The sequence below is a fragment of the Talpa occidentalis genome, unplaced genomic scaffold (genome assembly GCF_014898055.3).
Source record: "Talpa occidentalis isolate TD23 unplaced genomic scaffold, MPIMG_talOcc4v2.1 talOcc4.13, whole genome shotgun sequence".
Taxonomy (NCBI): Eukaryota; Metazoa; Chordata; class Mammalia; order Eulipotyphla; family Talpidae; genus Talpa; species Talpa occidentalis.
Window position 1 is genome coordinate 87,331,614 of NW_023601322.1, and position 144,179 is coordinate 87,475,792.

Genomic DNA, 144,179 nt, shown 5'->3' on the forward strand with positions numbered 1-144,179 from the left:
TACACAAACACACACACACACACACACACGTTCTATTCTATGTAGAACCGACTAACATAGTAGTTTCTCCTTATCTGTGAGATATGTTTCAAGATCCCTTAAACAGCAGACAGTACTGAACCCTATATATACTTCATTTTTCCTAAACATACATACTAAATGTACAAGTTTAATAAACAAATTAAGCACAGAAGACATTAAACAACATAAAACTAATAATAAAGCAGAATAATTATAACAAAAGTGAATGTCATTTCAGTTATTTGTGAAATAATTGACTTTTGAATAATTTAGTGAGTTTCTGGATATTAAATTAAATAAATCAACATTAACAACTACTTAACAGTGATAAAATATACTTTTATTTACTTCATTGAGTCAGAGGGTCATAAAAAAAAATTATTGCTAAAGTAGATATCAGGCGAACAGAAAGGTACTTTAGAAGTCCAGTTACCTTGGAGTTTATTTAAACTAAAAGAAAAATGTCATAATGTTTTCATGCAATACATACTTGGTTCTTTAAATAACAACTGTGACAAGTACCAGAAAGAATGAAGGAATATGCTGCACTTGTGATCCATACAAAACACCAACATTTTGGTTGTACATAATTTAAAGAAATGTCTTAAACACATCTGAAATACTGTAGTAGCCAATACATTAGAGGCATGCCTTGGTTGGGCATAGGAATGCAATTTAGAAAAAAAAAAAAAAAAAAAAAAAGATCATACCAGAACTACTCAATTTCTTTAAAATCACTGAGCAAGGAAAGCCAACATTGATCTTCCAAACTGATTTTACACAATTTCTGTACAGTACCTTGACTTAAATCCATGAGCAAAAGTTAATTCTCTCCTCCTCTATTTTTGGTAAACAACTGCATGGTAAACTTAGATGACTTTTCCCCCTGGATTTTACCTGGGAGTGGCCTTTTAAATTTTTTATTTAAAAGAGGGCAGGTTTGGCACTTTTATACTGATGTCACCAATGTTAATATTTCTTGGGATCTCAGGAAGATTCATATTCTTTACAGCTGATACAGCACGGGCTGGAGCTCCCGCTAAGCCAGCCTGTATACAGAAGCAGATAAAAGAAAAAGAAAATGTACAACTCAGGTATAACTCATCAAAAAACACCTAAAATGGAGATCAATGATAAAAGATTTTCATATAACAAGCTTAGAGACCAGATGGTAGTTTGAATTGGTATGGGATGATTGATTACTTTGAAATACTAATCTATAAAGAGAAAACAGTTGACACATTGGAAACGCAGTGAATACATGCAATGAGAACAATGTAGAGATTGAAATACAAATTAACCTATACCACTTAAAGATAACATACAATATTCAAATGACAACAGCTAGCTTTCACCTATATTTTCCTTCAACTGACTTATGATAGAACCATAAAACATATTTTACATTAGTTTATCAACACTCATGATAGATTTGGGGAACTTTTGCTTTTAAAATGGCATTTATTATCAATATGTACTATGAAATAAAAACCGAAAGTAACAGATCATGTTTGTTTGCTTTCTTTACGTAAACATTTCAAAACAAAAAAAAATTTAATTACTTTTAAAGTGTGAAGGTTCTTCTAAGTTTCTCTAAGAAAGTTTGAGAACATTAAAAAATCAGGCTTTTAAAGTGAAGCCTCAATCCATAGAGAATATTTCTGCTAAAAATTAAACAAGAGGATAACTACAATCCTTTGATGATTAGTAAAAATAAAATGATTAAAAATATTTTGTCATATAAAGTAGGCTCAACAATGTATGTTTAAGTTTACAGTATACACATTTACAAAGATAGCAGAAATGCAACAGATAGTGTAGGTAAGTAAGTGAATTTTTTAATTCCAGTAAATATGACTAATGTACAATATTTGGCTTTCATCTTAGTAAGAAAATTTATAATGTGTGAAATAACTTTGTAAGAATATATGCTTAAAATAAAAGAAAAACACATAAATATTTTTTCAAACAGATACATCTACAATCTTCATATTTTTAAGGTTTAATTTATATACAACTAGATTTCATCAATTTTTATGCAGGTTATAAAATAATAATAAAGCCAGAAAACACTGAGTTTAGTGGCATACATAATTTTGTACAAAAGCAAACAATTAAATAACAAAAATAAATCTCCCACTTTGCTTCCACTACATATGAGACAATGTCTATGTAATCAGAAATACAGCTGTAAAGTCCCTTTTTATAATCTTATATTTTTTTCTCTTATGTAATCCTACCTCTTCTGTTAATTAAATAATAATAATAATAAAGCTGTTACCTGAGAAAAATCTTGACTGATACAAAATAGGCCAGTGTAAACTATTAGCTGAATAAAGGATACAAACATTGTTAAGCAATGAAATAAAAGCCATGGGTAATCAATTCAGAATTGGAAATAATAGAAAAATCAGTCAAATATTATTAATAATCGATATGGTCCACACAGGCAATGATACGGGTGATATGGATGAAGAACTCCATACCCAATTAAAGACTGAAAAGGGCAGGAGAATTCAATTTTATAATTTAATGGAGGTTAGTTGTCTTTGATGAATAACTGAAAATCTGATGGACCTCTACATTTGTACCTACCTGAAGGAATGCAGGTTTTATTTTACCCCACTTCCCTCCCACTGCCTCAAAAGATACTGGAGATAAAAGCAAGTATTATTGGGGTAGATTGAATCACATTCAAAATGATTTTTAACTTGATCATTTCAGATTCAAGGTTTAGCTACCAAAATTTAGAACGGTTTGTGATCAAAGAAGATTTCAGTTCACAGAACTTTACCATCTCGTAAGTGCTCTTCCTTTTACCAGGAAGTATGTTGTCTGCTAAGGGAATAAAAATTATTTTACATAATTACAGACATCCTGGAACTACTATCCATTTTTCTAGGTAGGTGACTGTACTTTTTCTACTTCAAAAGTTAATTTTCCACTGTCTTTACTTTGGAATTTCTAAACAGGTTACAAATGATGAGTAGGCTATAGAAAAGTATTTATAAGATATTTGAATATAAATATTTAAAAAGTCATGAGTTATTGAAGGACTTTATTATTGAGAACAGGAGAGTAGGTAGGGCATATATGTGTGAAAATGAATATATTTACTGGATGCTATGGTTTACCTTCATACATAGTAAAAAAAAAAATTTCAGCATTAAAATTTTATTGTCAAAACACATCTTTTCCATTATATTCTGTACAATGAGCTGTTAAATTGAACTTAAACAAAGAAAATGACAATTAAAATGCATCCTGTTAAAAGTTGTTTCTTTGTGATCAAAGATGGTGTTGACTGCTGGCTGCTAATGAGAATAAATAAAGTCAATACAGCAGTTGATTTAAAGAGCGTATATGTGCCAAGTTCTTATTACATAAAATCAAAAGAAGTTTCTAAGTACAATGAAATACAATTCTTCTAAACAGAAGCAGCAAGCCATAGACATGCAAAGGATGGTAACTATTGAGAACACGCAAATGAATTAAGAGAATCAAATTATTTCTCAAGCATGTTCAATACTTTTATATGTCATAACATGAATTTAAATGATAGAGAGTAGAAAAACTATAAACTGTACATCAATTAAGTTTTAATTAAACTAAAATTTGAAGAAATCAGATTCCAGAATATAAAATGTAAAGAAAATATGAGCAGTTTTAATCAGTAAAAGTTGATGCTTAAATCAGCTATCAATGTTTATTTAAAAACTTTGGGCTTAAACAAAAAGACTTCCTGTTACTCAGGTAACTAACACTAGAACACCTATAGGACAAATTTCACTTTCAGATTGCCATGAAAGTGTAGCCTGTAACATTTTTATTAAGGAAAAAGCGTAAAAGAGGTAATTTGCCATTAGGAAATCAGTTAGCCAACGCCAAGGTATAAAGTAATTTTCGTCTCAGCTAGGATTTTTTTTCAGTAGTATATACTCATAGCAACAAGATTAAGTTTTATTAACACAATTTTTTAAACACAAAAATTTACAGAATTAAGGTTCACCTGAGTTCTTAGCAGTATGGACAATTTAAAGGGTAAAAATAAGGTATTTCTGACAGCACGAGATAGTTCTTTAAGAGTTAAGATTACACAGTTGACACAAAACAAATAAAAAGAATGAAACCCTACTGGAGAAATAACTTGTTTCCATCTATGTTATACTCAAGCACCACCAGAGCTGGTAAACTGCAGCAACTCCACTAACAAAAACAAATATATGAATCCAAAGCAGTTAAGAGTATGAACTGGATGAAAGAATGAAGTACAGTAGATAAAAGAATGGTCATGTTTTCTCTCCCATGAGATTAAATTAAGAGAATTAAGAGAAAGAAAACAAAATGAAGTCTGCAAGTATACCAAAATGAGGCCAAACAGATAGAAGACTTATACAGACATACTCTTGGAAATTTCAAGCACTTGAATCACAAAGATAGTAATGGATGGATATGATTTGTTTTTGATTTTGTTTTTAAATTGCCAGACCCAAAAATAAACAAAATGTGTGCAAGCAGAACTGAAAAAGCAGCATTACTAAAATATATTTCAAAGAATCTAAAGGATCCCTTTTCATCATGCAATAGGCAATTAACTTTCCTGAAAGGAACAGAAAAGAATATAGATATTTATTTCATCTAAGACATAAAATACCATCCTACCATCTTAATTTTTTTTCAAGGTTGATATATGGCATAATTAGATGGTAGTTGGAAATTGCATATACTAAAAAGCCTTTACCCACCCTTCCTGCTGGAAGTTGCTATATGTACATTCATAATTTTCACCTAACAGCAAAGTGAAAGAACATCAACATTAATAAACACAGTAGTAAATGGTTTCAGACTCAAAATCATTAACAAAATAATGGCAGATTTTGAAAGCATGTTTTGAGCCAAATAGAAAATTGGCTCAAATATCAATATCAATAAAAATATCCATATTTTAATTTTTTAATTTGAAGGTCAGTGACTTTTAATCTGGAAACTAGTAATAGACTTGCTCTTTGCTATAAAGGCAGTGCTTTAATACCACAATTAATAAACAAACATGTGAGAAATGCTGATGACAATCCTCTGGAGAGCAAGAACTGTGCCATTTTATTAAAATTTTTAATCAAAATTAGAGTGTTTAAAATTTTTAAAGTTTCCAATAACTAGTCATTTTAAATAATTTAAGCTACAGTTATAATTTCTGACATAGGATTTGCCTATGTGAAAAAATCTGGCTAAGGCTATTAATGGATTTAATACAATGAGTTCTTATGATTACAAGTGGCTTCTCAGGTCCTTGCCATAATTTTGTAGAACAGAGTAATTGTGCATGTCAAAGTAAAGGGGCAAAGCCAATCACAATCTAACTTTCCAACATCTGCATCTTGGGACCACTTTTTCTCTACTTGTTGAAAATAGACACTTGATTTAAAAAAAAAGTAACTACTACTTCTTATAATAGAAATTATGAGACCCACATTGTTGATGGTCCTTTGCTAGAACATAGCAGTTTAACATAAAGATAGCAACAAAGAAACTAGCAAGTGTTTTGGATCAGTGGAGGTGAATAACTCCACAGTGTATTTTCTATGCAGGGGATAAAATATAAAGATTCAGTGATCAACAGTGGTAACCCAGCTTCATAATCTAGTCCAAGATCTTGGGCTATTAAATTAAAATACCACTTGTATGGTGCTACTTCTCAAACACATCCAGAAACTAAAAAGTAGTAACAAGGCAACTCCAAGTTCTCAGTGGCATTTTTTCTAATTAGAAAAGAGGGTAATCTAACTTGTTAGGTTTATAGATATTTTTCCTTTGTGGGACTCAATAAATAATGCACTTTCATTTTGAAGTTTTTTAATGTAAGCTTATAATATAAACATGATAAACTTTGCTGAAATAATTTTGTACAAAAAAATTGTTCATCACCATCTACATTTTAAAAAAGTAGTTCACACGATTTACGGTGTGAAAAATGGAAAGGAAATACCAGAAAATTTGGTTTTGTAAAGCTAGGAATCTATTAAAAAAAATTTTCAATATTTGTCAACGTGCTTTGCAGGATTTACAATATTTTGTTGAGTCTTGTGAGGTTTGGATGTCAGAAAGTTGGTACAGCAGAAATACATCTTATTTATTCCTTTGTTATGGCATTTAATTCAAATTTTAGATGATTTCTGATCTTACTTTTTGTTGGCTAGTTTTAATATTAACTAGATAGTCAAAACTGAAAAAGCAATTCTGTTAAGACTTTGGAACTGAAAACCATTGTGAAGGGAAAAAAAAGTACGGTTTAACAGTCACTATTCTAAGCCTTTACAGGTTCTCACTTTGTACGCAAAACTCTAAAGGTTCTGCTTTTGTTTTTAAATTCAGTTTCCAAAAACCAGCAGGCAATTTGATGTTAGAATCCTAACTTAGAAAGATGGGGGGGAAAAATACGTGAGAGTTAAATTAAGATTGGTTCTGCCATAAGATGCTCAAAATAAACTCCAAATTTCTATATACAAAGTTAATTGTCATTTCTACAAATGTAATTTGTCAGTTAAATGACAATGTTTAAAAAAAAATTAAACTTTCCTTCTACAATGCAGGCAGACAAAACAGAACAAACATGACATCAATGATATACTAGTAAAATACACTAAGTCCAATAAAAGATGAAGGAACTACAAGAAGAAACTAGAATGGAAAATAGGCTACAGGGACTATATGAGTTCATTAACACAAAGAATTTTTGAGTCTGGCCTAAATAATTAATTGCCTTTGACATCATTTTGCTTTCCCTTTGTAAAAGTACATTTTTCTCAAAGTCATCAATACCTTGTCTACCTGTCCTGTCTGGGAGATTGAAAGATAAAGGTCTGTAAGAGAGAAGAATGGAAAGAGCTAGAAAGATCAGGATGTTCAGAAAAAAAAGAGGACTGGCTTTTAAAACGTAGTGACTAAATTCAGACCCATTTATCCATCTTAAAAAAAAAAAACAAACATGAAATGCATAAAGGCTAAAAGTCTCCCCAACCCCACCCCTCTACCTCCACCCCCAGGGAGTCCTTTAATTCCTAGGCAAGTTCCAGGGCACCTCTTACACTTTCCCCAAATCCCACCCAACCTCCCAACTTAAACCCTCCTTCCCCAAGATCCCAATGTCACAGTAAACCATTTGCTATAAGCAGCATAGACAAAAATATATTCAGCATATCTTTGCCTCTCCTGTCTTTAAAGATCTGAGAGATCTTTCCCTGCAAAGGTGCTGGGAATTAAACTGGCTCACTTTAAGTCTGTGACTGGAAATGTACTACCTATAAGCTAATATAATAAAGTCTTTATTTCTGAAAAAGTAAAGGCACTCAGAGAGACCCATGTTAGATTGTAAACACTATATCTTAACTATATCCATGCTAATTTTCAAAAGATAAATGTTATTTTAAATACTACTTATGTTTTAAAATATGATAACCAGGTCTTTTAATCAACCATGATATTCTCATTTTTAATTAAGTCTTTCTTGGTAAATTTTAGCTTACATAATAATTTTAAACTGAAATTTAGTAACATTAATAGCAGCTTGCGTTTTGCTTTCAAATAATTTTGTGATTATTCTGCAGTCATGTATTTGGTAGACCTAACCAGTTTAAGTAACGCAGAAATGGAACCCATATGAAAATGTGTACATTTCAATGTGTTTGGAATAAAACTGGTAGCCTCCCAAACATACTCAAAATATACGAAAATTAATGAAAAATTAGAATTTGAAAAACAACATAATTTTCAATGCAATTTCTTACAATGGCCTTATTTTAACTTCAAAACCTATTTTAAAAGTAAAATATTAGCAGACATCACATGTAGAAAAACACTTTTATGTTGTGATTTATCTCTAATCGTATTTAAAACATACTTTCTTGTAGAGGAGAAAAAGAAAAACTAATTTGGTTGCAGATAACAACTAAGTATACATGTTAAAATATAATCAATGGATGAAAAGTATACAGCAATATTCAAAACTATTTTAAACAGCAATGTTTCTGAATAAGGTTTTTTTTGTTACAGTATTATAGCAATTTCTATCACTAATGTAAATTATGAACTTTACCACTTTTGATAGAAAAAATGCCTGATTAACAAAGTTTTACTGGATAATCGAAAAGAAACTATCCATTATACAATTACTATAGCTCTTTTATTACTTTCTGCCATATATATATATATATATATATATCTCCTAATCCTCAGATTTCAAATTTATCCACCATCCTGTGTTTCATTCAATTCTACTGAGCATATAGCATTATGTTAAAATGATCCTTGACAGTGCCAATAAGATAAAAATTCTTCAGAACTCACCTGCTATAAATTAATGCTACTGTATTTTTAATATCATGCTGCATTTATAGAATTTTTATTTAAATCAACAAAACACCTGAATGTGTACTAATAAGATTTGTTTTCCCTGAGTTATAACTATAAACACCAGAGGTAAAAGTACCTCAAACAAGTAGTTCTGAATACACTATCAAGACTTCTTAAACCTCTGCTATAGTAATTATGAGAAACACCCAAAATAATGAGAAATTAAGCAGTCCAACTACAGCACCTGTTACTTTACTCAGCTCAGTACTTGAGGGAAGAGTCACTAAAAATCTGAAGCAGGATTTGATATAATGCTAATGTTCTTCATTCATCCAATCTATCAGCACAAAGTTGGCTGTATGTAATGAACCAAATCTCTCACAGAAACCAATAAAAGCCACAAACACATGTATCACTATAAAAATATGTGAGTTAATTAGCTGCCAGTGACCTTTGGGGAGGATCCAGAATTAAAAGATTAAGTATTAAAGTCTTTTTTCAATATGCATTCAGGCTTGCTAAGCACCTAAACTAGAACTTAAAATATTACTCCCTCAAGAGAAGCCCACTTCCTCTCTCTTTCCTTTTTCAGAAATAGTTTTTAACACTAAATTGATATGTCTTTAAAATCAGTTTTAAGATTTCTTGATAATTAACAACCAAGATTTTATAAAGCAAATATTACTCCATTTTTTCAAAATAAATAATTTGTTTTAAGAAATAAAAACATGGAATTATATTTATTAACAGAACTGTGGCGGAAAGAATACATAAAACTATTCGGTGGATATTAGTCACATAACATTCAACATAGTAAAATGTATATATGCCATTTCTTAAAAACAAAGTATTCCAGTTGTACCTAAAGGGTGATACTGAAGGACAAACAGTGAAAGCTACAAATCATGCATAATTTACAATCATGCTTACTACCTTCATTAACTAGAGCACCTTTTACTCTTACCTCAGATTTCTCCAGTTTATTTTGTGCATCAATTTGCGTAACTATCTCATTCATGTTGGTCTCCAACACCATTCCCCCCATCACCATTTCTGCAAGAATATTGTGGACCTAAGGAAAAAAAAAATAATAAGTCATAAGGAAACTCACGACATGATGTTCCATGATTCTAGTAGTTCTGTTTCAAGTACTACTGTGTCTTTTTTATAGGTAAAATACAGCTGTAAAATAAAAATAATTAGTAACAAGGTCTCATAAACTATTCTTGAAACTATCAAGAAGCCTTAGGCAGTATGTAGCTCCTTTAAGTCTTCGTTTAATGGGCTAAAAAATATATAAAATAAAATAAATAGTAATAAAAATAAAAATATATATAAACACACACATGTGCATACATATATCATTTACATATACGCATATATTGGTCATATATTCTTTACTAATGTTTCTATTTATTTGTTGGAATTTGTCTGCTTTCAACCTATTCAAATTATTTCCTGTGTAGGAATTGTACAAATAAATTTTTTAGCTCAGTGGAAAAAAAAAGAGAGATGATAGTAATAGCACTCTTTTCGTTTAGTGAAAACTATTATATAATAGCACTTCTATTTGCTCTGATTGTGGAAGGATGAAATGAGTACACCATATGCATTTATTAAATATTTATACACAGTGCTTACAGGGAGCACCATTCTGGTTTAAGCAAATTATACACAATCACTGTAGAGCAGAATGAAGATTAAATGAAACTCTTTTCCCTTTTTTAGCAGTTATGAGCCTACTACTCTATTAAACTAAGCATCTAAAAAGGATAAAGAAAGGAAAGAAGAAAGTCATATTATGTAGATTTCTTTCTATGGACTGTCCATGGTTTCAGAGCATCAAAGTAACTTGGCTATATTTATGTTAGAAATGAGGTGCTCTGCTGCTACCAAGAATTGTCTCCCCACAAACTATTCCTATCTTTAGTACTATGAGAGATATTCTAAAGTATGACAAATTTCAAAGTAATTTTGGAAGGAAAATATTTGCTAGCTTATCAAAATTTTGGTGTTTTCAAGACAAGTATAAGACGGGAAAGTATATAACATGCTATTAATAATATACTTGTCCATTGCTCTTAAATGGAAAGCAAAAGGGATACAATAATTCAAAGTAACAGGTAAGAGTAACTATTTTAGAAGAAAATGCATTTTATAGTGAATATGAATGCCTCAAAATCTAGAAATTCAAAATATTCAAGCCTGACTGAAAAACTAGAAAGCTAGTCTACTTTCTTTTTTTTTTTAATTTTTAATTTTTAATTATTTATTTATTTATTTTTTATAGAGGCATGTTTTATTTGTTTGTTTTGTTTATACATGCACGCACTGGGTACAGTCAGAAGCACGGGAGGGTGAGAGAATTCAGCAGAGCCAGAGCGGGGAGCAGAGCAGGCAGAAAGACTAAAGTACACTGCTGAGGTGAGCAGCGGGCGGCAGGAGAGGTCTGCGTGCCATGTGGGACCCTCCTCTGGTAGCAGGGGAGCAGCCAGGCATCGAACCGGCACCGCAGAGGCTGCGGGCAGCTTCACAACCCAGCGCTCAACTGCTGCGCCACTGGGGAGGCCCTAGTCTACTTTCTATTTTGTATTCTGGGGTGATTATACGGAAATCCTTTTTAAAAGCTACTTATAAATCATAACTCCTCACTAAAATAATTTAGAATATTCCAACTCTATTTCTTCCCTTCCTGGTGTATGTGTTAGTGTTGACCTGTTTTATTGCTACAATTTCTTTGTTTTAATACCACAAATGCTTTAACAGTCAATGTTCTTTTTATACTTTTATCCACAGATTAATCACCTTCTCTTCTCCTTCTTACTTCTTCAACTCATTTCCATCTTATGTCTTAGACCTCCTTCAATGTAATGTGACCTCTTTATAATTTCCTTTACTGAAGGCTTTCTAAAGTGATGACAAATTCTTTCATTACTTGCTTCTCTAACAAGTGTTATTTCCCCCAAATTATTGAGAAATATGTTTGCTAATTTAAGAACTACAGGCTGGCAGTTATTTTCTTTTGACACTGTTTTCTAATTTCTTTGGTTGTTACTGAGAAATTAGTTCTAATCCAACCATTGTGCTCCCTTGGAGGTAATCTTTTATTTCAGGAAGATTTTAAGTGTTCTTTCTTTGTTATTCAATTTTACAATCATTAGTCAAGAGGTATATTACTTGCTTTTCTATTCTGCTTATAACACTTTTACCCGTGAATTGGTATGTACTTCTGGAAACCTGTCAGTCATTTATACTGAGACATTGAATCAGCCTCATTTTTTCTTTTGTCGTCTTCTGCAAATAAGAGTAAATGTTCATAATATCAAAATCAACAAACAACTATGAACCAGAGACACTCTATGAGGGGTGGGGGGCTGGGAAAGGAGGGCTTGGGGTCAAAATAAAAAAAAAAAGAGTAAATGTTCATGACACCTTTCCTGCTCTGTCCTCTGACATCTGTAAACTATCGCTCATATTTTCTATCCTTCTTGTTGCACTGTGGACAATGTGCTGCCTTCTCCATTTACTCAGGTATGTCTACAATATCTAAGCGCAACCACTGAAAATTTTAATTTTGACTTTTTTCCCCTCTTCTAGAAATTCCACTAAGCTCTTTTTCAAATCATCCAGGTGTCCAGGTCATTTTAAAAAATATTTTATTCATTCTATTTTTTTTTATCAGTACTGACTTTTATCTATTTAAACATAATAGCAGCTTCTTGCTCTTTCTCTTTTATTGGGACTGAACTTTCCAACCCCTTGCTCAGTGGGTGGGGGAAGGAGTGGTCTGTCTGGGGCCAAGCTTTTGAATAGTGCTGCAGAGAAGAGTGGACACTAACGTGTCTGAAGTTTTGCTTTCAAATGGTCCAGCAAGGAGTTTGAATATAGAAAGGACTGACCAAATAAGTAAGTACATCAAGAATAATGAGAATAATGGGAACCAGAATAACCAAAATAATTTCTCCAGGTCAGAGAAGTGACAAATATAGAAAAAAGAGAGAGAAGTATTAAAAAGAATGCAATGAATTTTAATAAAGATAGAGAAGTAGGAGTGTGTGTGTGTGTATATATAGTTATTTCTCACCTCGGTTCCCTGAGAATCAGTAGTAATATCACCCCATGGCAATGCACATATATAGAGTCTGACCATCATTTTCCATCTAAAAGGAACCAGGGATCCTTCAAGAAATGGCTGAGTTAAGGACTCCTCTAGAATTTATCCTGTTTCTCTTATGTAACCTCATTCTTGTAATGGATTATTTCCTTCAGTTCACATTTAGTGGAATGAATAATATATATTTTAAATTATTACTTCCTTCTTCCAATAATTGTTGATTTGATCAAATTTTATTTACACTATTCCTTCTCTTATCTTTTCTCTCAAAATTTCAGTCCTGTGCTTTGAGATTATTTTTGTTGTTGATTGTCTACCTAAATTCTAGTCTAAAGTGTGACCATCCTCTTGTTTAAAACTCTAATTTCAAAAACATATTTTAAAGCCCCAAAAAGACTTTTCCATATTGCAACTCAAGTACATCTTATTTTTCAATTTCAAGTGTTCAATCTATCGCCACAGTAATTCCTCACTAAAGCATACATTCTGAGCTGTTCCTCATCTCGCCTGTGAGTTGCATTCTTTTCTTCGTTGGCTCACTGGTCCTTAGTTCTAGTTGCCATGATCTTCTTAATAGCTAGACTCTTGTTGGTGAGGAAAGGGAATTTCTCTCTAGTGGCTGGTGGTTTAAGTACAGGCTGTCAAATTCCTCAAGAGGAAGTGGGCTGGAAAAAAACCACTCAGCTCCCATTTCTCCCAGCCTGAAGGATAACATCCTTCTAGCAAACCATCAATGAACAGGTAGTGTAACTAAGAAATAAATCAAGTTATTTTTATTTCAGGGGCTATTACTGCATTATAACTTAGCTTTAATAAAAAGTCTAACTCCAATTTTCATGTTTGACAACTGACAGCTTTCAAGTGCTCGAGCTCCTGCTTCTGTCCCACATCTGGGACAGCTGATAAAAAGAAGTTGAGGTGCTCCTTCTTCTGCATGTATAAAGTTCAAACCACACAGACCTGACCTGCATCTGAAAACCCTCACCCAGCTTCACCTTCCAGCCAACATAAAACTCCAAGTCAGCCACTGTTCCTTGCTCTTCCCGAAAAACCTCACTACATGAGTAACAAACCTTTCAGATCCTCTTGGTGCATGTGTCAACATTCATAAGTTATTTACATACATATTTGTATAAAAAATCTAAAAAATGTATAGATTCTTAAATGAAAACTAGGAAATCTCTGGAGTTGAGAAGGCTTCTACTTACTCTTATTTTTATTTTATTTTCTGATTTTTCTAACATGGAGTACACTAATGCAAAATAGAAGTTTTAAAAATGGTGTGATATATGGAAGTTATACATGAATAAAGCTTAATTTCCCTACTAAGGAAAACTTTTATTCTCTAGGACAAAAGTGAGAACTTTACTCTTACTGCAACATTTCATAATGAACTGAAGTTTTGTAAAAAAAAAAAAAATTGCTAGCTGTAGTGTATTATATAAGCTGGTACTCTTGAAGGAGTATTTTTAAAAATAGAGCTTTATTAAACATTTTAATCATGTACCAAAACATTATTTTAAATATTGTAAAACCTGATGCTTAAAAATAACAGATTATTTTTGTAAGTGTGAAAAAGCATAAAATATGTGAAATACAAAAAAATAGAAGAAAACTAAAAATAAGCTCTTAAAAATATTAAGTTCCCTATCAAAAATGAGTCAATATATTATATCAAATCACTTAGCAAACAAGAAATATGAGCTAGACGACTGACTAAAGATAAAGGTATTCTTTTCATATTTATAGATAATAAGATGCATTAACTTGTTAGTGGTTACATAACTAAATCTATTTGCCAAACCCTCACTAACTGGATACTTTAAACTGATAAATGTTAATATTTGTAATTACACCTCAAGCGATTTTTAAAAATCATCTTTTCTACTAAAATTTTAGCAGATTCTTTTCAGACTATTTTATCCAATGACTTCACCTTTCAAAGCATCTACAAGATTATAGAAACTTACAAAGAAAAAAATCTGTATAGTGAAAATGAAATCTCTTCCTCCTAAATTCCTTATCTCTAATACCCTACAATACTGAGAAAAGCCAGTCATCCTTCCTTTCTCTCACTTCCAGTTTTCAAGAGGCTATCAATTCTACTTTTTTTAATCCCTACTATTCTCCCTAATTCATTTCTTTTGGGAATTCTGCAATAGATTCCCTGTCTTTGATCTTCTCCTAACAATCCAGCCTCTATAAAAAAATCTTAACCACAAAACTAATACAAATAAAACAATAGCATCAATCAAAAACTTGTTGAAAAATACCAAATTCCGGGCCTCCCTGATGGTGCCAGGAATTAAGTCTCAGTACAATGAAGCTATCTCCTGCTGACCCACAAGGCGAGGCAGACCTTTCCTGTCTCACCTGCTGCTCCCCTCAGCAGTGCATTTCAGTCAGTCTACCTGTTCTGCTCCCCAATCTGTCTCTGGTGAATCCTCTCAACTTAATTCCATTCCCCCATCCTCTGGCCTATATCCAGTTCCTGGATGCATAAATAAAATAAACCTTTAAAAAAATACATATCAAATTCCTTGGATGAAGTCCCAAGCCCATGGCACTAAAGACACTTTAAATTTAGGTATCTCGAGCAGTATCAATCCTGCTTAAAGGCCCATGCTCTCTTACTGTCTATGAAATATCTACCAATCACTTTAAATATAGTTTTAGTGCCATTTTCTCCATTTACACCCTCCAAGACAGAAATAAGTGTTCAGTCCTGTTCCCGCTAACACTCTGAACATAGTGTTACTTGTTAATGCCACTGTTTGCTCCTCTAGATTGAATTACTTGGGACAGGGTCTAAATCTTCTTCACCAGGCATGGTGCTTGGCTCTCAGTAAAAATGATTTGTGAACTGAATAATAAAGGAATAAAAACAGTATTATTCACCAGATCCATTTTTACTTTGACAAACACAAATTAAAGCCCCACTTGGATAAAAAGTTTAGAAGATATGACAATATAGAAATAGTACCTTATCTACATGGAAAATTAAATCCAGTTCACAGACATTTTCAAAACACTTGTCTAATGTTTCCACAAATACCTATAGAAAAAAAAAGAAAAAAATAGGTTAAAAGCTTTTGAGAACTGTACAAGGTTATTAAAATCTATTAATATAAGAAAGACAATTTCTTAATTGTGCACTGAAACTTTTTTATCTCTATTATCACAGTTCTCCTTAGTTAAAAGTTATACTAAGTACAAAGGAGTAAATATGAACTTCATATAAACTACTTTTCACTACATTAATAAATTGAAATTTTAATGAAAATAACTAAGAACTTGCAATTCTTAGCCCCATTACTTATAAAAGCATGTAAAAATACTCAAATCAAACTTGCGGTCTTCATGTCAGGGGAGGAGAAAGCCTATTAGAAATATAGATGGGTCTAGTACAAGTCTCTACTATATACTATGTAGCCAATAATTTTAAATTAACATGTCAGTATAAAAAAATCACTGAAAAATTACTACTTATGGAAAGAATATAGACATGCAGAATCAGATTAAGCCGGGTTCAAAGTTCTGGCTCAAATATCTTCTATGAGCTTGTGTGAGAAAGGGTTAATTAAGCAGACCTGGGTTGCTCAAACCCTGCACATCACCCAAAAGGGCCTGTTTTCAGTCCTTGGCTAGTTCCTGGGAAGTAAGCTCCATGTTCTCATTGTGTTTTGTCTGCTATCAGTGTTTTTATATGTGTGGGGTGTCTTGGGCCACACTGTTCCAATGTGAAAAAACAGTTTATGCTAACAGTGTGATTTATGAACATAGCTTTTTCTCTGAGAGTGCATTTACTTATGCGTACAAGAACTGGGGTGTAGGCCAGAGGTGTGCAGGGTGAGAGGATTCACCAGAGACAGAGTGGGGAACAGAACAAGTAGACTGAAGTACACTGCTGAAAGGAACAGCGGGCGAGTCAGGAGAGGTCTGCTGCGCCACGCGGCCTGGGGCCTGGGGATCGAACTCATGCTGCAGTGGCTGTGTGTAGCTTCATAAGTTGTGTCTTAACCCCTTGCACCACCAGGGAGTCCCAAAAGTACTTATTATTAAGTATTCACCCAAAGGACCAACTTCATCTATTTTGCCTCAAGGTCTTGGTGACATGATCTCTGAAATGATTTTATTCATTTTATTAATAACTAATTCAGATTCATTTTCTTTATGAGGATTGAATGAGATAGTACTGCCTGAATACAAACTAAACACTTAGCAAACATTAACTTCTTGGAGGGAAAATGAGGATGAAAAAGAAAAAAATTTTCTCACTTAAAAAAGGATAATTACTTTTGAACAGTGTCTTTAACTTGGAAATATCCTGAACATTAATTTATAAAAATCATAAAGAAGTTGTAGGAAATAAAGCCATTAAGTTCTGCACCCCTATTTAGCAAAATTTACTGAAATATAAGATACATGCAGAAAAAAATGCAAATCATAAGATATGCCATGATAACTTTTCACAAAGTAAACATTTCTGTGTAACCAACACCCAAATCAAGTTTTGGAATACTGCCAGAAGACTAAGAATTCCCCCTCATACTCTATCAGTCACTGTCACTATTAAAGACAACCACTATCCTGCTTTCTCTACAGATACAACTATTTCTGAAAGACATTTAAATGGAATATTTAAACGGTCTTTTACGAGTAACTTCTTTTATTTATTGCTATTTTTATTAGATCCATCTATGTTATTACATAATAGAATAGCTCATTCTTTTTTTTAAGTTTTTTTTTTTTTAAAGAGGCATGTATTTTTATTTATTTAAGATTTATTTATTTGTTTGTTTGTTTGTTTTGTTTATACATGCACTGGGTACAGTCAGAAGCGCAGGAGGGTGAGAGAATTCACCAGAGCCAGAGTGGGGAGCAGAGCAGGCAGAAGGACCGAAGTACACTGCTGAGGGGAGCAGCGGGCGGCAGGAGAGGTCTGCATGCCATGGGGGACCCTCCTCTGGTGGCAGGGGAGCAGCTGGGGATCGAACCGGAGCAGCTGGGGATTGAACCGGAGCCGCAGAGGTCGCGGGCAGCTTCGCAACCCAGCGCTCAACCGCTGCGCCACCAGGGAGGTCCAGCTCATTCATTCTTATTGTCCTTTTAGAACTAAAAGATAATTCAAACTAAGGAAATAATAAATTGCTGTTGTATTATATTCCACAAGGAGAAAGATTAAAAAAAGCCAAGAATTAGAAATGACATGGTAAACAGCACCCTCTTGTGTTTCATAATATAAAGTTTAAAGTCAATTTCAAAGTGATACCTACTAAGTAGCTACTAATTAATCTCAGGTCACAAAGAATTCAAGGGTCAATGAGAGAAAAATTACTTTTAATTAACTGAGAGATTTGTATTTTAAGTTTTCCTTAATTTTAATTGTCTATTTCCCAAAAATAAATATAAAAGGCAGATATTCAGAAAAAGTCACATATACATACATACAGTCTCCCTTTCCTCCCTTTTCTATCAATATAAAGTCCTGTGTTTCCTATTTTTATAAATCTATATCAGGGTTGTAAAGGACAACAGGAACATATTTTGAGGCAGCTAATATTTAGTACTTAAGAGAATAAACTTTATAATATCTCTATTAAAATTCCAGCTTAATCTCTAACTATGAAATCTAGGGCAAGCTAACCCTAAGCCTTAGTTTCTTTATTTTGGTATAATGATCCATATCTATGCAGAAGAATTCTTTCAGTGATAAAATGAATAAATCACAGGACTTAGAACAATGTCTCACAAAAAAATACTCAATAAATATTAGTTATTACTATAGTACAATAAACATGGAGAAATAAAAATGTATACAGTGAGTAAATAAGAAATACATTCTTTATTGGTGGTCATCTTTTCATGCTATCATAATGGTACACACAGATGTCCTAGGTATACTATCAAGGCCACTAGCAATGTTCACAGGAAAGGCAACTGTGGGGTTCTTACTAGACTGTGAGGGCTTCTGTTAAATGTCGAGAGCAATAGATCCTACCATTTCTAATCTATAATAGAAAATAAAATACATGTTAAACTGACATAACATAAGGAAATTATTAAGCCCAAGAATAGGTGGCAGAGATTTAAGAATACTAATATATCTAAAGAGCTAATATTTTTTAGCCAACAGCAAGATGTTCTAGACAGATAAGGATTCTCTCAAGCCAGAATCCAAAAATACCACCAAGAACATAACAATAGAGCTAGAGAATGAAGGTTGAACTTTAAATCAGATCAATTACCTTTGAAGAACAATTATGACTATAGCCTGATCTGTACTTAGCATGCCATATTCAGAATCTTGAGGTGCATAAACAGCAACTGACTCAGTGTGTAACTGAAATCAGACTAAATTTCCACTAAATCTGGCTTGATAATAACATGCCAATGATGACAATCTTAGTAAGAGTAGAGACACTTATTTTGTACATCTCATTCGCTAGGCCTACTCCCTCCAACAATAATAAGAAATAGTATTCATTTTTAATATAGCAAGAAGTGATTATTTAGAAAAGTTGGAAAATACAGAAAAGAATAAAGCACAAAAATTTAAAGTTTCTATAATTTTACCACCCACATTAAAATGGTATTATGCAAAGCATAAACAGCTTGTCCTTTTGGAAATTTAATTAGATGGTAGCCTTTTCCACTAAAGTGATTTGGTAAGATTTGTAGGTTGTGCTAAAGATGGAGCTTCCATATGATCCAGCAATTCCACTCCTAGGTATTTACCCAAAGGACACAGAAACATTAATTCAAAAGGGCACCTGCACCCCTATGTTTATAGCAGCACTATTTACAATAGCTAAGCTTTAGAAATAACCCAAATGCCCAAAAATAGATGACTGGATCAAGAAGATGTGGTACATATACACCATGGAATATTACTCAGCAATCAAAAAAGATAAACTCACGCAATTTGCAGGAACATGGATGGAGCTGGAAGGGATCATGCTCAGAAAGAAAGCCAGAAAGAAAAAGAAAAATACCGGATGGTCTCATTCATAGCAGGAATTTAGAAAACCAAATAAAGGACTAGGAAAAAACCTAATTATAATAAAGTAAAAATCAAAATCAACAGGCAACTATAAACCAGAGACACACTATGGCGGGGGGGGGGAGTAGGATCAAAACAAGGGGGGGTGGGAATTGTATGGGGACTATAACCAAGACAAAAATGCATACATTGTGCAAAAATGAAAAATAATGTAAAAAATGTATAAAATAAAAAAAATTATAAAGAAGATTTGTAGGTTGGATTTACAAGTCTAAAGAACTAGATTTTTTAATTTTGTTAAGATTAATAAACCAAATATTAACTTAAAAAAGGAAAGTAGCTGTCAACAAAAGCAACTCATATTTTTTTAACTGTATATTGACACAAATTCTTATAGCTATCTTTAAACTTCCAAGCAAAGCTGATTTTTTATAATAGTACCTGCCCCTGAAAAATACTCTTCTACCTATAACTAAATATGGTACAACTAATATTTTGAGCACTGATTTAAAGCAAAATAAAAAGAATAAAAGCCTTAGAAAGTTTTTCCTTACAGAATATCAATTAACAAATATAGAGGGTATGATGGGAAAAAAATCACCATTTGGCAAACACCACAATTATAATTTTTCGAGCAATAATCATCAATGGAGGCTAAAATTAATGCCCAAAGACAATTAGTAAAAGGTTATTTATAGAGTGTCAGTATATGCCCCACAAGATACTTTTAGGCACAAATGGAAAAAGAAAGTGGCAAACCTGGCAGGATGCAAACCTGGCAGGCACCACATTAACCAAAGAACCAAATTAAATATCACAAGTGATGGGACAAAAATGACATCATGTACCTTATGATATGATGCATTTACAAGGACATATTATCCTTTCTGTGGTATTCTTGCCAAAACCACACATGAATTTAATCATTAAGAAACCTCAAATAAATACAAACTGAAAAATTTCCTACAAATAGCTGGCTCACAGTCTTCAAAGGATCAGTGTATAAAAGATGAAATAGATGAAAAAAAAGATGAACTATTACAAAGTAAAGGAGAATTAGAAGACATGCATGCTATATAGGACCTGATTTGAACTTTGAATGAGAAAAATGGCATTAATGGGACTAGCAAATTCTGAATAGGTCTGCAGATTAGAGAATAGTAGTGTATCATTGTCAATCGCCTGATTTTAATCACTGTACTGTGATTTTGTGAAGATGTTAAATTTAGGGAGTCTGGGTAAAGATAAGGTATGGGAGAATTACTTGTGTTAAGTTTGCTACTCTTGTAAATCTGAATTAACCTAAATATATGAAAGAAATTTTCAAGGGCGGGGTCAAAGGGCACTCTCCCCCTTATATCCCAAGTCCTTCCTAATAACCAACTATTCTACACTGAGAAGTAAAGTATTTACCTTAAATCAAAGGAAAACACCAACATAAGCTGAGATTTTCACTCTCTCTCAAACCTATTCAAAAGGGAAAAATAAATGATAAAGTTGCTTCCATTCTGAAATTCTGACTAAACACTTGAGGTGCAAAATATCTCCTTCACCACATAAAGTAAATAATAATAAGGTGTCTACCGTATTCTAGTCCCCATACTTACTATTTTATATACATTAGCTCTGAGTCTTGCCATACTCCTTGCAAGACAGGTATGAACATCCACATTTCACATGAGAAAAGTAGGGATGGGGAGGCTAATTAATATGTTCGAAGTTATATAACTGTTCTGACAGAGCCAATATTCAAACCCCTATCATCTGACTCCAAACTCCAACTTAACACTCCGACACCTCCCCAGAGGAATGCTGAGATGTCAACAGAACACGTACATTAAAAAAGAGGGTATCATCAGATCTGGCATCAGGATTTATCAGGAAGAAGCGGAAATGCAAGTAACTGAAAATTGACTACTTTATTTCCAAATACTGGAAATCAGACCTCTCAATATGAAAACAAGAGAAAAAGAATTTAGGAATGTTAAAAAAAAAAAAGAATTTAGGAATGCTGATTCAAATTGTTTACAGAAATATTTTTTTGTTTCTCTGGGTATTCACTCTGAATTGCCTGGAAAATAAGCCCCTGGACCAAGGCTCCAGCAGGAAGCACTGCATCAGAACGCGTATCTCCCATGGGACAGGGTTTATCCCTCTTCCCACCATCCCTTTATAGAGGAGCTGCAATTTCCTCTAGTCCCCATGTGCTCATCAGTTGAGTTTCCCAAGTGAGTCTTAAAACTGGTGCCACCTAAACCTAGAGAGCTCAAAGCTTAAGTAGTATATCTGTCACACCACTAACAAAGGAGCTTTTGGGTGCACCCTATAAAAGAGAGCAGCTATCGGGGGCAGGACACCATTCAAAGATCAGTAGGTCCTACCTCAGGACAATTTGTTATATAGGAAGGGAAACATTAGGTGATCTTTCTTCACATAAGTATTCTTGGCTTACAAGTTTCCCCAATGAAGCCTCTTACCACATAACTGTAGCACCATGTAGAATGCATACTAAACAATCACACAATAAAATAGGATACAAAGTTCACAAATTCTTCTATAAAGGAAGAGGACGTTTTTTATCCAATTCAGTTTGTGTGTTAATAACACTTGATAAATACCTTCTTTATAAACTTGAATGATGTCAGTAAAATGTCAACTAGCCGTGGGATTTATGTATAATATCTTTTTTAATCCTCTCACCTACCCTATGAGTGATATTATTATTACTACCCCCATTTTGTTGATGAGGAAAATTAGGGTCAAAGAGGAAAAACAGCTTGACCAAAGTTATATAGTCAGCACAAAGCGGAGCCTGAATGGTTTTGCCCACCACTAGCTTTTTTTTTTTAATTCATTGATCTTTCCAACACCCCCAGGATGTCTGTAGGCAGCATGTTGAAACAACACTTTGAAGGCAAAAAACTTCAAGTTCTATAAAGATTAAATGACTTGCTCAATATCATACTCAACTGGCATGAGCAGTATAGTAATTTCACAAGTCCGTCTAACATTCAGTACCGCAGGATTGACAAAAGTATTACACAGAGCTCTAGCTTATATATATATGTATATATATATAGACATCATTGTCAAAATAAAAAGAAAAGTTTAGCTGTCCTCAATTTTGTCCTAACTACAAGTAAGACTGATGCTGATATAACTGCTACATGTGGACAGCAAACATCAGAATTTGGAATTATCTAGAGAACTTTTATGCCTCCATTATCAGCCTGGCATAATAAATTAATTGAGGACAATATGACCACTTATAAATAACTCAAACAACCCATATTAATATTTAATGAACTTCTATTCTCACTCTGTAAATATTTTAACACTTCCAATGAAGATAGGCTGCAACAAAAAGAACTCTAAAAAAAGCCAGCTAACAACGCTGACGTTTGCTTATACAGCAGTCACTATCACACTAAAACAGCCATAGTAGAAACTGGTATAAAGTCCATCTGGAATACACTAACCATGTCTTCTTTCAGATTTTTTACAAAATATAGTTAAATCTGGGACAACATATGCATACCTTAGAAACAAAATCTTTGCTTAAAAATGCATGCTTCCACAATTCCATTAAGATCTGGAACAAGACAAGGATGTCCACTCTCACCATTGCTTTTCAATATAATACTGGAAGTCCTAGCCAGGGCAATAAGACAAGAGAAAGACATCCAAGGAATCCAAATAGGAAAAGAAGAAGTCAAACTATCACTATTTGCAGACGATATGATATTATACATAGAGAACCCCAAAAACTCCACAGAAAAGCTAATTCAACTCATCAATCAGTTCAGTAAAGTGGCAGGATACAAAATCAACACGCAAAAGTCAGTAGCCTTCCTATACACAAACAATAAATCTGAAGAAGAAGAAATCGAAAAGACCATCCCTTTTGTTATTGAAACAAAAAAAATCAAATATTTGGGAATAAATCTAACAAAAGAGGTAAAGGACCTATACAAAGAAAACTATAAAACACTGTTAAAAGAAATAGAAGAAGACACAAAGAAATGGAGAGACATCCCCTGCTCATGGATTGGAAGAATAAACATTATTAAAATGGCCATCCTTCCAAAAGCAATATACAGATTCAATGCTATTCCAATCAAAATTTCAATGTCATTCTTCAAAGAAATAGAAAAATTATTGATGAAATTCATATGGAATCACAAAAAACCCCGAATAGCCAAAGCTCTCCTGAAAAAAAAAGAAGGGAATGGAGGCATCACACTCCCAGACTTCAAACTATACTACAAAGCCATAATCATCAAAACTGCATGGTATTGGAACAAGAACAGACATACAGACCAATGGAATCGAATAGAAAATCCAGAAATAAACCCACAGATTTATGGTCAACTAATCTTTGACAAAGGAGCAAAGACTATGCATTGGAGCAAAGAAAGTTTGGTCAATAAATGGTGCTGGGAAAACTGGGTCGCTACATGCAAAAGAATGAAGCTTGACCACCACCTCACACCATACACAAAAATCAACTCAAAATGGATTAAAGAACTAGACATAAGACCTGAAACCATAAAATATATAGAAGGAAATATAGGCGAAACACTACGTGATTTGCACATCAAAGACATCTTTACAGACACATCACCCAAAGCAGTGATAGTGAAGGCAAAGATAAACAGCTGGGACTATATCAAATTAAAGAGCTTTTGCACAGCAAAAGAGACAATAACAAAAACAAAGAGAAACCCCACCAACTGGGAGAACATTTTTGCACCCAACACTAATGATAAAGGACTGATCACAAAAATCTGCAAAGAGCTGATGAGACTCAACAACAACAAAGAAAATAATCCAGTCAAAAAATGGGCAGAAGAGCTTAAAAGAAACTTCTCTGAAGAGGAAATGCAAATGGCCAACAGGCATATGAAAAAATGTTCAACATCACTTGTCATCAGGGAAATGCAAATCAAAACTACCATGAGATACCATCTTACACCAGTGAGAATGGCACATATTAAAAAAACTAGCAACAACAAATGTTGGCGAGGGTGTGGAGAAAAAGGAACTCTTCTGCACTGTTGGTGGGAGTGCAAACTGGTCCAACCACTGTGGAAAGCTGTGTGGAGATTTCTGGACCTACTAAACATAGAGCTTCCATATGACCCAGCAATTCCACTCCTAGGTATTTACCCAAAGGACACAGAAACATCAATTCCAAAGAACACCTGCACCCCTATGTTTATAGCAGCACTGTTTACAATAGCTAAGCTTTGGAAACAACCCAAATGCCCAAAAATAGATGACTGGATCAAGAAGATGTGGTACATATATACCATGGAATATTACTCAGCATTCAAAAAAGATAAACACATGCAATTTGCTGCAACATGGATGGCGCTGGAAGGGATCATGCTCAGCGAAATAAGCCAAAAAGAAAAAGAAAAATACCGGATGGTCTCACTCATAGCAGGAATCTAGAAAACTTAAATAAGGGACCAGGAAAATGAAAAACTATAAGAAAGTGAAAATCAAAATCAACAAAAAACTATGAACCAGAGACACTTTTAGGGGGGCGGGGGCGGGAGGGGAGGGATTGGGGTCAGAATGGGGGGCGGCAATTGTATGGGGAATATAACAATAAAATTTATAAAAAAAAAAAAAAAATGCATGCTTCCAAATTTGGTATCATTTTTTAATATTAAAAAAATCAAAATTAAACATGATTAGTAATTACATGTTGACAATTATTAAGTTTTCTTGATACAGTCTCTAAAGAATATGCAATAACAAAAAATGTGATCTAATCACTCTTGTCTTAAAATCTTCCAGTTTTGTTTTATTCATCACACTTGCTTTCTCAAAACTAGTCGATGGACACAGCAAGAAAATCAGTTCTAAATAAGCTCTAAATAGTTGTTTGATTTACCAAAAGCAGAAACAATAATTTACTGCCTCCCATCTTTGTTGAAACAATGTTTTGAAAGCACATGCTCAGCACACCCTAAGTATTTAATGACATGTGCTAATTGCTAGGGAATGACAGCAATTGCAGAACTCCATGTGTTTGTGGTAGTGACAGAATCAGTTCCAGATAAGGTAAATAAGAAAGCTTTTCTTTTTGTGTGGTCTATCACATGATAGATCGATATGTGATAATACAACAGATCCTGTAAAAATCATTCTAGCTATATTAGTGATGGAAAGATGACATTTCTCCTGAAATCCACTTTTCTGTATCTTATCTAATATAAAGACACATTGTCAACATTTCAATACTAGTAGCTAAAACACAAGACAGTTTTTACTTCCCACAAACTCTGATAGAATTTTCTTCAGGTGTGATGCAGGATGTACGCTGACAACTTCCCATATAATTCCCTTCTGAGATATAACTATGCTATCGTAACTATTAATAGCAGCCACAATATCAAAACAATAACCAATAATCATGACTTAAATCACAATACAGTAGAAAATACTTGTTATCTGACCCTAGGAAAATTATTATTTGTTGGGGTCTTTCTTAATTGCAATACTTCAATAAAACAGCCTGAATTTGAAATGGATTACTTTTCTCCTACTTTTCCTCTTGTAACATTAGTTGCAAATAAACAATGCCTTGGAATGTAGTGTCTACATGTCTAAAACTCTTTTTAGACATGGCTAATTGAAAAACAGAAAGCACATAATAAAAATCATTTCCTGAAAAATAGGAAACTTCTTTGAAATAATAGTACAACAAATTACTCCCTATTGGGATACACCAAGAAATGTAACAATGAACAAAGTTAAAAGGCAAGGCAATATTGAATTCTGGTCAACCCTATACTGCTACCAATCAACATATAAGTAAAATTTGGCTTCTTTTACTTTACTAGAAAAACCTTTAGGAAAACAAAGCAAAAGTTAGCAATGTTTTTCAAGTAATCCAGGAGAAAAGTAGAAATAGATCCAAGGAATCTTAGAGCAGATCTGTCTCAAGCTCAAAATTCTTTCAAGTATCCTCTTAGGTGCTTTAACTACTGTTTAAAAAAAAAAAAAACTACATTCTATTTCATACTCTATCTCAATACATACATATTTATATTAAAAGTACCACTTCCTCACCACCAACTGACAAAAAAAAATCACAGACACCAAAATATCTGCCATGATTAAAGCAGCTCTCAAGCTCTTCCTTTAAGTCCAGTTTAAGAAGGATGAATGTAAGAATAACTTGGCTCAATGATGTAAGAAAAAAAAACTACATTTAAAAATTAAAATAACTAAAAGAAAAGCATGGCATATTAACAACTCATTGTTGCTGTTTTCTTGTCTTTTCTCTATTAACAATATTTGATAGGAGGAACCTTAATCTAATCATAAATATTTAAGCTTTGACACTCAGAATTATTACCAAAGTTTTCTGCTTTGGTTAATTTCTCATTCTCTCTAACACTGGCAAAAAAAATCTTTCTTTTTACTTGCAGCTTTTGTAATCTACAATGTATCTATATAATGTTCTTATGTTTTTGCAGTGTCCAGGTTAAAGAGAGAAAGAAAACCTAAGCATATTCCCTCATGATAATCTTACCCCAATACATTTGTAGCAACTACAATTTTTGTTCTTGCGGTAAGAGTTAATTTTAAAGATAGGAAGAACAGGGCCTCCCTGGTGGCACAAGGGGTTAAGCACTGCACTATGAAGCAATCCTCGGCCTCTGCAGCAGGAGTTCCATCCCCAGCTGGCCAGGAAGATACCCACATGGTGCAGCAGACCTCTCCTGACTTGCCCGCTGCTCCCCTCAGCAGTGTATTTCATTCAGTCTGCCTGTTCTGCTCCCCACTCTGTCTCTCGTGAATCCTCTCACCCCCCCCAACCCCCATACCTCTGGCCTACACCCCAGTTCTTGTATGCATAAATAAATATTTAAAAAAAAAAGAAAGATTTAAATTAGTGGGAATGATCTAAAAGAGTGGGAAAAAAATATAGAAGAGGGAGAATTGCTAAAGCAGTAAGAAAGTGGAAATTAGTATATAAGTGGGTGGGCTGGCCTCGGCTAGAATTACAGTGAGTTCATCTCACACAGAAGAGCACATGAACACAGATATAGAGTCTGTAGTGAGGTGAGATAGATGATAAAATTCACTGGAGAAAAAGAATTCTAGGTTTGGAGATACTGGCATACTAGGAGAATTATCCACATGAATACTAAAACTTACCAAGAATTATAAACAAGTTTTGCAGTGAATGCCAGTTAACTAAAATATCTTAGGAGATGACTCCAGGGTCACCCATTTCTGCATATAATGTGAACAGAAGTAGTGACCATCTTTTCTGTAGTTACCTTTTCTTTTTTTTTTCTTTTTTAAGATTTATTTATTCATCCATACAAGCACTAGTCACAGTCAGAAGTGCGGGAAGGTGAAAGAATTCACCAGAGCCAGAGGGGAGAGCAGAACAGGTAGACCAACGAAGTACACTGCTGAGGGGAGCAGCGGGCAGCAGGAGAGGTCTGTCGCCCCATGTGGGACCCTCATCCGGTGGCCGGGGATCGAACTGGTGCTGCAGAGGCTGCGGGCAGCCTCACAACCCAGCACTCAACCACTGCGCCACCGGGGAGGCAGTTACCTTTTCAAGCAAGCTTGCATGGTAAACTACTTGGAAAACAGATAAAGTTCCTCTCGAAAGCAAAGGGTAGATTTATCTACAGCCCTGGAAGATACTATTCTCTCCTCCAGGACAAGGGGAGACACACCTAGTGTCCATTTTAAATGATTTCAGTTCCTTAAGCTTGCAGTTTCACTGATAAATCTACTGGGCATGCACGTATCGCCAGGCCCTCTTCAACTGATCCTTTGGGAAATGGGAATGGGGGAATCAGCATTCATAAATGCTTACTCTGGCTACTGCTTTTGCTGTTGGTAATAAAATCCTGTTTCTAGCTCAAAAGTCTTCAGTTCTCCGCCAGTATCCAGGAAACTGAGGTAGGTAACTCGTTGTTAGCTTGCAAATAAGATAAAAATCTCAGACCTTTGAAAGTTTTTAACAAAGTCTCCAATAAATGGGAGGTGGGGATGAAATACTACTGCAAGAGGATGGGTAGAAGGTGTTAAAATTTATTACCATGAGATAAAGTTTGAGTTCACTTTAGAAGGTAGAAGGTTGAAAGATCTGGGAAAAGCCAAGAAAAGCAAAAAGAACATCTCCTCCAGGCTTAATTATATGAAGAAAGCAGGAGAAAAAAACTGTTACTTGAGAGGGTTGCAGGTGGTATCATGGGAAGTCAGAGTCAACTTGGAGGATAAAGGTGAAAGCAATATTAACAGAACAGGCTGATGATAAAGAGGAATTTATTGATGTCTGACCTTGAGCTCCAGATAACATTATGAAAGAAATTTCAGGAGATAGGAGGAGTGAGTTTTGGGATCAGACCTGGAGACATAAAGTTAGAGACCCTGAGTCTTGGGTTTCTTCTAGTGACTTAGGTGAACAAGAAAAGAGGACATGATGAAATTAGCTGTGATTAGAGTTACTAAGATTATATTAACTTTCTCATCTTTCTGTTACCCACCCAATAACTATCATGAAATACTGTCTTACAAAACAAAATATCATTTTAAAAATTTAGAATATACAAGTTTTCTAAAATGTAAATGCCAAAATTATAACTTAAGACAGTAAGGGGCAAGTGTCAACTTACTTGAATTAGATCTAAAATGCCAAGTTCACTTTCTGAAGAATCCACACAGAAGACAAAATATAATGTTGCATAATGTCTATATATCAGTTTGTTGTCAGATCCTCCAATTAATCTAAAGACAAAACAAAACAATTGGAATGTTATAAGAAACAAAATAAAAAACATTTTCATTAGCTCAAGCTAATGCGCTTTGAAAACCTTTTACAAAATGAAGGTAACACTTAATGGAATGACATTTAAGTGAATTTATATCAGAGACAAAGTAAATTAGAATGACTATTTTCTTTAGAGGTGTCAAGTGAAATAAGCTGGTGTTTTAGTTTATTCATTCATTAAACTACCTACTGAGTAACTACAATGTGCCTGGGGCTGATAGTGGGTTAGGAGGAACAAACAAACAAAGTTATCAGAATGGAAGGTGCTAGATAAAGAATTAAAATAGGATGATACCAAAGTGATGGATTTGCTACTTCAGAGTGTAGTTAAGAAAAAGGTGACAACTTATGCTGAGATCTAATGATAAAGAGTAGGCCATGAAAACATATACAGAAGAGTCATTTCAAGCAAAGATAACAACTTTTAAAAGTCCATTTTATCTAGAAGAGAACAGTTATGTTCAAAGAAGAGAAAGAAGGTTTATGGACAAGAAAAGATTAGTAAACAAGGTCAAAGATACAGGCAGGTCACAGAGCATCTGTAAGTGCTTACTAGATTTAGCTCCATAGGTCACTGTAATTTACACAGCTTAAGACTGATTATCAACTAGAAAAAAAAAAAAAAAAAAGAATGACATTTCTTAAGTTTTGGACAGATTTACCATAGAGATCTCTTCCAAAATATACTTTGTTTCGGAATATAAATGCAAGAAAACTGATCTAAGAGATATTCAACTATTTCATCAAATATTTTCCCTCATACTGATATTTATTGGAATTGCATCATTTAAAAAAATAACTTAGGAGTCATTCTAAGCACAGTTTTCTAAATATAGATTAGCTATTTCACAGTTAATTATTAGTTTACTTCCTCAAAAAGATCCTTTAACACTAAAGTGTTAAAAATATCAAAGCTAAATGTAATCAAAGATAACTGAACATTTAAACAGAGCATGGGAAAATGGCATCTATTTCTCACTTTGTAAAAGTAACATTAAACTTACAAGTTCTGTAAAAACAATTTTTCTTACCATACACTACCTTTATTTCCTCTAACAGCAAAAATACAAATGATCTTTAACAAGAATTAAAGATTCTGAGACTGTATTCTTGGACTATGATTGCAACTGGTCCTTGAAAGAGACAAAAACAGCACAAATAGCAGCTGACTTCATCCCAAATCAGCAATTCAGTGGTTATCAGAAACTTCTGTTTTGCTCTGCTTTAAACGAAGACCAAACTTTTGGAAACTATCTTTCAAAATGGCTACTAATGTTTTAAAGGAGAGTAAAGATTATTAAATAGAGAAACACATTTTTTGCCCTTAAAAAATATAATTTCATCTTTCCAACTATAGTACGGACAAATACTGATACAAACTCTTAGAAAGAATGGAATATAAAAACCACAGAATTCTTGAAATTCTCTAAGCCCAAATACTTGATTTTACAAAGGTGAAAACTGTGATACAAGAAAGTAAGTCACATGACCAAGAAAACAAGCTTGTTAGTGACAAAACTAGAATTAAACTGGATGTGCTGCCTCCTCTCTGACACAATATTTTATTTCTACTTTTCCACAAGGTTGGAAAACTACAATTCAAGGAATAATTTTGAGTTCAAATAGTGCCCTGGTAGATCAATCAGGTTCTTTTATTACGTCTACCACATGCAGTACATGTGCTGGTTGATAAGTGTCCTAAGAGGAAAGCGATTAAGAGGTTGACAAGAAGGGAAGTGAAAGTAGTGGCAAAGATAACTCCTACAGACATTAAAGAGAAATAGGTACAATTAAAAATGTAAAAACAGAGAGCAGGTGCTTCTTTCTCAACAAGTAAAGTGAAGGCCTCCAGCTAATAACAAAATTCACACGTTGAAAGTGTGTATTTGTAAATTTAAGTGCAGCACGCCATGCTCTTTTGAGAAACACAAGTAATCTTTCCACATGATAAAAAGTAATTTATGGTCAGAGAGTAACAAATACTCTATTATCTGAACTATTGTTTCATAATATGCACCATACTTACTAAAATACAGAGAAGTGTAGGTTTCTTCAAGTATTACGTGATTGTTCATATGGGGTTCAGCTAGGTTTTAGTTTTTGAATTGTCAATAAGAATATACCTTATTAAACTCTTTCCTATCTTTGCAGGATGGCAAGTGAAAAGCTGAGAAGCCACCTACTACAGAGAAGAACGCTGCAGCCAAGAAGGCTGATGATGGTGGCAAGGTTAAGAAGTAGAACCCCAATGCCACAACACCTAAGGAGGGAAGGCCTCACTACAGCTGAAACCTTGTCCTAGTCAGAGGAACTGGTAGATATTCACAAGTTACCTAGTCCAGAAAGGTCATGTATAAGAGAAAGCATTCAGAATCTAAACCCAGGATTTAAAAAAAAAAAAGAGAAGGTTCTTGCTACTGTCACAAAACTCACAGATGGTGACAAGAACAGCAGTACTATAGTGGTTATAAATATTGCAAGATATCTAGATGCTATCCTACTGAAGATATGCCTTGAAAGCTGTTGAGCAATGGCAAAAAACCCTTCTGGTCAGCCGACATGAAAACTGCCAGCTAGCCTCACTTTTGGGGCCATTCTGATCATCCTCAATGGGCAGTACTGGGGGAATAGGGTGACTTTCCTCAAGCACCTGAGCAATGCTGACTTGCGACTGAAACTCTATCCCTCAATCAAGATCCTCTGTGTAGAACACACCAGATTTGTCACTGTTTCCTCCAATAAAAATTTTATCATTGGTGTGAAAATCCCAAAATATTTCACAAATGCTTCTTCTTTCAAGAAGAAGCTGAGTAAGTCCCAATACCAGGAAAGTGAGCTCTTCAACAAAGAGAAGGAAAATATAAGATTATGAAGCACACGTGGTTAATCAGAAAGCTGAGGGCCACAAATTTTACCAAAATCAAAGATACTCCTCCACTTCCAGGGCTAACACCACTGTGTTTGCTCCTCACAAATGGAATTTACCCTTACAAATTGGTGTTCTAAATTTCTTAAAAAGAATCTAATTAAGTAAGTGATCCATTAAAAAAACTTATTAGAATTTAATCATATAAACATAGGAAGAGACAATTATGAAACTATTTGAGAGCAAACTGTTTTCATATGACACATTTGTTTCAAAATTATTTATTCAAAAATAAAAGTAAATTACACTATAAGACCAAAACTAGCAATGGAAGGAGGAATGGTAAGGCAAGTAAAAGGGGTCAACTCTATGAAGGACAGAATTAGACTTTAGTAGTGAGCTTAACGGAATACATATAGATGTTGACTTATAAAGATGTACACTTGAAACCCATTCTTTTTTATTAACCAGTGAGCCTTCAACTGAAAAAATAAAACTTACATCCATTAAGTGTACAACAAAAAATGTAATAGCTGACAAATCATAATTTTTATTTAGTAATTTAAAAATATAAAAACCTATTAGCTGAACAGGGGACTGTGCTGACGGTGCACGGGTACAGAGGTGAAGGAAATTCTACGGGGACTACATCTGAGGGTGGGGAGGAGGGAAGCAAACATTGTTTAAAAATGAGCAATGATGTAAAATACATACATATATATAAAAAATAAAATAACAAGTCATTTCGTATGAGGGAAAAGAAACCCCTATTAGCTGATTTCTAATCTCTATGCTATGACTATCTTTATGTATATACATATATGCACTTACATATATATGTATATATATGCACACACACAGCGATATAAATTTGAAAAGCAGACTTCAGTCTTGTTTATATCAATAAAGGAGGAGATCTAAATTTTTATGAAGAGGTTCATTCACCCTAAGGAATACCCTACAGTCAATAAAAAGAATGAGTTTGCTCTAGATGTGTTTATATGTAAAACTTTTCAAAATATTAAGTGAAAACAAGCAATACACCTACAAACCAGCAAACACAGTACAATACCAAAGGTAAAAAAATTTAAGGTTTTACATTTATATATTAATCAGTGTAAAATTAATTTTTGAGGACTCATAAAAATCTGGAAAGGAGAAAGTTGGGAAGGGGAGAAACATTTTATGCTTCTCTATATGTTTGAATTTTTGCCATACAAATGTATCACCTTTATATAAAATGCCTTTATAAAATCTTTAAAAAGGAAAAAAATTACATACCTTAAAAAAATCCTTTAAGCTAGACTTATAAATAACATAGATGGAAATTTATGCACCTGACCCAATTAATCAAAATTAGGAACCTTTAAGCATAAACCCATTAAACAGTAATATATTTTAATCATGAAGTAAAAAAAAGTCTATAAAATACTTACAATCCTCCTTCTAGGAAATTACAAACATTTTCATCTCTCTTAGATACCAAATGGAATGTCTCCCTGATGATCTGCTGTTGTGTATCTTCACTCTGAGAACGAATAATTCATATACATTAGGATCAAATGTATGGGTTTACGTTAAGAATTTAAAAAAACAGAACACATCTTTACTTTCAGAAGGTTATTTGCAAAAACAGGAGTAGAATACTTAAAAATAGTCACATTTTAAGTGCTGGAATTTTACAATAGACATGAAATGAGAGACGATTTACTTTATCTTTGATTTTGGCTTATCATGTTCTTTAATACAATAAAGGTGATCAAACTACATTATTTACTATATTTTTTGTACCAAACCAAGAAAAGCAAAGCATATGGATTAAAATAGCTAATGGCAATTCATTCTAGTGGTTAAGATTCTATGATGTTATTTTTTATTGTTTTATTTGCTATAGGGTTATTTTATTAAATAATACATGTTATTTTATAATTAAATATGTTTAGGAAGAACTGTAGGCATAGCTGTTGATGTAATTCACAATGCAATAAAAATTGAATTGAAAATAAATGAATGAATAAATAAATAAATAACAAAACAGCAGTATCTATCTGGGACATTCATCTAATAGAGAGATCCTTAGGAAACTAGCATATTACATCTAACAGAAACAAAACCCAACATTTTTGATGAAAAAAAAAGTAAGACTTTATAGTTTACCACTACAATAAAAATAACTTATTTCTAAGTTTCAAAATCAATAAGAAAAATATTAGAATTATAAACATTACTAAAAGAGACACTAGGTATTAGTCAAAGTCCACTGTTTTACAAATGAGTAAGTGGAAAAAAAGGAAAAACTATTAATAATTCACCTAGCTAATCTATATTTTATTGGGAGAAAGGTACAGAACTTTGAATCTTCCATGAAAACTGAGGTAAGAGTCCATCCATCTTCCTCATCTTTGTGTTAGTATGTTCAAAAACCAAGAATTGGCTCAATAAATATTTGCTACATTCACAAACTAATTCATATCCCAGTAAAAAAGAGTCAGCTCCTCAACATTACAATAGAAAACTGGGCAAAATCATGAATAGGAATTTCACTGGAAAAGAAATAAGATGGGCCATAAACAAATAAGAAGATGCTAAACTTCATTAGTAATTAAGTGAAATGCAAATTAAACAATGAGAAAGTTCCACCGCCCCATATAAGCAAAAGTGTAAAAGTATGACAATATCAAATAGTGACAGATATTAATACATTGTCAATAAATTCTCATCCTACCAATGGAAGAGCAAATGGTAAAATCTATTTAGAAAATGGTTTTAGAACCCATCACTTCATCTCTAGATAGTATGCTGAACCTTAACAGACCACTATTTTTAGAGATCTGAAACAAGCGAATATTAGTAACTTTATATACATAATAAGCCCTTAACCAGGACACAAAGAGACACGTAGAAGAAAGTCCATTAACAACAACACTGTAACAACAACAACAACAAAGAACTGAGAATAACACAAATTGCATCAATCACAGAATGGATAAGTTATAGTGTGTTCATACAATGTCTTCAAGACAGCACCTTCTTCACATGGAAGAGAGAGACCAAGAACAAGCTCTCTCTCTGGTGCCTCTTCCTCCAAGGGTTCCAATGCTATCATGAGGAGTCCACCATCAAGATCACATCTAAATCTAATTCTCTCCCCAAGTCCCAACTTAAAAACCACTACATTAGGGGTTAGGAATTCAACAAGTGAATTTGAGGGGGATACAGTGCAGTCTATAACAGAGGGAGAAAAGTAAATACCAGAATGACATGCAATCAAAAATATAAAATTCAAAAAAACACATAAAACTAAATAATATGCTATTCAGTGATACAGTGATTAAAATAAAGAAAAATGAGGAATGATAAACAAATTTCAAAGCATTCATTCCACAACTTATATACTCTAATCACACTGTAATTAGGTAATAAATCAATAATAAAAAGCATATTTTAAAAAATCTCAGACATTCAAAACTGGAAAGAAGCTATCTTCACACACTCTGAAAGATAAATCTTACATCCAAACATCCTAAAGAATTTGTTTTTTCTAAAAAAGTTAAAGCCAATAAACAAAATCAGTAAAGTTCAAGATACAAAACCAATAAGCAAAAATCAGTTGTATTTCTAAACTATGAACATTACAAAGAGAAAATGAAGAAAATAATCATTTACAATATCATAAAGAAAAAAAACAACACCTAGGAGTAAATTTAATCTAACCTGCGCAAAACATGTACACTGAAAACTACAAAGCTAAAAATACCAATAATAAAAAGACATAATACAATACGCTCATATATAGGAAGGCTGATTATTATTTAGAAGATGATCCAAAACAATTTACAGAGTCCATGAAACGCTTATAAAATCCCAATAGCTATTTTGCAGAAATGCAAAACCCCATTTTAAAATTCATTAGGACTGTCAAGGGTCTCTGAACAGTCAAAAAAATCTTGAAAAAGAACAAAGTTGGATGATTTACTTTCTGATTTCAAAATTTACTGCTATTAGTAAACCTGAAATAATCAAAAAAAGAGATTGGTATTGGTGTAATAAAGAGATGGGATTGAGAGCCCAGAAACAAACCCACAGATCTCTGATCAACTGACTTTGACAAGGGTGCCAAGACATTTCAGTGAGGGAATGAGTAGCTTCTTCAAAAAATGGTGCTAAGAAAACTAAATAAAGATAAATCTATAAAATTCTTAGAGGCAAACATGGGAGGGGGGCAAAAAACTTGGCAAAGATTTCTTATTGACACCAAAACACAGGCAACAGTAAAAAAAAAATAGATAAATCAGACTTCATTAAACTTAAAATTAAAAATTGGAGCATCAAAGGATATTATCAAGAGACTGAATAGTAGCACACAGAGTGAGAGAAAATATTTGCAAATCATATATCTGGCTAAAGGTTTGATACTTAAAATATTAAACTCCTACAACCCAACAACAGCAAAAATTACCCAATTTTAAAAATGTGTAAATGAATAAACATTTACCCAAATATATCAATGACCAGTAAGAGAGGAAAAGATGTCTGGCATCACTAGTCAGTAGGGAAAAGCAAATCAAAACCAGAGTAAAATACATTTCTTAGCTACACTAGGATGTCTATAATCAAAAATTGTAAACTAACAAGTATTGGCTGGGATGTGGAGAAATTACAGCCCTCATATCAGTGGAAATGTAAAATGGCACAGCTGCTATACAGAACAGATCGCAGTTCCTCAAAAAATTAAACAAGAATGGACATAGAATTACTACATCACTCAGAAATTCTACTCCTCCATCCTCCTACATCCTCAAATTCTACTCCTACATACACGAGGCCTCCCCTGGTGGCGCAGTGGTTGAGCGCTGGGCTGCGAAGCTGCCTGCAGCCTCTGCAGCGCCAGTTCCATCCCCGGCCACCAGTAAGGGTCCCACATGGCATGCAGACCTCTCCTGCCACGCCCGCTGCTCCCCTCAGCAGTGTATTTCGTCAGTCTGCCTGTTCTGCTCCCTGCTCTGGCTCTGGTGAATTCTCTCACCCTCCCGCACTTCTGACTATACCCAGTGCTTGAATGAATAAATAAATCAATCTTTAAAAAAATTTTTTTAAAGGAACTAAATCAAAAAATAGGAACCTGTACACCACTGTTCATAGTGGCATCACATGTTCATAGTGGCATAGTGCATAAAGACAGAAAAATCAGATTAAAGGTTACCAGGGTTTGGGGTGGAGTGAGGTGAATAGGATGCCATATAAATGGGTAGTTTCTGTTTAGAATGATGAAAACATTTATTTCTAGATGCTACAGAAATTTAATATGGTAGACATGTAATAAGCCCCCAAATTTAAAAATCTAAGATGAAATAGCAAAATGCCAAACAAGGAAAAAAGAAATTAAGATAATTTCCCCACGAAGAAGTAAAAAAAAACTTTACCAATCCTATGATCATAAAGAGAGTTAATATTAGTTTAAAATATCCCTATGAAAAATAAATCAAGTTCTGATGGTTTGAACACAAGTTTTACCAATGACTCAGGAAACAGATCATTTCAATCTTACACAATTTTCAGAGCAAAGCTAAAGAATTTACTCCCACGATTCATTTTATGGGGTTAACACTGACACAAAATCATACAATGACGATATCAGAAATGAAAAACAGTGGACCAATCTCATTAAAAAAGATAGATCCAAAATTTTTTGATTAACATATTACGACTAAACTGCGCTTATTCCTGTTATACCATGTTGATTTAACATTAGAAAACAGAAATATAATTTTCTGTATTAACAGTTTAAGGGTCAAAATAGATTTCAATAGACACAGGAAATAAACCATTTCATTAAAGCATGAATTCTTGAATAAAAGAAAAGAATACTTATCTAACTTAAAAAAGAATTGTCTGTGGTGAAGGCTATCCTATAAAACATCTTTGGCAAACATATTCACAAACAAAATGTTTATAAACAGTTTCTTTTAAGATCACGAACGAGAAAGGGATAACTGGTACTGGTTTTTCCATTCAGTGCCATATCAGTTGTCACCAGTGCAAGGAAAACAAGAAAAAGGAAAAAAAGATAGCAGAATGTGGAAGGAAGAAACAAAATTGTCATTTACAGATGTCGAGATTTTTTTCCACATAGACAATCTAACATAATTTACCCAAGTGTTACAATTAATAGAATTAAGAACACAAAACCAGTATACAAAATTGCATTGCAATTCTAAGCTTCTGCTTAGAATCAATCAATTGAAAACACAATTTTAAAAAGATACCATTTACAGCACTACTGCAGTGGACAGGAAGACCAGAAACAAACATATGCAAGGCTTTTAAGGAGAAACATAAAACTTCCCGGGAAAATTTATAGACCTAATTAAAAAGAAAAATGTATGATGCTGACAGACTGATTCCACATTATAAAGATATTCAATCTCCCCCAAATGCCCTAGAAAATCAAGGTAATTCTAATTAAAATCCAGAGTGGGGGTGAGGGAAAAAACTGGAAACCTGATGTGGCAAATGCGATCCCACATCTATTAGATCATACTATCACAATCACAGGATACCTTCCAGAGGAATGTAGAAAACAAGTATGGAATCTGCAAGTAGACTAGGAATTTCTTCTTCGATATACTTTTTATTAACTGTGTGACCTCTGTGCCTGGCTATTCCTAATTTGTAGCAGGGGGGACAATAGTATCTACCTCATAGAGCTACATGAGGATTCAGTTAATACACATAAAGCTCTTAAAAACAATACCTGGTACATAAGAAGCATTCATTTACACTGACTTTAAAGTATCTCTGAGTCTTGTAACCATCTATAAAGTAAGCTCTAGAATTCTAGGAATAGTGTAAAGATCTTACAGGGAGTTATCTTTTCAAAAAATTATCTTTTTGTATAATATTACTGCCTATGAACAAGTAAGTCAAATATCCTAAACCTTAGTTATTTTCACTAATGAAAAGAATTTCTCAAATGAACTTCAAGGTAGTCACTTGGAATTGTCTTTCTTAAGATGCCAGCAAAACTCAAATCAAAATCAATACTGGAAAGAATGTCTTAAAATTTTAATTAAACAGTAAAGTCCAAGCTAAGATTAAACAAATGAAGTCTCTGCTGACATAAAACAATTCCCTCTCTTTAATAGTCAATTTAATTTAAGAGCTTTCTTAAAGAAGACTGAGCTCGCTTCAGGCTGATCAAATTTCCTAATACTATAGTTTCATAACAGAAGTCAAAGTGATATATTTCAGTTGGTCACAACTCCTAGATTACATCAGCCTAAAGACAACCAGAGTCGCACATAGGCAAAAATATTATTTTAAATGCTTATTAATACATTAATGCATACCGGGTTTTAAAAATTCAGTAACCCAATAGTTAAACTTACCCTAAATTTCTGTCCTGTCTTTATAAATGTCATGAAATACAACTTCACGACCAAGACTTTGCTTTTATCAAACAGTAAATATGTATCACTATGATCCTCACCCCTCCCTTCACACACACACTTAAAGGAGAATTTTTTTCTCAAAATGCATTCAATCACTCTGCTACTAGTGTTAGAATATCAAGAATGAACAAGAAGAAAAAGAATATAAATATAACTGTTCTACATTTTTATTAAGTGTTCTATATGTTGCCATTTTTAAAGTCCAAAAAAGAAACCTATGTCTCTACAATAAAAGAGGGCAGTAGCTCACATAAGAACAGTACTAATAAGATATTATAAGGCATCAAGGGAAATAATGATCTTCAACAGCAAAACAAACATCTGCAAAAAAAGTGACGGATATTTAGGAAGGGCCATGACAAATAAACGCAGAAGTAAAGACAACAGGTAGTGGGAAGTTGCATGACATTTGAGGCAGAATTAAAAAATGGGACAAAAGTATGGCATTAATAAAAAGTATATAAAAGGAAAAAAAATCAGTTGATTTTGCATTAAAAGAAGAGAAGTCTGAGAACTGAGTCCCACAGTACTCCAACATTTAATAATCATGACAAACAGAAGGTTCCAGCAAAGAAAATTCAGTGAGTGTGTTTTATAGCCAAGACTCTCCCAAGTAAATCTGGATGGAGACGTGGTATATGTTATATGTAGATAGGCCTCGCACAGGCCTGAGCATTAAGAATAAGCAACCAGAACTCGGTTACTCTTAAGTCAAAAACAAGGAGGGGACAGGGCAGAAAGTCTATTAGCATTCACCCAAATTTTTCATTAAATTACTCTAGAAAACAACCCTCGCCATTTTCTCTCACAATGTGTAAAAAGGTATTCAAAATGCTGAGCATTACAAAGCTGCCGTCAGAAAATGGCAGCTATTATCAACACTCTAAAACCACTAAGTGACAGACTAAGATTGTTCCCAGTTTCAGTTATTTTATTTAAATAACATTTAGTGGAAAAGGTGAAGGACTGAGTTTAATATATTTAAACTGAGATACTGAACCATGTAAGGAACTAAAAGGTATGAGAAGGTAACAACAAGGTTAATGGGGGGGGGGGGAGGTGAGTTGGAGTTAGGCGCTGGGACAACTCAGTAGGGAGGAAAACAGTGTTTACAACATTCGGTGCTGGGGAAGTTGGATATCCAATCCATTAGACCAATACCGCACAAGCCATAAAACTAACTCAAAATAGATCACAGACCTAAAACTACAAAACTCTTGGAAGGAAATATAACTATTATTTTTTATGATGTCAGATGAAACCAAAACACTAAAATCACAGCAAAGAAAATGGCTAAATTGGACATCAAAAATAAAATTTTATGAAAATTAAGATCAAAATCATGAGACGCTGCTTGGTATCAACCAGAAAGACTAGAAGCAGAGACAGACCAGCAAGAGTGAAGGGGAATATGGGAAAAATTGGAAGCCTCATACTACACTGGTGGGAATGTAAAATGGTACAATCACTTTGGAAATACGGCAGTTTGTCAAACAAACATACATCTATCATATGGCCTACTTCTAGATATATATACTCAAGAGAAATGAAAACATTATGTCCACACAAAATGTTGCACACAGTGTTCATAGTCGCATTATTAATAATAGGTAAAAAGTGGAACTGTCTCAAACATCTCAAATGTAGTAAATAGTGGGGAATATTATTTATCCATAAAAAAGGATGAAATACTGGTACATGCTACAATGTGGGTGAGTCTGGAAAGTATCATGTTACATGAAAGAAGCAGTCACAAAGCCTGCATACTTATAATTCTTGTTAAAAGATAAAATTTAACTGAGTAAATCTGAAGGTCTAAGTCACTTTACTAAACAATTCATGAATTGGGCAGCATCACATCCAGCTAACAGAGCAACTCAAGAGGTCATACAAGATGGAAGAGATATATAGAAATCAGGGCAGGATATCGAAGACATAAGCAAGAGGAAAATGAATATTCATTGGCAGAAAGCAAGAGTTTAGATGATGGCTTCTCATTAACCAAACTGTGATGTTTTCATTGGCTAAATTTGTTGCTAGCAACTTGAACTACTTGTTTGGGAGTGCAAGGAAAAGTCTTCCAGCTTTTGTCATTGCTTGAGGGAATGGCTGGCTTCCTTTTTGGGATAACTGACAAGAAGTGGTAGAACAAGAGAATTCCCTCTACATGTCTTCCCAACTCCCATTTTAATTGAATTTCCTTTAGCACATATCTCCAAAGTACTGCACCTTCTGTTCCAAACTACCTCAATAAAGAGATTATCACAAGAAAACAAAATCATTTTTTATGTCCCAGTGTATATAAGTTAGGTTTAGAAGTGCCCAATGACAGATGAGTAGATTAAAATATGGTATATAGAGACAATGGAATACTACTCAACTATAATAAAAAAAATTAAATCTTGCCATTTGCAATATGGACAGGACTAAAGGGGATAATACTAAGCAAAATAAGTCAGAAGGAGAAGGACAAATACCACATGATTTCACTCACATGTAGGAAAACAAGGCAAGAACAGACAAATAGGAACAAAAAACCCTTGAAATCTGAGCGCAGAACTGAGACTACCAGAAGGAGAAGAGAGAAGTTAGAAGAGGGTCCAATGCATTATTAGTGCTTTGATGGTAAAGATGAGATTATAACACACACATGCAGAGGTATGAACCTATACCCCTAAAACATATATAGTGATATAAATCAAATTATCTCAATAGACACACTCAAAAAAAACCTGAGAAAGGGGCCTCCATGATGGCGCAAGGGGTTAAGTCTCAACACTATCAAGCTATCAGCAACCACCAGATCATGAGTTTGATCCCCGGCCAGGGAATTAACGCACATGGCACAGCAGACTGCTCCCTTTAGCAGTGTATTTCAGTCAATCTGCCTGTTCTGCTCCCCACTCTGTCTCTGGTGAATCCTCTCACATACACACCCCCACACGTCGGGCTTACACCCCAGTTCTTGTATGCATAAATAAATAAAAATAAATATTTTTTAAAAATGGGAAAAAGTTAAGTTTATACTACATTGTTAGTATGCAATAGCATTATGTCTAAATAAAAATGCATATAACTCAATTAAAAAATACTTTATTACTAAGAAAAAAATGGTAGCCATCAACTGAGTCTTCAGCAAGCTGTAATCTTTTTGCTGGTGAAGGGTCTTGTAAAAAATACAGTATCTGTGAAATAAAATAAAGCAAGCTATGCTTATATTAATTACCACATTCCATGTATATGAAATATCCACAAGAGGCAAATCCATAGACACAGAAAACAGATTAATGATTGTCTGGGACAAACAGGAATGGGTACTAGTAATGGGTACTAGATTTCATTTGGTTTAATGAAATGTTCTAAACTTAGATTATAGTGATACAATCATAAAGGCAATAAAAAACATTGAATTATATGCTTTCAGTGGTGAATGTTATGGTATGTGATTGACATCAAAGATTTTTTATTGAGATTATGTAACTCTTTTTTAAAAAGCTAGGGCAAGTTTTTTTTTTATAAGATTTATTTTTATTTATTTATGCATACAAGAACTGGGATGTAGGCCAGAGGTGAGAGGATTCACGAGACACAAAGTGGGGAGCAGAACAGGTGGATCTACTGAAATACACTGCTGAGGGGAGCAACGGTCAAGACAGGAGAGATCTGCCGCACGTGGCTGGGGATTGAACTCATGCCACAGTGGCTGGTGATAGCTTGATAACGCTAAGACTCTAACCCCTGCGCCACCAGGGAAGCCCCATGGGGCCAGTTTTATAGCTACATTTTACTCTTAAAAAGTCTACTCTTCTCTAGAAGGATCTTGGAGAAGACTGTACTTTACAATAAGAAGGAAGTTCATTACAAAATGAAGTTCATAAAATTTAAACACTGGGGATCTTTGAGAAGGAAACAAAAGAGACAATTCATTTGAGGAAAATCAAAGAGTATCTGAGAACAATCTCTGTAATATTCTACTGTTCTTTATAACATAATCTTTCAAACAAAGGTAGGAAGTAGGAAGTGATAGTAATAATAAAAGTAACTTATTAACTTAGGTAACAATTACTGAGTATTATATATCAGGTTATATAAGTATTAATCTTCATTAAAAACTGCATTTAAAAAAGTTCACAGTAGTAGTGAAAGAAATTATTGTACACTATGCAATGAAATATTATGTAGTCATCAAAAAACTATTTTCTGGATATGACACCAAAATCACAAGACACAGGAAAAAATATTGTAACTTTGCCTGCAACAAGATTAATAACTTTTGTGCAACAAAGCACACTTTTTAAAAAAAGATAGCAGTCCTTGTGTGGAAAAAAACAAGCCATATGAGAGAACCCTGAAGACAAAAATGCTAAGCAAAATAAGTTAGTCACAAAAGAACAAATAATGTATAATTCCTCTTATGTGAGGTTCTAATTATAGTCATATTCATAGAGAATGGAGGTTGTTAGGGGATAGGAGGCAGGGAGAAGATGGGGAGAGAGCTTACAATGTACAATGTTTCAACTGGGAAAGAAAAAAATTGTAAAGATGATGGATGGTGGTGATGTTGGCACAAAAAATATGAAAATACTTGAAAATACACTTAAATATATGAAAATACACTTAAAATGGTAAATTTTAAGTGACCTATATTTTACCACAGTAAAAACTGGTTTTATAACAAGCACACTAATATATTAATGGCAGGAAATAGCAAGTTTATGTATTACATATGTGGTGGGATGATCTGGAAATCTTTCCTACTTAATTAAATAGCACACAGGAATTGCTGCAATTCAGTGCATCCTGCACATTGAAATTGAGCCCTTTCTTCCTGATAACAAAGAGAACATGACGGCAGCTAATAATTCTTGAATTACAAGAGGCTTCCAGCAAGGCAGGAAAGATGTGAATACGTCTCAAAACAATGACAGAGGTAGTCCAGTGGGCTTCATATAAACTTTGCCCAACTTCAATGAAGGCTGCGAAATGTTGTGATAAAAATAAATGCTTTTCTTCTTCAGTTGTATTTTTACTTCTTAGGTGACTTAGGAAATGGAACTAGTTTGACCACTGACCTCCTTAGGACAGAGGTTGCAAAAAAATTTTACTTTCATTCATTGGGCCACCACTCCTGCCTTTCAGGGTAGAGAAGAAAATAACTGGGCAGAAGAGAGCATCACTGCCTCTGCTGAAGTTGCCAGAGGCACTGTTAAGTGGTGGAAAAAAAGCCATGTAGAATTAAAGGGAAAAAATCTCCTTTCTTCGGGAGAACATGTTGGGTTGATGTCATCAGACTGAATGATTTGAACAGTTTAGGAGGTTGGCATGATGTAGCCCATATTTCTCTCCAATCTCACTTATTGCTACTCTTCCCTGTAAGCACTTGGCTTCCTTACCATTCCTCAACAAATCAAGTGTTGTTTTTTGTTTGTTTGTTTGTTTGTTTTTTTAAGCTTTATTTATTTTATACAAGCACTGGGTACAGTCAGAAGCGCGGGAAGGTGAGAGAATTCACCAGAGCCAGAGCGGGGAGCAGAGCAGGCATAAGGACCAAAGTACACTGCTGAGGGGAGCAGCGGGCGGCAGGAGAGGTCTGCGCGCCATGTGGGACCCTCCTCCGGTGGCCGGGGAGCAGCCGGGGATCAGCCGGGGATCAAACCAGTGCTGCAGAGGCCGTGGGCAGCTTCGCAACCCAGCACTCAACCGCTGCGCCACTGGGGAGACCCTTAACAAATCAAGTTTGATCCCATTTGAGGAATTCTGTCCCTTTCGTCCTGAAATATTCTTTCCTCAGCAGTTCTCATATACTTCCTTGCCTCATTCAGTTGTCTTCTCAAATGGCAGGTCCTCACGGAGCCTCTCCCCGAAGATCTTATCTGATATAGCCTCTCCCCCATCACTTTTCATGCACTTACATGGTTTCATTTTTCCTCAGAGACTAATGATGATCTTAAAGACTTTGTTTATTCTCTACCTACTATCGAAAGAATGACATCTGTCTTATCACAATGCCACCAATGTTTAAAACAGAGTCATGCAAAAACTAAATATTTGTCAAATAAATTCGAGCAGGGAAAGATGATATGGAGAGTGCAATGGATAGATCATGTCGTATCCGAAAAGGCCACGGCTCTCAAAGGACTAAGCTACAAGGCCTCCCTTTGGAATCTGAAGACCTCAACACCTGTTACCTAGAACGTTGGCCCTTATTCCTCCTACACTGCAATATCCTTCTGAGAGTTGCCTGATCCTTCAGTAAAAGAAGCTATTTACCCACACTTCATTTCAAAGAATTTGGTAAGGCCAAGGCTGACAAGGCAGAACGGGCCAGGAAATGTGAGGCTACAAGGTGGTCTATAACTCAGAATCACCTTGATGCATGGGGTGGGCAGTGAAGAAATGCACAACCATAAGAACAAACAAGACTCCAAGTACTAAAATCAAGAATAAATTATTTGACTTTCCAACAAAAGTTAGCAAAGATTTCCCTGTGGAATCAAGAAAGAAAAGGATCCTGTTAACACTCAGGTTACATATATGAGTTCATTTTTATAAAAAAGACAGACAGAGAAAAAAACACATGCAAATTACTGAAGTGCTATTAATATAATCTTAAGATTTTTTAAACAGTTTTAACAAGAGAGTAACCAGACATTAATATATTTGTTTATCTGAAAGCCACAAATGCTCAATAAATCCACCAACAGCTCCATGTGTTCATTGTGTGTTAGTGCAATAAAGTCTGAAAGGTGTTCACTCTTCAGGAAAACATTCTGGAAGGAAAAATAAAAGACTGGAGGAAATATGTTAAAAACTGTTACCTGTGGATAGTGAAATCAAGAATGATCTTAGTTATGATAATACTTTTTTCCCACATAATCACAGAAAATGAGTCTACTTAAAAATTTAAACAATAAATAATTTAACAATCAACAACTTAGTCAAAGAAACATAGCTACCCTTTTACAGGTCCTTCTCTGTTTGTAAGACAGAAGAATTACCTATAATGTCCTATTTATAACTTTCCCCCAAACCAAAAAACACTAATTTTGAAGACTTTATTTCCTTCTTGTTTAATTTTCAGCAAGTTTAACCTATTTTTTAAAGCAAGTCATCAAGCATGCTACCGATGAAATTTATGATCATACTATGATTTGAATTTTTCAATGATTTTTTTGATACAAGAGATACCTTGAACTAGGATATTTTTGGGACCTATTCAGAACCATATATTATCAAGAGCCATTCCTGGTATCAGCAAGCTCAGAAGTAATAAAATTATAGATAGAAAAATTAGTATGTATCCAAAAGAAATAATGTGAGATAATGAAGTAGAATAATGGGCACTTGGCTGCCCACCCAACATCCACCCCTCTCTTCCACCTCTCCAAGAGAGTATCAACTTTATCCATATTTTCACCGTATTCCTCAGCTCCAAAGGATCATGGTTAGTGATAGCTGTTAGTGGTCTTGGATAGCAGAAACCAAACTGAAGAAAAGGACAGTCAGAGACGCGGGAAGAGACTGCCCTTTCCTTGTGGGCTGATCACCACCGATTTTGAGAAGATAATCGACCTCTGCATATCAGCTTTGTGAAGAGCAAGAAAAAGAAAGAAACTGGATGTTTTGCTGATTTGCTCAATCTATTACTTTATGCTTCCTATAAGATACTCTAACACAGTTCTTTTTAAGCATATTTGAGTCAAACTACATGAAATCCTATTTACATAGCTAAAAACACCCTAACCAATATGGAAGGAAATAAATTCATTTGGAATTATCTTCTTAACAAGACAGCTCAAATACTCTGTGTTAATATATGTTAATACCTTAATGAATACTGTTGGCAATTATATCTTTTTCACAGAAATTAGTTTATCCCATCTGCCACATTTTCTTAACAGTCACTAAAAAAAGACAACAATAAACATAGGATGTATCTTTCTTAGGGACTTTTAAAAAGGAAAGAAAAAGTTATAATTTCAATACTTTATATTTTTTTATAGAAAAAAAGTCCAAAAAGGAAAAAAGGAAAGAAAAAAATTTTTAATTGTTATTTATTTATACAAGAACTGGGGTACAGGTCAGAGGCGCGGAAGGGTGAGAGAATTCACCAGAGATAGAGTGGGGAGCAGAACAGGCAGACTGACAAAAGACACTGGTGAGGGGAGCAGTGGGCGAGACAGGAGAGGTCTGCTGGGCCATGTGGGTAGCTCCCTGGCCGGCCAGGAATCAAACCTGCACTGCAGAGGCTGCGGACAGAGTCACAGCGCAGCGCTCAACCCACTGCGCAGCTGGGGAGGCCCAAGAAAGAAAAATTTTTAATTCAAAAAAGGAAAGAAAAATTTTAGAGTTTATTCTAGAGCTTGGATTTGATTAAAGTAATAATCAGACACAGTTTCAAGAAAATGTTAAAAATCCATGTAGGTAACAGTTTGAAAACTCACCTATTTGCACTTTGTATGTGTGTGTGTGTGCACACGCACTCATGCATGCATGTATACAAACAATTTTTTTACATCTGTGAAAAAACTAAGACAATTCATATAAAAGAAAAACATCTGTACCACATTAAAGTGTGGCACCACAGAATATGCCACAGTTCATTAATAAACACAGAAATCGTAACCCAAGGGCCTTGTTCTGATGGGTCTGTAAAAATTTACCTGGCTTATGAAATACAAGTCTCTGTCTTTTTAATATACATAGACTGCCGGGCACATATTAAAAGACTACAGTTCACTGTTGCCAAGTCGCTGTGGCTAAGTATCAATTAAGGAGACAATTAAACTAAGAAAAACATTTGAACTTCAGCAGTTACAGCTTAAGGATACAGACAGCAAAATAAAAGAGGATGTATTGAGTCTACCTTGAATTCTTCCTAATGCCTGACTCTAGCAGAATAAAACAAAAACTTCAGTTTAGCAAAATATGTGTGAGACTTCGTATCTCACACATCGTAACAGCTTTGAGGCACAATCAAATGTAAAAAGCTACCACAGCAGGAAATGGAAATCTGCATGTCAGAAGGCTAAAGATGAACATACAGGGTTTGGGTGGAAGATGAGTAGAATATGGGCACATATGGAAGAGGAAAAATGTAACCCTCCCAAAAATAATAATCTCCACACTCTTATTAGACAATGACATTGTCGCTCTGCTTGTCACCAGCCCTGACTGAAGAAATTTTTTAAAAACGAGCATATAAATTGTTATAGCATGGTGGAGTATAAATGAGGAACGGAAATCTGGTGCAGCAAGGGAAACTGGCTGGAAAATGGTTAAACCGTTTACAGACTTCTCAGTGTCAAACCACTATCACTGGACGCAAATGTCAGCATCCTAGCAGGGCGCCGAGTATTAACCCTGACACACCTTGATACTGCTTACTAAATTAAACTCAGCCTCCCATCTCATTGGATATGTATTTCTCACAGACTTTTTTCAAGTGAAAACAGAAACAACTGAAGTAACAGCTATTCCATCGTTACTTCCCTAAAGGAATCTATTTATTCCTGAACCTCTACGTAATGAAGGACTAAACTTTAAGACTTGGAAAGGGACCCTGGAGGCTACTTCTGGTGCAAACTCCACCTCAAGCCAAGAGGCTCTACTGAAAGCATTTATTGACGATTTACTGAGTCTTCCATATTCTAGACACAACGTTTTATTGATGGGGTGACTCGGGGATACTGAAAACCGGACACCTTTCCTCCAGGAATCTACGGAATGCCCCAGGGACGTGCGGGCAGTGAAACAGAAGTCTGTCCAGTGAAGACATCAAAGTAAAATCCTAGGAACTAAGAGAACTCTATCAACAAGATGAAAGACTCTAGGGAATGCTTAAGTGATGTTTCAGTGGAAAAAGGGGTTGAACCTGGACATTTGGCAATGCAAGGGAAGGACATTTCAGGTAGAGATTCCCTTCTCAATCGTGTCTCGTTCCTCATTTCCCTGACAGAGCCTGCTCCTGCCATGCCAGTCTTCTCTGGTTCTTCATAGTCTGTCTTACAAACAGGCATTCCCTCCTTGAGGCCTTTGCCTCTGCTGCTCCCTCTGCCTGGAATGAGTCTTCTTGCCTGTCTCAAGTCTTCTTAGTGAGAATTTACCTACACTCTGCTATTTTAAATTCTTATCCTTCCACTTCCTATCACCCTCTCCTGCTTTGTTTTTTTCCACAGTGCTTATTACTATCTGACATGTTATATATCCTACTTAGTGGCTGTCTTTCCCCTGCTGAAAGAGCAGAAATTAAGTGCGTTCATCTCCAGATTTTGAAGTCCAGCCTGCACATGGTAAGCATGAAATCAGTATTTGCAGACAAACTGACTGCTGGAATAAAGGAATGAAAAAAATTTCTGCGTTCAGGTGCTGCCAGAACTGCCTCTCCCCACGTTAACCTTCACTGCTACCTACTGAGTAAAGGTAAAAGATATTTTTGCTCCCATTGTTGAATGTAGCCCAAGATTTCCTAATTAAAAACACTTTTCTGCAGATGGTTAAATTCCACACAATAGGAGTGGTTACACGGATGTCATAAAGAACCAAGACACCCACTATTTTGAATTAAGCACAGAAATGGAAAAAACCATTTTTGAATTGCTTCACTATTGGAACATACCTTTTCTACACCAAAAACAGAGGGCAGAGGCAAAATGGTTAAGAGAAAGACTGCTTCAATAAAAGCTAGTATCACGTCTTAGTCAAATGAGCAACACTGCAAAGTTAAGGGCATTTGTTTCACTCAGAATGATCGCCTAGAATTTTATCCTGGATCAAAGAATGATGCAGAATTCTCAAGGAGAGCATTCGTGTTTCAATCACACTATGCCAACACCAAACAGGAATAGAAAATCTTCGTTTATTGCTAGTTAAAACTAAAGAAACAGAGGGAAAAAGCTCAGTATTTCTCACTTCAACTAACACCTCCACAGACTACATTATCTTAAGCAAAGTGACATTTTCACAATTAATTTTTAATGGCAGGAATGATTTCCATCTGGGAACTGACAGGAGCACCAGCCTTGGTCCAATTTCAGCATTTAACTGAAAGTCAGGACACCTACTGTTTGGCTAGAAGCAAAATGTCCCCATTCTGCACAACAGTTATACGTCCACCTTAACCCTCCCGCTGAGAGCTCAAATTTATGTGTTTTTCGTCGTAGTGAATTGTGTCCTCAGCCAGTTATGCCCACAACCCCTCTCTCGGTCACCCTCAAAAGACTGATTTTTTACTACCTCAAGCTCTCCTGCATTTATCACCAATATTTCCACCCCGAAGAGCTCCAGAAGATTATGATTTCTTCACAAGTCAGAGGAAAAACCACAACCGAGGTCCCATCCCTTCCCGAGAAAAAAGCCGAAGCAGCCGCTGCAAACCTAACTTTCAGGTGGAGTCCGGGTTCCGACCCGTCCCTGCAAACGTGGCCAGTGATTGCAGGAGCCCATACATGACAGCCGCGCGGGGACACGCCCGACGCGCCCCGCGGTCCCCACTTACCTCTCCTTCTCCCGAGGAGACACCCGCGTCACCCCCAGCCCTGACTGCCCTGGGCGTGCAGCCCTGCAAACGCAGGCACCCCAAAGTTCCTGCGCGCCCCCGCGGGTGCCCCTGGAAAGCCGGGGCCCACCTGCGCCCCGAGCAAGAGAAAGGAGCCCTCGGGGAAAGGCTGGGAGTCGGGGGGGTGGGGCTGCGCGCCCGTCTCCTGGCGGCTCCTCGGAGCGAGCGCGCCCCGAGTTTGCGGGCGCGGGTGGGCAGCGGCTGCCCGACGGGCGAGGGGCCCCCACCGGGAAGTGCCCAGGGCCGCGCCCGCACCCCGCGACCGGTCAGTCCACAGAGAGGCGAGGAGCCGCCCGGGCACAGCCACGTCGGAGGCTGGGGGCGCGGGGCGCGCGAGGGGCGCGCGGGGGACGCGCGGGGCGCGCGCGGGGGGCGCGGCGGGCGGGGGGCGCCCGGCTCACCCCGCCCCCCCCCCCGCCGCCGGCTGACAGCCCGGGGGCGCGAGGCAGCCGGGGCGCCCCAAGGGCCGCGCGCGCCTGAGGGGGTCTCCCCGCGGAGCCGCCCGCCGCCAACGACGCCCCCTCCCCGGGCGGCGGCGCGGGGACTCACGTAGGGCTGGTAGAACTTGGAGAGCCGCGGCTTGCCGTGGTTGTTGAAGATGAGGATGGCCTTGATCATGGCTGGGCCGGGCCGACCGGGTGGGCGCAGGGGCCGGGGCGGGGGCGGGCGCGCGAGCCTCGCCTCAGGATCTCGCCGGCGAGCCTTCCCCACCCGCCCCCTCCCGCACGCGCGCGCGCGCCCCCGAGCCGCGGGGCGGGGCCGGGGGGCGGGCCGAGGCGCGGAGGGCGGGGCAGACGCGGAGGGAAGCGGAAACATCTCCGGCCGGGAGCCTCGGCCGAGCGCGCCTGCGCACTGGGCGTGGCGCGGCGCCCCGGCCCAACGACTGCTTCCGGGGGCTTGTGGCAAAGGGGAAGCTGCGGTGGCGATGTCGACGTTTAGGGGTCTGCGGCAATTTCAACTCCGAGGCCCAGGCGGCAAGTGCGACGTGTACTATTGAGACGAATCACCCACGCTTCTCAGGCGCCTCCTTAGTGACGCTCCCCGACGCAAAGCCCGCCCACTGACGCACCACTTCCGCGCTCGCTGCCCGCGTAGCAAGATGGCGGAGGAGCCCGAGCCGGCGCTGCAGCTCTGTCCAGCAAGTGCTGCTGAAGGCGAAGGACCCACCGAGGTCTCCCCAGAAACAGCCACTCCGGAGCCCCCTTCTTCTGCTGCAGTCTCCCCGGGGACGGAGGAACCTGCCGGCGACACCAAAAAAAAAAGTAATTTGGAAAGCAGTTTCTCAGTGGGCTGACAGGGGGTTGCGTCCGACTTAGGGGTCGGGGCGAGGACAGAAGCAAGATTTAGAGGCTGGCGCACCCCAAATGTTTTTGCCCAGTTAGGAGAGAGGAATTGTACTTTCGAGGCTTTCAGTGCTTCTCGGGAAAGACGTCTCTGGATGTACCTTTGCGCTGTAGGCGCCGGATAGGAGCCGCGTCTCGGTAGCTCCAAATACTTAACACAGGAGCTGATGATTTGAACAATAATTTTTTTTAAGATTGATTTATTTATGCATACAAGAGCTGGGGTACAAGCTGGGGTAGGAGGATGAAAGGATTCACCAGAGACAGAGTGGGGAACAGAACAGGCAGACTGACTGAAATACACTGCTGAGGGGAGCAGCAGGCGAGGCAGGAGAGGTCTGCCGTGCCATGTGGGTAGCTCCCTGGCCGGCTGGGGATCGAACTCGTGCTGCACAGGCTGCGGGTTGCTTCATAGTGCAGTGCTTAACCCCTCGCGCCACCAGCGAGGCCCTGAATAATTGTAAATGAAAGATAGATTTGGCTGTTGGCAAGGTCTGCGCTAGAACCCGATCAGTTAGCTATTTTTTTTATCAAGTGCATGTAAATTTAGTTCTTGCACCAGAAAAACTTAAAAATGGAATTTTACCAAATACAGGGAAGGCTAAAGGCCTGGGCATTTTTAAAGATCATTTCCGAACCTTTGTAAGCTAATCATGCCATTTCCAGAACTAGCTGCCCTCAGCCCTTTAATGCTTGACAGTCAGTTCAACTTTGTGAAATGCAGAAATTCCAAATGTTACTTGACCTGAAGAACTCTATGTAGAGTTGCCTATGAGAGAAGGTGCAAAACCGGATCTATTTCAAGAGGTTGATCCTAGGTCTCAGAGACTTTTGCCCCTTCCACAGTCCTTAGATATATGTGTGGCATATTTTTTGCTGGGTGATCGCACCTTCTTTTATGGAACTTAAGTTTCTGCTCCTGTAGAGGATAATTACCTCTCTCATCACTGTCCCCTTTTAAGTCAGACTTCCTGTGCATTTGGGGGAAATGTGTTGTTTCTAGGTGATGCAATAACAGAAATAGACACTGATTAGTATTTTTATAAATAACTTATCTGCTTGTCTCTTCACAAGAATCCCATGAGTTTTAGAGATTTTTGTTCCACTTTTTCTTCCTGTTTACTATAAGCAGGAGTTTCAAAGGGGTCAAGTTCTCGGTCTTAGTCTATTACTGGACCCTGAAAATAAGTTTGTGAAACAGGGGCTAAAAAATAATGGCTCACAACCTGAGTGTGGCCTGAGGTCATGTGGCATGTTGTCTTTTGTCTGAACAATTTATGTGTATTTTAACCAATATTTAACAATTGGGTATTCATTTCTGGTTCTTTTGAGCTGTTGAGTTTGTCCCATAAAATTCAGTTTCAAGGTACTGAATTTCTGCCCTGAAATTTTCCTTTATTTTGGTTTAATCAGTGAAGCAGATCGATAAGGTTATTGTTAGTCCTGGCCACACAAGGGGGCAGAAGAGGGTGCTTTTGTAAGTACCAGTCCCAACACCTACTTACAAAAAGGTCCTGATGTGTACACTTGTATTCTTATACATATTCCCCCAGTTGATTCTACTGTGTAGCTAGAATTGAGAACTACAAGCAATTCACCTTTAGAAAATTTTTTTAAAGGTATGGCTATAATTACAATAAATACTTAGTCTTCTCTATCTTTACTTCCTCTGTCAGTAGTAAAACTCATATTTGCTACTTCACTTTCTTAAAATGCCTAATTGCAGCTGAGTCCTTGACAGCTGGAGATTTGAGGGAGAGGGAAGGGGAGGTAAAGAGTGAGTTAACTAAAACCGCCTCAGTTATCTCCCAATCCATCCCTAATTTGTAGATAACAGAAGATAATTATGAAGTGACATATGGAAGATAAACTTTAGCTGCATGTATTTGAGGGCTGAATGTGAATAAGTTGCTCTCTGCGACCTCATTGGGTCCCAACTGGGACAAAAAAGATGTCATAAAGTACAGTTACCTTTAGGGGGCAGCAGTGCACTACTTTGCTTTTCAGAGGTGCTTTTGATTGTAGTTCATCTGGTGAAGGTGGGGTGTGTTTAAGCAAAGTAACTTCAGCAAACTAATTCACAGTCTCTGGGCTTGTGTTTTGTATTGAAACCTTGTGATTTCTCTATCTAAAAACTTTTTGGCCCCCAGTTATCATTTTTTATCCTTTTTTAAAATTTTTATCAGTTTTCTTTATTAAAAAGTTTGTCGTAGAAAAACTTGGTAGTTACAAAAAGCACAAATAAAACAAGCTATGTTCACCTGTAAGGTTACTACTGAGCAGAATCATTTTGGTGCATATTCACATCTATGTGACTGTGCTTGTGATGGTTTTAATGCAGTTAAGATTATATTATACATATGTTGCAAAATACACTTTAATAATAATTCTTTTATAATCAAAACTTAATAATCTTAATGTTCAATAAGTGTGAGTTATGAACTAGTGCTGTTCTAAGTACTTTATATGGTATTGACTCATTTAATCCGCTTAACAACTTTATGAAGTAGGTATTTTTTATCCTCACTTTATAAACTGGCACAGATTTAAAAAAATTTTCAGCTATATATACATAGAAAGTGGCAGAGCTAGAATTTTTTTTTTAAAGATTTATTTATACAAGAACCAGGGTACAGGCCAGATGTGCAGGAGGGTAAGAGGATTCACCAGAGACAGAGCGGGCAATAAAATGGGCAGGTTGATGAAATACACTGCTGAGGGGAGCAGCGGGCGAGACAGGAGAGGTCTGCTCGCCATGCGGGTTGCTCCGAGGCCGGCTGGGGATCAAACTGGCACAGCAGCGGCTGCGGACAGCTTCACAGTGCTGTGCTCAACCGCCTGCACCACGAGGGAGGCCCAGAGCTAGAATTTTTAGCCCAGGAAATTTAGAATGTGTGCTGTTTTATACATTATATACTACATGGTAATATTCTTATTAACCAATCCCCTCTAAGCATCCTTTTTTGGATATTTAGGTTTGCCAGTTTTTTTCTATCAAAATAAAGTTTCTGTGAAGGCAAAATGTTACTAAGTTTATCTTTCTAAGTTTATCTTTATCTCATAGCCTAGATTCCTAGAAGTACTATTGAGTCAAAGTCCATCTTTATATTTGGATATGTATTACCCTGTTACTCTCCAGAAAGCACACCATTTTGTATTCCCAGCAGTATTATCTCTACACCCTTTACCTTTACTGGTTTGGTAGGTGACAAGGATATGACATTGTTTTATATACAACTTTATTGGCCATTTATATTTCTTCTCTTTGGAACTGCCTGTTATATTAAAGATTAGTTTCATGGGGAAATCCTTGTGGGACTATAGGATCAAGAGAGAAACCCACAGAATCATCATGAAAAAATAATTGTATCTAACATTTTTATTTGTCGGGCATGCCTCCAGTATCATAAATACATAAATTGTATATGTAAAGGTTCAAGTTTTGTAAAGTCTTATGTCACATTCTTTTTAGTTGTTTCAGTTTAATTGCCAGCCTTTTTTTTTTTTTTAAACAGTTGACATCCTGCTGAAGGCTGTGGGAGACACCCCTATAATGAAAACCAAAAAGTGGGCTGTGGAGCGAACCCGAACTATCCAAGGACTCATTGACTTCATCAAAAAGTTCCTTAAACTTGTGGCCTCGGAACAGTTGGTATGAAACCAGTGGTGATCATTTCCCTAATTGCCTGTATGGTTTCCCTCAAAAAAGCCACTAAATGCACACATAGGCTCTCTTAGCACATTGATAAACACAAGAGTTTTTATTTGAGGGGAGGGTTAATCTGTTTTGACATCAGTATTGCTTCCTTCTCATTCTTGAGGTAAACAATGTAGCTTTGTCATATGTCATGGAAGAATTAAGACACGTGAGTCACATGTTCAGCACTACAGGGTAGCAGACGTAGGGATTACTTTCTTCAGTGCCACTGGTTTTCAGTTTGGTATTTGACTACAGATCTCTGTCTCTGTGTACTGGTGTTTTGTCATTTATTAATATAGCAGACACCTTTATCTACACATCATAATCTTGGTCAATAATAACACAGTATATGAAAGAATATATAGTTGAAGAATCACAAAGTAATTTTAAAATACAAATTAGGAATTTGTATGTATAAACATTGAGGAGGGAATATATTTGCTTGTGAATACAGGAATGAGACTGGGTGAAATGAACTGGTTATTAAAAGGGGTGTCAAAATGTATATCTTTTTGTCAGTGAGAAAGAAGAAATTGACTGTAAGTGGCTTTCACAGAAGTGACAAATTCAAAAGTAAATGCAAAATAGGTCAACTACTATTTGTTATTTCAGAGTAACACAGAGTCAAGGCTTTCTCCAAAGAAGGTCGTCTGGAAATATTGTTGGAGATAATTGAGTTTTGTAGGTGAACATGTCTCTTCATAATGAATCAGAGTGACAAAAGCATCTGCTTTTTAAAGACTGCCATGTAGAGTTTAATTAAATGTCAGAGATGGGCAAGAAGGTTATGGTGTCATCCATATGCATACAGTAGCTAAAATCTCGAACAGAGGACCTTGCCTCGAGTACAATACTACATGAAAAGGTCAGGGGAATGAGGACACATATGTGAAAGGAGTGAGCAGAGGTTTTATCCCTACTTAGGGTGCCTTAGTGGTGGCACAGGCGGTTGAGTGCCGCACTGTGAAGCCATCTGCAGCCTCTGCTGCGCGGGTTCAATCCCGGCTGGCTGGCAAGAATCCCACGTGGCGTGGCATACCCCTCCTGTCTTGCCCGCTGCTCCCCTCAGCAGTGTATTTCATCAGTCTGCCTGTTTTGTTCCCCACTTTGTCTCTGGTGAATCCTCTCACCCTCCTGCGCATCTGGCCTGTACCCCGGTTCTTGTATAAATAAATAAATCTAAAAAAAAAAAGATTATACCAAGTACCTGAGAATATCACCCCAGAATAACAAGCACAAGGTATATTCAGGTAAAATTATTAGATGTGACATAAAGAAATTCTTTGGACTTGTGAAAGTGAGGGGAAGAAAACATGATATGGAAAAATAAAATAAGGTTATCTTTAAACTTGAACAACAAAGATAAAAGTTAAGTAGGAGATAAGAATTTGACATACAACAAAACTGACTTAGGGAAAGAGCCTTTTAATAACTAAAGAAACCTCACGAAGATGGGTGATAGTAAGATAATGTTACCTTCCCAAGTTCTGGCATTTAACAAAAAATTTACATTTTGAAAACTTGCTTCCACTGAATCTTAAGCTAGTTTAATTTTTTTTTTTTTTTTTTTTTTTTTTTTTTTTTTTTTTTTTTTTTATAGAGGCATGTCTATTTATTCATTTATTTGTCTGTTTGCTTTTTCTGTTCACACATGCACTGGGTACAGTCAGAAGCGCGGGAGGGTGAGAGAACTCACCAGAGCCAGAGCGGGGAGCAGAGCAGGCAGAAGGACCGAAGTACACTGCTGAGGGGAGCAGCGGGCGGCAGGAGAGGTCCGCGCGCCATGTGGGACCCTCCTCCGGTGGCCGGGGAGCAGCCGGGAATCGAACTGGCGCAGCAGAGGCCGCGGGCAGCCTCGCAACCCAGCGCTCAACCGCTGCGCCACTGGGGAGGCCCAAGCTAGTTTAATTTTAAAGTCAATTTCAGTTGTTAACTCTTGTTACAAAATCACATTGAGTTTCTCTAATATTACAGTACATCTATTCTGTTCCCTCAACACACCGTTTTGTTTCATCCTTTTTCCCTGCAAAGTCCTAATTACTTTCCTTACCTTGTTAAATCCTATTTTATCCCTGAGGTATCTTCCAGGAAGCTCTCCCTGACCTTTTTACGAGGCTAAATTAATGCCACGTCTCTGTCCTGCACACCTTCTGAGATACACTTTTACATCTATATCCTTATCTATTTGCATATGTCAGCTTCCCCAGTTGGTTGAAAACTCAGTTATGAGAGAGATTATATTAATATTCATAGTTCATATCTTGTACAGTTCCTAGACTATAACAATCATCATCAAGTGTTTGCTGAAATAAACTAAACTGTCATTCAGAGCCCTTGTGATTAAAAATGTATGAAAAGGGTAAACTACATGTCAATTCATAAACAGCCAGAAATGAAAACACAAATTATCTCTGTATTATAGGAAATGAACATTAAAATGCACACTGATTTCTCTTTAGTTTATGAAATTTTTATGTTACATTATTTGTCCTTAACTATGAACTTGATATTTAAGCTGGAAGTATTTTTAAATAACTCAGTTATAACTAACATCTATTGAGTACCTACACTGGGCACCAATACTTGATGTGTACTGTCTCATCTTTCTCATCAGTCTGGAAAAATATAGGTGCTATTTGCCAGATTATGAGAAAAAATATTGGTATTTGCAAGCCAGATCTATCTCAGTAAATCCAGTATTCTTAATTACCGCACTTGTCTTTCCTAAGGGAGAAGCAATACGCTAGATTAGTGACCCAAATTGTAATTATCAGCTAACTATTCTGAAATTTTTGTTTGGGTTTTTGTGGGGTTTTGTTTTTGTTTGTTCATTTTTTTTTTGTAAGACTAGGTAAAGCCCAAGAAACTTTAGAATATGATCGTAGACCAGAGAAGATTGAATATTTCATCTGCAAAATATTGTTTTCTAAAAAAGAAAATTATCAAAAGTCATTTTGACACTGGTTTTCATTTTTGGTAGCCCAGCAATTTTTTCAGTCCTAAAAATGTTTTAGTAAAACAGTCTAAACTGAAACATTAAACAATGAAATCTTTGAAAACCAAGATTGTGAGGACATTGTTTTAGTTATGTTACTTTTTTTGTATTTCTGCCTGCAAGTGACTTTACATTAGTGGCTTCCAGCCTGAAGTTTAGTATCTTTGAGAGTTGTCAAAGGTGGTAAAGGTAAAAAAAAAATCCAACTGTATTTGTCATTTAAGAAAAATGCATGGGTTATCTCAAATATTATATTTCCTAATTTATTGTTAGAAATTATTAGTAAACTGAAAAATTGTTTTTAATTATGTAATTTATAAAACTTCAAAAGCTATTTGTAAAAATAGTATTTGAAAGTAGGGGACCTCTGTTGGAGGAACAAAAATTCCATTGTTTTTATTCTTCCTGTGTAAAGACGTAATCTTTATAAAGATCTCATTAATTGAATGATTAGCACTTTAGACAAGCCTTATTCAGTTTGAAATAGGTGGCTCATTGGAACCCAGAAAAATAAGCTAACGAGGATACCATCTGATTCACCATAATTTTTCTTTTTTGCAGTTTATTTATGTAAATCAGTCCTTTGCCCCCTCTCCAGATCAGGAAGTGGGAACCCTCTATGAGGTAAAATATTACTGTTTTCTTTTCTTTTTTTTTTCTTTTTTTTTTCTTGATTTAAAGAACAGATTTATTAGGGAAAGGGGACAGAAGAATGAAGGATACTTGCATAGACACAAGCGGGAAGAAAGAGCTGCTCTGAAAGGGACAGGTTTGCTAAGAGACGCCTGCCCAGTTGCAGGAGGGCAGCCTTGAGGAGAGAAGTCCTGGCATGGTACAGGTCACGGGCAGGAGGGAAGCTGCTGCCCTGCAGGACAGAGTTGGTGAAAAGAGGTACTTGCATAGTCACAGGTGGGCAGAAGGAGTGCTGCTGCTTTATTTTCTTAATGGAATAAACACACCTGACTATGGTATTATCAAGCTGTACCATAATTTTAAGAGATAATATGGCTTTCTTAATTTGTCTTATCAAGGAAAGAAATCACTTTCTTGTTCTCTGCTATATCTCTAACACTCTGAATGTAGCTGGAGCACAATAAATTATACAGATATTAAGAAATTATGAATGATACAAGCTGATGACAACTTTGGTGTATACCCTTTACATCTAGTTTCTTCTACGTTGTTTATATAATCAGTAATCCAGATCTGCTATGGCCAAGAAAGTGAAAAGGGGGTGAGATAATGGGTTTATTCAGCATTTCTACAGTTTCTTGGAACATATCAATATATACAGAGTAGCACACTTTCTAGAAAGAGGATAAACATTAGAAATACAGAGAAGGAACAAAATTAATGTGTAAGTCAATCCATGCCACTAAATGCTGAAAGGACAGGTTTTTATTAAGCATAGTTACTGTTAAGTTTAGTAACAATTTATAATTGTTGGGATAGTTTTATAGAAACTTAAATGTATGAAGGTTTTTATGACACATAAAACGTTGATTTCATTTAAGAATAACAAAAATAATTTACTGCTTTTTTTTCTTTTTGCAGTGTTTTGGCAGTGATGGTAAGCTGGTCCTACATTACTGCAAATCTCAGGCATGGGGCTGAACCACAAAGGAAAAGATGTTGCTGACTTAAAATGAATCTTCACAAAGGAAACAGCTCTGAAAGTTTTGTTACTTATGGCAAGAGTCTTAAGGATATGATCTACTCAGCATGTATCTACTGTGACCCTATTTATTCATAAGAAAAAAAAAATGCGTAGAGAGTGGATGAACTCACAAACTGTGATTTGTATTAATACACAAGTCATCATAAAATACTGGCCTTCCTATATACCCGTTACTACAACTATTGCTTTAGATAAGTCTCCAAAGTATTGAAGAGGAAGACGGTTGTGAAGCTTCCAGCAGAGGGCAGCCCAGCTAGCAGAAAGAGTTAAGCTACTCGGTGTTTACATCTTTGCCAGATGATAATGGAGGGAAAAGCTGTTGTGCTAATTTCTAGCAAACATCTAGCCAAAAGAGCAAGCATGTTGACACATTGGAAGGCTGCTTTAGAAAATATGTATGTTTTAGATTTATTTTATTGGAAGTAAAGGAATTTTACAATTCTGGAGAAATATATCATACAGCTCTTTTCAAAAAGTCCTATCATTTAATGATTTTTGAGAACCGGTGGTTATAACTGTGGTATTTTTCTGTCTCTTGTTTTTACAGTGTCAAAAGCACTTGATTAATAAGCCTGACAGTATCTTTGAGTTTTTATATTGCACTTTCCAAGTTGAAAACACTCAAATAATAATTGAAAGACAGCTTTAGATTTTATTTTATGTAAATTTCATGCCAGGACTAAAAGAGTGCCTTTTTTTTTGTTGTTTGAGATGATAAATTTGTGTGATTATTTTTTTCAATTTAGTAAATATGCTCTAGTTTTATCAGTGAAAGTACCATTTTTATTCATTCTTTATTAGACTGGCAGTCAACTTGAAGTGAGATTAACTTTTTTTCCATTCATTCTGTTAATTTGCAATGCAGTGTTAAAAAAATTTCTGCTTAATTAACTAGAATGTCCAAACAGGATCTAAGGTGTATATGAGAAGTCTAAATGTTTCTTTTCGGAGGTAATGGAAATGATAAGATTTTGTCAAAGAATTTTAGACTATATGTCCCTTGACTCCCAGAATGTATTTTATGGTTAATGGTCTGCCATACACATTAGCATTACAGAATGCTAAGTTTACAATGATAAAACTGCTGTTCAGTTCTCATTTTCTGTCCAAAGATGAATTCTTATAGCTCCTTTTATATTAACTGGTATAAATTAATACAGTTGGTAGTTAGCACTGTAATAATACAGGTTGAATTATATCTTGTAAAACTAGGTAACAAATTTGTATATGTGTTTAAAACTGGAAAGTGTATTATTTTCAAGTTAAATAGTTGAATATGGGAAAGATCTGTTCTCTAGTTTTGTGTACTTAAGCTTACTGAAGGATGTGAATATATTTATTTGCATTTATATTTAAGAGCCAGAAATGTGTTTAACTTATGTTTGTCACTAAGGTTTCAGATGATAGAATACTTACTACTTCAACATCAAAACTACTTCAGTTTGAATTTGTGACTTCAATTTATTCTCTTTTGATCTGAATTTATTAAACTTCAAATTAGCTAAATATGTATACCTTATTTTTCTTACTAAATAACCTTAAAGAATATATAGGGATTTTGACACTTTCAAACCATATTTACATTATTATCTCAGCCCTTAGCCAAAAAAATTACTCATTCTATGCTAATTTTGCAACATCTATTTGTAACCCGAATTTCCATAAATTATTGGGTGGCTAATACCTAAAAAATAATTCTCAAATATTTTTGCAGATGTCTGGTTCACACTGTGTCAATTATAATCAAACAAAAAACAATCTAACTTATTTTTTTAAGGTTTTTTTTTTTTAATATTTTTCATTGAGTTAACATAGGTTTACATCCTTGTTTGCATTTTAAAAGTGTAGGATATCCCCTTGGGGTGTTGTTACCACACCACACCCACCACCAAAGTAACCAGAGCTCCATGTTTATAAGAAAATATCAGTGATGCCATGTTTTATCTTAGTGTGCAGCGCTGAGTGGCAGCACACAGTATGCGTGCCAACAACTTTATAATTAGCTCTCTATAGTGTAAGCTAAGGATGTTTATCTGTAATCAAAATAAGATTGGAGACTTAATGGAATCTTTTTCTAGATGTTTTAACCCTGAAAGACCTTAAATATCATTTAATCTGTTAAGAAAACAGAAGTGCTGAATATCCCATAAATTATATAGCTTTAGTCAAGCAATTTAGTGGCATGCAACTCAAAGACTGGTGTTGAAGGTGTAAAAGGTGGTTCATACCTCTTTGCTTCATTTTCTGAGGATTATAACATACTGGGGAAGCTTTTGGCACTGGGGAAGCCAACCACAAAATGGAAGGAAAGGTTTTCAGAAAACAGTTGAGCAGGTTTAGTCTTACAAATACTATTTCCCTACAACTTTGATTCCAAACTGGACTATTCACTATTTCCTGAATATGCCTTGTGTTTTTTCTCTTCCTGTGTCCACACATGCCATTTACTTCTGGAAGTACGTTTACACCTTTATCACTTCAAATCCTAATTCAGATTTTTAACCATTAAAAGTTTGTCCAAATCACTTCTTTTCTTCTAATTTTAATAGCCAACTAATTGGGTTTTGTTTTTTTTTTTAATCTGTTCTCCCTCTTGCCCAGAATTCTCCAGTGAAAGGTGAAGTCCTGACCTTGTCCAACAAAGGCCTGTATGAGCTACAATCCCATCTCTACACCCTGCACTGACATCTCTGTTCATCTCTGTGGCTCCCTCTCTCCCCCTAACTTTTGCATTTACCATTTCCTCCACCTGGAAACTTATGAGACATTACATTTACTCTGGTACTCTTCAGTTGCTGCTCAGCTGTCACTTTGTGGAGGAAATGTGTTCTCCTGAACTGCAGCTAAATGACAACTCACAGCCCTCCTTCCCCTGGTTTTTCTCCATGTATACTGTATGTAGTGTTTGTTGATGTGTCTCTTCACACCCACCATTCCCTTAAGACCTAGGATAAAGACTTAGTTTTGCCAGCAGTGCCTGGTGTATAGTACATGTTCTTAAAGTTGCATTGGATGAATGTGTATTTGGATATTACCACATTTCCAATTTAGTTCCTTGTCTGGGTCTGGACTCATGTTAATGTCTTAAAATGTGGTCCTCTTTGCCCTAAGCAATGCAAAGTGCAGTAGAACTACCTATTAAGGTAGATACTCTATATATGTTAATAGAACTTGTATTGTTTTGTTTTGTGGATATTTATAACTGGTTACATTGTGCAATTCTTTTGGGAAAAAATTCAAAGTTCTTTTCAAAGAAGCTAAAACAACTTGAGAAATCTTTGCTTCTTGTGAACTCATAATCCCAGCATACTCAAAGAAAAACTAGCAATTGAACTGCCCTAACCAATGGCCAGTAAGCCTTTCCTGACTCACTGTTCATGCATACCCAAGGCATTGTATGGGAAGCATTGAGGGAAATAGAAAATTTAAGTGGAACTTGACCTAAAGGTTCTCACTGTCAAGATGAGCCACATAAGTAACTGCAATAGTTGTTGTGAAGTGGTCATGGCCACCTAAGAAGATCCTGATACTGCCTCAGTGCAGATACAGCTTTTTGGGAGGAAAGCTTTTAACCTAAGATCTTAAAGTAAGATTTGGACATACAGAATATGCATTCTAGAATCAAGGCAGAAGAAAAAGTTAAAGCAAAAGAGTGGATTTGGTAAATGCAAAAGAATATGTATGACTGAAAGATTATTTGTAAAGAATAGTAAAAGGTGAAAAATAAAGGTAATCTGGAGCCAAAACAGAGAACTTAAAGTGCCAGGCTGCAAACTCAGGGTGTAGGAAGTAAAAGGTCACTGGAAGTTTCTGACCAGGAAACATCATCATTCTGTACCTTAAGGTAATTAGCCTAATGTCTATGAATGAATAATCTGCCTGGGGAAAAGCTGGGACCAATGGATCATGCAGTAATCCAGCCAAAATAGAATCTAAGACACATGGACAAGTGGAGTAGCAATAGGAATAGATAGGAAAACGTGAACAATAATAAGGAGATAAAAAAGCAGCTGATTGCAAGGACTTAAAGCGAGGCAAGGGTGGCAGTGGTGGGTTAGTTTTGAACCTGAGTAGCAGTCTTGCAGAAATAGAACATCCAGGAGTAGAAAGCATGCTTGAAAGGAATTTCAAATAAGCATCATGTGAGATTCCAAAAGGTGTTTCCTCGGTGTGTAAAATTAGGGATCTATGGAAGGCATCCACATAGACGTGATCAGTGAAATTGAGTGTCACAAAAGGTTTAGAGAAGAGGTTATGAATATGTATATGGCTATATTAAAGAGCCTTGAGGTCTTCGAAGGTCAAGAGCCAGAGAAAGTAGAAAAAGTGTGAAAAATATAGTGACATGTAATGTACTGACAATGCAGAAAATTTAAGATTATTTATGTTTGACTTCTTATTCATCCTAAATATTCATGGATTAGAGTATCAGAAATGAAGACACCCAATAGAACAACTTCGACAAGAATAAAAAAATTGAGTAACTAGGAAGAATGTACAAGTTACACTATCTCAAAATAATTCACCACCTTTTTCCTTGCCATGCACATCAGAAAGGCTGGCGTCTGAGGTACTTTCCATGTCTAGCCCTTTTGAACAATGAGAGGTCGTCTTTACTTCCTTAACAACCTAATAAGAAATGCATTAAATAAGACTGCACATGATAAGAGTAAATTTAAGTATACATTACATATATGTACATATATACATTCGTGTATATGCATACATCGTTGTAAAGTCTAGAAAAACCATCCTTCCAGAAGTGTAGCTCTTGAATAATCTTGAACCCATATTATTCCTTGGGTTGGGTTATAAAAATGAAAAAGGAATCTACACCTCTGTCCCTCACTTTTTTATTATCTATATTCAGTTGACGTGCTCAGCGTGTGGTGAATGCACAACAGAAATATGTTCTTGCACACAGTACCCATAATATGGAAAGCCCAGGTTTTTGCACCGAATATATTTTTTTGGAAAATGCTTCGTTTTAAAATAAAAGGAACATCTGACCTTTCGTCTTTGTGCTAGCATTGACTTGAAACCCGATTCTCCTTTGTCAAAATCTACTTTCAGTTCAGTACATTTAAATTTCTTCAAGGACGATTTGTCTTATTGTCACCTAGCCTGGAGCGCTTATCCATACTTTGACCAATAAAACTGTAGCTCTCTTTATTATAATTAGTCTTTTTCCTTGTCCCTTGTTTAGGTTTTCTAAATTCCTGCTGTGAGTGAGATCATCTGGTATTTTTCTTTTTCTGGCTTATTTCGCTGAGCATGATCCCTTCCAGCGCCATCCATGTTGCTGCAAATTGCATGTGTTTATCTTTTTTGAATGCTGAGTAATATTCCATGGTGTATATGGACCACATCTTTTTGATCCAATCACCTATTTTGGGGCATTTGAGTTGTTTCCAAAGCTTAGCTATTGTAAATAGACCCGGGGGGTGGGGGGAGGGATTAGGGTCAAAATAAGGGGGGTGGGAATTGTATGGGGAATATACCCAAGATGAAAATGCATACAATGTGCAAAAATGAAAAATGATGTAAAAATATATAAAATAAAACAATAAAAGAATAGTTTGAAAACCAAAAAAATAAATAACAAAAACTGTAGCTCTCCATCATGGGAGCAGAATCCATCTTCTGCCTTCCCGACCTCTTCACGATTCCTGGGTTCGGTTCAGAAGGAAGGGTCCCTTTCGCGGCCTCCCCCCGCCCCTGACTCCCTCGCGGTTCCCAGCCTTCTCCTAAGCCCTCTGGTCTGCGTCCAGCGTCGCCAACCACAGCGACTCGAGGAGCCTCCCGGGCGGGCGGGGGGCGCAGGAACCAGGGCAGCGAAGGCCTCCAACCTCGCGGGCTGAAACTGCGAGAGGGCGATTGCGCAAAACCCCCCGCGAGGGCTTCAGTGCTCGGGGAGCCGGGGCCAAGGGCGTGGGCTTTGCCGGCACACTCCGGCCGCCTCCACGTCCATTCTCCAGGCGCTCCCCGCCTCTCCCCACCCTGCGAGGGGCGTTGGTACATTCCCGCTGACTCGGAGAGCTTAAAAAGGGCCGGGAAGGCTGCGCCCTGTAGGTTCGAACCTGATTAGCGTTCGCGGCGCGTTCCCCGCAAGCCCGGGTCCACCTCGCTGCCCGGGCGGGGGGCTCCTGATTTCCCGGCGGGGCTTGCTTCAAGCCGTGACCCTCGAGTCTTGGGGGGTTTGTGTGCGTGCCCCCCTCTAGCTGGCGGCTGGGGTCCTCGCCTCTCGCGCTCCTCCGCTCGCCCAGCCCGTGCGCCCCCGCGCGCGCAGCCAGCTCCGCCAGGGATGGAGCAGACCGAGGTGCTGAAGCCACAGACCCTGGACGATCTGATCCGCATCCTGCACCAGCTCTTCGCCGGCGATGAGGTCAACGTGGAGGAGGTGCAGGCCGTCATGGAAGCTTACGAGAGCGACCACGCCGAGTGGGCCAAGTACGCCAAGTTCGACCAATACAGGTGAGCGCGCGCGGCCTCTGCTTGGATCCCCGGCTCTCTCGAGTCCCCGGGTGGGGTCGGGGAAGGGGGGGAGATTGGGGACAGGGAGACGTCTGGCTCCCGGACAGCGTGCCCACTCTCCCTCGGGTCTGCAGCCCTTGGAGCACCCCCAGTGGTGCGCTTCCTCGCCCCGGCAGCGGGGCTGGCGCTCCGCGCGGTGGGCGCATGGTGAATCCTACTGACCTTGTTTGTGGGCCGCTGGCCGAGACCTGCAGACTCCCGGAGGGGAGCGGAGTTGGCTGCTCTGTTCCGTCTGATCGACCCCTCGGCTTGCAAACCACCACGCCTCCCGCCCCCGGAGCTGTTCCTTCTGCCCCGGAGCGCCCGACTCGGGTGGTGGTGGATGCACCAGACTACCCCGCCCGCAGCCCTGAGGACTGTCTGGCTGCACACAACCGAGGGTGCTCCCGCCGGGCGGCCGTGGGGGCCCTCCCGGGAAAGGGGTGAAGGGGGGCGGGCTCTATTCCCGACGCCTGGGCTCCGGCACTTGGCCCAGGGTCCCCTGCAAGCAGACGGCTGCCAACAGGATTTTTGCAAATCTAAATTAGCGCTTTGCGGTTTGCAGCTGCTGTGTTTCAATTTGTGCTGCTCTGCTCCCAAACCAATTTAAGATCCGGGACTGTAGATTTATTTAAACCCGCTGTCAGGTTCGCGAATTAAAAGCCTGCCTCTCTTTTAGCCCCCAACTAGTCTGATTTCTCTTAACCTTGATTTCGGGAATGCTTGCCGGAGGTGCCTGAGTGGGGTGCCCTGGTAGGTTGGTTGGGTGATTAAGTAAAAGTTAATCGCTGCCAGTCCTCTAGGGCAGAAGGATGAGAGGTTCTTTTCTTCGGAAGGGCAGCTTGCAGTGGCTGCTTGGGTAGATTGGGCTGAGGGTAAGAGAAGGGCCATAGCTGAAAGAGAAAAATAAGGAAAGATTGTTTTTTCTTTGGAGCCAGTTTCTGGTAATCATTTGCCTTAAACATACTCTGTGTTACTCAAGTTTTGTCACAAGAGTTGTTTTAATTATACTTTCTGATTTGAAATTAGTAAGTGAAGCCTGTTTAGAATCCCACTGTCCACTTGCAAATGTCTCTGGGACATTCCTCTCAGTTGATGGCAAGATCCTTCTGCCACTGTGTACAAAGTTGCCAGAGTTGAATTTTCACTTGTGCTAATAGCTCCAGGTAATTGAGGACAGTTATAAGCCAGGTACTCTTCCAATCACTTTATTCAAGTATTAATAATTCATTGACCTCAGAACAGCTCTCTGAAATAGGTACCCTTATCCCTATCTCCACACAAGGAATCATGGGCAAGAAAAAGATTTCCTGCTCAAGATGTGTCTTTTATCAAGAAGTGGCTGCAGGGCTCAAGTTAGCAGGATTGTTCGAGTACCCACAGTCTAAACCTCTACTGAGTTTCCTGCAGCTACATGGTTCCAGTTTTCTGCTCTCCACCATAGGAGATGCAGCCAAATGAGCACACCTTATTCACAAATGTCTGAGGGTTAAGTTGTTAGGAATGGATGCCGTTCTGTGTGGACAGTTGGGAGAGCAGGAGGGAGGGAGACGGCAGAGCTGAAATCAATTTGATAGTGTTTTTGGCTGGAGTAAGTGTCCAAGCACTGTGGAGGATTCTGATTCCTGACCTTGAGCCCGCCTGTGCCAAAGAACAGAGACAGAAGATGTGCCAGTATGCACCACAGAGTAAATTCGCTGAAGAAGCCTGAGAGAAGAAAGAGGGGTGACCTTGGCAGAAACAGGCTTCTGGTACAGGGACAGGTACAGTTAATGGATGTGTGTGCACAGCCCCCTGCTAGGTCACAAAGGGCTTCAAAGCTAAAAATGCTGACATCTCAAAAGCACTGACTAATCAAATCCCTTAGTGATCCTGACCCCTGCTTGGGGAGCTGGGGAGAGGAAAAGCTTGAGAGATTTTGGGTAAAGAGATAACCACAGGAACAAACATTTAGCCCACAAATGGGGTCAACATTCCTTTCTTTTAAAGTGAGTCTAAATGAATGTCCTCATTATCAATTAGGTGATTGACAATTATCAATTGAATGATTAGATGGTGTCAGTAGAGCCTTTTGGACCAATATAACCTTTAAAGTGGTTTTATTTATTTATTTTGACCTGATGGTGTAGTTGAGATTGTGTTGGGTTTTGTTTGTTAATTACTGGTTTTTCTTCTTCTTGCAAACTGTTTAGAATATTCCTTACTTCCCTGAGGTATCCCCCTTTGTTCTGGTACTTAGGTCAACCCCCTCCCTGGTTGTGAAGGACTATTTCTTTATGCTTAACTTTTGAATGTGATTTTGTGTCTGGTTATAGTAAAACCACTGAGAATTTTAAAACAGTTACTTCATGAAACCTTGTTTCTCAAGTTTAACTACAAGGAAGGAACACAACAATAGCAATATTCTTGCAATGCACTTTGCAAATACCTTCTGTGAAAAACTTACTTTTTTTTTTATCAGTTGGAAGCTGTCACAGAGAAGGAATTTGCTTTTTCCTATTTCCTTTTCCATGCTATTTGTTAAAAGTGAGCCATTGTAGATATGGTGGTTCAAAATACAAAAATGTCCAAAGTGAGCTGTGAAAAAATATATTTCATTTGTACTGGATTTCTGATTGAAAACCATATTCAAATTTGCCTAGAGATAAAAATACATCTGCCAACGAATGATATTTTGTGACACTTATTTTACCCAGGGCTGGTTTCATCAACCAAATTCGAACTTCTGAATATATTCTTTACAGGTATACCCGAAATCTTGTGGATCAAGGAAATGGGAAATTCAATCTAATGATCCTATGTTGGGGTGAAGGACATGGCAGGTAATACAGCTGTTTATTCAGTAAATTTTAAAGTTATCTATTTGAGTTTATGAAAAGTTCTAGCTCCATTCTGGCAAATCTTGCAAGTGGAAACAAATCTCATTTTGTAATTATTTGTTAACCATGTCCCTTAATCCTAACAAATTCTAATGAGAATTGGAATCAGGGGTTTAGCTGTATCCCATGTATATATCAAAATTGGCCCCCAAAATGAGTAGTAAATTTGAAGGACATCAGTAACCAGTTTAACCTAACCTCACTTTGTCTTCTATGGAGTTAAACTTTAGATGAATAGTGCTAATATGACCTTTGTGGTTCTTTGAATTGTGTAAACACTAGGACCAAAGACCAAAGCTTCCATATTTAGAGCTAGCAAAGCTACACCCAAGTCCAGAAAAATTCCTTCTGCTTCATGTTAACTGCTTGCTTTCTTTATACAGAAGGTAAGGCAACTTAAACTCATACCAGTGCTTTGAAACTTCAATCTTTTATTTGCCCTTAGTTGACACTTGCCAGTCTTCTTATCCAAATGAGCATTGTTAAATCTTTAAACAACTCCTTATCAGACTTTTGAGACTAGTGACAACAATAATGCAGACCCATTTTTAATGGAAGAGAGGAAGGATAACTTTATGACTTTGGAAAGTTATATCTATAGAATACACTTATTTACATGGATGCAATGGCGTTTTTTTCATTCATCCTCAATATTTTTGAAAACAATTTATATTTTGGGGTAGGACTAGGCTCTGTGGATTTGGGAAAGAAGTTCTCAGGGACTTAATATGGATTAATAGAATTCAGCAGATGAAATAAATGCCAACAATGTGTATAGATTCCTGTCTTTTAATCAACCCTATAGCTAATACTACTTAATATATTTAACTACTAGTCCCTCTATGATTACATTAATGAATCCTTTCTCCAAATCTAATTTACTTTCTTTTACCCACCACTGTTGGGAGGTAATCACAGACTGGATACTGTCAATCTACAAAATGTTAAAATTATACTTTCCAGCAAAATTTTTGGGTGGTAACTTGAATATACATACCTTTTGTTTCCCCAAGAAAGGATAAAAAGAGAAAAAAACGTGGGGAACAGAACACTAAATGTTACGTGATCATGCTGTGAGGCAATTCTTTCAGATAATTATCTTTACCCTTTCTAAAATTTCTCAAATGTAGTTTTATAACAAGTTTCTAGCCCAGCTTAAATGAGCTATTAAAAGCTCTATCTTTTAGAAAATAAATGCTTGAGTTTTTGTTATCAAAGCAGTATTACAGTAGGTTTTAAAAAATTAGCTGCCCTTTTAAGTAAGGGAATGTATCAAACTGTTCCTATGCATCTCTATGAAGACATTTTATTACTTTGCCCTGAACAATGTGGAATGGCAAATTGACATTTAAAAATCCAGTTGAAATGGATTTTGGCCCAGGAGCTGTCAAAGGCAATGGGCAGCTGTCAGGGCTACGCGGACTAGTATTATGTGTCTAGATACTAGAGCATCTACTGAGTTCTGTTGTTGTTTTGCTACATATAGCAGTATCCATGACCATACCGACTCCCACTGCTTTCTGAAGATGCTTCAGGGAAATCTAAAGGAGACATTATTTGCCTGGCCTGACAAAAAATCCATTGAGATGACCAAGAAGTCTGAAAGAGTCTTGAGGGAAAACCAGTGTGCCTACATCAATGGTAACATCTGATATATTTTTCTAAGAGCAATCGTTTTTCCTATTTGAAATGTTGGTTCATACGCGTGCAGTCAAAGTTGGATCATGGAGCCATGATTTCAAATACTTGGGAAATGACCTAGAAGTGGTGGGTTTTGGCTTTTAAGGCTTTAAATCTGGATAGCAGTCACTTATTTAAAACATATGCTTGCAGATTAGCTCTCACTGAAAATTCTCTCACCCGCCAAGTCTTAGGATGCTAAAATTGAATGTGCCTTTACATGAGGCGTCTTCATAAAGGAATGAGGTCTAGTTGGAAAATGTAAAGGCATTTCTGGAAGTAATTGAGAATGCTCGCTAGTCTGGAAGTAATTAAGAATGGCAGTCCTCATACAGCACATTTTCAAGAGTACTCTCAAAGTAAACTTAACAAAGCACGTTTTTCACAGTGATTTATAGATATCTTACAGAAAGAATTCATTCTTTCCTTTAAATGTAATGTGGGAGAGCCAAATGCTTTTCAGGCAGTCGGAGATTAATGTCAATATTCTGAAAAAGAATAGTAACTTTCCAAAAGGCTCCTTAAAGCTTATATGAAGTAATTTTTTTTTCCATTTACAGATGAAATTACCAATACATTGGAAGATTTAAAAACTAGTCCAGGGTCACTCAACTTTTAAGTGACAGCTAAGATTTGATCCCAAGCAATTTAATTCCAAAGTCCTTGCTCTTAATTGGAATACTATCCCACTTAAATAAAACAATGTATTAGAGCTTTATCTGGCAAAGCAGCTCTTTTTTTCTTAAATATTAAAGTCCAATAGTGGCTTTTATACTCTGCCTGAATCTAGTTAGTAGTTTAAGAATGCTAGTCACTTACATAGGGCAGATTTATAGGACTTTCCCCATTCACTTAACACAAAGGTGTAAGTTTCTTGTGTAGCAGGAAACGCTTCTATTTATAAGCTAATTACTCAAGTTACTCAAAAGCTACACATTTTCAGCTTCAATTTTTACAGATGCAGGAGTCAAGGTGGAAATAAATAATGATCAGAGGAAAGATATTTCAAGTATAGGGAAGAGCGTGAATGAAGACACACTCATTACAAAGAATGAAAATTGTTCAGAGATGGTGTAGCTGAGACAAAAATGAAGTTATGGGCTCCCTGGTGGCACAGTGGGTTGAGCGCAGCGCTGTGAAGCTGTCCACAGCCTCTGCAGTGTGGGTTCGATTTCCGGTCGGCCAGGGAGATTCCCACATGGCGCAGCAGACCCTTCCTCTCTCTCCACCCTTGGGCGCTTCTGGCCTGTAAATAAATAAATCTTCAAAAAGAAAGAAAGTATGGGACAGGAGTAGTGGGAGAGCAAAACCTCCAGGGCCTGTTTAAGTTTAGAACTTGCTTTGGTCAACAGAATTTTACTTGGGAATATCTTGATCAAATGTTGTTTGGTAGCAGTATGTGAAATAGGATGGAGGAAGAGAGAATTGAGGCAAAGAGGCCAGTTACCTTTTGTAATAGGCAAAAGGTCATAGATAAATGATCTGTACCAAATTGGCATCTATAAGTATCCCCAGGAAAAGTCCAATATTCTGTGACAATAATACACACCAGGGACAAAAACGAAAGGAGGCAAAAAGGAAAACACAGTAATAAATTTGGAATTATTAACAATGGAAATCAGATATGAGCCTCGGGATTTTCTCTAAAGGATGGGTGACTTATTTTTGTGGGGTTTTTGTTTGCATTATATGGTACATACAACTGCAATTGGAAAAACAAGTATTTATTTGTATAAAGAGTATTTGACCCTTAGGAATGTTGAACATTTTTTGTTCAAATTGGTGATTGAGTATATCATAAAAGCCATAAACTGGAATCGAAGAGTTGACAGATCTGAGAATTAGACCTCAATTTTAGAAACAGGAAAACTGAAGATCCTGAAATTTGTGGCTCGTTCAAAGATGGTCTTGTTAGTCACTCTGGCTAGGAGTAGAACTTAAGTCTGCATCTAGGCTTTGTTATTGTTGTTCTTTTTTTTTTTTCTTTTAAAGATTTTGGTTTTTTATGCATATGAGAACTGGGGTACAGTCCAGAGGTTTGGGTTGGGAGTGAGAAGATTCACCAGAGACAGAGAAGGGAAGCAGAACAGGCAGATTGACCGAAGTACACTGCTGAGAGGAACAGCGGGCGAGTTAGGAGAGGTCTGCTACGCTATGTGGGTAGCTCCCTGGCCGGGATCGAACTCATGCTGCAGTGGCTGCTGATAGCTTCATGGGTTGCATCTTAACCCCTTGCACTATGAGGGAGGCCCCAGTTTTGTTCTTCTTTATGGTGAAGCCAGACCACAAAGCATAAGGCCAAGTCAGGTACCTGCATTAATTATACTCATGACACTGAATTCTTTTCTTAATTAATCCTCAAACTCATGACTGTATAAATTTCTTCCCAATATTTAAAAGTTTTATTGTTTTCTATCTTTTGTTCACTTTAACCTTCTTGAGGACCTCTTCCCCCAACCTGAGCCCTTTTTCAGTATGGACTGGCTGGCCTCTGGACCACGGCTCAGCTGTCATCTCAGGACCCCTCTCATGCCCTTCCGGTTCTCCCTTTGCCTGTGCCAGTCACATTTCCTGATCTCCTGTTTGCTTTGTTCTTGATCCATGTCCTTGTTCTGGTGGAGCATAGCCTACATTTGCTCCATGAGAAAGTGTTCAGGGAGAGTGAGTCTTTGAGTATTTATGTCTGAAAATCTGTATTCACCCCTTGTAATATGGATGGTAATTTCGCTGGATATGGAATTAAGATCTGAAACTAATCTTGAAGAATTATGAAGGTTGTCCTTGTCTTCTAGATTCTATTCTTGTTGAAAGTCTGATGCCATTCTGAGTCTTTTGTTTTTGTTTTTTTATGTCTTGTTTCTTAACTTTCGGGGGTTTTAGAGGATTTTTTTAAGAATTTTTTTCAAAGATTTGTTTGTTTATACAAGAACTGGGGTACAGGCTGGAGGCACGGGAGGATAAGAGAATTCCCTCAACTAAGAAAATACTCTCAGGTAATTCTTTGATTAATTTTTGGACCTGCAGTTGAAACATCTGTTGCTCAGATATTAAACCTCTTGAACTAATCTCTGATTTTTTTTCTTTCCTATTTTCTATCTTTGTCAATTTGTCCTTTGGATTTTCCTCAGCTTTTTCTTCTTCTTCTTTTTTTTTTTAAAGATTTATTTATTTATTTATACAAGCACTGGGTACAGTCAGAAGCGTGGGAGGGTGAGAGAATTCACCAGAGTCAGAGCAGGATGCAGAACAGGCAGAAGGACAGAAGTACACTGCTGAGGGGAGTAGCGGGTGGCAGGAGAGGTCTGCACGCCATGTGGGACCCTCACTGGCGGCTGCTGATCAAACCAGTACTGCAGAGGCTGTGAGCAGCTTCGCAGCCCAGCGCTCAACCGCTGCGCCACAAGGGGAGGTACAGGTTTTTCTTCTTACTCTTCTGTTCAGGTTTTTGTTCCCATCACCTTTTTATTTCCAAAAGCTCATTTTATCCTGTGACCCTTTTGGTAGTATTTTATCTCTCTGAAGATATTAATAATTTTTCTTTTATCACCTTCTCCTGAGTAGCGTCTGTTTCAAGTTTTGTTGTGGTTTTTTTTTTTGTGTGTGTGTGTGGTTTTTTTTTTTAGGTTGCTTTTCCATGTTAGAAGCTTTGCTCTAAATTCTGGTGGTCTTGACTGTTTGCTAATATTTAAAAAACAAGGACAGGGTCCTCCCGGTGATGCAGCAGTTGAGCGCTGGATTGCGAGGCTGCCTGCAGCCTCTGCAGTGCCGGTTCGATCCCCGGCTGCCAGGCGAGGGTCGCACATGGCGCGCAGACCTCTCCTGCCGTGCTGCTCCCCTCAGCAGTGTACTTTGTCAGTCTGCCTGGTCTGTTCCCTGCTCTGGCTCTGGTGAATCCTCTCACCCTCCCGCGCTTCTGACTGTACCCAGTGCTTGTATAAATAAATAAATAAATCTTTGAAAAAAATAAAAAAAAAACCAGGGACAAAAAAGTTAATTGGTAGCTCTGAACATGTGGCTGGTGTTTGTGAACTGGATTTCACCTGGGATAAGCTGCTAGAGTTTTTTCCTTGTGGAAGAGCCAATGACAGTATCTGGGGGACTCTTCTTGTGGGCCCATCAGATTCTGGGTCAAGTTGCTTTCTATCTCCAGCCAGGAGAAAAGAAAGAGAAAATCCTGTTGGGCAGCATTCTGGCAGCTAGCTAGTGAAGAAAGGGGAGATCTTAATCACTCATTGTGTAAATTTTCTTTTTTTTTAACCTGGTGTCCACCAGTCCTAAATTCATTAGTCTTTCTAAATATTAGATCTCAGCCTAGAGGGTAGGAGAAGGGACAGAAAAGTGGTCAAGAGATTTGAGACTCTTCTAAAATAGACTGTCAACGAGTTCTTGGGTTTTTTCCCTTCACCTTCACACCTATTTCCTGTACTGCCAATTCCCAAGCTGTCTGGGACTCTTGAGATACTGATCAAGGCTGTCGCCATTGGTGGCTCAGGGGTTAGCTCTTTCTCTCTGCAAAACTGTAACAGGGTGGTCCCCAGGACTCTCCCTGCCCTGTAACAAAACCATCCATCTATTGTGTACCTTTGAAATGTTTCTTAATCTGTTCTCTTTTCCAATTTTCTTTGCATTGTACATTTGTCTTTTTTGTCCTCTTACTGTCATCATAGGGGGTTTGAGGAAAGAGCTCAGGCCATGACACTATCTTTAAGGGAACTTCAATGCTAACTAATTTCTGTTAACTCCATATGACACGATGTTTATCTCCAGCTTTCTCCTCTCTTGGATATCATTTAGATTCCATTGGTTTACACCGAGTAGAGAATATTAGCCACACAGAACCTGCTGTGAGTCTTCACTTATACAGCCCACCTTTTGACACGTGCCATGCCTTTGATCAAAGAACAGGACATAAAAATAAAGTCACCATGACATTCCACAGCAAATTTGGAATGAGAACTCCATTTGTAAGTATAATTTCTTCTCCTGGGTTTAAATGTCTCCTAGGTTTAATTGGGGCTGACAACTTTACATTATATGCATTGCTTATTTTGTCCTAAATACTATTTGAATGTCGTGTCATTGAAAAATGAGATGAACCTTAACTTGGAGGGAAAGACCCAGTATATCCTAATTTTTTTCTTTAACTTTGGAGACCATGTTTTCAATTTATATTTTTAAAAAAATCTGAAAGTGGATGCCAAGAATTCTTTATTGAGAAACTTCAAAATGTATGCTCATTCCTAAAGAGAATTTTTTCTCTTTAATTATTAAAAAGAGTGAAAACTATATTATTTGATGTGTTGGCTACTGCTAGGACAATATTCACACATCTCATTTGCTGGGACCACACAAATTACTGGCTTCATCTACCTTTGCAAAGCTGAGACCCTTTTTGGTGAGATAATCATAGAAAGTTGCCTGTTTGGATGACCAAGTTGCTTTTTCTTTGAAAAGTCATCTATTTACACCACAAAGAAGTGAGAGTAGCCTATAATAACATGCTCTCCTTTGAGGAACAAGTGTTCCCACCTAAAATGAACAGGCTACATTAATCTGCTATGGTGGTCTTCTATTTCTGATTAAATAAATTGACCGTTTAGGGGAGTGGACTTAGTAATTGCAATGTCTGAAGATAGACAGTGCATGAAAACAAGCCTCATGAATTTTAGAAAAGTACAGTCTTTGAGCGAAGGCAAGATAGAATTCTTTGAAGTTAGTGCCTTGAATTCTTCTGTGCATTCTGATCCCCAGGAGATATTCTTATCACAGGAACAAGACTCTAGGGCTCCATTGTCCATAGCTGAGTTTTCATACCCTGCTAGGAAACAGGACTAGTAAGAACTGACAGCAGAGACTTGAATAAATGTTCTCACACAGCTTTCTCTCCTTCTTCCTTACAGACAACTTCGGGGTCACTGGAGAACAATTAAGGAGCGCCAAACACGCTAAGGTTTTAAAGTCCGCTGAAAGTTTTGCCCTGGTCAAGAAAGCCTCCCATCATTTGCTGTCCAGTAATATACTTTAAAGTGTCAGTTCTTAGATCAGTTATAAGGCAAATGCTAGTCATAAGGCACTAAGTAAGCCAATAGTTCCCAGAGCTACTGCAAGAGAAAAATCCCAGTAAGGAAGAGAGGGGAAAGGCTTGTGATTTTAAAGGCCAAATCAAGTGCTTTCCTGGTTTTATACTTTAAATCTGTTGGAAGCATACTGGGAATGTCGAGAAAGGTATGATAGCTTTTGGGAAACACTTTGGTCTCTGAACTATCATTAGCAATAAATAAGCCCAGGCCTCACAGACATCTAGTGCCTGCCTTCTATCGTGGAGGACTAAATGTAGATGTCTTTAATATGCTTTGTATCTTCTTACTAGTGGAACAGACTTTTTTCAATCTGTGGATTTTATTTTTTCAATCTTATTTTACAAATTCCTCTTCTATAAAGAATAGGCTATTGTAGATAGAGAAACTTTAGGTACTTTGCCATTTGGCAATGCAATGAAGGGCAGAGAATTTAGAACAATACATGTACCCAAACCCATAAGAAGCGAAAAACACAAAATCTTGTCTAAGGTATCCAGGGATCATATTTGAGGACTTTGTACTGCTAGTGATATTCCCAAATAATTTTAATAAAACTGGATTTGAACACAGTTTGGCGTTGTCTTTCTGTTTAACATGTTTCAAGTTTAATCTAATTCATAATTTCCCGTACTTGTGTAGACTACCAAAAGCACTGCAAAAGATGTTTTTATGGTGTAAGAATATGAGAGGGTCAAAAACATGTGTGTCTTTGGCCTCCCTGGTGGCGCAGCGGTTGAGGGCTGGGTTGTGAGGCTGCCCGCAGCCTCTGCAGCACCAGTTCAATCTCTGGCCACCGGTCAAAGGTCCCACATGGTGCGCAGACCTCTCCTGCCACACGCTGCTCCCCTCAGCAGTGTATCGTCAGTCTGCCTGTTTTGTTCCCCGCTCTGGCTCTGGTGAATTCTCTCACCCTTCTGCACTTCTGACTGTACCCAGTGCTTGTATAAATAAATAAATAAATATTTGAAAAAAAAAAAAATGCCTGTCTTGGCTGTCTTTCCTGCCTGAGCTCCATGATGGGTACTGTTCTCAGATGCCCATCAGCATGAATGAGGTTGCTGGCTGTCTTTTCGAGGAGCTCAGCACTGATGTGGGGTGTTCTGAGGTGTCTGCACGCACCACAAGGGCTCAAATGTATTTTGTGAAGGATAATGACCAGGGAGTGTTGGAATTGATTTGGCCACGTAAGGGTGAAGAGATGTAGAAGAAGGTAAGGACCTGAGACTCTAGAGGAATGAGCCCCCTCAGTGAGGAGCCAGTGGGGGACCGCCAGCTCTGCCTTCCTGCCTTACCACTCACCTCCTCCTGTTTCACCAAAGCTGTAGCTTCTGCATTTGCTCTTCCCTCTGCCTTGATGCCTCCTCTCCTAGCATTGCTGGCACTTCTTGCCCTTAGGATGTCAACACAAACACCATCTCCAACTACCTTATCTAAAAGCCAAATCCTTCCACCCAATGTCCTGAGGATTTGAAATGCATAGTGTTTCCCTTTTTTACCCTTTCTAAATATAACAGGATGTGAGCCCTGTGTGAGGGTAGATGCAAAGTTTCATTTACTGCTGCATCCAAGCACTTCCACTGTCCCTGACCCACAGAGGTATTCTGTGAATATTTATGCAATGAAGTGAGACTCTGCTCTCCTTATGTAAAAATTTTCTATTTACATATCGTGATGCTATCTATGGTCTTTCAGTGTGTTACCAAATCAGGTATTCCATGTGATTTTTATTAATGATGGAGATACAAGGATCGTATTTTAAGCCCCAGCTTTCCTTGGGAAGGTCTGTGCAAGAGACTTGGCTAGCTGATGAATAAAATCTACATGTGCTTCATGGGAGGGCACAGCATTAAGCATCTCTTTTAGCATTGAGACTGTGCCTTCTTAAATTTTTCTTCAGAGCCTCCTTGGTGGCACAGAGGTTAAAGTCTCAGTGCTATCAAGCTATGGCCAGCCACTGCTGCATGAGTTTAATTCCAGGGCAGGGAGCTGACCCATATGGTGCAACAGACCTCTCCTGTCTCACCTGCTGCTCCCCTCAGCAGTGTATTGCAGTGGATTCTCCTGTTCTGCTCCCCACTCTGTCTCTGGTGAATCCTTACCCACTGCATGTCTGACCTACACCCCGGCTCTAGTATGCATAAATAAATAAAAAGAAATAAATCTAAAATAAATAAATTTTTCTTCAGCTCAAATCTTGATTCTGAAGAACTCTCCGGAAAGGCTACTAGCACAAGACAAATTTGCATACAATTTCAGAAAAAAATTCCTCAACCCTCTGAAAGCCCTTAGGGACCCAGTGAAAGAATCCAGTTGTGTGAGAAATGGTGGCTATTTTTCCTGTTTTCTGTTCCTGGAGGCCATTAATCAGCCCCTCTATTTGTTAACAGGGCTATTGGTTAACCTTTTAAAAGTTACGACAGGATTTCTAGGAAACATCAGAGGCTGGTGTATCCAATCCAGAGCACGTCCACACATTTCACAAGATCTGGTCTCTCTAAAGACTTGAACTACTTTCACAACTCTATGTATCCACTAGGTAGATGTCTCCAAAAAAGTGTTTATTGGACAGTGAATTAAGCAGTCACAGGACATATGGAGGACTTGGTATAGGGCAATTATTCATAAATACAAAGTAGAGGTTACTAGGGGCTGGAAGTGATAGTTTAACGGGGGTAGAGTTTCTGTGGGAGGTGATGAAAATGATTTCATCATCATATAGATGGGCATGATGAGTACACAGCATTGTGAGTGTATTTGAGGTCACTGAAGTGTACATTTATGAATGGTTCCAGTGAATACTATGTATATATTCTCACAATAATACAGTTAACTTAAAAAATGTACTTTGGGGCTTCCCTCGTGGTGCAAGGGGTTAAGCATAGCACTATGAAGATATCTGCAGCCTCTGCAGCAAGAGTTCGATCCCCAGCCAGCCAGGGAGCTACCTACATGGCGCAGCAGACCTCTCCTGTCTCGCCTGCTGCTCCCCTCAGCAGTGTGTTTCAGTCAGTCTGCCTGTTCTGTTCCCCACTCTGTCTCTGGTGAATCTTCTCACCCTCCCTGCACCTCTGGCCTGTACCCCAGTATTTGTATGCATAAATAAATAAATCTTTAAAAAAAAAAGTACGTTGTACATGTGTGTGTGTGTGTTTGTGTGTGTGTGTGTGTGTGTGTGTGTGTGTGTGTGTAGGTAAAACATGCTGGCATAGGAAATGCAAATGGTTGAAAAGGCATGTGGAGAAAAATAACCTCTCATTACTACTCCCAGGCTCTCATTTTCCCTCTTCAGCGGTTAACTCCAGAGGTTTCTTGTTTTTCTGCCTTCATTTTTCCCCCACTGTTTATGCACAAGGTAGCATTATAAAGTCCATGTTGTGCACTCATAAGGAAGTCTTTCCATGTAAGACACAAATAGATCCTTCATTCTTTTGTCCTGCTGGCTGCAAGCTATTCCACAGTATGAAGGTAACTTGGATAGGATCACCAACCTTTTACAAGAACAATTCTGCAATAAATAACCATGTACATAATATCATTTCACAAATATCAGTTGATTTTTTTAATTACAAAACAACCCAGATAACTCAGACCTAGCAGAAGGCCCTGCCCAGCTGCCCCTGGTTGAAGAAGTCACCTGCGTTCATTAGCTGGTTTGAAACCATGATTTGTGAATCCACGCCACAAGATCAGCTGTCTCCTGATGTCATTGCTCTTCCATCTGGCCACTTCCCCTCTGCTTATTGATCCAGTGTGTTCACATGAAGCCTCTAGCACTGTCAGAAGTTCAACATTCCCAGAGATTACTTATCACGGCAAGAAAACACATATGCTCCCAGAAAACTAATGATGTCCCCATGGCCGGTATAGAATCCAGCCCAAGGTCAATAGGAGAGAGAGTGCATTCCTGACATTTGTTTTTGTTATTATCAGAAATAATAACAAAACTGAGCTTTGTGCTAGGTTAGAAAAGACGTGACAGTTTCACATGCTCCTAGAAAATATGCCTTACAGGCTGCTTAATGAGAAGCATTTTAATCATGTTTTAAGTCATTCACAAAGAGATATAAAGAAACTAAGAGCAACTGAGATTTACTGGATACAGTCTTGAGCATCATTTAAATCTAAGGCAGTAAAAAACAAAAAAAAAAACAAAACAAACAAAAAAAAATCTAAGGCAGTAGTCTGAGGTCATCCTTGTACAAACTTAATGATGTGGTCATCTATTTCAAATATATCTCCAGATCCATATACTATAATGTATGTTTATCTAAAAGGAGCCAGAAAAAACACCTTGCATGTGAGGTATAGAAATATATAGAACAAGAAAGGAATTTAATGCAACTGAAGATCAGTTAGCCTTCAATGCTGAGAGCTGTCCTGGGCATGTCACAGCAAGAAGAAAAAGCAGCAAGATGCCATTTAAAAAAAAAAAAGATTTATTCTATTTATTTATGCATACAAGAGCTGGGGTGTAGGCCAGAGGTACAGGAAGTAAGAGGATTCACCAGAGACAGAGTAGGGAGCAGAACAAGCAGATTGACTGAAATACACTGCTGAGGGGAGCAGCGGGCAACACAGGAGAGGTCTGCTGCACCATGTTGGTGACTCCCTGGCCACTGCAGTGTCTGTAGATAGCTCCATAGAGCTGAGACTTAACCCCTTGGGCCACCAGGGAGACCCAAGATGCCTTTCAAGAAAGCCATGTGAACAGCTTATGCAGGATGCACCTAACTGATAAATAAAAAGTAATGATATTGTGGAGTCATGCAGAAGACAGGTTCACTTGAGAGGCTATTTAAGCAAACAAACACTGAAGATACTGAGGCAGGTGAGGTTAAGGGGACCCAACATTCCGGAGTTGGGTTATGCTGGTGCAGATTCGTACAGCTCCATAAAAACTGATATTCAGGAATTTTGCAAGCTGGTTGGTAGACTAAAGTGGGCCACAGAGGAGTATTTACACCATGAAATCCATCAGTGTTGTAGATCAGATCTCACAGACCCTGTTGTTAAAAACTTGTCAGCTGACCACCATATCTAAGGTTATTCAATTTGAAAAAAATTTCCTGGACTACGTAAATGCACATTTTTATCCTTTGACTTTTATTGGCCTTATATTTAAATCATTTTAAAATAAAATTTTAAATCAATTTAAGGGCAAAAAAATTTAACCATTTTTGTATGTACAGATATAGATTATTGTCACTTGTGATAAGTTTTTGAAGGTAAGACAATGTTATTTCTTTTTGTCCCTTTCAGAGATGAGGATATTTAGGCACCTGGAGATGAAATATTTTCTCCAGTAACACACAGCTAGCTAATGGAAAAACTAAAACAGACATCACTTCTTCCCAGGACACATTGAACCTTTGGTGAAAGAGAAAAGTGTTAGCAGGGACAGTACGTCAACAATGTGGGCAATTGGATGGTGACTCGATGGCTTTCCTGATGAAATCTGTCAACTGGTTCCTGACTTCATGTTAAAAAAAAAAAAAAAAACTTACAAGGTACTGGGCTGGATGGGACAATGCAACTCTTATTTTTCCCCATGGATTATTATGTAACAGCAAATGTTGGGACTGGGGTGTGCTCCACGGGTTATAGGCTTTGGGATTGTTATACCCAGTGGCACCAGACCAGCATCCCAGGTTGTTTCAATTAGAACTCAGTTGCAAGGGACAACATGTGACCCAAGCTAACTTGGACAAAACAAGTGCATGTAGCTGTGAGCCCAGGAGTACTCAGTCAAGGGTGGAGGGAGAGTTTCAAACAGCATTTTAGGGCTTGATCTTGCTCTCCACATTTCTTAATACGACAGTCTACCCTTGTGTTCTTAGATGACTCCCAATATCTCCAGGCTTATTTATACTTTCAATCTCAACTTTGGCAGGTTAAGGGGTGGGTGGTTTATTCAGTGTTTCCCCTGGAGTTAAGGAATGTAGCTATATGAATTCTGCTTGCATTGCATGCCCCTGTCTGACCCATTCATTGTGGCCAGCTGGGTATGATCTCTGCCCTCGACTCTGAGGTCAGGAGCGAAGCCAGTGGCACAAAATCAAATAGATGTGGGGGAGGTCAGAGTGTCACCAAAGAAAATTGAAATTCTGCTCTAAGAAAAAAGTAAAATGGGAGGCTAGATGCTAGGCAGACAAAATCAACAGATTTCCAGTGCATGGGAGAGATCAATATATTTGTTGAATCAATGAATAATGAAATGAGTGAAAGCTAAAGCAACTAAAATTCCCAGCACCTTTTTATTCCTAATAGCAGCCATTTAACCTGTACATGGTTAGTTTGTTTCCCGTCTATTAGTGAAACTCCTAAAATGCCCCAGTTACTCCAAAGATAGATCTTAAAATAAATTTTCTGAAGAAATATCCAGTATCTAAATATCCTCCATCAGCCCTAACCCATTTCAAAATTCTTTCACCAAAATTACAGATCTGCGGGATAGTGAGGAAATAGCCTTTTTCTGTTGCCCCAGAATAGAGCTAAATTTTAATACTGAAACTAAAATGTGTGCAAATACTTTCATTTTCTAAATAGATGAAAGTTCCTACAGGTTTAAAATCAGGCTTTTCTCTCCAGGGTTTATTAGGAACTGGGCTTTTCTGCTCTCCCAGCTCAGACCTTCCCTGTCACCCCTGCAGTCCACAGAAGATAAGGCTGCCTTTGTGAGTTACCCACCTCCCTCTCTGAGGGCTCATTCCTCAGTCTGTATCACGCTTCAGTCTGTTGGAATCACATTCCAGATCCTCCTGTCATCACATCTCACATCTCTCCCATTCTCCCTCTGCTCTATTTCCCTTTCCCCCTCCCCAGCTGAGCCAGGTTTTCTGTTCAGATCTTAGGGTTCCTTGTGCTCTGACTAACAGCTTCTACCTCTCTGGCTTTGCTCTCCTGTCTCCTGCCTAAATTGTACTCTGCCACAATAGTGCCCTGCCTTCTGGGGGAAATAGCAACTCCCCTCCCAGGCCCAGCTCAATACGAATTCATTAGAAGTTTCCCCTTTGGCTAGGGAATACTTCATATTTGGGTTTCCATACAATGAAATTCTCACTTTCTTGTAGTACTTGCCACGTCCTGCTCCAGGAATTCATTTCTGTGTGATCTACTATAGACCCATGAGGCGTTGGACAACCTTTAAGACAAAGTCTCATTTAGCGCGTCCCAGATAATTCTTGTTGTATTGAATGATAGGAAGACACTTTAAAAATACACATTGTGGGGCCTCCCTAGTGGCACAGGCGGTTGGGCGCAGTGCGGTGAAGCTGTCTGTAGCCTCAGCAGTGCAGGTTCGATCCTGGCCAGCCGGTAAGATACCCACATGGCGTGGCAGACCTCTCCTGTCCCACCTGCTGCTCCCCTCAGCAGTGTATTTCAGTCAGTCTGACTCTTCTGTTCCTCACCCTGTCTCTGGTGAGTCCTCTCACTGTCCCGCACATCTGATCTGTACCCTGGTTCTTGTATAAATAAATAAATCTTAAAAAAAAAAATACACATTGTGGGCCTCCCTGGTGGCGCAAGGGATTAAGCACAGCACTGTGAAGCTATCTGCAGCCTCTGCAGCAGGAGTTCCAGCCTGACTGGTCAAGGAGCTACACACATGGTGCAGCAGACCTCTCCTGTCTTGCCCACTGCTCCCCTCAGCAGTGTATTTCAGTAGATCCACCTGTTCTGCTCCCCACTCTCTCTGGTGAATCCTCTCTCTCTCACACACACACACACACACACACACACACACACACACACTCACCCCGCACCTCTGGCTTGTACCTCAGTTCTTGTATGCATAAATAAATAAATCTTTAAAAAAGATACACATTGTGTCTTGTTTTTGTGTTGTGTTTTGTTTTTGTTGGAAAAGAACACAGCCATTGGAGATCTTTTTCTGATTGTATTTCCCTTCCTTCACTCAAAGAGTATAATGGATATTTGAGTTCCCTTGTTTCAGGGTCTAAAAAGTGGCTCCAGAACAATCTCTCCTCCCGGACTTTAATTTTCTCCAAACACTTGAACAGATTGAAGAAATTGTAGTAGATGTTCAGGGCTTGGGGAGGGTGGGAGGCAGCCTCCTATAAACCTTGGTCATGGTAGCTGATTTGAAAAGGACAGGTGAGGCCTGCCTGGTGGCTCAAGGGGCTAAGTCTCAGCACTATGAAGTTATAGGCAGCCACTGAAGTAGGAGTTCTATCCTCTCCTGTCTCACCCACTGCTCCCCTCAGCAATGTATTTCAGTCAATCGGCCTGTTTTTTTTTTTTTTAAGATTTATTTTATTTATACAAGAGCCGGGGTACAGTCCAGATGCACAGGAGGGTGAGAGGATTCACCAGCGACAGCGGGGAACAGAACAGGCAGACTGACAAAATACACTGCTGAGGGGAGCAGCAGATGAGACAGGAGAGGTCTGCTCAACATGTGGGTTGCTTCGAGGCCGGTGGGGATCGAACCAGAGCTGCAGAGGCTGTGGACAGCTTCACAGCGCTGCGTTCAACCACCTGTGCCATCAGGGAGGCCCCCACAATTGGCCTGTTTTGTTCCCCACTCTGTCTCTGGTGAATCCTCTCACCTTCCTTCCCATACCTTTGGCTTACACTCCAGCTCTTGTATACGTATATAAATAAAATAAATCTTTAAGAAGAAAAAAGGACAGAGTGATTTTAGAAGACCTGTGCCCCATTCCCTAGAATTATCATGAAAAGAGTGGATTTATTCTACAATGAAGAAGGCCAACTCTAGGAATCAGTCCTTGAGCCTGGGTACTAAGCAGAACTTTCCAGGAGCCATACGGATTCAAGCACTGAGCCTAAAAGTGACAACCAAAGTGAATTGAATCCTAGAGGCATTTGCTTTCTATCTTATAACTTTCTTGAATTCTTGTGTAATCCTGAGAGGGGGAAAAGATTCCCTCCAATAAAAACTATAATTGAATTTCTTGCCAGTCTGGTGGGACATTGGGTAAGAGTTGGGATTAATGTGATTCACTGAAAAAATAAAACAATGCAGCTTCCAATGTTTAATGAGTTTGCTGTGAACTGAAAACTGAGTCCAAAGGATTTTTCTTCCAAGTTGGGTTCAGATTCAGATTTGTACTCCCCTGGACGTAGGGCAAGAATCTGTGAGAACTACTGGGCTCCTAGCTCAAAAAAGGTCCAAATCATAAGCAAAAGAGCAGAGATAGTATAAGAAAAGAAGATAATAGTGTTACAGGACAGGGAGACGGTTACTCCAAAACCCCCAAACCTGCCCATTCTAAATAGGTTTTGCCATCCGCCACATCAAAACAAAACATGCTCTAGTGCGTAAGACCCTCAATGGAATGGAACTTTAATACAATTAGTATGTAATACAGAAAAGGGGAAGAATATAGTTTCCAAATAAAGCACCCAAAGTTACTCATCCCCTTGTGGGTAAAAGCTCAGGCAAATAGTGTTGCCCCAAAGCAGGGCCTCTGAGGCCTGAAAGCCTGCCACAGTCTAAAGTTCCTTCTGGTGGGAACCCATAGAAAAGGATCAGAAATAGCCAGACAAATCTGAAAGTGTAACAGGGTGGTCCCCCGGAAAGGGGGAGGTTCCAGGTTTCCTGCCCCATCCAAGGGAGGGTGGAGCTGAGCAGGGAGAGAAGAGGATGCAGAGGAGACTGAGGAAGGAAGGAGGCAGGATGGAGATCCAGAAGGAGACCTGGAGGAGGCACATGGGGCCAAGAGACATGTAGAAACTGCGCTTGCCTTTTGGTTGTGGACTGGGTGACACAGATGTGGGTGAGACCTGTGGGGAGGTGACCATGGCAGCTTTTATCTTGATGTTAATTTTGCTCTTTTCCTTCCAGGCTTGTCTGGTTGTTTCTGACCCTTTTCTGTGGGTCCCCACTGGAAGATGCTTTAGACTTGGGGCAGGCTTTGGGGCCTTGCTCTGGGCCAATCCCATTTGGATGGAGTTTTACCCAGGAGGGGACAGGTAGGTTTGGGTACTTGATTTAGAAATTAGATTCTTTGCCTTTCCTGTATTGTTTCTAAATTGTATTAAAGTTCCTTCCCATTAAAGTCTCATATGTTTTGTGTTGATGCAGCAGATGGCAGAACCCATTTAGAATAGGCAGGTTTGCGGGATTTGGGCTGCCCCTCTCCCTGCCCTATAACAAAAGGAAAAGAGCAAAATCAAAATGAAGATCAACACTACCATTGTTAACCTCCCTATGGTCTCTCACCCACAACTGTTTCAACCAGTCCAGGCTCCATGTGCCTCCTTCAGGCCTCCCCTCTCCATCCTGCTTCTTTCCTTCCCCAGTCTACTCTCCAGCTTCTTCTCCTCCCTGCTCAGCTGCACCCTTGCTTGGGTGGGGCAGGGAATCTGGAATCTTCCCTTTTCCCTGTTACAACAGCATCCACAGGCTGGATCCACTGGGTGACACACACAGGGTATGGAACTGAGAAATGAGCTTTGTCTATCCTCTTGCACACAATCAGGCAAGCATCAGACAGATTCAAGGGAGAAAAGGGCAAAAGGAAGTTTAATAATAACATGGATTCCTCCTGTATACATGGGAAAGACCCAGCATGTCTCACCCAAATGGCTTTTAAATGATTTTTCTTTTTAAGAAACATGCATTATTTATTTATTTGTTTGTTTGTTTATACATGCACTGGGTACAGTCAGAAGCTCAGGAGGGTGAGAGAATTCACCAGAGCCAGAGCGGGGAGCAGAGCAGGCAGAAGGACCGAAGTACACTGCTGAGGGGAGCAGCGGGCGGCAGGAGAGGTCTGCGTGACATGTGGGACCCTCCTCCGGTGGCCGGGGAGCAGCTGGGGATCGAACCAGTGCTACAGGCAGCTTCGAAACCCAGCGCTCAACCGCTGCGCCACCGGGGAGGCCCTCAACCCAAATGGCTTTAACACCATTATAAAGAGCTTAGTTAAGACAGGACACTCTGAGGAAGAAAGAGGAGGTTCAGTTAGGGAGTTTCCTGGGGAAGGAAGAGCAAACAAAAAGCGTGCAGATTTAAGTCTGCCTTCTCCAAAGAAAAGAGTCAAAGAAATTAGGTATTTCTGGGAGAGTGGTGGAGATACCCTTAAGGAAGAGAACTTCTTTTTACATGCTAAAGCTAACATCTTTCACAAAGGCTCACATCTCCACCTAGCCTGCAGAGCCCCTCCCATGAAATAAACCCTTTGCCAAAAAGAAGAAAAAATGACACTTTAAGGTAGTATTTTTTTCTTTCCCTACACCTCCTTCAAAAACTGTATATTCCTGGGCCTCCCTGGTGGCACAAGGGGTTAAGCACTGCACTCTGAAGCAATCCGCAGCCTCTGCAGCACGAATTCGATACAGGCCGGCCAGGGAGAAACCCACATGGCGAGGCAGACCTCTCCTGTTGTACCCACTGCTCCCCTCAGCAGTGTATTTCTTCAGTCTGCCTGTTCTGTTCCCCACTCTGTCTCTGGTGAATCCTCTCACCCACCCACGCATCTGGCCTGTACCCAGGTTCTTGTGTAAAATGAATAAATAAATCTTTAAAAAAACAAAACAAAACAAAGCCAGCCTTACACAAACCACCCAGGGCTGAAACTCAACCAGTCACCTCTCTTATAACTCTTCACCCAACTTGCATTTTATTGTTCCTATCAGAAACTGACTGACTTCTAGCTTAATTTTTATGGTGGACTTAAGTGTGACCTAGCCTGCCTTTTCTTTGTGTAATATAAGTCCTTCTCCTATCCCCAAACTCCAAACACTAGTCAAAGTTTCCTTGGGTCTTTGTCTTTCGGGCTGCAATCCTAAAACCCAAATAAACTCCTCTTTCTTTGCTCTAGCTTTACCAGTTTGCAGTTCCTTATTTACCACCATCAACCAATATAGAATACCTTACACTGCCATGTACCAAATACTGAAGTCTTTATATGTAGATCAGGTTGGAGATGAATAGGTATGATGGGATTCCCTGGTATTTTTAGAAATGTTGATGACAGAAGTTGAGGAAAAAATGGGATTTAAAAGTTGCAAACACTTTCTGAATTTACTTTGAGGAATGACTGACCCCTTGTTCTCAGGATATATGTGCAGGCAGTTGCTTAATAACATAAACATAAATCAAGGAACCAAGAAGCCCCACCCCTTTACTTTTGGGAGATAAATTGATAGATATGGTCATTTATCTCTACCCAGATGTGTTGAGATAAGCAAGCTAAATGTTCTGTGTGATCACATCAATTGGATTTATGTCTGCAGTTTGTTGTTACTTTGGAATAAGTAGATCTTTTGTATGGAGGATCCGTGTGTTTGGTGGGGGCCACAGGTGACTGGTTGCAGAGAAATTCCACAGCCTCATGGCTGCCTAACTCAGCAGAAGATACAGTGCAAAGGAACTGGACTGACTTGGAGCAACCCTGCCATCTTTTTATCTCAGTGTTGCTCACGATGGACTAAGTCCAATGCTGGCAAGGTATCGAGTCAGACTGTTTTCGGTTATGAGTGACCTGCTGGAGCCAAAGGGTCAGACCACATCCGGAGGTAAATGGTAGGTGACAGGGTGAGGCAGACTCTCCCTGAAGGGAATGTTTGTTTCGTCTCAGTCATTCCTGGAAGAGGCAGGTTCTGGCTGACCCATAGAAGAAAGGGTGAAAAGTCCCTTTTCCTGCAGAAGGCAATAAAAGGTGGAACACATTCAGCATTTTTGTAGAGGGCAGGACTGCTCCTCCAGGTGGATGTAGGAGATAACCTTTAAGGAACCCCAGGGCTGGTAAGAGTCAGCCATCTCTAGCAGTACTGTGAGGTTTGGTCTTCTCTACAGTTCATGTCTTTGTGCTCAAGCCCTCAGGGATGTGTTATTCATCTCAGCTGAGTCTTTGCAGGACTCTGAGGGATCCAGGGCCGGCTGGACCCACAGAAGGGTCATGCTGTCCTTTTCCTGAGGTGGGGATGAGGTGATGGCCCAAGCCCCAGTCACCTCCAAGGAGCACTGGCAGCAGCATTAGGCTTGGCAGCATGGGGCCTCGGTGCACACACGAGACAGTATCCTGCACGTTCTCAAAAACACCTAGGGGTTGCCTTGCTGGAATTATGATGCAGAATCATGCTGGTGGATTCAGGAAGCTTCGTCATGAGGACATTTGATAGAAATGTGATCATCGAAGGTTTCAGTAGCTGCTGGGTGAGAGCTTAGCGCAAAGGCAGCATATCTGGGAGAGCAGTTCTCACCCTGTTCCCCCAGGTCCCACATTTCTCTGAGACTCCTACTCCAAGTCCCGCTGCCACCAGCCAGGCCAGTTCCAGACCACACCGTTCCCTCTTCAATACTTTCTCCTAAGCAAGGATAAAGCTGTTCTTGAATCTTCGAGCATGTGGGACTGCAATACTGCAAGAGTTAACTCACACTAAACTAAATACTTTTGAAATTTGATCTCAATGATCAGTAAACAAATACTGAATTCTAATTATAAATGAGTTGAATTATTTTAGGTTATGTTTGTAATTTTTCATAATAAAATATTAGCAAAAATGACATTATAAAAAACATTTCCAAAAATACAAAGTATTTAAACATGTAATGACAGCTTCTACAATAACTTCAGCCCAGTGTGAGGGCAACTTCACAGACCTCGCCTTTGAATTTTTCTTTCTACACTACAGCTTGTCTTCATGGACCAAATGCCATCCTAGTCTTTACCACACAACAGCAGTGTCCTGAATGGCTTATTTTCTTTTTGTTCTCAGTCATCCACTTAGGTGTCTGACTGGCTCTTTCTCCTTTGCATACTTGAAGGACAGATTCTTCAGAGCCCAAAACCAATCCAGTATGAACTGTTGCATTGACAAGACCAAACTGACAAACAGGAGTCATGGAGCAAGGTGTATAATGCAGGATGCTGCTTGAAGAGAAATACCCTGGCCTTTTATTTATTTATTTATTTATTTATTTATTTTTAAAGATTTATTTTTATTTATTTATGCATATAAGAGCTGGAGTACAGGCCAGAGATGTGGGGGTGGGGGGTGGGTGGTGGACTTGGTCAGGATTGGCTGAAAGGAACACACTATCAACTCTGAGTCTGGAATCTTCTCCAGACACCAGAGAAAAGGTACAGACAAGTCAGGAACAAACATATCTTTAGAAGATCCAAGTAAGTTTGATTTGGGGTAGTTTCATAGGGAAGTAGAATTTATAAAACCACCTGCTTTATATTGATTCTCTTATCAAACTGAATTGCAGTGCTATCAGTAGAAAACAACTTGAGAGCAAATGTTAAGGGGATGGAGGGAGAAGATGAAAGCAATTTTGCTTTCCAGGGACAGCCTATTTCTGTGACGTACCCAGACAACAAAGGGCAGACCCATTTAATTTATACATTTCTGAATTTCTGTTCTATTTATAACTTTATTTTTTCAGCTGGATTGCCAAATCATGGACAAAATGTGCACATTTTAAGTGCAATGTGATAACTTCATATAGGTATATATGTAAATGAAAGGAGCCCCTTTCATTAACCTATCTATCACTTCACATTTCATTTTTATTTATTTGGGTTTGTGTGTATATGTGAACCCTTAAGATGGACTCTCAGCAAATTTCAATATATAATACAGAGGTATCAACTACAGTCATTTGTTATACATTAGATCCTTAGGCATTCATGTAGAACTGAAAGTTCATAACCTCTTATCAGCTTCTTTCTTCTTCTCTCCCTTCTCTCCCCACCCCCCAAGCTCCTAGCAACCATGACTCTCCTGTTTCTGTGGGTTGGATTTTTTTTTTTTTATGATTCATTTAATGTACTTGGATAAACAGATTGTTTTGAAGCAGCTTTAACAGAGTAATTCTTAGGCACACAATGAGAAGAAACCTCATGTTAGTGTCTTTCAGAAAAAATAAACCCCCATGCAAATCACTACAGGTGCTTTTAATGCTGCATGAAAACCTGGTTCTACTTACTTTTCTCGCCTTTATCTTCTCCAAGATATAAACTTATCTGTATATTAATTCAGCCTTTGTTTGCAAGAATGTCAAGTTCTTTTTCCACCCACAATATTTTAAGATCAATGCAATTAAACTACTCTCAAGTCTGATTCATTCTTTCTTTACCAGAAGCAGATATCGATGAGAATTTGCAGTAGTCCCAACTGGGAAAACATTATGTGCTTTGAATATCCTGGTTCTACTTTTAGAATAGGAAGGTCAGACCCAACTTCAATTTTTTTATTTCAAAACTTGCATATCTAAAATAGACGGGGACATAAAGATCTTTTATTTTACATAGTGCGTTTCACATAATTTTTTCAGAATAGCCATAAAATGATCTCGTTTTACTCCCTTTACTCTGTCGTCCCTCTACAAAATATAAAGAAACTGATGAACACATTTTCATCTAAAGAGATTTCAAAGATTCAAGTGAATGGAGGTCTAAAAATTTCCATCTACCTCCAGGCAGGAGGCAGAGTCTCTGTAAATTCTTAGGACTCAGCACAAAGGGGTAATTTGGGAATTACAAAGGAAAGTCACATAAGGAAAAGCTAAAAAGGGAAATTGGAAGCCATCCCTAACCACCTGAGTCCATCTGGTTTCCGGACTCCAGAGGACCTGGGCAAGATGGAGTAATCCCCCTAAAATATAAGAACAGTAACAATAACAAAAAAAGCACAGCTAGTGATGTGAGGCACTTCACTGACTGTATAGCCACATATGATTTCACCCAACCTTCCTTGAGAGAGGTATGTCTTTATCCTCATTTTACAGACAAGGGCATGAAAGACAGTGAAGTGGCAGACTGGTGATTGGGACCCAGTTCTGTCTGATGCCATATGATGCTCCCTGCATGCAGCTGCTGAGTCTCTCCAGCAGGTTTTCCCTCACACACAAACAGCTCAGAGGAGCATCCTGGCTGCAGGCTGAGCTGCTGAGAAGCCAAGAGTCAGGAAACTGGGCCCTTGGGCATAAAAGCGAGACTTTCCAAATTGCCCTGGCAATTGGCCCTCATTTTGGGAGTACTTATTTTTTCACTCCCTGGAAGTGATCTTTATTTTTTTTTTATTTATTTTTTTTTTTGGAAGTGATCTTTAAATTTCTCCTACTTGCAGTAAATATTTTTCTACTATATAAAAACAAGTTACTGAGGGCTTCTGTTGTGTTTCTGCTCATTGTGATATGTTTGCTTCTTCACTCTCAGAATGAGAGCTTTAAAGCACCAATTCTTTATCTTCCACCTTCTCCCAACCCCTCTTTGCTGAGATTCTTCAGTACTTCTAAATCTAAACAATTATTAGATTATATTTTCTTACTATAGGTCTTCAAATTCATCAGTATGGACACTCTTTGACTTTTACATTATAATTTCCCAGTGTCTCCACCACTACTTATTTAGATTCAACAAGGTGTGTTTCAAGTTTCATTGAAGCACAAGGTTCATTCTCACTTGAGATTCCTTAGATAGAAATGTTCTTTCTTAGAATTTTCCTCAGCTGGGGCACATGTAGACTATGTAATCTAAATCATCTTATATTCATTATCTTTATTTTCACTCTGGGAGGTGAATGGCTTCTTAGCTGAAACTAGGTTTTTTAGATTGCATTTCTTTCTTTCATGTTATTATTCTACTGGCTTCTGACCTCCAATGTTTCATAGATTGGTAGTCCAGTACCAATCTGATACTTTGTCTTTTGTTCAGAAGCATGTAAGATTTCATCGTTATCCTTGTAATTCGGAAAACTTACCAGTAAAAATCTAGGAGGTGCATATCTATCTATAGATATAGATATTTCTAACTGTTCCTGAAACTCTGTGAACCTTTTCAGGATGAGGGCTTTGTGTTTATTTATTTAGCCAGAACTTTTGTTTTTTATTTTGAAATACTCCTCCTACTTGAGTATCACCCCATTAACTAAATTCTCAGTATCATCTTTCCTCTCTTTTTATTGAATTATTTAGCTTCAAAATAATGGTGTTTTTTTTTTTTTTTGGTCCAGAAAGTCCTTTCAGTGTTATAATAGAATCTCCTTGAGTGAGTACTTATTTGTTTACTTTCAATTTTTTTAAGATTTATTTTTATTTATTTATGCATTCAAGAATTGGAGTGTAGGCCAGAGGTGGGGGGTGAGAGAATTCACCAGAGACAGAGTGGGGAACAGAACAGGCAGACTGACTGAAATATGCTGCTGAGGGGAGCAGCAGGCAAGACAGGAGAGGTCTGCTGCATCACATGAGTAGTTCCCTGGCGGGGATCCAACTCATGCTGCAGATAGCTTCATAGTGCTGAGACTTAACCTGCTGTGCCACAATAGGGAGGCCCTATTGTTTACTTTTAATTGTTAAAGTTGTCTTCTGTATCCTCTAGCAATTACCTCAGCAGAAGTGAACACAATTCTCCAGGTTCTGGTTGCTCCTTTTTCTCTTTTGGCTGCCAGTTGACCTAATTTCATTTCTTTGTCTGCTTTTGGTTCTATGTGACCATTACCTTTGGTCAAGCTATGGCGATGCATTTTGCAGAGGTGAGGATACTCTGGTCTCTGCATAGGTGGGCCCTGATGGACAAACAGACAAGCTGTGACTAGTTCTTTGCTCAAGAACTAGGAAAGAGCTTCTTATATCCATTCTTCTTGATAGTAAAGGCAGGTATTCTTCAGGGAAAGAGAGGCAAGTGTACCTCTTTCTGCTGAGTCAGGGTGTCGAACAGTTTTTCCTGGGCCACAAAGACAGATTGACAGTCTGTCCTATCCCACACCTACAGATCTGCTCAAGAAATTTCTCCTCAAGATCCAATTCATCCCAGAATCTGGTGTAATTTTGAGAATTACCAGAATGCTGATTTATATGACAGTTTTTATATGGAATGGAAAATTGTATATTACACAAAAAGCTGCAAAAGGATTTTTTTTCTCATCTAATGTGTTCACTGTTCAGAAATGCATAACAACACAACATCGATTTTTGGCATTTGGGGTTTTCAAATACACACAAGTAAAAAATGATCAATTTGTTATCAGTCATTGCAAAACCTGAAGACTGAATTTGATAATCTTAAGGACATAGTAGTGCCATAGGTGTAGGGTAAGGAAAAATGTCAGGCTTTTCTGCCCTCCCACCATCAGGATAGATGATGGATCCTTGCGGTCCTGAATGCAGGCCTGATGGCGGGCACCTGGAGTAGGGTGTGGGCAGATGTAGATAGGATTCACCTGGGCTAAGACTGTGCTTTTAAGGGCGCCTTCACGGGAATGCCTGCAGAAGCTGAGAAAGAATCAGCAGAAGCCGAAAGAGAAGAAGCCAGAAGCAGAAGCAGAGAACACCAGAGAGCCCAGATAGAGTAAAGATTTGCTGGGGGCTGGGAGGACTGCCAGCCTCCCAGCCCCCCTGCCTGCTGTCTACTGGGTAAATCCCAATAAAAAGCCTGCAAAAAGCCACTGAGGACTCTGACTCCTCCTTTACCCGGTCTGCATGGGATCAGAAAACCTGCCCCGTGTCCAGTCCTGCCTTTACACATAGGTCACCACAGTCTGAATTAATAGCTCACTGTAGACGGGGCTGAGGGACTGCACGTTTCCCAACTAGCAAAAAATTGGTCTCAACCTCTGATATAAAAGAAGCAAACGTCCTGGACCAGAGCCCAGGCGACTGCGCCTGCGCGTGGAGGGGCGCGGCAGGCGCCATGATGGTCACGTGGTTCCAAGCAGTGGGATGTGGTCCAGGGCCTCCTCCAGTGGCTGCCGCGTGATCCCGGCTGAACTAGGTTGAGCATCTCTTGGAGGAAGGCAAGAAGGGGGGCTAATGTGGCTTTGCTAGTTAAACGGTGCGCCACATGCCTGGCTCCAGTGGGGCTCCCCTTATGGAGAGAAGCTTTTGGGGCCCTGTACTCTGAACCCCTGCAACCTGCTGGAGCAGCCAAAAGTGATGTAGCCACAGGGCTCAGTAAGCAACGCTGATTCACAAGCTTTGCAGTAAGAGAGCCCCCAGAACCCCTGGCACCCCAATAACAAAAAGGTAATCTTCCTGTTTGCCTGTAAGGGAAATCTGTACATGTAGGGCGGTTTTCTTGAGCAAAACTAAAGTTCTCTCATGTAGGTGTAACGGCAGGATGACACAGGGCAGGTTTTCTATGACCCGAGCAGACAGGGTGAAGGGAGAGTCCTGGGCCCTCAGTGGCTTTTGCAGGTTTTTATTGGGATTTACCAGGTGCACGATAGGCAGGGGTGCTTCACTCTTTCTGGGCTCTCCGGCCTTCTCTTGTGTTTTCTCTGCTTCTCTCGTGGTGGTTCTGCTTCTGCTCTCTGCTCTACTGGCGTCCCCGTGAGACCGCCCTTCTAAGCCCAGTCTCAGCCCAGGTGAATCCCATCTACCTATGCCCATACCCTACTCCAGGTGCCCACCATCAGGCCTGCATTCAGGACCGCAAGGATCCATTATCTATCCTCATGGCGGGAGGGCAGAGAAGCCTGATACTTTTTTACCTTACCCTATAGTAGGGTTTTGCAAAACTTCACATTCAGGGAGTGGTGGAATTTTAGAAGCAGGAATCGGGACAGAAGGATTTTGCTGCGTTAGCATGGGCGCCGGAGGAATGCTGCTGTTGACGTGCTGACTGCGCGTGACCCACCCCCAGGAGTTTGGCCTCACATGCTCCTGGAATGAGGCGCTCACAGATTGACTGTCTAAGAGCACAGCTGTCAAAGCTTGCTGACTTTTAGGACTGGAGGTTTATCACTGATTAGCTTTCAGATGCCCAGGGCTGTTACTGATTTGCTCACTTTTGGAATCTTGGGGTGAGGCTGTGGACTGAGTTCCAGAATCAGAGTGAGGCTGTAGCCCGTTGGCACTTTTCAGAGCCTATGTACTGATATAGAGTTATCTTGAGTCAACAAGATTTTTGTGTAATATACAATTTTTCATTTCATATAAACAAGTGGTTACTTGTTCACAGCTTGGGAATTTGGCCAAAGAACAGTTTATTCCTTTATTGAGTATGAAAAAAATACTTTCAGTTCCCAGTTGTCCCTTTAATCTCTCAGGTAAACCTACAAGAGAGACAGTACAAGAATATCTACGTGTTCCTTTGTGGAGGTATGGTATTGCCAATTAAATAATTTAAGCACCAGTTACCACAGCAAAAAGGAAAAAAAAAAAACTCTAGTTGATGAATTTTAATGATTTCTTAAAAATTGCCCTGAATGCAGGGCACTTAAGGTGTCTTAACAAAATCGATGCAGAACACAGGAAAGCATAATTATATATAAGGCATCCTGGCAACTGTACCTTAAGTGAAATAGTCTAACTATAACAAACAATAAACATTTTATGTAATGGTGAAAATATTTGCTGCCTAAAATTTTTAAAGATTTTTAAATGATCATTTGAATGGTGTCTTTAAAAACATGAAATTACATTGAATTTATGACCTTTCCCCTCTCATTTAATCTTCTGAAACTACATAGAGATACTTAAGATCTGTAAAAGGAGGTACGTAGTTTTGCTCTTGTTGATATGGTAATAATTTTCTGCTAAAATTATTTTTAAAACAAGGTGTGAGTTTGCACTTAATCCTTTTACTTACCTCTTTGCTTAATTCAGAGCTATAATTCTATCTTCTCTTTCAGATCAATAAATACCACTAGGAACACAACTAATAGCTAATTTTTACCTTTCTAAAAACAACCTGTAAGAATTTCTTTAGAAGTTTCTTTTTTTTTTTTTTAAAGATTTATTTATTTTTATTTTATTTATTTATTAATTTATACAAGCATTGGGTACAGTCAGAAGCGCGGGAGGGTGAGAGGATTCACCAGAGCGGGGAGCAGAGCAGGCAGAAGGACCGAAGTACACTGCTGAGGGGAGCAGCGGGCGGCAGGAGAGGTCTGCGCGCCATGTGGGACCCTCCTCCAGTGGCCTGGGAGCAGCCGGGGATCGAACCGGCGCCGCAGAGGCTGCGGGCAGCATCGCAACCCAGCGCTCAACCTCTGCGCCACCAGGGGAGGCCCTAGAAGTTTCTTAAAGGTTGGTGCAGATCCTCCAGAAAAAGCATATTTATTTATTTATTTATTTATTTATTTATTTATTTATGCATACAAGAGCCGAGGTACAGGCCAGAGGTGTGGGGGGTAAGAGGATTTACCAGAGACAGCGTGGGGAGCAGAACAGGCAGATGTACCGAAACACACTGCTGAGGGGAGTAGTGGGTGAGACAGGAGAGGTCTGCTGCGCCATGTGGGTAGCTCCCTGGCTGGCCAGGGATCAAACTCGTGCCACAGAGGCTGCAGCTTGCTCCATAGTGTGGTGCTTAACCCCTTGCACCACCAGAGAAGCCCCAGAAAAAGCATTTTAAAAGATAGTTCAGGAAATCTTTAAAATATCTTTTAATGTAGATTAAATCATAGTGATATTACTGGCAAAATGTGCTTCACTTTATGCTATATGTAAATTCTCTAGAATAATAGTTGTTGTTTAAAGATAATAGGATACAAGTAATTTTGTGGAACCTAACTGTGATCTCAGAATCTGTAAGCCCATTCAGTAGATAAAATGGAACAGTTATTAGGCGGGTCAACCCTTATCGCTCTCTTTTTTAAAAGATTTATTTTTTTATGTAAACAAGAGCTGGGGTGCAGGCCAGAGGTGTGGGGGTGAGAGGATTCAACAGAGACAGAGTGGGGAGCAGAACAGGCAGATCTACTGAAATACACTGCTGAGGGTAGCAGCTGGGAGACAGGAGAGTTCTGCTGTGCTATGTGAGTCACCTCCCTGGCTGGGGATTGAACTCATGCTGCAATGGCTGCTGATGGCTTCATAGTGTTGCATCTTAACCCCTTGCGCCACCAGGGAGGCCCCTCAACCCTTATCTCTTACACAAAGCAGTGAAAGCAGCAATTCTAACATCCAAAATGGTCTCTGGCGATGAACTGGCCTAGCAGTGCCCCACATAGCTGCTAAACATACAAGAGGTTTAAGAATACCTCTCTCAGAGAGGACATTTATTGGAACATCTCTTCTGGTCATCTGAGCTACTCCATAATCCCTGGAAGCAAGTTGTAGTGAACAGAAGACAACTCTTCAGAACCACAGATACAATAAACACCCAGCCCCCCCCAAAAAAAAATCACCATTTGAGGAATACTGTGATAGAGAGACATCAGCCCCAACAAAAAACCAACAGTCAGACACAGAGTTGGTAGAACAAGTAGAAAAAAACTCCAAATAGTTGTAATTAATATCTTTAGTGTGATAGACTGAAAACTATAAAATACACATTCATATAAAATAAGGTAAGCAATTATAGAAAGAACTGAAAATTCTTTAAAGTTAAAACTATGATAGAAAATTTAAAAGTTCAGTAAATAAACTTAATAGAAGAATGAACAAAATTGAAGATTAAATACTGAGTAGAAGAGCAAGATGAAGAATTTGCTAATAACTGGGGTCTCCCTGGTGGCGCAGGGGTTAAGATGCAGTGCTATCAAGATATCCACAGCCACTGCAGTACGAGTTCAATGCCTGGCTGGCAAGGGAGCTACCCACATGGCACGGCAGACCTCTCCTGTCTCATCTGCTGATCCCCTCAGTAGTGTATTTCAGTCAATCTGCCTGTTCTGCTCCCCACTCTGTCTCTGGTGAATCCTCTTACCTCCCGCTCTGGCCCCCGCCCATCTGGCCTGTACCCCAGTTCTTGTATGCATAAATAAACCATAAAACAAAAGAATCTTCAGGTGAAAGAAGCTCATTGGGTGCTTGGTAGCACTTTGAACAGTACAAATGCCACTTCATTATCCCAGGGATCATGACAAAAATCAAAGCATCGAGCAAGAAAAAGTCATGATACTTACAAAGAAACAAAATCAGCTTACTGTCAGATTTCTCATCGATAGCTCTGAGTGGGAGGACTATGAAATAATATCTTTGACATTTTTGAGCTTTAAAAAGCTTTTCTTATTGAGATAATAGGTTTATAAGTTTCAGGTATGCAGCATTATAAGTTAACAACTGTATTACTTATAGTTTCTATTCATCACCATACAGTTGACTCCCTTTACACATTTTACCCATCCTCCAAAGCCCATCTGGTAACCACCAATCTGTTCTCTGTATTTATGAGTTTGTTTGCTATTTTATTTTTTATATTCAGCATACAAGTGAATTCATACAGTATTTGTCTTTCTTCCTTTAATTTATTTCACTTACCAAATACATTACCATCAATGATAATGTATTTATCATTGATAAATGATAAGATTTGATTTTTATTTTAATGGGTTGGTAGTATTGTGTATGTATATTGTGTCTTCCTTGTTCAATCTGGTAATGGAGGCTTAGGTTGTTTCCATATCTTTTTTTTTTAAAGATTTATTTTACTTATTTATGTATATAAGAGCTGGGGTGTAGGCCAGAGGTGTGTGTAGAGGAGGGGGCGGTGAGAGGATTCACCAGAGACAGAGTGGGGAGCAGAACAGGCAGATTGACTGAAATATACTGCTGAGGGGAGCAGCAGAGGGTGATACAGGAGAGGTTTGCTGTGCCATGTGGATTTGCTTCCTGACTGGGGATTGAACTCGTGCTTCAGTGCCTGCCAGTAGTTTCATAGTGCTGAGACTTAACCCCTTGTGCCACCAGGGAAGCCCTTGTTTCCACAGCTTGCCTATTGTAAAGAATGTTGCAGTAAACAGAGGTATGCATCTATCTTTTCAAATTAGTGGTTTTGTATTCTTCAGGAAAAAATCCAGGAGCCTCCATACTGTTTTTCCTTAGAGATTGCACCAGTTTTCATTCCCACCAACAGTGTAATCCACATCCTCTCTACACATTTTTTTTTTGTTTCTTTGTTTGAGGTGATGTTATAATTTGATTTGCATTTCCTTAGTAATTATTGATGTTGTTATCTTTTCATGTGCATGTTGACCACTTGTCTTTTTTTTTTAATATTTATTTATTTATACAAGCACTGGGTACAGTCAGAAGTGAGGGAGGGTGAGAGAATTCACTAGAGCCAGAGTGGGGAACAGAACAGGCAGACTGAAGAAGTACACTGCTGAGGGGAGCAGCGGGTGGCAGGAGAGGTTTGTCGCACCATGTGGGACCCTCTCCAGGGGCCGGAGATTTAGCCGGCGCTTCAGGGGCTGTGGACAGCCTCACAACACAGCATTCAACCGCTGCACCACCAGGGAGGCCCAACCACTTGTTTTTTTAGAGAAATATCTGTTCAAATACTTTACCCTTTTTTTAAACCAGACTATTTGTTTTTTCTTAGTGAGTGGTATGAGTTCTTTATATATTTGGATATTAACTTTTTTTTAAAGACTTATTTATTTGTTTGTTTATTTATTTATTTATACAAGCACTGGGTACAGTCAGAAGTGCAGGAGAGTGAGAGAATTCACCAGAGCCAGAGCAGGGAGCAGAGCAGGCAGAAGGACTGAAGTACACTGCTGAGGGGAGCAGCGGGCGGCAGGAGAGGTCTGCGCGCCACAAGGGACCCTCCGCTGGTGGCCGGGGAGCAGCCGGGGATTGAACCGGCGTTGCAGAGGCTGCGGGCAGCTTCGCAACCCAGCACTCAACTGCTGCGCCACTGGGGAGGCCCTGGATATTAACTTTTTACCAGATGTACAATTTGCAAATATTTTTCTCCCATTCAGTAGTTGCCTTTTTGTTTTGATGAAACCTGCAAAAGTTTCATTGTAGAGAAGATTTTTTAGTTTCATATAGTCAAATTAATTTTGCTTGTTTGTTCCTGTGCTATTGGAGTCAAATCACAAATTGCTAAGACCAATTATTATTTATGTTTTCTTCTATGCATTTTATGATTTCAGGTCTCACATTTCAGTCTGTCATGTATTTTGAGTTAATTTGGGGTGGAGCTAGATAGTAGTCAGTTTTATTCTTTTATATTTGGCTGTCTATTTTTCCCAGTATGATTTGTAAAAGATACTCTCCTCCTGCACTGTATATTCTTATCATCTTTGTTGTAAGTTAGTTGTTACTATGTGGGTGGGTTTAATTTTGGACCTCTAGTTTTCTCCCAGTAAGCTATATGTTTGGTTTATCACCAGTACCATGCCGTTTAGATTATTATAGTTGTGCACTATAGTTTGAAATCAGAATAGCTCCATCTTTGTACCCTAAAATTTAATGCATAGCTGAGTTAGCAAGAATTCAATTATGTGAACAGGATTAAAACATTTTTCAGTCTTGTAGGTATTTGAAAATTCACCATCCTTCAGATTATTTTCTAGAAGAATTATTCTAGAATACAATCTATTAAAACAGGAAATTAACAGGAAATAATGAGGAAGTCAGAAGAAAATGAAAGCAATACAATATGTTTTTGGTTTGGGCATCAGACAAAAGTACAGATTATATCTTGGTACAAATAAACATATTTTGAATGTATTATGAATTTCAGAATAATCAAGATAAAACACTGATGTAGAATTTATAACTTCCAAATAACTATAGGAAAAGGGTGTAGCAAGAAAATTTTGATCCATGTAATACAACAAAAGAGAGGTAAAAGCAAGAAATGTGATAAAATTAAAACAAAAGATGAGGCAAAAACAGCAACCATGTCAAATTGATAATTTAGAGAAATTGGTTAAATTTTCCCACTAAAAGACAGAAATGCTGAGTAGAAAAAAGAACTAGCTGTTATTTTCTTAGAGAGGTTAAGGAGAGAGAGTGAAAAAGATTTGTGAGAAAATGTTAATTGGAATAACAAGCTATGTAATTTTAATTATTTGGAACCAAAATGATTCAGTGATAGAAGAATATTTCATATTGATGAAGTATGTAATACACAAAAAAGATAAAGACACTGTAGCTTCAATATATACATAAAGCAAAAATTGATAGAAAACAAGGAGAATCTGACAACCCCACAGTAGTAATAGGAGACTTTAATGTCCTTCCAGATCAAAGAGAAATGAGTAAATGAATAAACTGATTATAAGTTTGGCCTGAGGGGATATTCTTTTCAAATAATGTGTGTATTCGTAAAAATAGGCTAAATCTCAAAGGAAAATCCTGAATTATTTGACCACAGTCTAGAAGGAATGAAAATTGGCATAGTAGCCAAAAAACAAAGACAGAGTCTAACTAAAAGTAAAAAAATAAAAACTAAAACTTTTCTTAGTGATCTTAGTGGGTTAAAATGAAAGTGAAAAATCAATGTTTACAATTTTTAAAATCAATGTCACTGTAAGCAAGTGATAGCAGACTTTGAGATAATGCTACAAATGAAAATATATGTACAATGTCTCAGAAACAGTATGATAAGATATTGACCTCTGATTCCCTTCATTGTCTTTTCCTCATTCTTGTGGTGAAACAGAATTTTATAAAAATACTGCACATGATAATGCCATAAGAGATAAATTGTATAAATAAGAAAGGCATGTTTACCTCTTATGTATTCCACTCTGAAGAACGTGTGCATCCGAGCAAAAGGTTTTACCAGATGTGGCCTCAAGGGACAAGCAGAGATGCTGTCCTTGGCAAGTGGCTCTTCCTGGACCAAGTTCATGGGTTTTCTGCAGGACATTCTGGAAGGTTGAAAGGCTTAAAGATGAGAGATAAAGGGAAGGCAAAGAGAGGACTCATGGGATCTCATCTGAGGAGGACTTTGTATGGACAAAAAAGCAACTCAGTGAGGGTAAATGTTTCCTGGCACACCATCCTCTGTGTTCCAAACTGTTTATGATTAGCTATGAGTGTTCCTTATTATGTCCTGTACCTTTTCAGATACCACAGAATGAAAAGGCAAAGTTATCAAAGAAATGCTGAAAGTAAAAAATTAAGTATGTAAGTCAAATGATACTGACAACAACAAATAAACCCAAGAAAATTTAATATCACACAGAAAGAAATAGGCCATCTGAATAGGTCTACATCTACTAAAGTCAAACCCATAGATAATTTATAACTTTTCAAAATGAGGCACCAGGTTCACATGTGCTTGCTTGTATATTCTACCAAACATTTAAGGAAGAAATGATACCAGTTAAAGGATTATACACTATTACCAAGTAGGAATTATCCTAGGAATTGCAAGATTGGTTGACATTTGAAAATTAATTACTGTGATCCATCGCGTGTACAGACTTAAAATGAAAAATCACACAATCATAACAATACATCCAAACAAAAATTTAATTAAAATTCCACACCCTTTTGTGATAAAACCTCTCGGGGAAACTCTAAATAGAAGGAAATTTCCTAAGTTTGATAAAGACTGCCTATAAAAGCCCTATAGTTAATATTTAACTGTGAGACACTCAAAACTTTCACATTAAGAACAGGTACAAGGCAAGGATGTCCCTTCTTATTACTCCTCAATGCCATACTGTAAGTCTTTGCTAAGGGCAAGAAAAGGAAATAAAATATACACTGGTAGGGATGTAGGAAATAAAACTCTCTTGGTAGATTACATGATCATCTATGGAAAATATGAAAGAACTGGCAAACTCCTGAAACTAATAAGCAATTAGAAGAAGGTTGCAGAACACAGATTTTCTCTGCTATCTGAAAGCAGAATTTTCTTTTTGGATTGATAGATTATTTGTGGGACAGGGGAGTCTGGAAATGTTAATACCATTATTATGAAAAAAATTTGAGTGTTCTCAGACCCCCAAAAAATCACCTACCAAGTCATATTACATAGAAACATTCTACTTTTGGATAACGAGTGAAAACCTGTACGAGATTAATATACCAAATTAATATACCAAAACAATTGTTTTCCCTTGATTTATGGAAGAGATACAGTCTGGTATTGATGAAAAAATAGACAAGTAGATCGATGGAATAGACTAGAAAGTCCAGACCCCCAACTGATCTTTAACGAAGGGACAAACGAAATACAATTGAACAAAGATAGTCTCTTCAACAAATGTTGCTGGAACAACTGGATATACACATACCAAAAAATGAATCTGTACACAGATCTTTTAGCCTTTATGAAAATTAAACTTAAATAGATCATATTCTTAAATACAAAAATGTAAAAAACTAATAAACTCTTCAATAATAAGAGAAAACCAAAAGGACCTTGGGTATGGGTTGCCATTTTAGATACATGGATCTTTCATGAGCTATGAAAGAAATCGGTGATATGCTAGACTTCATATATAAAAATCTGCTCTGGGGCCCTCCCTGGTGACACAAGTGGTTAAGTCTCAGAACTGTGAAGCTATCCACAGCCACTGCAGCGTGAGTTTGATCCCCGGCCAGGGAGGTGACCACATGGCGCATCAGATCACTCCTGCCTCACCTGCTACTCCCCTCAGCAGTGTATTTCAGTCATTCTGCCTGTTCTGTTCCCCACTGTGTCTCTGGTGAATGCTCTAACCACCCCTCCACCCCCGCACCTGTGGCCTGCATCCCAGCTCTTGTATGCATAAATAAATAAATCTTTTAAAAAAAATCTGTTCTGTAAATACAATGTCAACAGAATTTGAAGACAGGTCACAGACTGCGAAAGAATATTTGCAAAGGACACATATGATGAAGAACTGTTACCCAGAATACACAAAAAACTCTTAAAATTCACCAATAAGAAAACAACTAACACAATTAAACATGGGCCAGGAACTCAAAAGACTCTTCACCATAGAAGATGTAGAAGATATGCAAATAGAAAATAAACATGAAAAGATGCTCCACACCATAAGTCGTGAGGAAAATGCAAATTAAAACGACAGAGAACTACTATGACCTACCTATTGGAAAGGCCATAATGTGGAACACTGATAGCAACAAATGTTGGTGAGGATGTGGAGCCACAGAACTCTCCTTCATTGCTAGTGGGAATGCAAAATGGTACAGCCATTGTGGAATACAGTATGTTGTTTTTTATAAAACTGAATGTACTCTTATCATTCCATTTGGCAATTACGCTTCTTCGATTTACCCTAAGAAGTTGAAAACTAAGTCCACACAAAAATCTGCTCAGGGATATTTTTAGCAATTAAATTCATAATTGCCAAACTTCTGTTTGATGAGTTCTAACACATTCTTTTCCTGACTGATTTTTTTCCTCTTTCTAGAAGGTTCTCTTGCTCACCTTCGCTACTGAAGTACTTCATTTGTCTTTTTTTATTTTAAGATTTTTTTTATTTATTCATGGATACAAAAACTGGGGTACAGGCAGATGCGTGGGATTCACTAGAGACAGCGGGAAACAGAACAGACTGACTGAAATACACTACTGAGGGGAGCAGTGGGCGAGACAGGATTGGTCTGCCGCACCATTTGGGTATCTCCCTGGGGGCGAGGATCAAACCTGTGCTGCAGAGGCTGTGAACAGCTTCACAGTGCTGTGCTCAACCCGCTGCGCCGCTGGGAAGGCCCCCATTTCAGTCTTAATAGTCTACTAGATCTTCCCTCTCATTTCTTCCTCAGTTCTCACTGTTCTTTCCAATGGTTCAGTCTTTTTTGATATATTAAAACTGAGACTTCTGATTAGGTAAACTCATCAGAAAAATAGTTTTATAGCCAGTTTGATTTATTGAATTTAGTTCAATATAGGTGATGCATTTGAAACTTAATTTATAAAAGACTTTGAAAATAGATTGTCAGAAATGTTATAGTCATATACATATTATAAGCTACCACCTCTTAATGACTATTATTATGAAAACAGGCAAGGCATAGTTTTCATATTACCAGTGATGTTTTCACATTTATTGAATAAAGTGGGAAGGTGAAACCAGGCCCAATTGCTCCTTGGGGAAACATAGCCAAAATTTTGTTTAATTTTTGCTTTTTAATAGGTAAACAAATGTGAGAAGGAGAAACAAGTCCATTGAAAAAGAATTCAACATTGAAAAATTTGATAAAGAAAAAAGGAAGAAATCAAATAAGGTATGGAACTGAACTATATTATGTGAAAGATATTTTATATATGAGAATATGATACAATTTTGTGTCATTGTATGTTTAAATCTAGTGTTCTTTTTTTTTTTAATCTCGTGTTCTTTATAGAAAACATTGGTAGAAACATTGGTAGAAAACATTATAGAAACATTGGTAGAAAAACAGAAGATTTATATAGACCAATATACATGGGGAAAATAAAAAGCCAAGCAATTATCTCAAAACCTAGAAACCATGAGGTTAAAAATAAATTAGATTTAGAGCACAAAGGACAGTGGTGACAAATCACAGGTGCAGTGGTGGTAGGAGACCTAAGGGGACTATACCTGAGGGGAGACATCTGATATTGTCCAAAGATTAACAACAATGTAAGAAAATAAATAAATAAAAGAAATTAGATTTAAATTATAAACATGTTAAAATTCTATAGGACAAAACTCACCATCAATAGATAAAGACAACTCCAACAGGTATTTCAGAAAATATTTGAAATATAGGATTAATATGTCAAATATATAAAGAGTTCTTAAAATGAATAAGAAAAGGATAAGGATCCTATGGAAAAATGTGACTGAATTTGGAAGTCAGAAGAAATTTAAATGACTATGAACAAATGAAAAGATGCTCAACTTCATCAATAATCAGCAAAATGAATATTTAAAAGGATATTAAATTATTAATATCAAAACAACCAAAATGCCATAGGTGGAGGAATGGTTAAATAAATGATAGTACATTCATGTTATGGAATGTTAAACTGTCCTAATGTAAATAAGGCCAATCTATGTGCATGGACTTACAAAATTCTTCAAGACATTAAATCTTGAAACAATACATATAGCATATATGTATTGCATTAATGTTTTTTAAAATTACATATATGTAGATACTTTTATTCAAATGCATAAAGGTAGAATTGGAAGGATACAAAACTCTGGAGAAGAAAGTAGGACTTTGGGAATAGAAGTGGAAGAGCTCAGTTTTATGTTTTTTTTTGTAATTATGTATTTCTTGAATATTTTGCAATGTTAAAGATGCATACATTAATCTGGTATTTAAGAAAATGCACATGATATTTAATATACTACACAATGCTGTATGGTTGCTCCTTCTTGCTATTTTCTTTCTTTTATAACTTTCACAAAGACCACCTAGTTTGTAAGAAGAAACTTACTTTTTCCCCTTTCTTTTAATGTGACCGAGCATCTCAGGATATTCAAAATAGTTGACAATCACTATTGCATGTGTATAAGAAAGAGTCTTTTCTATAATCATTTCTCTCTGACTCTAGCATTTGCCTTTTTTGGCTTTCATCCTAATATATAAACCATACACATAAGGAAAATGTGACTTCCACTCCTATTGTCTTTCAATGGTCCATAATGTAAATAAACCCAGTAAATACCATCAAGTTAAAGTTATCCTGGAAACTGTTTCAGAACAAGCTGAAAGTCTCTAGCTGATCCAGAAAGAAATAAATGCCAACTTCCTCTGACACTATGGGAGCACTGTTAGTCTCATAGCTTTGTTAGTCTCTTTGTTAGCATTGCAGCTTCAATGTATGTAACTTTTTTGGTCTCTATTCAGGATGTTCATGGCACTATAGGTGTTGCTGAAACACCACAGTTGTCTTGCTGTTTTGTAAGACTCTCCATGTTCATTTCTCCCACTAGGCTATTTGCTGGTGAAAGTATTAACCCTTCATTCATTCATCTATTCAATAAACACTTATTGCATCTTATGATGGCTAGTTTTATATCTAGACAGTAGTACTCAGTTTTATTGATTCAAAAACTTATCTGAATGTTAATCACATCTATTTTATTATTTTTGTATGTATTTTATAGATGTGATTAACATCTACAATCATTTGTCCTTAAATCAAGAAGTTTATCTTCAGTAATCTGGGTGAACTTCATCTAATCAGTTGAGAAACTCAAAAGCAAAATAGAGGTTACCTTGAGGGAAAGCAACTGCAACTTTAGTGCTGCCAGAGTTCCAGTCTGCCACCCTTCCCTATGGATTTCAGAGTTGCCTGAGCAGTCTTCAGAATGCACAGCCAATTGCTTGCAAGAAATATCATAAATATGATCATATCATCTTCAATTGATTCTGTTCTCTGGTATTACCATGACTGATACATATATCTACTCTGTGATGGCCACTAAATACTCAATGATAAAATGGTGATGTAATTTGCAGTTTAGCACTGGGAGAAGCAATAAATAGACAAGTAATATAGAACTGTAAGTTATGGTATATAGACTAAGAAAGAAAATAAATCAGTATTATGGAGGGAAAATTGCAGGAAGGATCTAATTTAAATCAGTGGTCAAGGATGGCCTCTTCACAAGGTGAAATACGGGGTGAGGTCTGAGAAGTCATAACCCTAAAAAATGTAAAAGGAATGTGATTCCAGGCAAACGGAACAGTGTGTGCAAATGCCTTGGGGCAAATGAGTGCTTGACCTGTTTCTGGAATTGCTGCAGGACTGAGATGTAGTTAAGTGTCCTGGCCACATACAACCTACAACAATTATCTACAAAAACGTCTCATTTATTCTATAATTGTTTCTTTGTATCCCCTCCACTAAAATGAAAGTCCTACAAAAAGAGGGGTTTTTTGTCTGTTTAGTTCCTTACTCTGTCTTCAGAATGTTGAAATGTTCCTGGTACAACACAGATCCTCATAAATAGAGAGTGAGTGAATGATGAATGAACAAACATAACAACAGGACAGTTCAGGGCCCTTGTAGGAAGCCAGGCAAAAGATGATGGTGACTTGGGTAAAGTGGTGGTGACATGGATAGAGAAGGGTCAGCGGATTTAAAGAATCTGTTGGCGCTGGGCTCATTGGCACTGATTGATAGATGGAAAAATAGGGTGTAATGGAAAGAAAGATATTGAGGGACTCACAGTTTTCCAGCCTGAACAGAGAGGTAGATGGTGGTTTTGCTAGCAGAAATGGGAGACCCTAAGTGATAAATATATTGACCCAGCATGCAAGATTTATGGGTACTGGATAAATAAATGAATGAGATGGTGAATTAATAGTCATCGCTGTATTTAGCAAAATGTGCCTTCCAAGTCTTCATTTTAAAATGTTTTCTTAATCTGTCTTTTTCATAAGATTTGATATCTTCAGCTCCTTTTAGAAAAACAAAAATATTTTGTTTTTTTTTTTTTTACTTTCATGGCATAAAATAATTATCTTAGTAGTTTGAAGAACTGTGTTTGGTTGACTTTCAGAGACCGTAGGTATAGTGAAATCCTGAGGAAGGATAAATTCCATATGGTACATGCATCTAACAACCTAATATAGATGTTCCGAGTATTTTAAACACAGAATAGCCCCATGTGATTTGCAAGAAATGGGTCTCATTTTTCCTGGAATTGCTGTCTGTCTTAGGTCAGGTGTTTGTTTTCACTTCAGATTTAAAAGTTTTGCCTCACTGAAATGTGTTCCAGTTTTGCAAAATACTAAGCTTTTTTTTCCCTCTAGAACATTTTTTTCTTAAACAATACACCATGAATTATTATTCTCTGGGGACAGAGAAACTTGAGTAGAGACTTGTTAATAAATGCACTTCCTAGATCCTAAGGAAATGTAGTGTATTAGCTTCTTTGGGGGTAGTGTCCCCGAATCAGCATTTTTAATATGTCTCCGAATTGATTTTTAATCACATGCAGATAGGTGTTGAGGACTATTGATATAAATATATGAAATACATATATTATATATATAATATAATATATATATATTATATTTGTATATAATATATATATAATATAATATATATATATTATATTTGTATATAATATATACAAATACATATATTATGTATATTAATACATAAATATATGAAAATACATATATTAAGGTAAAAATTCAAAAGTTTAATTTCGTTTCCTTGTTTTTTAAATTTCTGACTCTTGAAGATAGAAGTTCACATAATGTGATGTAGGGGACCCCTGAGACACTTAAGACCTTTTCCTGCAGCCCACAGATCAAAACTACTTTTATAATAATACTAAGACGTGATTATTTGACTTTTTCATACTCATTCTCTCATGGACGAGCAGTGACATTTTCCAGATGCTCAATAATGGGTGGTATTAGAGACAACTGAATGCAGAAGCAGATAGGAGAAGCTGATCTTATAACTTAGGAATCTAGACATTAGATAGATTCTGAAAAATGTAAAACAATACCACTCTTCTCATGTTTTTGCCTTGAAAAATATTGTTCATAAAATACGTTAACATATAATATACCTTTGATTAAAATAAGTTAGTAAACAGATTTTTTAAAATTACTTAGTCTTAATTTCTAACTCATTATCAAGAGATATAATTTATGTAGACAAAATCTCTTTGAGGCTTTTAGTAATTATTTTTAAGATTTATTTTTATTTATGCATGCAAAAACTGGGGTGTAGGCCAGAGGTGTGAGGGGGTCAGAGGATTCCAGAGACAGAGTGGGGAGCAGAACAGGAGGATCTACTGAAATACACTGCTGAGGGGAGCAGCAGGTGAGACAGGAAAGGTCTGCTGTGCCATGTGGGTTGCTCCCTGGCTGGGGATCCAACTCATGCTGCAGTGGCTGGCAATACCTTGATAGCTCTGACTTTAACCTCTGTGTCACCAGAGAGGCCCTTTTTAGTAAATTGTAAGGCAGTAAAGATGTCCTGAGCCAAAAAAACTTGAGAACTGTAGTCCTAAATTTATTTTTCCCCAATAAAACAAAGTTAGGGGATTTTGTTGGAAACATTTCCTGGCACTTGATCAGCTATGCATTCTGAATCCTTCTGATGTATGAGCAACAAATTGCTTGACCAGGTGAACAAAAATACTGTTGGGACTTAGGTGAGGCCCTTTGTCTGTTCAAGAGTAAACAGGATTAATTTCCATGAAGGCAAAGTTAAAAACTAAAAAAATAAGCTCTCAGAATTTCATTCAAATAGCCAAATCCAGTCCACACTGAAAGAGAAACAGAGGGGCTATTATTAAAGCAAAGATGTCTTAAGTAGACACCGAACAACATTTTCCTTGAAGCAATGAACCTTGTAATTAAGATTGTATTTCTTGCTTTGTGTTTCACCTTGGGCAAATCAGACTTCTTTGGACCTCAGTTTTTCTCATGTGAGTTTATATTGGAACTTAACATTCATTTATTCATACATTTATTCATTCTCTTTTTTCTACAAATATTTGTTAATCTCTCTGTCCCAGACACATTGTTAAACACCAGAGGTATAAAGGTAAATGCTCTAATGTCTGACTCTCAGCTATTCACAGTCTATGAGGAGAAGAAATCTGCTTAAAATCTGTTTAAATTATTTGTTACTCTGATGAAAATAACTCTCCATGTCCATAACTTTATTTTTAAAGAGTTGTTTTATTTATTTATACATCCAAGAACTGTGGTGTAGGCCAGAGGTGCAGGAGGTGAGAGGATTCACCAGAGACAGAGTGGGGAACAGAACAGGCAGATTGACTGAAATACACTGCTGAGGGGAGCAGCGGGCGAGACAGGAGAGGTCTGCTGTGCCATATGAGTAGCTCCCTGGCCCAGGATCCAACTCATGCTGCAGTGGCTGTGGACAGCTTCATAGTGCTGAGACTTAACCCCTGCACCACCAGGGAGGCCCTGTGCATGTTATTTTTAAATGCACTTTCACCTACTCCTTGCAATAGTCTACTCCACAGAAATTTTGCTCATTGGGCCAAAACAGAAGCTCCACTGCTGGGCCTGCGGTTCCCATAGGTGCTGATACTGTGGAGGATATTCTACCCTGCAGAGGGGTGAAGGGTGGATAGGAGGAAGAGGAGGCAAGGAAGAGGAGGAAGAGCTGACTAGCTGACTTTGAACTTGAATTCCATTGTCTCACTCTTGCCCCACAATGTTTCTGGGTGGAATGAATATTTTTCTTATCTGTACTGCTTTGCATTTCTACTCAAGAGCTATATTAATGTCTGAACAATGAATGCCCTCCATTAATGCTATGTTTTTTTACTGGGCGAGCTATAGCACATTAATTTTACCTGATTTTATATCTCAAAGGACTGAGTGGGAAGTCATATAACAGAAACTAGATGCAGAGAGACTAAATTATAGTCAGGTATTGGCATCATTATTTATTTCTTTATTTATTAAATTTTTTTTTAAGATTTATTTATTTATGCATACAATCACTGGGGTACAGGCCAGAGGTACGGGAGTGAGAGGATTCACCAGATACAGAGTGGGGAACAGAACAGGCAGACTGACTGAAATACACTGCTGAGGGGAGCAGCAGGTGAGACAGGAGAGATCTGCTGCACCATGTGTGTAGCTCCCTGGCTGGGGATAGAACTCATGATACAGTGGCTGTGGCTGTGGACAGCGTCACAGGCTGCTTCTTAACCCCTTGTGCCACCAGGGAGGCCCCACTGTCATTTTTTTATATGTATCAGACCAATATTCTCAAATCTGAGAACTCTATCAAAGTTTTAAAGGAGAAAATAAAAATTCTCAGGAGAACCCAAGAATATGTCCACTTACTTCTGTTGGAGAAACACTACTTTAAGAAGTGCAAGTCTTATCCTTCAAAAAAAAAAAAAAAGTTTTTTCAGATGTGAATTATCATTACAAATGAATTATCTCCTTATAACCAATAAGGTGAAATTTATGCCATCATGAAAAATCAACACTGAAAATTCCTCACAAAACTCCCAAGAATGCAGCAAGTTCCTCTTACCTGCACCAGCGACAAGTTTATTTCTTATGGAACAATTCCCCAATTGCATATGGGGACTTTGGAGGCCCTGAGTGTAGAGCACCCACATTTATTTTCTTTTGTGTGGATTTAAGGAGGAACTTGTCCTAGTATAAAACTTTCAGTTTGCTCCTATCAACTGTAGTTAATCTGGATTTCATTTGTCTGATTTGCTGAGTATGTGAATAGCTGATGTCATAGGTTCAGGCAAGGTCTTCAACTTTGTTTTGCACAAGTTTTTAAATCCCACTTGCATTCTCAAGTATCAGACACCCTCTGGAGTGGGTTCTCCCACCTGGAGATGCCCAATCCATCCAGTTCCTTGTGTTGCAAGAGCTCCACGGCCTTGGAAGAGCTCTGTCCTCTGAGGCTGCTGGCTGCCGAGAAATGAGTCATGGTTTTGTGAGGACATCTGGTTGCTTGCCATGTGTTGTCTCAAGGGATCTGGGATCATTTTCTGCAAGAATTCAGTAGAATCATGTTACGCTGTGTAGGGTCTCCCAGAGTTCTTGACGATGACATACTAATGGGTGACCTCCTTGAGTACCATATGGAAACGTGACGAACAGTGGGAATCCTCAGATGGACCTGCCAAGGTGCAAAGCGAGGACAGGACTCACTGGGACTCTCAGCAAAAGCTTTGTAATTCTAAGGACTTATCATAGGTGTGTTTTAAAGCCTTGGACAAAATTTTAGGGTGATATTTATTAAGTGCTCTCCTCGCTTCCTGTAAAAACTATTGCTTCAAAAATACTGATTGTTAAAAGCCTCCTTAGAAAATTTAGTGTTGTTTTTGTCACTGGAAAGAACACTGTCAACTTGGATAGGATGCTAGTGGTTTTCCCCTGCTTCTCTATGTTTATGTACTTTCCAAGTGAGCAGCAGTGAGTAGGAGGATGGTTTTACACTCAGAGTGGTTGGCTCCACTACCTAATACCTGTGAGACCTTGGGCAAGCAATTAATCTCACTCTACTCCCATTTCCTTCTGTAAAATGGTGATAATGATAATAATCGTATCCATGAGGCTTTTGTGAGGGTCATAAGAAACTACACAAGAACAGCATCTGCCCACTAGTAACCACCTCTCCCTCCCTGATTTTTTTTTTTAAGTTTTATTTATTTATTTATACAAGCACTGGGTACAGTCAGAAGCACGGGAGGGTGAGAGAATTCACCAGAGCCAGAGTGGGGAGCAGAACAGGCAGACTAACGGAGTACACTGCTGAGGGGAACAGCAGGCGGCAGGAGAGGTCTGCGCGCCATGTGGGACCCTCCTCAGGGATCCCTCCCTGATTTTAACTGTTATTACTATTCTGTTTTACTTACAGATTCCAAGATTCGTTTTTCTCTCTCTAACTTGTAACTTCTTTCCAAGTGGGACTATCTTACCTTACACTGTATGATGTGACTTAACAGACAGCCCTTTCTTCTATCATATATATATTCCTTCAGTGGACAGGACAACCTCAGCCCCCATTCCTGTGCAAAAGCCAGTTTTGTATCTGTTTACACCTTCATTTCAGCATTCCTTGCTCCATAAACACTTAGGCTATGACTTCTTTGAAACGGTTACCTGCTTCTTTCATTTAATAGTAAAATCTCTAACTCATAACATTTTATATCTTCATGTGAGTCCTCATTTTGCCTCTTTCAAAAAATATCTTTTAATGCTAAAACATAGGGTTTACAGGTGAAATGGAAATTTAGAAGGACTTAAAAATAGTGGATGGGAAAGCAAGATCCCTCAAATAAGACTGGGAATGCCACCAGGTCAAATTTCTAAACTTTGTTCAAAGGAGCAGTACCTTAAATGCCCTTCTCTGAGAGGAGATGGTATACATAGGTGAGTTTCTCTGCCAGTCTAGTAGACTATAATCCAGTTCCAATAATCTTTTGCCAAGAAATATTTCCCAATTGATTTGAAGTTCAAAGGTCATGGCCTCTGGACAAGTGACATAAACTCTGACACACTGGCCTAGCTCAAACCAGGAAGATATCCTCTTTCTTTCAATGCCACTGCATCTCTGCTGTGGTTTTTGCCAACTCTTTGATGTAGAGTAAGTCCTGGGTTCTGGGACTATAATTTTGTTCTAGGCTAACAGCTCTAGGGACTGGGGATTGAGTCATTTTGTAAATTTGAGAGATATGGGGGAGTTTTCCGGTGTTCTTACATGTTTCGCTAATTAACTCTTTGAATATTTTTTGAGGGTGCTTGATGAAATATTTGACATTAAGTAATGCCACCTCTTAAGAATTGCATTAATTATGGTGACAGGCAGCCTAAGCTATAGCTACTAAATGAGTCACAACTTTACCCAAGATAGAAAAGCTCTCTATCAAAACTGAGCAAGATAAGAAATTAGGAATTTTAAACAGTGATGTCTGCACTTTAACATTGATGGGCAAAGGAAATTGATTCTTTAATTCCTTTGCACCGTGATGGCTTTAGATCCACCTTGTGATCAGGGCTTAGTTTATCAACCTCACTCACTCACTTGTATTGTTTTTTTTTTAAATTAATATTTTATTTTATATAATTCTTACATCATTTTTCATTTTTGCACAATGTATGCATTATCATTTTGGTTATATTCCCCATATAATTGCACCCCCCCTTATTTTGACCTTAGTCCTTCCTCTCCCCTTCCCTCCCCCACCCCGTAGTGTGTCTCTGATTTATAGTTGCTTGTTGATTTTGATTTTTACTTTGTATTAATTAGTCTTTTTCCTGGTCCCTTATTTAGGTTTTCTAAATTCCTGCTATGAGTGTGACCATCCGGTATTTTTCTTTTTCCTTCTGGATTATTTCACTGAGCATAATTCCTTCTAGCTCTATCCATGTTGCTGCAAACTGCATGTGTTTATCTTTTTTGATTGCTAAGTAATATTCCAGTGTGTATATGTACCACATCTTCTTGATCCAGTCATCTATTTTTGGGCATTTGGATTCTTTCCATAGCTTAGCTATTGTAAATAGTGCTGCTATAAACATAGGGGTGCAGGTGCCCTTTGGAAGGAGAATGTTTCTGTGTCATTTGGGTAAATACCTAGGAGTGGAATTGCTGGATCATATGGAAGTGCCATTTTTAGTAGGTTGAGGAATCTCCACACAGCTCTCCATAGTGGTTGGACCAGTTTGCACTCCCACCAGCAGTGCAGGAGAGTTCCTTTTCTCCACATCCTCGCCAACATTTGTTGTTGCTAGTTTTTTTAATATGTGCCATTCTCACTGGTGTAAGATGGTATCTCATTGCAGTTTTGATTTGCATTTCCCTGATTACATCACTTGTATTGTTTTTTTTGTTTTTTTGTTTTTTAAAGGAGAGGCATGTTTTATTTATTTATTTGTTTGTTTCTTTTGTCCGTACATGCACTGGGTACAGTCAGAAGTGTGGGAGGGTAAGAGAATTCACCAGAGCCAGAGTGGGGAGCAGAGCAGGCAGAAGGACCGAAGTACACTGCTGAGGGGAGCAGCGGGCGGCAGGAGAGGTCTGTGCGCCATGTGGGACCCTCCTCTGGTGGCCGGGGAGCAACCGGGGATCGAACCGGCGCCACGGAGGCTGCGGCCAGCTTCGCAACCCAGCACTCAACCACTGCGCCACTGGGGAGGCCCTACATCACTTGTATTGTTAATGGAAGGGACTTTATAATCACATTTATATGTTGACTGTTTTCTGCTGGACTATCTTAATGTCATTGTCATATGCTGTCATTGTGAGCCTTTCACAAACTGTGTTGGACAATGAGGCAGCTCAGGGTTTGTGATGGGAAACAGAATAGGTAGTCAACTTTACAAATGGGTGGAAAGTGACCTTGGCCTTCACCTACCAAATGTTTTGTTCTGGTGCACTTATGAGCCTTATGGAGGGAAAATCCAAACTGCCCACCAGGATCTCAGTGTGCTATTTATAGGGGAGGCACTGGCATTGGGGAGGATCTCAAGATGGGGGAACTCAGGACCATGCTGACAGACTTCTGCTGTTTTCTCTCAAGGGGGAAGTTCACTCCAAGCCTAATGGTTAATAGAAAACATGCAGACGGCAGCCCTATTCAGGGTTTGGGGGAGAGGCTGCCAGTTCTAGTTCCAGTATCAGGAAACTCACCTGTGCAGAGTCAAGCCCCCATCTCCAGCATTAGTCTGATCAAAGGTGACATTTGGATCACACATGTGGTTTTGGAGCTTACTTTAAATTTCAAGAAGAGAGATATCATTTTTGGACTTGCTTCATATCCCAGTATCTGTGTATCACTATTTTTTTAATCGTAACATTTATTTTAATAAAAATTATCCCTTCATTATTCAAAATAAGCAATCACATTCTAAATTAGTCTCAAATCAAAATTAACCCCAGAACCAGCTAGTGTACACACACACATGCATACACACTTATGTTTTCAGTACATGAGAGTTAACTTATCTAGGGAGCTAGTCTAAGAATTTATTCAAGAAAGAATGGCTTCACAGAAAAATAAGCCTTATTTAAGTCCTAGGGTTGCAATTTAAACAGTTCATCTAAATTATAACAATTTTGTTAGAATTTCTTCCAAAGATGTCAATTACAAAATAGTTATTAAATATGTATACTACATATAAAACTATAGTAAGATTTAAAAAAATGATCTTGTAAAAATAATCAGACAAGTGCATGTGTAAAACAACTTAATTACAGATTCAGAATACTCTAACCAATTGCAGGGCAGAAGAATCCAGAAGGAGGGTGATGAAATGGACCAGAAAAGGGACTTATGGTTTCTTTCTTTCCTGTTTTTTTTTAAGATTTATTCATTTACTCACACAAGACCTGGGGTACAGGCCAGAGGTGTGGGAGGGTGAGAGGATTCACCAGAGACAGAGTAGGGAACAGAACAGGCAGACTGACTGAAATACACGGCTGAGGGGAGCAGTGGGAGAGACAGGAGAGGTCTGCCGTGCTATATGGGTCACCTCCCTGGTCGGGGATCGAACTTGTGCCACGGTTGCTGCGAATAGCTTCGTAGTGCTGTGTTTCAATACCTTGCACCATTAGGGAGGCCCCAGGAACTGTGCTTTCTTAGCAATGCCCCCTCTCTCATTCAGTCTCTGCTCTTTGGCATCTGCTCTTGCCTGTGCTCCCTTATATTCATGTGCGTTCCTCTCAAGAAACCCTGCAGTTCCTCTCCGTTGGCCTTACTGTCGTGATCACCTAGCTCTGATTTGCTAGGCCAGATCCAGCTGGGCCTCAAGCTAAAACCCTATTACATTTTGTTATAGGCTGAGTTTCAGGTAGGTAAGCATTTATTCATTGAAAAACATTTTTTCCCTAAAGTTTTGGATAGAAATGAGTTCACTCTTCACTAAAGCCCTAAACAATATAATCTGAACATGAGTCAGACTTGCCCAAATGACTCATGGTCAACATTATGAAAATCCTGGTATACACACAGCTATTTCTTACCTCCTACTCCACTCCTGAACTACCATACTTTTGGGTATCCTGTGTCTCCTTCACATGGTTATGGCGCCTCCCTGGCTGCTTTCTAGCAGTTGTCGTGTTCTTGTAGTCAAAATCCTTGTGAATTAGAAACTAGAAATGAAACCCTGATAAACTAGATGTAAAATAAGAGTAAATGACACTGCCAAGAATGCTAGGAATCTTCCCTTAAATGGAATGTGTGCCCTCAAGTGTATCTGGGGAGGTCATCACTTTGAGGTCTTCCTTTTGGCAGTTTGGATGCCTTTGTGACTTAGCTGTTCAGTCACAACTAAGCCTCTGATATGCAACTATACTCCTGGTTTTCCCATGACGTTCTGGAGTAATACGTTAATAGTGTGTCTTTCATTCTCAAAAAAGTGTTCCGGGTAGGATAGTGCATTAAGTGGTCACCTCACAGAAGAGTGATAGCATTAGCATAATTAAACTGTAATAATTTCTAAGTGATCTGTATATCAGGATTATACTCGGGCTCATAAAAAAGTTAAAAAGGAAACGTGTAAATACATAATAGAGATCCATTCTAAAGATTTCTAGGTTTTTCTGCCAAACAGAAAACTGGGATAGAAGGAGGAAAATTGATACTAAATACCTGCTGTTTACTTTGCTCTGTGCAAGACACATTCACATTTCATACTTATGTTTAATCCTCAAGAGAGAGAATTCCCTTTGTGTGAAAGGAGCCTAGGAGAATTAGCTCACAAACTCAGAGACAACAATAGGAGAGAAAAGAGATGATTTCGTACCGTAGATGGACTTATGTCAGATGTTTTTTTATCCTTTTTCGATGACAATATATGTTGGCATCCTGCTGGAAAACTTCTTCTGGTAACAATTAATATTGTTCTAACTCTTGGTTAAGGGACAGAAGTTGGGTAGAGGAAAAAAGACTTAATTTAATTCTGAAATATTTGGAAAAGCTTGGTTTGGTGGAAGTGCTGAGTAGTATATCATAGTTTTTCATTGTAAGCTCTGCTCAACTAATTACTGCTCAAGCCTAAGATCTGTGGCTTTGAAGATTTTCTAGCTTGTAATCAATCAAAGAAATGGAAAATCATGGGGAAAATAAGACTTTGACTGTTCTGGGTATGTCTGAAAATGCAAGCCTTCATTTTAACAAATGAGCACAAAATAATAGGTTTTGGAGGAATATGGGATTTCACTCAGAACTTGCACAGTCATTTAAAAAAAAATTTGGTATGTTAAATAAGACATTTTGGGTTTTTCCATATTGTTTTTTCTCTGTTTTCCTTTTCTTGACTTCCTTTAGGTTGCTTGAACATTTTTTTGAGTTCTATTTTGATTTATCTAGCATTTTTCAGTATACCTTTCTATAGACCTTTTTCCTGGTTATAATTATTATTATAATTATGTGTGTGTGTGTGTTCTATCATTTCTTTTTGTTTCAAGAACATTTATAGCCCCCTTTTTAGGGTAGTTCTGCTGGTGACAAAATCTTTTAGTTTTCCTTCACTTGAGAATTTCGTGATTTAACCTTCATTTCTTTTTTTTTTTTTTTAAGATTTATTTATTTACTTATACAAGCACTGGTATAGTCAGAAGCACAGGAGGGTGAGAGAATTCACCAGAGCCAGAGCGGGGAACAGAACAGGCAGACTGACGAAGTACACTGCTGAGGGGAGCAGCGGGCGCTGCAGGAGAGGTCTGTCACGCCATGTGGGACCCTCGCCTGGCGGCCGGGGATCGAACTGGCGCTGCAGAAGCTGCAGGCATCTTCACAGCTGAGCGCTCAACTGCTATACCACCGGGGAGGCCCTATTTAACCTTCATTTCTGAAAAAAAAATTTTTGATAAGTACAGGATCCTGACTTTACAATTATTTTAGTGCTTGATAATTGTTAACCATTTCCCTCTGGCCCCAGTGGTTTCTGATAAGAAGGGTCTGTCAATGAAATTATTTTTCTTTTATTGTTGAGATGTCATTTCTCTCTCTGTTTTTTTTAAAGATTTATTTTTATTTATATAAGAACCAGGATACAAGCCAGAGGTGCAGGAGGGTGAGAGGATTCATCAGAGACAATGGGGAACAGAACAGACGGACTGTCTGAAATACACTGCTGAGGGGGCAGCAGGTGAGACAGGAGAGGTCTGCTCGCCATGTGGGCAGCTCCCTGGCCGGCCAGGGAATGAACTCAGTGCTGCAGAGGCTGCAGACGGCTTCACAGTGCTGCGCTCAACTTGCTGCACCACCAGCGAGACTCTCTCTCTAGTTATTTTTAAGATTTTCTCTTGTTTTTAATTTTCAGAAGTTTGATTATGATGTGTCTTAGTGGAAATTATTTTTGATTATCCTGTGGCAATTCATGCAGCTGGCAGCTTCTTAAACGTGTAGGCCTATGTCTTTTGCCAAATTTGGGAAATATTCAGCCATTTATTTCTTCCAGTGGTTTTTTTTTTTTTTTTTTTTGTTCTCGTTCTCTTTCTCCTTTTCTTCCATTACTTGATTAACATGGATTTTACATTTTTGTTTTAATACCATGGGTCCCTGAAGCTTTGTTGATTTTTTTTTAATTCTATTTTCAATCTGTACATCATATTAGATCACTTCTGTTCCTCTGTCTTCCTCTTTATTGTGTCCTTGAGCCTATCAATTGAGTTTTCTTTATTCTCTTGGTTATTGTATTTTTTATCTCTATAGTTTCCATTTGGTTTTTCTTTTTATCTTCTTTTATTTCTCCTCCTTTTACTGAAGCTTTCTATTTTTTTATTTGTCTCAAGTATGTTTGTTAATATCATTGAAGTAATTTTATGATATAGCTTTTTTAAAATCCTTGTCAGATAATTCTAACAATATTTGTGTCATCTCAGTATAGGCATTTTTTTTTAATTTTTTTTTCATTGTGTCTTTTTTTTTCTTAAAGATTTATTTATCTATAACAAGCACTGGGTACAGTCAGAAGCGCAGGAGAGTGAGAGAATTCACCAGAGCCAGAGGGGAGAGTAGAACAGGCAGACTGACGAAGTACACTGCTGAGGGGAGCAGCAGGCGGCAGGAGAGGTCTGCGCGCCATGTGGGACCCTTGCCCGGTGGCCGGGGATCGAACTAGCACTGCAGAGGCTGTGGGCAGCTTCGCAACCCAGCGCTCAACCGCTGCGCCACCGGGGAGGCCCCAGTATAGGCATTTTTTAATTGCCCTTTCTTATTCAAGTCAAAATTGTCCTAGTTTTTGTTGAAGTGATATTTTTATTGTATCTGGACATTTTGGGTATCATGCTTTAAGACTGGATCTTCTGTAAATTTTCTGTTTTAGTAGGCCTTCTCTGATATTCCGTCCACAGGGGAGAGAGGAAACTTCCCTGATCTTGCTACAGGGGTTAGAAGTCTAATGTTCTAGTTCAGTCTCAGGAGACCTCCCACTCAGCCTTTGCTGACAGGAGTGGGGTGGCCCTATGGCTTTCATCATGGTGTTTGACTGGAGTTGGGTGGTTATTGTCAACAATTTTCTGTCTTGTTCAGGAATTGGTCCTTTAAGTAGAGAACAGGATTTTCTTGCTCTATGTCTGTTGATATTTCCAGGTTCAGGACTTCTCCAGCACCTAGTCTAGAATTTATAAGGCAAATAAAACCCACAGATATCACTGCCCTGTTGTTTCTGAGATTCCAAGGTCTCTGGTTGATCTGTTTTCTTTATGCAGCTATTCAGTGTTTTTATGTTTGACTTATATACAAAGATTTTACTATACCTAGGGGAAGGAATAGGGAGAAGTGTGTCTACTCTATCTTCCATGATCTCTTAACTATTTTGATGTACTGGCAGGATCCAACTATTTGCTGAAAGTTATATACCCAAGATGGGTTGGGACCTATACCCAAGATGGATATGGGGATCATTATGTCAACTGGTTCCACTGACTGGTCACATAAATTTGAGATTTCACTCATGACTGGGAACAAATTTTTCAGATTGTATTCTGTCAGATTATTTTTGGTCACATGTATTTGACCAAATTATACCCTTCAGGCTGTGATCTACTGAGTGAATGTTAACTCTTTTCCTACTTTGGAAAATCATTTCATAAAAGTTTTTTGGATTTGTAAGTGAAACATCTTCCTCTAATTTGAAAGTACATTTCAAATATGGAAGCATTTATAGTTACCCTTGAGATGTGGTTACTGAGTCAGTTTCATGGTATTCCAAATTCCTTTATGAGGGATCATAAATCTTGCTATTGATGATGTGGATCCTGAAGTAAGGTAGCTCCAAGTTTAGGATATAGAATATATATCTGGATGAGGCCTCCAAAGTGGTGGCTTTGGCAAAGAAGTTTGGGGAAGACCACACATGAGGATGATAAGAAAGTGTGCTATAAGGGGTGAAAGAACAAAGTAGTGTAGTCAGGGCTCTAAAGGCTAGAGAATGGAGCCCCCAAAGGTGACATATTCCTGAAAGTTAGTCATCATTACTGACTTTGCCTGCCAGGGTGGAGAAGTTCAGATGTTTTGTCCTGTGTTATGATAGTCCAATGAACTATGGTAGGAAGTACAAACTCAGATGTCTACAGATGGCTTTAAGAAATATTTCCTGTTCTTTGTAGCTGTAAAATCAATAACTATCATGATTACGAATAACAAAACCTAGTGGCCTTCCTTCTCACACAGTAAATAATAAATTCTTTCAATAGTCTATAGGATCCTGCACCATTTCTAATCTATTATCTCTCTGATCTCCTATTTTATGTACTCTGCTCCAAACCAGACTAACTTTTGATTACAGATACTGGACAGCCTCCTTGCTCACAATCTCCACTAGACTGTTGCTCCTGGTTAGAATGCTCTTCTGTGTTATATATGGCTCACTTTCTCACCACTCTAGCTGAGTGGACTAAAACAGTATGTAATTCTGATCCAGATCAGCCAGCGTGCTATAGATCCTGAGAGCCTATGTTTGCTCGTTGGATACACATGTCTCATGTTATTCTCTGACTACAATGCCCCTTTGGCACTTCACCCCATATTTCATATATTCACCATCCTGAGATTGTTAAGTCACTGATTTAAGGCCTTAGTCCTCTAACCAGAGACCCTAAGCAGGGGTCATCTGTAAGGGTTGCCCCTTTCGTAGCAATGTTGGTCCTAAGGAGGTGAAGGAGTATGTTGACAGTTCTCTGATGTTATGTTATGATGGTTCTCTGATGTTTACATGATATGCTGATTTGGGGTACTCCTTTTTGGTCCCCTGCCACAGCACAGACTGGGAGTCAGAAAATCTTCTGTCATTTTTTTGTGGGTGGTCTAGCTGCTCCAGGCAGCCTCCTGACAGGGCTTTGTGTGAGATTTCCAGGAAGGCAGGAATACAGGGATCCTTTGTTCTCTTTGACCTGAGAAGGAGGAAACACTGCAGGACTGGTTTGGACATTAGGCCTTATTTATTTTTTTATCCTTCCTTTCTATCAAAGGTAGAGAAAGAGGAAAAGAGGTCACTTTCAGTTCTGGAAGATAGCAGTGTCCTCCATGGTAGCTGCAAAAGGGAAAGTCAACAGAAGGTCAGTTAGGTCAACAAGGGGGGGATACTGACCTTGTGGACTTCAGTCTCTTGGCAGAGACCCTGGCAGGGATTCACCAGCAGGTATGTGGGGCCATGGGAGGGCTATGAGGGCCAGCAGAGGAGAGCTGTCTTCAGCAGTTGACATCACTGTAGGACGGGCAGCGAATGGAAGATACAATTGGTAGCCAAGACACTGCTTTTAGGGTGTATGAAGGGTATCCCCTGGGGTACCTCAAACATGTTGGGGTGAACATGAAAAGGATGGGCTTGTGCAGAATAGGACAAATACTGCTTTGTCATCAGTACTATGCCTCTTGCCTTTAAAATTGAAATAAACTTTTCCCCTCTTTTTTTTTTTTTTAAGATTTATTTATTTATTTATACAAGCACTGGGTACAGTCAGAAGCAAGGGAGGGTGAGAGAATTCACTAGAGCCAGAGCGGGGAGCAGAGCAGGCAGAAGGACAGAAGTACACTGCTGAGGGGAGCAGCGGGCGGCAGGAGAAGTCTGCGCGCCATGTGGGACCCTCCTTTGGTGGCCGGGGAGCATCCGGGGATCGAACTGGCGCTGCAGAGGCTGCGAGCAGCTTTGCAACCCAGCGCTTAACTGCTGCGCCATCAGGGAGGCCCTATGCTAGAAGTACTGCGAAAATTTCAGTAAACTTTATGCTGCAAAAATTTCAGTAAATTCAGAAAAGTGTTAAAAAGAATATAGAAGTCATTCAAGTTTCCACTGTGTGGAGATGGCCACTATTAACTTTTGAATAATAGCTTCCTGGACTTTTAGAAAATCCAGATGACCAGGGAATGCAATCTATATAAACACACTTGCATACATGTATTATATCACATATGCACACATGCATTATTATTTCTACTTGTCCATACATGTGTATGTGCACATATGTATACATATCTGATGACAAGGAGAGCCTTTTCTCCTGGCAGCATCTCCAGAACTGGATGTGGGTTGGTACTATGTTTCCCAGCAACCAGAGTGAAGAGCCGCTGAGACAGGAGGCTGAGTGATGACCATCACTCTCCTTATGCCTTCAATATAATCAGCAAAAGCCCCCAAAAGGATTTCTGTGAATAGATTTATTATGAAAGGACTGAGGCAGTTTTTTTTTAAAGATTTATTTATTTATGCATACAAGATCTGGGGTACAGGCCCGAGATGTGGGGAGTGAGAGGATTCACCAGGGACAGAGTGGGGAACAGAACAGGCAAATTGACCAATGTACACTGCTGAGGGAAGCAGCGGGTGAGACAGGAGAGGTCTGCTGTGCCATGTAGGTAGCTCCATGGCCAGCCAGAGATTGAACCAGGGCTGTGGACAGCTTCATAGGTTGTATCCCTTGCACCACCAGGGAGGGCCTGAAAGAACTAAGTTTTATGAGGTGAAACAGGACCACCTGTGTTGGGGTTGAGCGGCACAGAGGCAGCTGGAGATGTGGAGCTTGGCAAAGCGGAGGGTTCTGCATGCCCAGAGCCTCGCTGGTGTTGCTCGAATCCAAGTTTGACCACATCCAAGACCAGTTTAAGCCCAATGGGAACCTTTTTTTTTTTTAAGATTTATTTATGCATGCAAGAACTGGGGTGTAAGCCAGTGGTGTGGGGGGTGAGAGGATTCACCAGAGACAGAGTGGGGAGCAGAATAGGTGGATCTACTAAAATACATTGCTGAGGAAAGCAGCAGGAGAGACAGGAGAGGTCTGCTGCGCCATGTGGGTAGCTCCCCAGTTGCTGGGGATTGAACTCATGCTGCAGAGGCTGTGTATAGCTTCATAGTGCTGACACTTAATCCCTTGAACCACCAGGGAGGCCCCCCAATGGGAACTTTAATATTATCTGGTGCTTTCCCTCCTTGTATGTGCATATATTACTAATATATGTGTGTGGATGTATACATATACATATCACTTTAAAACAAGCTATTATATAAGTTGTTGTGTAATGTGATTTTTCCCCACTTAAGAGCATATCTTCAACACTTCCTGCATCAAACAGCAAAAGAGTCAATAACCAAAACAAAGAGAAACTAGGAGAACATTTTTGCACCCAACACTAATGATAAAGGACTGATCCCAAAAATCTACAAAGAGCTGATGAGACTCAACAACAACAAAGAAAATAATCCTGTCAAAAAATGGGCAGAAGAGCTAAAAAGAAACTTCTCCAAAGAGGAAATAAAAATGGACAACAGGCATATGAAAAATGTTCAACATCACTTGTAATCAGGGAAATGCAAATCAAAACTACAACAAGATACAATCTCACACCAGTAAGGATGGCACATATTAAAACTGGCAACAACAAATGTTGGCGAGGTTGTGGAGAAAAAGAAACTCTTCTGCACTGCTGGTGGGAGTGCAAACTGGTCCAACCACTATGGAGAGCTGTGTGGAGATTTCTGGACCTACTAAACATAGAGCTTCCATATGATCCAGCAATTCTAGTTCTAGGTATTGGACACAGAAACATCAATTCCAAAGAGCACCTGCACCCCTATGTTTATAGCAGCACTGTTTACAATAGCTAAGCTTTAGAAACAACCGAAATGCCCAAAAATAGATGACTGGATCAAGAAGATGTGGTCCATATACACCATGGAATATTACTCAGCATTCAAAAAAGATAAACACATGCAGTTTGCAGAAACAGGGATGGAGCTAGAAGGGATCATGCTCAGCGAAATAAGTCAGAAAGAAAAAGAAAAATACCGGATGGTCTCACTCATAGCAGGAATTTAGAAAACTTAAATAGGAGACCAGGAAAAAGACTAACTTATACAAAGTGAAAATCAAAATCAGGGCCTCCCTGGTGGCGCAGCGGTTGAGCACTGGGTTGCGAAGCTGCCCGCGGCCTCTGCGGCGCTGGTTCGATCCCCGGATGCTCCCCGGCCACCAGAGGAGGGTCCCACATGGCATGCAGACCTCTCCTGCCGCCCGCTGCCCCCCTCAGCAGTGTACTTCGGTCCTTCTGCCTGCTCTGCTCCCCGCTCTGGCTCTGGTGAATTCTCTCACCCTCCCGCGCTTCTGACTGTACCCAGTGCATGTATAAACAAAAAACAAACAAACAAACAAATAAATAAATAAAATAAAAAAAAAACCATGCCTCCATAAAAAATAAAAATAAAAAAAAAATAAAATAAAATAAAAAAAAAAAGAAAATCAAAATCACCAAGCAACTATAAACCAAAGACACTATGGTGGGCAGTTGCGGGGGCGGGGGGGGGAGAGGAAGGATTAGGGTCAAAATAAGGGGGGGTGCAATTGTATGGGGAATATAACCAAAATGAAAATGCATACATTGTGCAAAAATGAAAAATGATGTAAGAATTATATAAAATAAAATATTTTTTAAAATATTTTAAAAATACACTTTCTGCATCAAGAAAAATGTATCAACTCTATGGGGACTACACGTGAGGGGGTGGGGGGAAGCAAATATTGTTTAAAAATGAACAATGATGTAAAAAATAAAAAAAATAAAAAGCAAAAAGAAAACAACAGATACTGATTTTTAAATAGCAGCATCACAGTCTATTAAATGAATGGATCATAATATTTTGAACTTTTCCATGATTGAACATGTAGATTTTCTTGGTGTTTCACTGATGTAAACAATGCCATAATAAGTGTTTTATACATACATTGATTCATGTTTTTCTTATGATTTTCTAGGACAAATTACTAGAAGTAGAATTGCTGGTTCATAGAGTGTGTCCTTTTTGAAGGTTTTGAGGTACAGATTACCAAAGTACTCTTCACAAAAATGGTAGCAATTATTCTCCCAATCCTGTCCACTTTCCTATATGCTTGCTGTCCATGGGTATTATGATTCTTATATATGTTTGGCAATCCATTAGCTGAAAAATTGTTCTGTTTATCTGATTATAGCAAGGATGTATACGAAACACCAATGGAAACTGCCTATCCATGTCTAGTACTATTCTTAGTATATTAAAGGTTTGCATTCTTGGAGCTATACTCCACAAGTCATTATAATGTAATACTTGTTTGCCATTTTTATTATACACTGGTAGGCTTACACAGTTTTGAGCCATATGCCTAAATAGTCTCTTTACTAAACAGACCCCAGTATACCTTCTAAAGACCAGCTTTGTGCTAAACCATTTGAAAAGGAAAAATTGCACAAGAGACTAACATTATCTCCTCTAGACTTGAAAAAAAAAAAAAGAATTCACTTTCTGTGTCTTAGAGGAGCCTTAGAGAAGTTTCATCTTTTGTACCACCCTGTTAAAGATAAAAGCTGGCAGCACCTTTTAATGGTGCTGTTTTATTCTCTTGCCAGCAGTTCAGAATTGCCCCCAAAGGACCTCATGTCCGATTTTAGATTGGAAACTATGCTGCATTCTTATTAACTTGGCCTCTGGGACCGACATGTGATGGAGAGTCTTCTTTGCTTGGATTTCAAGACTTGTTCTATGAATGTCAACTTCAGGGGGAAGGAGAACCATCTGTCCGAGTAGTGTTTACTAACTTGTTTTATTTTGCCAAACTTATTTACCCAGAAGCTAGACACTGAACATATCTTTTTAGAAAACATGATGTCATCTTTATACCCTACTTTGAAGTATAGTTGTTATTTTGCTCTCTTACTAACTTATGTACTCCTTGAGGGCAGACCTTTGTCCGGTACATATTTGTTTCTTCTGGAACACCTCGTACAGAGCCCAGCACCCAGAAAGGTGGTGTCCTTAACCTGGGCTTTGACTTTAGACAGAATGGGCGTGGAACCCAGACTCCATCACCAATTAACTGATGACTATAGGCAGATTGCTTACCCTGAAGGAGCCTTAGTTACTTATCTACAAAATAAAGATCGTATTCTCTCCCTTCTTACCTTTCTTTTCTTCCATCTTTTCCTTGACAAAACAGCTGCTGAAGACCCAGTGCCAGGCTGGGATACAAGATAAAACATGCAATAATTTAGGAATGGTCTTTGTTCTCCTGGAACCATTTTAAGATTAAGAAGGATGATGAGAATGAGTATGGCAATTGAATTTAATGATAATAGATGGAGAGAATTGGATATCATTCAGTAAATTAGAGCTAGTGACAGAAGCAAAGGAAATGTGATTTTTTCAAATAGGGTGATTGGTTACCAAAGAAAGAGAAAAGGAGAAAGGAGGAGGTAAAAAATTGAATAAGAAGAAATAGGAGATGTGGGTGCAAAAGAAAATTCAAATGAAAATATGAAAAGAGGGATATGAAGAACAGGCAGGAGTTTAAGCCTGCAGAGTAGCTGAGTTTAGAATATCACCAGAACATACAGGTGTCACTAACTTATGAAATATGGCTAGCAAATGTCACAGGACTCAACTCACGAGTTGCTAATTCCTGCAAGCCACCTTTCCTATCCTTCTGGCTTAGAGTCCGGTGACTGAATGTGAAGGAACAGGCAAAACCAAGGATCACTCACAGACTAAGAGCTTGTGTAATTTATAGTGACAACATTCCTAGAAATATAAACTTTATAGAAATTAACTGTCAACTTTGGTTTTAAACTTAAATTCCAGGTGTGAGTGGCTTATGTAGATGAAGATAACTAATGACTAGTTGGAGGTTGGAAAGTAAGTGCCAGAAAAGATCTGCTTGTAAGTACATATTTGAATAATGCGCATGGAAGCCATGACAGTGCATAGTTCTGAGGGGAAGAAGAGAGAAAAAAACAAACCAATGTGGTGGTAATTAGGTCACCTCAGGTGTCAAGATGAGGAAGATCTACAGTCAAAGGAAAATAGCATTGCCTGTAGAAAAAGAACCGATAGTATGATGTCAACAACTTACCCAGCAGAAGAAAATTTCAAGACAGTGTGGTAGGTAACCAATAGTGATGAATGATGTCCTGGAAAGATCGAAGAAGAAGAAAACAAAGGAAAGAACCACTGGATTTGAGAAGATCATTAGGTACAGCTCAGAATCATTTCTGTGAGGTGAAAGAAATGGACATGAGGGATGCGTGAACCATCAAGAAAGAGGTGGTGGTGGGAGAATTTTCTAGTATGGATGTCACCCGGAGGCTCTTTAGAAAGGTGAGCAGATTCTTGCACCCAGGCGATTCACATGCACAGTGGTGTTTGAGAAGCTGTAGAGTAGCAGTTTAGGGAAAGGAAAGATGACAGGCATATCTTGAGGTGACCGCACATTGAAAAGAAGTGTTTTTCAGAATAGGAGAGATGTGCACAGTTTTTTTGTCAAAAAGGAAGGAGCAGGGAGAGGGGAAGGTGATCAAAGGAGAAGAGAGAATTGGTGAAGAAAAGAGGTGGATGGAACCAGGAGTAGGAAGAGAGAAACTTCCTTCTGCAGAAGGAAGTGGAGAGGAGGGGAGCCTGCCATCATAGAAAGAGGAAAAAAGGGGCCTCCCCTAGTGGCGCAGCACTTGAGCTCTGGGCTGCGGAGCTGCCTGCAACCTCTGCAGCGCTGGTTCAATCCCCAGCCACCTGCGAGGGTCCCACGTGGCGCGCAGACCTTTCCTGCCGCCCACTGCTTCCCTTAGCAGTGTACTTCGTCAGTCTGCCTGTTCTGTTCCCCGCTCCGGCTCTGGTGAATTCTCTCACCCTCCCGCGCTTCTGACTATACCCAGTTCTTGTATAAATAAATAAATAAACAAACAAACAAATAAATAAATAAATAAATCGATCTTTTTTAAAAAAAAGAAAAAAAAAGAAAGTGGAGAAAAGGTGGTGGTTTCTTGTGTACTGTACAGCCTTGAGGACAGGCTGTCCAGCTGTACAGATGGCCTGGGCCATCTATTTTGGGATCGGCCTAAGACATTGTTGAACCTGAATAATGATTCATGGAAGGAAAATAGGTGAGCAGGGTGAACCACAGAAAAAGAAGAGGAAGCCATTGCTGCTGTGATCTCTGAGACACTGGGAAAAGACTTGCCCAGTTATTTCTGCAGGCTTTTAAAAATTAGTTTTCTTATTAAATTGCATCTTAAGTAATAATGAGAAATTCTCTTTTACACACATGCGGTTTCCTTAGAGAGGAAGGTCACATTAAAATCACATTTTTTTTTAATTAATAAATTTTATTTTTATATTCCCCATACAATTGCAATCTTCCTGTGGTCAGTATGAATGAGAATTCAAGCTCTTTGCTTGGGCTGGTGGTTCTATGCAAACTTATTTTACAGGGAAGACAAAAAAGAATGAAAAAGGATACAGGGTAAAAAGTAACTCTGAGGGACTTTTTTAATGGAAAAATTAAAATAGCTTTCTTTTAATTTTCCCTCTGCTAAGTTCAGGTCTACTACATAATGAAAGCAATTATTTATCCAAGATATTACCAGAAAACATCCACTTACGTGGTTCTAACATGAAGGCATAAGGGGGTCATAAACACCCTGAAAACCGTATGCTGCTGTTGAATGTTGCATTTGCAAAAGAAAACCACAAATCCTCTCATTGTGAACATGATTGGCATCTTTTGAAAAGTTGACTCGAGAGGTGACCATGTGGTAGAATTTGTCTTCTTTCCCTCATGCTTTTAAAATCACAAGCAATTTTTTGAATGAGAGCTTTCTACAAAATAAAGTTTAAGAAGTTTCTTATGTCTCCCCATTGACCCGTATTTTGATGTGGGGAGGCTGACCTGGGGGAGAGAGCCCAATTCTGAAAGCCTTATTGTGAGCAGTGAGGAGCAGAACTGGGTAATGGTGAAAAGTACAGAAAAGAGAAATTTTGCACGCCCAAAAGACAATTCCTCCTATTTCACAAACTCTCTTACAGTTACCCTTAAGTAAGTCCTCCTTCCATTGGTGTTTTTTAGTCTTCAAGTTATGGGCAAACTTGTTTATAAAGCAGTTCTAGTTTTTGATCTGTGATTTCCATTTTTGCTCACATGAAAGTTCCATTTTCTAACAATCCTCTTGGAGTTAAGATAAAAAATATGTTCCCCCCCCCTTTTTCTTTTTCTTTTTCTTTTCCAACGAATTGTGAAATAAAGCAGAGACATAATGTACTCTGTACACTAGGCAGGGTTGAGGGTTTTTTTTAATCCAGTGCAGATAGGCATTGACTGAAATACATCCAGAATCTTACCCTGTCAGACACTCTCGCCATGCCGACTTCAAAGTCACGGCGCTCCCAGCTATATCTCTTTCACGACAAGACTGGTTTCATGCGATTTCACAGCTGGGATTATTCTATGTTTGAGTTGAGAAATCTTGCCTTCAGTTAAAAGATCGTCTTCTAATTTAGGCAGATCCTGCACAAATAAAAATCCACCTAAACTGTGGAAAGTGTAAGTGATTGTTGTTATGGCAACACACCCTTACCCCTCCTGGCTCTGTTGGAGTGGGGCATTGTCATCAATTCACAGAAACCTCTGCCCGGTGCTATCTGCTCCCAAAAGCTCTTCCTCAGACAGGTTACAGTGAGTAGTATGGACATTTTACCCAAGTGGAAAATTTCCATCCATGACATGTGCCAGCAGGTAGTTAGGGCTTTAAAGGCTTGTGACTGATTTTTGTATTGAATTTCTAACATAGAAGATCATGCCTTGCACACCCCAGAATTGTTTATCCCTCTTCTTTTGTTCCAAGAAAAGGACTAGTTGGAAGTTAGACCATAGGTGAACTGATATAGCAGGGTTTTAATGAAGTCCTATTACTGTGTTCGATGCTGTGCAAGAGAACAACCCAATGGTGTCTGTCTCCCTTCAGCTTTCAGCAACTAGCTAAACTCCACTCACCACTCAATTCCAGAGTCAAGGCCGCCCTCGTCTATGAGCAGAGTGACTTCACTGTGGCTTGGTGAACAGACCATCTCGCTGCAGTAACCACCAAGCCTCTGAGTTACTGCTTAGAGGAAGGGCAGTGGCACTTGAGGTCTTCTTGTAAGGATTCTAGCCAACATTTCACTCAGATGCCTTCAAGGGACAGACAGGTGATGTAACCGAGCAAGGCAGGTGGATGAAGATGTGGAGAACTCCTATCCAACATAAAGACCCTGGCCTGGTTCAGAGCAGCCACTTTCTGTCAGTTTCATCCAGTTGTTGTCAGGCAGGAATGTGGCTCCTTGTTACCAGGTCTTTAGCTTTATCAAGAAAAGCCAGGTATTTACATGAAATCTCGTCATTATAAACTATTGGCAACATACTCATCATACATTTTGAACACTCTGCTAAGTGTTCAAAAACATGTCAGTGCTTTCAAATCTTTGCTGAGGTGTCATCTTCTCAGTAAGAATTTCCTGGACCAGTCTCTGTCCCTCTTTGGCATCTCTATTCCCATTGTCTGTTTTCTCTGTCTCTGTAGCACTAATTGCTATGCAACACTGAGGTGGGAACTTGCATCAGATTGTTCTTCTGCTGGTCCAGTACAGAAGACAGTGTTTGGCTTACAAAGGTTCTCAAGAATATCACCGAATAAATGCAGGTGTGATGCAGAGAGACAGGACTAGGGTAAGGTGAGTAGAGCACCTGGCGTGCAAAGGTGAGCAGGCACGAGCTTGCATGACCTTAGGAATGAGTGCCTCCTTAAATGCTACAATCTCCTCGCCCTGGTCCTGCCATGCCTATGCCATCGACGTCCTGATCTCTTATATAGTTCTGAGGGTGGCATAAGAGAGAGGGAAGGGAATTAGAGTGTTTGAAAGTTACCATTTTACCGTTGCTGAAAAATATATACCACTGATAAATGTCTGATATTTAAGATTTTAAGCAGCATAGAGGATCTTGACTTAGAAAGGTGCAGTAAACTTCACTTAGAATGTAAATCTCCCAGAGATTGAGACTTGAGTTTATGCTCTCTTCTGCATTGTTACTTAGAAAACCATAAAACATGATGAAGTCATATAAAAAAAATCTGTATCAGCAGAGAGAAAGAGAATTGATGTCAGCATTAGGTATAGGATGATGAAAGTGTGAAAAACTCTCACATGAGGAACAAATTGCAAAAGAATGTCTGCAGAAAAGGTATTGTAACCCATTTTCAAATTGTAGTCAAAAGAAACTTTTGCATGAAAAGTAATCATGGGAAGAGAATGTTCAGGTTTTTTTTTTAAGATTTATTTATAATTACAAGAATTAGGGTACAGGCCAGAGGTGTGGGAGGTGAGAGGTTTCACCGGAGACAGAGAGGGAAACAGAACAGGCAGACTGACTGAAATACACTGCTAAGGGAGCAGCGGGCAAGACAGGAGAGGACTGCTGCGCCATGTGGGTAGCTCCCTAGCCAGGTATGGAACTCGTGCTGCAGATGCTGCTGCGAACAACTTCACAGTGCTGTGCTCAACCTCTTGCACCACCAGGAGGACCCTGTTCAGGTATTGTTAGGGGGCTAGCCGTAGTTGTTCACACATCGTTTTACTGGCTACAAGGAATGTCATTCTGCACTCATCCCACCAAAGTGACAGTGAGTTGTAATGTAGTGGGTGGATGTCATGATGAATGTGTCAGGCTGTGAAATAGTTAAATTTTGATTGAGGCTCTGAGATATGATAGCTGCCAGATACCAAAGGAGGTAGTGAGGCAGATCAAATTGCTAAAGCTATTGTGGAGAACTGGTTTTGCAAGCAGACTTCTGTGGGAGAGATCTATCAAGGCAATTATAAAGCACCCATGCTAATCCTGTGGAAGAAATCTATGCAAAACCCTTGAGAATGACACTAGTCAAGGAAGAACTTTCTATACTCCCCCTTCCCCAACCTTTTGAGTCAAAGAACCTTGATGATCAGGTTGAGAGATGCCAATGCCCACCACTGCACTTTCTGGGAGCCTGTCCTCCATAGGAGAGAGAAAAAAATTAACACTGAATCAAAGAAAGATTATTGCGTATTACATGGAATCGAACATTCTCATTATTGGATGGAGGGTGTTTTGAGATGTCAAGTGACCTAGACCATTCTGTTTCTAGGAGTGACTAGAAAAGTCATGGAAGATCTGGATTTCATACAAGGAAAGGGGAGGTTAAGTGAATTTTAAAGGTATGGTGGGAAAGAAAGCTCAAGTTTCCTTTCCATCATATCTCACGCTCATGCTCATTCAACGTACTAATGACTGGGAACTAAAGCAGACACTGTAGGAATCATACAGTCACTCTCTTGCAACTATTGTCGACTTATTTAGAAAACTTGCCCTCATAGACAATAGTAAGAACCTCATAGTAAGAGCGAAAAGATGATCACTATAGTCTTAGATGCATTTATACTGCTGTGTAAATTTAGCTAAGGAAGTTAAGTTCATGCTGCTCTAACAGAATACCATTGACCGATCCGTTTAAACAACCAACATTTATTTCTCACAGTTCTAAAGACTGGGAGGTCCAAGGCAGCAGATCTGGTGTCTGGTGAGGACATACTCCTGGTTTGCAGACCATCTTTTGGTATCCTCACCTGGCAGAGAGCAGGTGAGGGGGTTCTACCCTCACTATCTAATTGCCTTTCAAAATCCCCATCTCCAAATACCACTGCATTGGGGACTGGGGTTTCGACATAAAAGTCATTTGGAAGGACACACACTTTCAGTCTGTAGTAAGAAATGAAGACGCTCAGAGTAAAGGTCCTGGAAGGAAGGATGGAACCAGCCAGTCCTGGGGAATTCGGTTATGGTGAGTCTGTCCCCTACTTTAGCACCTGCCCCGCCCTAGCGACAAAAGATGAGATTCTCGGGCCTCCCCAGTGGCACAGTGGGTTGAGCACAGCGCTACGAAGCTGTCTGCGGCCTCTGCAGTGCCAGTTCGATTCTCTGTCAGCCAGGAGATACCCATATGTCTCCCCAGACCTCTCCTGTCTCGCCCGCTGCTCCCCTCAGCAGTGTATTTCAGTCAGTCTGCCTGTTCTGTTCCCCACCCTGTCTCTGGTGAATCCTCTCACCCTTCCACTCTTCTGGCCGGTACCCCAGTTCTTGTATAAATAAATAAATCTTTAAAAAAAAAAAGATGAGATTCTCTCTTGCAAAATAGAATTTATCTTACTTCATGCCTTCTAATCCAGATATTAGAAACAAAACATCGAAGCACAACAAACAGTCTCTAGTAAGCGGCTGTAAGTGATGTTGAATCAGGTGAGGAAGTGGATGGGATGTTCTCTTGGATGACAGTCACATCTATCACTTCTGGCTCTGTGCAGCTTGGTTTTCTCATCTGTAAAAAAATTTTTGATATTAGTTTGTGGTTGTGGAGAGGACTAAGTTAGATCATCTATGTAAATAAAGTGCCTTACACAAAGCTGGGCCACAGCCAGGGTTCAGTAAACGAGAGCTGTTATTAAGGTAAATGCTAGGAGACTGAACCTCTACGCTGAGACAAGAGCATCACCTGTGTCTCTGTAGTACTTATCTCTCTTGTCATCAGTAATATGCAGTGGCAGACTTAGGAGCATTCTTGCAGAGGAGTTCTAATGGAACAAATTATTTACTGTAACTGGCTTGCCTGACATGAATTCTATGAGGAACCACGTGACGCAATCTTCTCTCATCACCATGGAAGACCTCCACCTTTGCCTTCCTAGGTAATTGACATTTATCAGTTTTCTTTCATACCTTAAAAATGTATTTGGAGGGTTTCAATACCAACTTCCAAATTCCTTCACAAGATAGGAGAGTTATTATAAAATGAATGATTTGTCCTAGATTTCTGTCTTCAAAAGGGAAAAAAGCCAAGTTTATTTTAGGCTGGTAGAGACTCAGCCAAAAACTGCTAACATAATAAAACAATTACAAAAAAAAAAGTTTTGCACCTTTTATCTTATGCCATCTTGGTAAATATTTATAGGACCTGACAAATGGAATTGGCTTGATTTCTCAGAGTCCCAGAGGGTGACAGGAGATCTGGGAAAAAAAAAAAAAAAATGAGTGTCAGCAGTTTTGACATGGTATGGTTGGCTGATTTAAAACAGCTCATCAGCCCGTGAGACCGTAGGGTGGGTAGCTCTCATGCCATCACCCCTAAGAATGGATGATCCAATCTGGCCCTTTCTTCAGCTTGTCAGAAATTGTGCTCTTGATAGCGGTTGCAGAAATGATTAGGTGGGTGGACATCTGAAGCTGACGTTAGATAGTTGAGGTGTGTGTCCCATCTGTACTTAAGTCCCTGGTTTTCAGTCTGCCAGACTTTTATGTGCCTGAACTGCTTCAGGCCAGGGTGCCTCAGTGAAGCAGTGTGCTCTTGTGAGCCCAGAGTAACCCCCTGAGAACGGGAGAGCAGGATGGACAGTTTTGGAATTTCACTGCTTTTTGCCCAAACTGTGCCTTAATTGTAAGGAAAGTTACATGTGATATATACTTATAAAAAATAGTGAGCTTGGTACTTTTTTTTTTGAAGATTTATTTTATTTATTTTATTTATGCATCCAAGAACTGGGGAACAGGCCAGAGGTATCGGGGGAGGTGAGGGTATTCACCAGAGACAGAGTAGGGAGTAGAACAGGCAGACTGACTGAAATACACTGCTGAGGGGAGCAGCGAGCAAGACAGGAGAGGCCTGCTGAACCCTGTGGGTCAGGTGCCTGGTTGGGGATCAAACTGGTACTGCAATGGCTAGTGATAGTTTCATTGTGCTGAGACTTAGCCCTTTGTGGCCACCAGGGAGGACCAACTTGATACTTTTTAAAAGGCATACTTTTGTATGTAATTATATCAATAAAACTGATTAAAAATAATTTTGCTTGACATAAGCTGAGGCCTTCACAGAGGAGTGCGAGGGGAAGGAGTAGGGATGAAAATGGCGGGGAGCACGTGGGCTGTGGTGGAGAACTGTGGGTGGAGGCTCTTGTGGAGGGAGAGCTACAGTGACTACACCTGAGGAGGAAGTCCTACACTGTCAAAATATTAACAAGAATGTAAAAAAATGGTACTTAACATGTGCCATTCTCACTGGTGTAAGATGGTATCTCATGGTAGTTTTGATTTGCATTTCCCTGATGACAAGTGATGTTGAACATTTTTTCATATGCCTGTTGGCCATTTGCATTTCTTCTTCAGAGAAGTTTCTTTTTAGCTCTTCTGCCCATTTTTTGACTGGATTATTTTTTTTGTTGTTGTTGAGCTGATTTTTGTGATCAGTCCTTTATCATTAGTGTTGTGTGCAAAAATGTTCTCCCAGTCTGTGGGGTTTCTCTTTGTTTTTGTTATTGTCTCTTTTGCTGTGCAGAAGCTCTTTAGGATGTGGAGAAAAAGGAACTCTCCTGCACTGTTGGTGGGAGTGCAAACTGGTCCAACCACTATGGAGAGCTGTGTGGAGATTTCTGGATCTACTAAACATAGAGCTTCCATATGATCCAGCAATTCCACTCCTAGGTATCTACCCAAAGGACACAGAAACATCAATTCCAAAGAGCACCTGCGCCCCTATGTTTATAGAAGCACTGTTTACAATAGCTAAGCTTTGGAAACAACCGAAATGCCCAAAAATAGATGACTGGATCAAGAAGATGTGGTACATATACACCTTGGAACATTACTCAGCATTCAAAAAAGATAAACACATGCAATTTGCAGGAACATGGATGGCACTGGAAGGGATCATGCTCAGCAAAATAAGCCAGAAAGAAAAAGAAAAACACCGGATGGTCTCACTCATAGCAGGAATCTAGAAAACTTAAATAAGGGACCAGGAAAATGAATAATTATAAGAAAGTGAAAATCAAAATCAACAAAAAACTATGAACCAGAGACACTCTATCAGGGGTGGGATGCAGGGAGGGGAGGGATTGGGGTCAAAATAAGGGGGTTACAATTGCATGGGGAATATAAAAATAAAATTTATTAATAAAAAAATAAATAAAAATAAAAATAAAATAATCAAACTGTAAAAAAAAATAGTACTTAAAAGATTAACAAGAACAACAATAATAATGAATGAATTTGCTTCAATCAAATTAATAAAAAGTAACCACTAACATTAAAAAAATATGCCCTTAGGTGACTCTCATTTTACCCTTAAAGTAACATACAGATTGCTAACGAAGATACTTAAAACTCTCTATGAAGTGGCTTCAAGCTGCCTTAAAGAAAGTTTTTAACCTGTTTTGAAGGTCTGGAGAAAACCAGGAACTCCCAGAATACTGTTGTTAAAGGCATTAAATAAAACACATAGAAGCACAAAGGAAACCAATTATATCAAATTATATCAAAATATTGATAAAACTTCTGATATAGTAATATATGTCCTTTTTATTAACTCATTAAATAAAAAGAACTTGCATAAATCTAATAACTACCATAAAAGATTAAATAATAATGGTGGCCATTATTTCAAAGTTGTGCTGGGCATAAACAAGATATCTGCAACAAGGCTAATGGGAAATGAAGTCATCATGATATTTATGGGTGGCAAAGTCACACAATCCACTAATACTACTGTGATTTTTTGGCCCACCTTTCACATGGAACAAAATACTAAATTTCAGTAGAGGTTAATGAAAATAAAGGTACTTTTTTTCCTGCCAACAAATTCAGCCTCCCTCCAGGCACACCCTACTCCACTCCTTCACTGTCTTAGCTCCAGATTAAGAACTACCTCGTCCCTAGTCTGTCCAAGACAGCCTCTGCGGTAGCGCAGATGTCACCTGCTTGCATAGAGCCTACAGAGAATGCATGCAGCCTGAATATGTGAATGGGCAGGTAAGTCAGGCAGTGGATGACTTGAAGTCTGTGTCTTTCCTCAAGGCGTTCAAATACAACGTTATTTTTAAACATGAAATAAATGTACTAGCCAAATAAAGATCAGCCCAGAGTCGGTCAGCGTGCAACCACTGTTTAATCAGCCAGAATGAACTGCCAGTTCTCTTCCTTATTCCCTCCCCACCAGATCGCCATAGAGTCTCAATTTTGTAGAAAAGCCTTTCCCTCTAATCTCTATTAATCAAAATACAGCTGGCTCAGAAGTTGGCATTTCCTGCATCTCCTAGCTCTGTTTCCAGAACATTTAGTTCAATTTTTTTCCTTTATATCATGTAATATCTTTTTAATTTATTTTTATTTTTTTAAAGATTGATTTATTCATGCATACAAGAACTGGGGTACAGGCCAGAGGTGTGGGTGGGGAGAGGGTTCGCATAGTGGGTTGCAGAACAGGCAGATCCACTGAAATCCACTGCTGAGGGGCGCAGCGGGTGAGACAGGAGAGGTCTGCTGTGCCGTGTGGGTCAGCTCCCTGGCTGGAGATCTAACTGGTGCTGCAGTGGCTGCAGATAGCTTTACAGTGTTGACACTTAACCCCTTGCGCTGCCAGGGAGGCCTCTAATTTATTTTTAAATTTTTCAAAATGACATACCATTGTTTTCATTCTTGTTAATATTTTGACAGTATCAGATCTCTCCCCTCAGGTGTGGTTAACATGGCTCTCCTACCACCACAATGCCCATGGTCCTCCACTACAGTCCATTGTGTTCTCCCTCACTCCCCCTTCCTGTGCATCCTTCCCTCCCCCTCCTGCTCCCCCTCTGGATGCCTCAGTTTTATCATCAGCTTTCAAGGGAGGGTTGGTTTTAGTGTTTGTCTTTGTCTGACCCCTTGTTTGTTTACCCTCTATTCCACATACAAGTGACACCATTTGGTATTTGGCTTTCTCCTTCTGACATATTTTGTTTAGCATAATCCTTTCCACCTCCATCCATGTTGCCCCAAATGGCACACCTTTATCTTTTTAGTTTGCTGAGTAGTATTCCCTTGTGAATATAGACCACCTCTTCTTGATTCAACATCTGTTTGGGGGCATTTAGGTTGTTTGCATATCTTGGCTATTGTAAATAGTGCTGCAGTAAACATTGCACTGAAAGTTTTCTTTTGAATTAGTGCTTTTGTGTTTTTGGGTCGATTCTTAGTGGAATGGTGGGCTCATAAGGTAGATCCATTTTTTGTGTTTTGAGGAACCGCCACACAATTTTCCATAGTGGATGGACAAGTTTACATCCCCTCCAGCAGTGGAAGAAGGCTCCTTATTCAAACACATTCTAGTCAGCACTTGTTGATGCCAGTTTTTAAAATATGGGCCATTCTCACAGGTGTGAGGATGGGAGATGGTATCTCATTGTGGTTTTGATCTGATTTCCTTGATAAATGATAATAATATGAAAAAAAAGCACTTTCATATGCCTTTTGGCCATTTGCTTTTCTTCTTTTGAGAAGTGTCTTTTTGGCTCTTCTGGGTTGTTTGTTTTTGTTGAGTTGTATATCCTCTTTTAGATCTTTGAATCAACCCCTTATCAGTTGTACGGGGTATAAATATTTTCTCCCATTCAGAAGGGTGGCTCTCCATTTTGGTTGCTGTCACTTTTGCTCGGCAGACGATTTTTAGTTTGATGCAGTCCCAGCTGTTTATATTCTCCTGTTTTCCTTGCTTCTGGGGATGAGACCTCAAAGATGTTTCTGTGCTAAACAAAGTAAGTCAAAAGGAAAAAGATAAATATTGGATGCTTTCTCGTATATGTGGGTTATAGAGAACCTGAACAAAGGATCAGGGAAAAGATAAAATTTGCAAGCTGACAATAGGTCTGGGGCCTTCAGCAGGGGAGGGGAGAGGGAGCTAAGTGAGATGCAAGAGCATGGGCAACAGGGACGGCGGATTACAGGAGCTGTAATGAAAGACCTACGGGGACTACAAATCAAATACTATCCAAAAATTAACAACAATGTAAGAAAGTAAATTAATTAAAAAAAACTTTGTTTTTATCCTGGCTTTTAGAATTTTTTGCAATGTGACTTTGAGTAAACTACTGAAGCTTCCTGAGCCTTAGTTTTGTCATTTGTACAACATGGATGGTAGTAACATCTACCCCTTAGGATGGCCTCATTGCTACTTAGAACAGAGCTTGGCACATGTCTGTGCCCCAGGAATGTTATAAGTTCAACTAAAGTAAAACTCTTCCCAAATATCTATTTCTTTGGAAATACCTGCTGTGAACTAGGCACTGGGGTAAGCAGTAGGAATGTAAAGCTGAACAAAACAAGTTGTTTTTAATACAATGTGTTTTTCAATCAGTACACCAGAGATTCCTTGGGAAGTCTTTTTCTGAGAATATTTTGATTCATTGGAATGAATAAAAAATCTGCTTCAAACCTATATGCTTTCTTTTAAAAACATGTCGTTGGGCCTCCCCCGGTGGCACAGAGGTTGAGCGCTGGCCTGTGAAGCTGCCCACAGCTTCTGCAGTGCCAGTTTGATTCCCCGCCGCCCTGTGAAGGTCCCACATGGGGCATCAGGCCTCTCCTGCTGAGCCTGCTGCTCCCCTCAGTAGTGTATTTCGTCGGTCTGCCTGTTCTGTTCCCCGCTCTGGCTCTGGTGAATTCTCTCACCCTCCTGCACTTCTGATTGTACCCAGTGCTTGTATAAATAAATAAATGAATCTTTAAAAAAAAAAATGTAGTTACTTTGAAATTAGCATCAAAGTCATTTAGGTTTCCTTATTTCATGCTTTTCATCATTACCTATCATTTTTGTCAATATTACGGAACCAAATGTGATCATGTAGTTGGCCCTAACATTTAGGGAGGATATTAAAAATAGTCAAATCAGCTGCTCTGCTACTTGAGTGGAAAGCGCAGTTAGAAGAAACTCAAATGGCCATGTCTGCTTGGGCCTGGAGGAAACTGCC

General features: G+C 38.5%; 3 protein-coding genes across 5 annotated transcripts; 2 read left to right on the top strand and 1 right to left on the bottom strand.

The window, feature by feature from the left end:
• Positions 1-339: 339 nt before the first annotated feature.
• AP3S1 (adaptor related protein complex 3 subunit sigma 1) lies at positions 340-51,898 on the bottom strand. Of its 2 annotated transcripts, XM_054694511.1 has the most exons (7): positions 51,728-51,898; positions 33,607-33,698; positions 29,150-29,261; positions 15,468-15,539; positions 9,335-9,442; positions 2,303-2,350; positions 340-1,070 (listed from the first exon to the last, which is right to left on the bottom strand). In XM_054694511.1, exons 1-7 carry the CDS (start codon positions 51,794-51,796, stop codon positions 942-944), a joined length of 630 nt encoding a protein of 209 aa, XP_054550486.1. In that variant the 5' UTR covers positions 51,797-51,898; the 3' UTR covers positions 340-941. The 2 variants fall into 2 exon arrangements, with proteins under 2 accessions (XP_054550486.1, XP_037365384.1); XM_037509487.2 differs by lacking the exon at positions 2,303-2,350.
• A 155-nt stretch (positions 51,899-52,053) lies between these two features.
• On the top strand, positions 52,054-63,869 carry ATG12 (autophagy related 12). Its single transcript, XM_037509489.2, has 4 exons — positions 52,054-52,440; positions 56,037-56,173; positions 59,778-59,840; positions 60,771-63,869. The coding sequence occupies exons 1-4, from the start codon at positions 52,278-52,280 to the stop codon at positions 60,828-60,830; spliced, it is 423 nt and encodes a 140-aa protein (XP_037365386.1). The 5' UTR covers positions 52,054-52,277; the 3' UTR covers positions 60,831-63,869.
• Positions 63,870-66,862: 2,993 nt separating this feature from the next.
• On the top strand, positions 66,863-78,982 carry CDO1 (cysteine dioxygenase type 1). Of its 2 annotated transcripts, none has more exons than XM_037509490.2 (5): positions 66,863-67,368; positions 70,152-70,229; positions 71,773-71,927; positions 76,761-76,930; positions 77,867-78,982. In XM_037509490.2, exons 1-5 carry the CDS (start codon positions 67,199-67,201, stop codon positions 77,894-77,896), a joined length of 603 nt encoding a protein of 200 aa, XP_037365387.1. In that variant the 5' UTR covers positions 66,863-67,198; the 3' UTR covers positions 77,897-78,982. The 2 variants fall into 2 exon arrangements, with proteins under 2 accessions (XP_037365387.1, XP_054550487.1); XM_054694512.1 differs by lacking the exon at positions 66,863-67,368 and adding an exon at positions 69,270-69,395.
• The last annotated feature ends 65,197 nt before the right edge of the window (positions 78,983-144,179 follow it).

Excerpts from the sequence above, each read along its gene's own strand:
- CDO1 (XM_037509490.2), top strand. The coding sequence starts at position 67,199 with ATGGAGCAGACCGAGGTGCTGAAGCCACAGACCCTGGACGATCTGATC. Across the intron at positions 70,230-71,772 it reads TGGGGTGAAGGACATGGCAG|CAGTATCCATGACCATACCG; the intron begins GTAATACAGCTG and ends TGCTACATATAG. Across the intron at positions 71,928-76,760 it reads CCAGTGTGCCTACATCAATG|ATTCCATTGGTTTACACCGA; the intron begins GTAACATCTGAT and ends GATATCATTTAG.
- ATG12 (XM_037509489.2), top strand. The coding sequence starts at position 52,278 with ATGGCGGAGGAGCCCGAGCCGGCGCTGCAGCTCTGTCCAGCAAGTGCT. Across the intron at positions 52,441-56,036 it reads CGGCGACACCAAAAAAAAAA|TTGACATCCTGCTGAAGGCT; the intron begins GTAATTTGGAAA and ends TTTTTTAAACAG. Across the intron at positions 59,841-60,770 it reads AAGTGGGAACCCTCTATGAG|TGTTTTGGCAGTGATGGTAA; the intron begins GTAAAATATTAC and ends TTCTTTTTGCAG.
- AP3S1 (XM_054694511.1), bottom strand. The coding sequence starts at position 51,796 with ATGATCAAGGCCATCCTCATCTTCAACAACCACGGCAAGCCGCGGCTC. Across the intron at positions 29,262-33,606 it reads AATTTCCTAGAAGGAGGATT|ATTAATTGGAGGATCTGACA; the intron begins GTAAGTATTTTA and ends TTTTGTCTTTAG. Across the intron at positions 2,351-9,334 it reads ATAAACTGGAGAAATCTGAG|CTAATAGTTTACACTGGCCT; the intron begins GTAAGAGTAAAA and ends TCCTTTATTCAG.